Source organism: Lissotriton vulgaris, chromosome 5 (genome assembly GCF_964263255.1).
Source record: "Lissotriton vulgaris chromosome 5, aLisVul1.2, whole genome shotgun sequence".
NCBI lineage: Eukaryota > Metazoa > Chordata > Amphibia > Caudata > Salamandridae > Lissotriton > Lissotriton vulgaris.
Genome location: NC_141693.1, coordinates 208,213,466 through 208,357,644, shown reverse-complemented (window position 1 = coordinate 208,357,644; position 144,179 = coordinate 208,213,466). Strand labels below are relative to the sequence as shown.

The following is a 144,179-nucleotide window of genomic DNA, read 5'->3' as shown; positions in this document are numbered from 1 at the left end:
ACTTTCTCAAAATGGGGATGTATATCTGGTGGCGATGTTGAAGGTGATGCCCCAGAGGTACTTGGCATTGCTGGTGGTGGAGGTACATTTAGACGCATTTAGACGCAGTCTAAAGGCAAGCCCGTCTGGGCCCGTCCGGGCCCGGACGGACCCAGGCCCAGGGACTCTGCCAGATATAGCCCCCAGTCGCCTGATGTATTCAGCAGACATGCTTCGGGACCTCCGACCTGAAAAAAGCCAAGGATGTCGCTATACTCACGACGTAGGTAAACCCTTCACAAGCTGTATGCGCTGTGATACAGCCACTTAGATCCCAGCCAATTCCAGGCTACAACTCGGTCTCCTCAACTGTCGCTCCCTCCCCAAGCACGCACTCGAAATCAATGGGCTGATCCAAGACCAAGGCTTAGACGCATTGTTTTTAACAGAAACTTGGCTTTCTGACAGTACTGATGCGGACATTGTCACCGCCCTTCCCCCAGGCTATCTCATTCAAACCCGCCATAGACCCACAGGAAGAGGAGGCGGGTTGGCCATTATCTACCGCGATCACCTCAGCTGTAGAATCAACGACGCCAATATTGAAGACGCAGAAAGCTGCCACTTCTCCCTCCAAACCTCCCCGACGCACTCCCTTTCGGGACTACTTATCTACCATCCCCCGGGTACCCTTGGGAAATTCCTTAGCGCAGTTACCGAAACGACCTCCCAATTGGCCGCTTCTGTTTCCAACTTTCTTATTGTAGGGGACCTTAACCTCCATTTTACAGATCCCGCTGACCGCCTGCCTCCGACCTACAAGGGGACCTTTTGTCACTTAATATTCGATTGGTGAATAATGAGCCCACCCACGATAAGGGACACCTCTTAGATCCCGTCCTTACTAACGACGCCAATATCACCACGAGTCCTTCTTTGCCACTGCCATGGACCGACCATTTTTTAATCCCCATTTCCTGGGAGTCTCCTACTGTTCTCACCCAGTCTGCGAAAATCAAAGTCACCGACAGACGCTGGCATAAACTCCTACCATCCGAATGGTCCGCCATTCTCTCTAACTCCATTCCATCGTTTTCCCCTGATGCTACTACGGCCGACAAACAGTTTAGCTCCTGGATCACATCCTCTTTGGATACACTCCTCCCTAAAACCACCACCCTCAAACACACCAAACGAATACCTCCGGCCCCATGGTATACCCCAGAGCTCAAGTCGTTTCGGCAGGACTGCAAAAGAGCTGAACGTTCCTGGAGGATGGAGAAGTCCAACACTAATAAGGATGCCTATCGCACCTCTTTATCAGTATACAAAACTTCCATTGGTAAGGAAAAAAGCCTATTCTTTCAGGAAAGAATTGAAAAAGCCGCCTGCTCTAGTAAAGAAACCTATACCATCCTGAAAGAACTTCTTAATGTTCCTGATCCTGCCCCAAGAAACCCCCCAGACCTCAAAGCAGACCAGGAAAAATGCCATCAGCTAGCCAGCTTTTTCCAAGAAAAAATTCAAAAAATCCTTAACTCCATCCCTCCCTCCAATCCGAGCGACATTGGCCATTCCCTCAACACTTCGATCTCCCCTAATTTAACTTCCTGGGGGCAAATAACCATCGAAGAAGTCGAGAATACGCTAAAAACCATCAAAAGCGGATCTCCTAGGGACCCTGCACCGCTACGGATCCTCAAGGAAGTAGCTCCCATCATCATCCCCCCCCTCACCCATCTGATTAATGCGTCTTTTCAACAGGGAATCGTTCCCCCTAGTTGGAAGGCGGCAGTCGTTAAAGCGCTTCTAAAGAAACCCTCCTTGGATCCAGCGGAATTGGCTAATTATAGACCAATATCCCTCCTCCCTGGGACCAGCAAGATCGCCGAGAAATTGGTGAACAAGAAACTTTCCCAGTTTCTGGAGTCGAATAAATTGCTAAAAAACTCGCAGACAGGTTTTCGCCCAGGACAGGGCACTGACATCGCCCTCCTGGCGGCGGTGGAGGAGGCCAGGGCACTCCTGGATGAAGGAGGATCAGTGGCAGTGATCCTCCTCGACCTGAGTGCGGCCTTCAACACCGTCAACCACCAACTCCTGATCAAACGGCTCAAAAAGGTGGGAGTAGAAGGTACTGCTCTATCCTGGCTTTCCTCCTTTCTGGCCCAACGCTCCTTTCAGATCTGGGAAAATAACACCTGCTCCTCCGAAACACCCCTCCAATGTGGGGTGCCTCAGGGCTCCTCCCTGAGCCCTACATTGTTTAACATATACATGGCCCCACTGGAGGAGGTTGTCACCCCGTTCGGAGTGAGCATTGTCAGTTATGCGGACGACACACAACTAGTCGTCTCCTTATCCCACCCTAGGCAACAACCTGCGGACTTATTCAACTGCTTGACGCAGATACACGGGTGGATGAACAACTCAGATTTAAAGCTGAATGGATCAAAGACGGATATCCTCCTTCTGGGTCATAAAGGTCTCACCTTTCCCCTGAACACCTGGCCACCATGTCTGGGTCCCCCCCAGACCCTAAACAGGAAGTAAAAAGCCTGGGAGTATGGATCGAAACTGATCTTTCATTTCCACGCAGGCCAAAAATGTAGCCGGTACCTGCTTCGGACTACTGAAATCTATGAGAAAGATCCTGCCTCTTCTACCACCCACTTCACAAAGACTTCTCATCCAAGGCCTCATACTTTCCAGGCTCGACTATAGTAACGCAATCTACCTGGGCGCACCTGAAGCAACGTTAAACAAACTCCAGAAAATCCAAAATGCGGGGGCCCGGATCCTCACTAACACCCCGGCCAGAGCTTCAGCCAAACCTGCTCTGAAGCTCCTTCACTGGCTCCCAGTGAGGGAACGTGTGATTTTCAAAGTCCTATGCCTGGCGCATAAGCTACTGCAGAACCAAGGCCCTCCTATTCTTAGGAAGTTCATAAAACCTTTCAAAGCCCCAAGATCCCTTCGTTCAGACAATGAGTCCCTAATCATCCTGCCCAAATTTAAGAAAGCCCGCTCGGGTGGAAGACGCTTCTCGGTCCACACCGCACGCCTTTGGAACGCTCTCCCCAGAGACTTGAGAAAAGAACCCAATTATTTACGCTTCAGGAAACGGCTTAAAGCTCACCTGTTTCCTTAAATTTTAACTTCCCCTATCTGAACCTGTCTTCCCCCCTTCTCTGTTGCCGAACCCACAGAAGTAGGGATCTTCAGCGCTGGGATACCTCAGGGTGACTACGCGCTCTATAACATTTTTTAATAATAATAATAATAATTTCCCTTGGACCCTTTTTTCCATTTGGAATTGTGTATAGTATAACATCTCGGTTAACATCATGTAACATATGTAAAGTTTGCAGTGCCTCCAAGTCATGCCCTGTGAGGACGTCGGTTGGAGTATGTGCGACTGTTGGTTCAGGCTCGGGGCATCTCAGATGTTGGACGAAAGTTTTTTCCAATTTTAATTTACGCACAAAATGGAAAGCAGGCTCTTTTAAAAAAAAAAAAAAAAAAACCTTTATTGCACCTGTATAATACACAGCGGAATGCCTACAACCCTGTGGGCCGGCCGCTAAAACAGTCCATGAATCAGAATGCAGCAACTCAAAATTTCTCATTCGACAATCAGTCTCTGTATAAATCAGAAATGGCCGCTGCAAAAGTAAGGTGCATCACATAAGTTTGTATCGTCACTGGTTGAGGTTTTTTGATTTTTACTGTTTTGAAAACAACAACACTCCAACTTCAAACGTTAGGAATATTAATACGATCGTGCGTTGAGCAATACAGTCTGAGTTACAAGTACCTCTTGCGAGAGGCCTATTCTAGTCCCACTCCCATTCACTCGATCACTCCCAGCCAATCGTACCATGATATCCATCCCATGCCTCCCCTCTTGGCAATCTAATTATGAAATCCTTCTCAATAGCCTCGGCTTCCCCTCTTCCAACAGTTCGCACACAGCTTTATCCCACTTCCTCTTCCCCGTCGGACTCATCTTGGTCATCCTCCGGCAAGGGGTCACAAATTTCCCCCCTGTACACATTCCATTTCGAAAGCAGGCTTTTTTAACGTATACAACAACTGATGTGCTTGACACTGATAACGACACAGAAGCTAGTAGGTTACTTCTTGGCTTCTCAGCTGAATCTCGCCTGGTACAGAGGAATTGGAAAGTCCTACAAGCAGATAATGTCATTGGAAGACTGTTACCCAGTAGCCCAGATATCACATATCGAAAAAATGTGTCATTAATAGACATGCTGGTACACAGTCATTTTTCAGAGGAAGTATCAACTATGAGAACAACAGTTGTGGGATTTTTTCCTTGCACTGCATGCAAGGCTTGTAAAAACAGTGTCAAGGTGAGGGAATATGTGGTCCCAGGCAAAAAAGTAAAACACGTGATAAGTAAATTCATGAATTGTAACACTAGTTTTGTAGTGCATTGTCTGGTCTGCCCGTGTGGTCTCCAGTATATCGGCAGCACAATCCATCCAGCAAAAAAGCGTATCCTGGAGCACACACTGGCAATCACCAATCACGACAGCGCATACCCAGTGGCCAGACATTTTGCCGAAGCCCATGACTCCAGGAGTGACAAATTACGTTACTTCTGCCTAGACCAGGTTCAAATCAAAGAGAGAGGGGGGGGGCAGGTTAAAACTTCTACGGCAGTTAGAAGCAAGATGTATCACCGAGCTACGAACCTGTACTCCTTGAGGGCTCAATAGTGAGGAGGAGATTTGGTTGTTTGTGGGTTAATAGGGTTTGACAGGACATTGGGCCCATTGAGTGCACCATGGCTCAGATATTCTGTAAATTCAACTGTCATGATATGGGTTAGTATGTTGATGCAGGACACTGGCCCATTCAGGGCACTATGGCTCAGATATTGGGTAAACTGTTTGTTTCTGTAGCATAAGTTAACAAGTCATCTTTTTCTGTGTAAATGCTTTTCTTTTGCTATTCTCTCCTAATGAATGAAGGGATATGCAAATGTTTGGCTAAGTGGTTGGCATGTTTTTAGAGAGTACTATGCTAATCCCATGCTTAAAGACTTTGCTGTAGAAATAGCAAAATACTTTGTCCCTTTCTATCTCGGTGTGGATGGCACTGTGCTAATCATATGCTTAAAGTCTTTGATAGAAAAGCAGACATTTGAGGTGAGCAAATTTAGAGTGTCGCTGGTGGTGAGAGTGCCCTATACTGGAGCTGCTTTCCACCTAAACTTGAGAACTACCAAGAATTCTCTGCTTCTTATTTTGCATAATTTGTGCGTCACTGTATGCATGAAGGGGTATTGCTTTGACTTATACTGGGTGCTCCCTTGTGTCTGGACAAAGCATTACATTTTTGAAGAGCTCTAATGACAGCAAAACATATGTCAGAGGTTGCTTTTATTCATTTCAGGTTTGCTCGTATGGTATTTTACCAATTCAAAGCTGTAATACTGTGCCTGGAGTAGTAAAAGGCTTTGGTCATTTTACAGCTCGGAATGGATAGTGCAGTGCTAATCCTATGCTTAAAGACTTTGCTGTAGAAATGGCAAAAGACTTTGTTGCTTTCTATCTCAGCGTGGATGGCACTGTGCTAATCCTATGCTTAAAGATTTTGATAGAAAAGCAGACATTTGAGGTGAGCAAATTTAGAGTGTCGCTGGTGTTGAGAGTGCCTGTTAGACCTGGTATCATTGTTGTGGGTTTCCCCTGTATTTTTGCCTTTTGTTGCTGTGTGTTGGACTTTGTTTTTGCTGGTCTAAATGCTTTGGGCACTTTGCCACTGCTGTTCAGTGCCAAAGTGCAAGTGCTCCCTGTAAATTTCTGTTATGCATTGGTGATTCCATGATTGGCATATTTGAATTAGTAGTCAGTCTATAGTACAGTTCACTATGGGTGCCCAGGGCCTGTAAATCAAATGCTGCTAGTGGGCCTGCAGCACTGATTGTGCCACCCACATAAGCAGCCTGTAACTGTAACTCAGACCTGCCACTGCAGTGTCTGTGCACAGTTTGGTACTGCCATGTCGACCTGGCAAATCAACCCAATAGCCAGGCCCTAACCTTTCCTTTTCTTACATGCAAGTCACCCCTAAAGAAGGCCCAAGGTACCCCCCTGTACACAGGATGCAGTGTATGTGAAAGGTAGGACATGCCCTGATGTGTGTGGCATGTCATGATGGTGAAATGCTGCCAATTTCGTTTTTCACTATTGAAAGGCTACCTGTCCCAAAGGATAGACTGGGGAGTTTGCTTATAACATCTTGTTAGTATAACTGCCAATGGGAACAAGATTAGAAAATAAAGTTTGATATTCCTGAAATCAGAATGTTAAGATGCATCTTTCAGTGAGGGTGAGTTTTACATTCAAGGTTTGAAAATACCACTTTTACAAAGTAAGTTTTTTCTTGCCTAGAAAGTAAGTATTTTCTTGCCTAACCATCCAGTGTGTCTCCGCTAGGTTGTGTATTGACTGTCTGGCTTTGGAGTGGCAGGGGCAGAGGATGTGCATCCTGTTCAGACAGCCACTTGGGGGGGGGATTAGGTGTGACTTGCGTATCCAGGGGGAGTTAGGGCTGGGATGAATAGACCTGGGCTGCATTCAGAGTCGAGGGAGGAGATTTCTTTCACACCTGAATGGGCCTGGTCTGCCTGAGACAATGCTGCCTCCACCACCTGCCAGGAAGCTGCACCAGACAGGACAGAACTGCTTTTGGCAGGGCAAAGTGCTTCTCTGCCACAGAGAACAACAGATTTTGTATTATAAAAAGAGGGGCCGGACCCCAGACTTTTAGATCGCTTCTGGGACTCAAAAGAAACCTTTGACAAGGAGAAGAGCTGGAGAAACTGAGAAGAAATACTGCTCCTGTGCTGTTTGCTGAGTGGGGTTGGCCTGCAGAGGCTACTTTCTGCCAAATAAAGGAGAAGGAATTTGCTGTGTGCTGTGTCCCCTAGTTGAGGAAGATCTCCATGGGCTTGAAAAAGAGCTTGCCTCCTGTTCTGAAGTCTCAGGGAACAGAACTTTTTCTACCATTTAAGAATCATATTTTTTAGTACTGTATTGTGGATTTTTGTCACTTTCGTCTTGTTTTGGTTTGGATTAAGCATGGGCGAATTTTGCCAATTTCCGGTTTGCAAATTTGTGCGAAATCACGAAAAAAATCCGCGAATTCGTGGATTTCCCAGCGAAATCGTGGATTTTTTTGCGATTTGCACCATACTTAACTGGAGTACTTTCTACTGGCTAATCCGTAAGTGCTACCTCCTTGGGTAAATGTATAGGGTTTTACCTACACTATAGCTGCGTAAAGGGCCAGAAGAGTTGCCTCCAGTGACCATGTGTGTGTAACCGATCAGAGCAGCAGACGACGAGAAAGAAGCTCCTGGTCACGGGGAGTGCGCCCGTGAAAGTCAAGAATGCAAAGGCCTCCATCAAGCATCATAGCTAATTTTCGACGGTAGATATGGGGAGAACGCACACCTGCCCAGCCTTGACAAAGCACACATTTTTTTGGGGCTGATTAACTTTGCCATCGCGCCGAAGGGCGCCAGGGTCCCTTGAGTGAGCTGTCCATCATAGTGTGTGAAGGGCGGGAAGACGGTGCACACCGCTAGTGTGAGTGGCGTGGCCAAATGGGGTGGGGGGCTTCTGTGCGAGTTCACATGCCTCTTGTGTGTGTATAAAAGGCCAGACACCGATCAGAGCAGCAGATGACGAGAAAGAAGCTCCTGGTCATGGGGATTGTGCCCGTGAAAGTCAAGGATGCAAAGGCCTCCATCAAGCATCATAGCTAATTTTCGACGGTAGATATGGGGAGAATGCACACCTGCCCAGCCTCGACAAAGCACACATTTTTTTGGGCTGATTAACTTTGCCATCGCGCCGAAGGGCGCCGGGATCCCTCGAGTGAGCTGTCCATCATAGTGTGTAAAGGGCGGGAAGACGGTGCACACCGCTAGTGTGAGTGGCGGGGCCAAACGCGGTGGGGCTTCTATGCGAGTTCACATGCCTCTTGTGTGTGTATAAAAGGTCAGACACTGATCAGAGCAGCAGATGACGAGAAAGAAGCTCCTGGTCACGGGGATTGCACCTGTGAAAGTCAAGGATGCAAAGGCCTCCATCACGCATCATAGCTAATTTTCAACGGTAGATATGGGGAGAGCGCACACCTGCCCAGCCTCGACAAAGCATAATTTTTTTTGGAGCTGATTAAGGAGTTACTGAATTTGAGCTTCAACTCGGGCACCTGCTTTAATTATTTGTATCTCTAAGTGCTTTCTGTTGAGGTTTAATTTTTGTGACTGGAGCCTAGTTGTCTACTTATAACTATTCTCTGACCCTGCTTCGAGGGTCAGAGCAGGGTCAGAGAATAGTTGCAAGTAGGCAACGAGGCGCCGCTCAGGAAGCACTTACAGGGTTACACCAGGTGCTCAAGTTGAAATTAATTTCTTTGTAACCCTTTTGTAAATGGTTACAAAGAAATTAACTTCAACTTGTGCACCTGCTGCAGTAACCCTATAAGTGCTTCCATGAAAATTCGTCGAAATCGCGGAAAATCTGCACATTCCGTGAGCGGAACAAATTTTCTCCCCACACTTAGTTTACATAAAGATTACTTATTTTTCTAAACTGGTGTGGTGTCCATTTGTAGTGTTTTCACTGTATTACTGTATGTGTTCACAAATGCTTTACACTCTGCCTCTGCGATAAGCCTGTCCACTCGTGACAAGCTACCAAGGGGGTGAGCAACGGTTATTATAGAAGTGTATCCCACTTACCCTGACCAGGAATAAGGGTCCTACTTGGACAATGGTGCAAACCATTGCCAACTAGATACCCCCATTTTAGCCCTATATAGGAGCTGCTTTCCACCTAAACTTGAGAACTACCCAGAGTTATATGCTTCTTATTTTGCATAATTTATGCATCTCTCTATGCCAGAAAGGGTATTGTTTTGACTTATACGGGGTGCTCCCTTGTGTCTGGACAAAGCTATACTTCTCTGAAGAGCTCTAATGAGAGTGAAACACATGTCAGAGGTTGCTTTTATTCATTTCAGGGTGGCGTGGATGGTATTTTACCAATCTAAAGCTGTAATACTGTGCCTGGAGTAGTAAAAGGCTTTGGTCATTTTACAGCTCGGCATGGATAGCACTGCGCTAATCTTATGCTTAAATCCTTTGCTATAGAAATGGCAAAATACTTTGTCCCTTTCTATCTCGGCATGGATGGCACTGTGCTAATCCCATGCTTATTTTATTATATAAGTTTAAAAAAATAAGATAACAAGTGTTTTTGTAATGAGCACCTTCATTCCTGGGCAGTATTTTTGTACATTGGGCGCGAAAATGTGGGAATTGCTCCAATTAAAAAAAATCTTGTATTATGTAAAACACCATTGCTAAGCCACTATAAACAATTCCCCATAGTGGGTGATGGAAGGATAGTTTGGGCATTTCTCTCAATATGTAAAGCAATAACCAATCAAACTGTTTCTATATTGGGCATAACTTTGAGACTGACGTAGTAATGGTGCATTTTACAGTTGGGGGGGTGTGGGGATTTGCCTATCCATGGTAATCTGCATGTTACAAATGTAGGCCCAAATGTTCTGATGATTAGAGCAGATGGCCCCCAAATGCCCTTGTGCTGCATAAGGCCAAACTGTTGCTAATCCAGGCAATGTGGCATAGGGGTCACAGACAGCACAAGGACCCCTTGGATTGTGTGCAAGTACTGTTTTAGTAAAGTTATGCAACCTGGCTTTGCATGGAAAACCAGCGCCAAACACAACCTAGGTCAAACAACGAGGAAGAGGATAATTGTGTGATATTTGCACTTGTAACAAGTGGTGCTGCTCTCTGCCCATAACAACTTGTACTAAATGTTGTGCTCCGAGTACACATTTCTCCGAAGACATTGCAAGCTTGCATTTGCTCCCGGGCACAATGCTTATTGTCAGGCTAAAGTGGAATTTTTAGAGCAGCCCTTGACCTCATTGGCAAATATGTTGGTTCACAATGTTTTTTCATTTAGTGCAACCCAGAATTGTAGATTTTTACGCAGTGCTGCACTGGCCACGTCTGACTAAATCTGGGCTCAAGTCAGTCAACATGAAAAGCCCAGTGTCTATGTCAGTTAATGCAAGTCCAAGCTGACAATTTAACCCCTCCCTAATTGTCCCACTCTTTGGAATGTCACATTCATCCCATTGCTTTTTTAGGTCTCGGCTAGCGTAGGCTGCGCACATGCGCAGTCTCGCTGGCGAGAATTGATGACTCTGAGTAGCGAGGGTAAACCCCGCCGCTCTTCTCCATTGACTGGCCTCCTAAACGGTGGCCAGCCATTGGAGAAGAGGTCTCAATGAATTCATTCTCTCGCTCTAAGCTCTGTCTTTTTTGGATTAGGGCGTGTTTTTTTCATTTCTTTCTCTCCTCTTTCCATTGGCTGGAATGTAAACAACAAGTCAAAAACACGCCCGTTGTTTACATTCCAGCCAATGGAGAAGAGGGGAGAAAGAAAAACACGCCCCCCAATCGCAAAAGGATGGGGCTTACAGACAAAAAGGCTGTGTGCAAACATCACGTGATGGGGGGGTGTCCAAGTTTCGGATAGATGGAGGGAAAGTGATCTTTCTATGGTCGTGCTCTAGGTCGATCACGTGTGACGGGAGCTTGGCTTCGGTGGTTTGACCTCTGGTGTGTTTCAGTGTCCTTTGCACTCCGGGGCCATGGAGGGCCCCTTCCTCCGGAGGGACTAGAGGGGCGTCCGGCGGGTCTCAGCCTCCTGCCTGCCCAGGATCAGCCAGGAGTTTGGGGTTTGCTCCGGGGAGGTTGGTGCGCCTCCCTCTGCCATCAGGGCCAGATCGCCTTTCTTTGCTCTCTCCCTTCCTTCCCGGGGTTGGATTTTCTTCCCGGGTCTAGTCCCGGAATCATGAACTTGCTACTCACTGTGCTCAACTGGAGCTTGGCAATGGCACAGAGTGTGTGTGTGTCGTGGGGGGGTGGGCTAGCTGGGAGGCAGCAAACAGGCGCGAGGGCATGGGCACCGGATTGGTGGCTCATAGGGATGGGGTGCACGGTAGGGGGGGCTGGGAGAGGGCACGGGTACCAGGGCATGTGTGATACACCCAGCTGTCAGGTCGTGGCATCGAGGTGCCCACACCGCGTTAGTGCACCGAATTACAAGGGCCATGCAGGGCATGTGACTTGTTCAACTTATGCCGGATTAGCTACGGTTACTGGTGGGGGGGGGTGGAATGGCGCTATGGGAGGTGTGTCATACAATCAGTGCGCTATGCTGGTACACCACGGAGAGAAGGGACACCAAGGACTCCAGAGGACGTCTCAAACATCCCATCACCTGAGGCTTTTACAGCGTGTTAATCCCAGAGTGCCCACGGAGCCTGGCATGGCTTGGCACCATCTCTTGCAAGGGTGTAGCGCGCCAAGTTACTTCCAGCAGAGTCCATTACCTTGGCAGGGCCGATCCAGTTTGCGTCGTATGCCTCATGAACAACATAACTTGCATGCAGGTACATCACATGTGTACATCACACGCCCTGTACAGTGCACTAGCACAGGGCTGTAGAATAGGGATGCCTACTTGTGAAATAGTGCTGCACACCAGTAGTGTTGTGCTTTGATCTAGGCTCTCCCAGCTGTTGTTGCCCAGGATCACACCGTGCGACCAAGGGAGGGCATGGTACGCCTCCCAGTTTTCCGCATGACCTCCCGTGACAAGTAAGGGCTTTGGTGGATTGGCCGTGAAGGCATGCACTGTCTGCAGGATTCAAGGCACACGCCGGCCTCGTGTCTACGTGTACGTATTCGTCTGCAATGTTTAGAAGCGCCCCATCCCTTAAGAGTACAGCTTGAAAGCGCTGCTCGAGAACTATCCATGCGCACTTTGATGTGCTTCAAGTGTCAGAGTATTGCTTTAAGAACATGCTTTTATTGTTATATTTGGGGAAGGAAGTACTTGTATTAAAACAGAACAGTACAGTACAAATGCGTATTGTAAATGTTTTATATACTTCTTTTGAGGTCCTAGTGGAAAGGTCTGGCACAGTTCTGAAAGGGGGTGGCGGGCCGCAAGCTGTGTCTGTGATTAAGTACCCCTTCCCCACCCTAACTTTATTAAAAGCTATAATATTGGATTTCTATCCCGCAGCCGGGTCTCTCCAGCGGTGTGTGATTTGGGGGGCCCAGGTGAGTTGACCCCCTCAAGTAGGGTTCCAGATTGAACAAACCCGCCCTGCATTCCTTCTCCACCAAAGTGGGGAATTAAAACAGGGGACACCCGCGTGCTGCACGGAAATGGAAAGGTCAGCCCCCGCTGCGTTCTCATTTCAACCCACCCACCCCGTCTTTATTAAATCCTGTAGCTTCTGCAGGGTTACTCGGTCTGGTGCGCAAAATCTGATCTGTCAGGTGGTTACCAATGGGTAGAACGTGATGTACATATATATCCTTAAGAAGCTTACATACCACCATACTGCAGAGGGACCCATATGACAGACCTGTTGGTTACAGACCATGTAACGCTCGGAGATAACATAACGTGTCTTTGTAAAGCGCATGTTCACACATGGGTGCTAAATAATAAATGCTTGTTACCCCCCTCAGTGGTACTCATTTTATCGACATCCAGAAGGATGAAAGGCTGAGAGGGTCTGTCGGGATTTGAACATGTGACCATTATGTGGCACACAGGTCCCTGCAGTGGACGCAATAGTCCCCACAGCCACCAGACCTCCAGGGACGCGAGTTGCAGAATCTCGTACGTGTATACTACTCTCTACAACACACTCTCTACTACTCACTCTCTACTATGCTCTACTACTCACTCTCTACTACGCTCTACTACTCACTCTCTACTACTCTCTACTATTCACTCTCTACTACACTCTCTACTACTCACTCTCTACTACTCACTCTATTACTCACTCTACTACTCTCTACTACTCACTCTCTACTACTCACTCTCTACTACTCTCTACTACTCACTCTACTACTTACCCTCTACTACTCTACTACTCACTCTCTACTACTCTCTAATACTCTTTGCTCACTCTCTACTACTCTAATTCTCTTTACTACTCACTCTCTACTACTCTCTACTACTCACTCTCTACTACTCTACTACTCTTCGCTCACTCTACTACTCTCAACTATGCTCTACTCACTCTCTACTGCTCTGTACTATCCACTCTACTATCTACTACTCACTCTCTACTACTCATCCTCTACTACTCTACTACTCACTCTCTACTACGCTCTACTCACTTCGTACTACTCTACTACTCACTCTACTACTCACTCTCTACTACTCACTCTCTACTCTCTACTACTCACGCTCTACTCTCTTCCTCTCTACCTCTCTACTACCACTCTACCTCTCACTACCTCTATGCGCACACATATGCATATATATATATATATATGAGGCATACAACGTCTTGGCATTCGTGGAAAAAGACGAGGCGAACCCTTGAATAGTGCGGTATAATTTATTGGAGCCCAAACACCACACCGAACATGACGCGTTTCAGCCCTAGGAGGGCCTTGATCACAAGACAAACGCTGAACAGGTGAGGTGACCCTTTTAAAGTGCTAGTGTGCATGTAAATTGAGGTAGATATAGAAGATAGACTAATGTCAATTCTTCGATCATACCAAAATTACTCCATAAGGTATATTTGTTACACAGTGCAAGCAATAAATAACACTATAAATACTATAAATACAGGTTAATTTATGGGCGCACAAGATCAAGTTAAAAGTATTTGGACATTAAAACTATGAGCATGGAATAAAAAGCATGTAAAAAACTAAAGCAACATGTAAAACCTATAAAAAAGTTAATTACATATCAACATGTTATCATGCAGTATCCCACTCATGTTTTTACCAAATTTCTGTACATGGTGCGCCACCCTGTATTTAGGGACACCGATCACAAGAGAACAATATTTGATCTGATCATCAAATCAAACAATAATGTAATCCCGCCCTCTTGTGTATACCATGTCCTATTGGAGCTCGCAACATTTCATTTGCTTACAGGAGCGATATATATATGCCTATGCATTTATTACCTACTGGCGGTCGCTAGTAGGTAGTTATAGTTAGGATTTTTTTCAATGCAAAATCTCAAAATTCTACTGTGAATAACTTTGGCGTCGGTTGACGAATCTACCTGAACATTTCCTCAAATTTGCCTCGCGGAGCTCCGGTCCTTCCCTGAAAGTTTGGGGGGGATTCCTCAAGCGGGCGCCGAGATAAAAGGGGGGTCCCAAAACGTGTTTTCCCCATGTTAATTTCCATAGGGCGGTCGAACTCACTTTTAGCCCGAACGGCTGAATGGATTTGCACCAAACTTGGCAAAATTGTAGGGACTGGTAGCCCGATGTGCCTTTGCTATGTCTCAAGATATGTGCTCCAGTGGTTTTTACGAAAATTAACTTTGAAAAAATATATATTGGGCTACATTGGGCTATATATATGTTAGAGCCCAAATGTAGCCCAATGTAGCCCAATGTAGCCCAAAGATGGCCACCAGAGACAAAAAAAAACAAATGTAGCCCAAATATCAGCCAGATGTAGCCCAACTATAGCCCAATGACAGAATGTCCTGAGTGTTCTAAAGAACAACTAGAGCGCTAACAGTCTTACTTATGACAAAAGTATGGCACACCTGAAGTCCTCTTGATTGGAACAAAGTGTTAACACTTAAAACATTTAATTTGCAAAGGAACAAAATGAGGGGGTTCATTTTGCCATAGAAATTATGATTAGTGCTGAAGAAAGAAAAATTAGGGCACATTTTGAGTGACTTCTCAAATCCTCTTATATTTTATTAAAACAATTCTGATACGCAGTCTCCCAAGATGGCCACCAGAGACAAAAGAGCCCAAATGTAGCCCAAATATCAGGCAGATGTAGCCCAACTATAGGCCAATGACAGAATGTCCCAGAGTGTTCTAAAGAACAACTAGAACGCTAACAGTCTTGCTTATGACAAAAGTATGGCACACCTGAAGTCATCTTGATTGGAATAAAGTGGTAACACTTAATACATTTAATTTGAAAAGGAACAAAATGAGGGGTTTCATTTTGCCATAGAAATGTTATATATATATATATATATAACCTCAGTGCATTCTGGGATTTGCAGTGTCTAAACCAACTGCACGTGACCACTTGGAAAGGATAAACACACCCACCTGTGATCAAGGCGTATTCCACGCCGAAACGCGTAAGGATGTACGAGTGTTCTTGCTGACCCACAATGCAGACGAATAAAGTCAGCTTCTCCAGCAGACGGTGTTGGTCTAATTTTTTCCTGTGGCTGTAAACGCATGTTTCCAGGATCTCCATTCCTGGTTTGAGACCGCCCTGCAGGATTGGTGGCCCCCGGCAAAATGGAGTCCTTTGGTGAATATTGAACGAGGGGGCATGATCCGCTCTCTAATGCTTGCCGGCTCAAAGGGACTTCCGTAGCAATGCGGCGGCATTAGTTGCAGAAAGGGAGGGGAGAGAGGTTACTCCTCTCTCATGCAGCACCGCGTGAAAAGCACCGAAACCAGCATTGCGGGACACTACTATGCACTACGCTGTCTGGATGTTCTTCAGCACTATTTAGCTGTACAAATATGGAATGCACCTTTGGAAAAACAAATTACGTGCCAGTAGATAAGACTCAAAGCCATTGATGCTGTGAAAAACGAACGATTGATCTACGCACGTTAAAGAAATAACCTCAGTGCATTCTGGGATTTGCAGTGTCTAAACCAACTGCACGTGACCACTTGGAAAGGATAAACACACTCACCTGTGATCAAGGCGTATTCCACGCCGAAACGCGTAAGGATGTACGAGTGTTCTTGCTGACCCACAATGCAGACGAATAAAGTCAGCTTCTCCAGAAGACGGTGTTGGTCTCATTTTTTCCTGTGGCTGTAAACGCATGTTTCCAGGATCTCCATTCCTGGTTTGAGACCGCCCTGCAGGATTGGTGGCCCCCGGCAAAATGGAGTCCTTTGGTGAATATTGAACGAGGGGGCATGATCCGCTCTCTAATGCTTGCCGGCTCAAAGGGACTTCCGTAGCAATGCGGCGGCATTAGTTGCAGAAAGGGAGGTGAGAGAGGTTACTCCTCTCTCATGCAGCACCGCGTGAAAAGCACCGAAACCAGCATTGCGGGACACTACTATGCACTACGCTGTCTGGATGTTCTTCAGCACTATTTAGCTGTACAAATATGGAATGCACCTTTGGAAAAACAAATTACGTGCCAGTAGATAAGACTCAAAGCCATTGATGCTGTGAAAAACGAACGATTGATCTACGCACGTTAAAGAAATAACCTCAGTGCATTCTGGGATTTGCAGTGTCTAAACCAACTGCACGTGACCACTTGGAAAGGATAAACACACTCACCTGTGATCAAGGCGTATTCCACGCCGAAACGCGTAAGGATGTACGAGTGTTCTTGCTGACCCACAATGCAGACGAATAAAGTCAGCTTCTCCAGAAGACGGTGTTGGTCTCATTTTTTCCTGTGGCTGTAAACGCATGTTTCCAGGATCTCCATTCCTGGTTTGAGACCGCCCTGCAGGATTGGTGGCCCCCGGCAAAATGGAGTCCTTTGGTGAATATATATATATATATATATATATATATATATATATATATATATATATATATATATATATATATATATATATATATATATATATATATGTATATGTATATATATGTATATATATATATATATATATATATATTCACTGAAAAAAACATAGGTTTCACAACAGTTATAGTTAGGAATTAGTATTTAAAAAACCTATTACATTCACTGAAAAAAACATAGGTTTCACACCAGTTATAGTTAGGTGAAAATTTTACTCGCATAAAACCATTGAATGGTCCAATGAACCAATCAATTTTACACAAAAAAACATCCATTTAGACATTTATTTACCCATTTATTCTTCCATCAACCTTTAGATATACTTATATAAAAAATATTTATGGCAGGCGAGGGGGTGCGGAGTGGGTGTTTACCAGCAGCGGCACAGGACCCCTGACGAGGACTGCAATACGTGCAATATTAAAGACAGCATACCTGTTCCAGAAGACACCGCGGCATCAGCCCAGCCCGCTGAGGGCGTGTCATGTATTTAAAGCTGGACTCGTACCTGACACCATATGTGTTGTTCGTCATTTCCCTGAGGAAGAAGGAACAGAACCTTCGAAACGCGTCGGAACAATTTGAGACGAACCCTCGGCCTCTGAACCCTCGGAGGCTCTCTCATGGACCCTGAAGCTATTCAGCAGGCTAATGCAGAATAAACGCCTGTCTCTTTTTTACCCCCGTGAGTGTGGCGTGTTTTGTGAACACAGGAGCTTCAAAATTTCAACGGTTCCGCCACCGTTTACCGCACCCGCCTTCAAGAGTGCATGGGCATCAAGGCGGAAACTGGAGCGTAGCAGTGACCCTGCACATGCCTAGCACCGCCACAGTACTTGCCTGATTTGGAGCCTTGACAGGGGATCATACAGATTCTGAGGATACCAAATATATACCACTCCTTCTCCACGCTCAGATGTTATTGTGGCAGGCGAGGGGGTGCGGAGTGGGTGTTTACCAGCAGCGGCACAGGACCCCTGACGAGGACTGCAATACGTGCAATATTAAAGACAGCATACCTGTTCCAGAAGACACCGCGGCATCAGCCCAGCCCGCTGAGGGTGTGTCATGTATTTAAAGCTGGACTCGTACTTGACACCATATGTGTTGTTCGTCATTTCCCTGAGGAAGAAGGAACAGAACCTTCGAAACGCGTCGGAACAATTTGAGACGAACCCTCGGCCTCTGAACCCTCGGAGGCTCTCTCATGGACCCTGAAGCTATTCAGCAGGCTGCTGCAGAATAAACGCCTGTCTCTTTTTTACCCCCGTGAGTGTGGCGTGTTTTGTGAACACAGGAGCTCCAAAATATATATATATATATATATATATATATATATATATATATATATATATATATATATATATATATATATATATATATATATATATATATATATATATATATATATATATATATATATATATATATATATATATATATATATATATATTCACTGAAAAAACATAGGTTTCACAACAGTTATAGTTAGGAATTAGCATTTAAAAAACCTATTAAATTCACTGAAAAAACCATAGGTTTCACACCAGTTATAGTTAGGTGGAAATTTTACTCGCATAAAACCATTGAATGGTCCAATGAACCAATCAATTTTACACAAAAAAAAATCCATTTAGACATTTATTTACCCATTTATCCTTCCATCAACCTTTAGATATACATATATAAAAAATATTTATTTCTCAGAAAGATGCACATTCACTGGATGATGTCATCAGTGATGTCATTTGAGATGTCATCAGTGATGTCATGAGTGATGTCACTGACCATATCATGAGTGATGTAATATGTGACGTCATCAGCAGTGCATTGCACGCGCAAGCTATAGTGAGTCCAACTAACTATAACGTGGGAATTTCAATGGTTTTATGCAAGTAAAATTTCCACCTAACTATAACTGGTGTGAAACCTAAGGTTTTTTTCAGTGAATATATATTTATATATGTGTATGTGCCACCTTTTATTTATGTTTTGGTTTTTGAAACAAAAATTAAACGCATTATTATTTGCAATGTCAATAGCAAATGCAATGGGTCTCGCATTTGCGAGAGATTAAGCTATTGGCATTGTAAATGACAATGCCATTTTTTTTATCAGTTTTCAAAATCAACACATAAATAAAAATGTTGTCATTACAATGCCAATAGCTCTAACTTTGGCAAAGGTGAGACCGTTGCATTGTAAAGGCTAGTTACACTGTGTGTGTGAGTGACTGAGAAAAGGGGTCTTACTCAGGGCTACTGGAATCATGCAACAAGGGGGGGCCACATTTTGCAGCAGGCTCAGGGCTTGAAGTGGGCCAGGTCCCTCGGGTCTTAGACCAGGCAGTAATTAAAATAGACAGTGGAACGGGACCCTATTGGGCCCTATGTTCCTGTCCTTAACTTTACTGGTAAAAAACACTGCTTGATTTCTGAACAACTGATTGTAAAACATTGTTATGGAAATCCATGTCAGCCCTTTAATCTGGTTTATATTTCACATGTTTGACTAAATCTTTCCTTCCCTAAGAGTGTTAGCTATTTCCAGGGTGTTGTGTTTCTGTAATTTATTTTTGTGTTGCATATTTCACTTGTACAGAGCATACTTTGAACTCAGTAACCTCAAAGTGTGTAATAGGTCATGATTGTGAGCTCTGGGGTTGAGGCAGAAGGCATTGGGTATTTCTCACAGTGCCTATTCGAGGTCAATCGGTATTGTTTCGAGACTGGACTATGGCAATACGCTTTATGACGGCTACTCCAGAAACTTGCTAACAAACTACAGGTAGTGATGAATTACGCAGCCAGGTTAATCTTTATGCTGCCCAGAAGAACTCATGTCACTCCCTTGCTGAGCAAACTGCACTGGCTGCCCATTAAGCAGAGAGCGAAGTTTAAGGGGTTGTGCATTACCACAAAGCTCTATACCGACACGCCCCAGGGTACATAAAAGAACCCCAGCTCAAATATGTGCCAGGGCGTGTGCTGTGTTCATTGGAAGGCGCCCGGCTTACCTGCTGACGTTTTAACACCATATCCAAAGGAGGGAGAGCGTTTTCGGTCCTTCAGCCGCAACTTAGGAATCAGCTGCCTGTTAATCTCAGGAAAGAGCCTAGACTTCTCCCCTTGCGAAACAACTAAAAACATTCCTCTTTAGGGAAGCATTAGATATGGTTTAAAGTCCTTTCAGTACCTGGAGACTTCTCCCGTTTCTTTTTTGACTGTGTTTTCTCCTCTTTCAAAAGGACTAAGAGACCTGTTGGTGTACATGCGCTATACAAGAGTAAACTAACATAACATAACATAACATCCAATCCTTGGCCTCTCTGCTTAGCGCACAGAGCAGTGGTCTTGAATACCAGTTGAAATTGAGATTCCATGCAAATGTGTGTGAAAGAGGTACACAGTTGTCAATATTTTGACAAGGTGAAATTAAAGAAAATGCAGTGCTTACAGGTGAGTGTGAGTGTTATGTGTTTGGAGTGGTGAACTAAAGAGATACAAAGAAATGCTTTCAGACGAGGGCTCAAGAGGAAATAGATGAGGTGTAAGATATGCAGATGGACGAAAAGTAGAGAGAGAAAGGGTCTACATGTCTAATATAGAGCGACATACCCTGATTGATTGAGACACTCTAAAGACCACTACCCCATCCATAGTAGTATTTAATTCACAGTCTCGCAATTTCAGAATTGAAACATTTTCAATATGAATTATTTACATCAAAATCATTGTTTTTAATCATTTATCTTAAAAGCCCACAACCAGTGACAAAGCCAATAGTCCAGGTGTATGTCAGTTCTTTGGTAGATCAGAGAGGAACCAGTCGGGTGACACGCTACAGAAATCACAGAAATGTAGCTTCTGTGTTTAAGCCACACCCTTTATTATGTGGACAATGCCCTTTTTCGAACCTTCTTTTGATGTGTTATGCAGTACATTTGGTAATAGTAGTACTTTATTATGTTGTCATGTTCATGTCTCAGCAAAGGTTTCCCCTTATTAGTATCACTTTCATTACCAGATACAGCAATGAGCAACTGAAAGATGACCAGCCAACCTTTGCGACAGGCACATTAGCTGCATTTTTGGTAACATGTGATCTGTTTAAGCAGTTTTCTGTTTTAATCTGCAAATTATGGAGCTGATGATGGATTATGTGGTAAATGCTTCAGACTCATAGTTATGTTGAAAATGCCACGGCCTCACACTGGCATAAGTCCAGTATCTTTGGTTGTACTGACACACATGGGTGAGTTGGATAGGGGAGGCTCATTATGATTGTTTACAAGGGGGCACATCATGAATGTGTGTTTTTGTGCTAGGTTCAACTGGGGGCCTTTTTTATGTTCTTGCCCTTTCTAAAGAGCATTTATTTAACCAGTGGTTAATTTGTAAAAATAAGTGCTGGGGCTCTCGCCAGGAGGCAGCTTGCAGCAGCCCATTTCTCCTCTTAGCACCACCTAAAAAAGCACCATGAAAGTGGGGCAAGGAGGTGGCGTAATGGCCAGAGCTGCCAACTTCTGAGCTGGGGAACCAAGTTCGAGTCTATCTTGTAATTTGGAGCAAATTACTTCATTTCCCGTTCCCATGAAAAACGCTGGTGTTGATGATTAAGTGCAGATGCTGAGCACTGGAAACCACGGGCTCAAGTTAAGCACTTCATTTGACACTGAATTTCTCCGGGTTAGTTAGTGCTGTAGACAGCACAGCTTTGAAACAAACAGAAGCAATCACTGTTCACTGAGACCGAATCCAAACTGTGTTGTACCAGTGCTCGAGTCAGGGGAACACGCAGGTACACAGCGTCCCCCCACTCTTTTCACAGGGTGGACTCCATCCCCTGCCAAGAAGTTGGGCCTCACCGAAATATGCTGAACTTGTCCAGGGGACACGTTCAGCAGCACCTGCACGTTTCCTGCTTGCCATTCCCAGCAGCAACGTGCAGGCAGAAAAGGAGCCTTTTTTCACCTCCTGCTGAGCCGAAGTTAAGGGGCCATCCGGCCTCCTTTTGTTTGTATATGCTGACTATGGGCCGCCTGGAACCTTACATTTAAATGTAAATGCCAAAGAGGGAAAAAAAAGCCCCACAGCTTGCCTTCTCTTCACAGGTACTTAAGAGAGGCATGCTTTTGCCTTTGTTCTGTCCGTGTATATAGATGCAGCTACTCTAAGACTGTCAGATAGGTTAGTCTGTCCCAGTATTTACACAAATAATTTCAATAGCACTATTTTGTTTCTTTTATAGCGCTACGTCGTTACGTCATGAGGTCATTTGCTTATTATCTTACTTGGTCAGTCCCCCCTCTTCTTTTTATAGGACTTGTGCCCTGTCTGTAGCACATGGCAGATTGAGAGAAATTTATACTTAAACATATGCTCTTTAGAAAGTACAATTGTATAAAAACAGGTATGTAGCTGTGGCCTGGGTGAGTGTGCCTGCTTATGATGCAGCCCTTGATGTTTGTTGTGTCTGCATTCGGCAGTCCAGCTTCTCTCCTTCATCATCTGCATGCTGTGTCACCTGAAATATGTGTTGTACTCTTGCTGTAGAAACTGAGAAGGAGAGCCAAACTGGCTGTGGCTCAGTGGCAGGCACTGCGGCAGCAAGCCCGTTTTAGGCTGGCCGAGGGATGGCAGCAAATCTAGGAAAGAAAGCAGACTACTATGCAGCAACCGCCTCGACAAATGCCTGGTTGCCCAGATGGGCAGTCTGGTTTTGTTCATATAATATGTCGACTCCATGGCATGGGGATAGAAATCTTGGAGACTCCAGTGCCAAATTCATGGTATTTCTACAGGAATACCGTACCATAATGTGCAAGATTTACCCATTGCCACCAGAATACTGTAGTACAATATGTGGCAACTGGTCTAATTACCTTACTGCCATTAGTATTTTAAACCAATTATAACATTTTAGTAATACAGTGTAACATGCGCTGCACTACTTTATAGTTTTTCAAGCTTTATCATCTAAGCTGCACCGAGATCAATGTTCGATCCGCCTTTGGTGCATCAACACCACATACCTCAAAATGTTAACCAATCGGTACTGTGACTTGTGTCTAAGAGCACATATTCCTCTTCTTATCTTTTCTGTGACCTCAGAATGAGTACACAGTCATGATTGAAATCTCTGACGTTAATCCTAGGTTCTATTGCTTCAAAGACCCCAAATATAGCCTTCTCCCAAGAACCACCACAAAGGTGTGAGGTCATTATCCCCACCACATACAATTCTAAAAATGTGGACTGACCCAGCGGGCAGCTATGGTTTTGAAAAGACGAATGCGATGGACCACTAGCTCATAGTTAGTTTGGCGATACAAAAGGGGATGATGGACGGAACATTTGAGCAAATCAGACACTCATCCCCAGTCAACTGATCTGGGTTTAATCCATCACCATTCTTTAGCTCACTCCGCCACCCCAGTTCAGACATGGCCATATGCAAATCAGTCTGACCCTGTGCTTCATGGGAACAGTCCAGCCCAAACTGCCAAAGCCATGTCTTCCCTGGACCGGAAACAAGCATCCTGGGACCGGTTTCTGGCATTTCAGCCGTCATCAGCCAGGCTAGCTTGAATCCAGTGGCAAAGTGAGCAAGGGACTCACGTCTGAGCATATCCTGCCAATTTAGGGCGAACAAAGCGATACAAAAGGGGATGATGGACGGACCGTTTGAGCAAATCAAACACTCACCCCCAGTCAACTGATCTGGGTTTAATCCATCACCATTCTTGAGCTCACTCCGCCACCCCAGTTCAGATGTGGCAATATGCAAATCAGTCTGACCCTGTGCCTCATGGAAACAGTCCAGCCCGAACTGCCAAAGCCATGTCGTCCATCATCCCTTTTTGTATTGCTTTGTTCGCCCGTACAAACCAATGTCTGGGAAGAGGCACTCAGCCAATATTTACACACCACCTAGATCAAAATTGAGGTTCAGTTGCTTCGGCTCAAACCCACTGGCTCCAACAGAGCAGCCACATGATGGCAAATGATGAGGGACTCAGTGCTAACTAGATTTAAACTCAAGCAAGAACATGCTTATTTTTAATGCAACATTTGTTTTGCCCTTGGTGCCTTTTTACTTCCAGAGCTGACCATGACTTGTCATAATGGAAGTGGCAGTACTATGAATAAGGTGGAAAAGACAGTTCTCCTTACTGTAAAACTTAAACAGAAGGAGGCACAAGGTATGTACTTGTTAAATTACAGTAAGATGCCTTTAAAAATCTAAAACGAATGGCTGCCTTTGTTGACTAAAGCACTGATATATCTTCTTTTAAAAAAAAATAATAGAAAGACCCCTCTCCCCTGTGCCAGTTATTCACCCATATCTCTCATCAATACTAGCGACCCCCCTGCAGAATGTAAGACCGATTCTCATCCTTGACTCACAGGCTGCTTTAGTTCCAAGAGACTTCTGCAGGAATCTCCTCAGACGCTCGCTAATTAATTGTGGCAGGTTAAAGATAACCAGGGCAAAGGAGTGGCTATCTCATTGGATGCAGAGAAGGCGAAATATTAATGCAAGAGGTGGTGTAATATTTTGAGGTGCTGCACTTTCTCCATGTTTAACATGAACCAGATAACTACTTCCTTTGGTTGCTCATTCAATAATTGCATGCTGACTGTACCTGGTGTTCTATTATACTTGCCTCCTTTGTCCCTGAAGTTCTCCTGGGTCTTGCAGTACTTAATTTGTAAACAAATAAGTTCCAGGGCTCTTGTTAGGCTATCGCTGCAGATTGAACCACCCATTGACTCAGTCAGCGTTATTAATGATAATTCAGACTTTTCATACATTAAAAATGACTAATACCTGACACCCAAGCTATTTTTAGAGCTTTGGGTGGCAAGTATTAGTCATTTTAATGTATATAGAATTATTAAACAACTGTTGTTGTATTGATCACAAAATTAGACAAACAGCGCCACAATGTGGCTGGCTGTCATAAGTCCCGGTGCTGACAATTAAGTGCTAGTGCCAAACACCGGAAACCACCGGCTGAAATTAAGCACTGGGGTCTTGTGACCTGTGACGATCCAGAAATGTTATCCATAGTCAAAGAAATGAAAATTCCAAGACCCACAGCACTGTCATCGAGGACCATCTCTGTGTTTGTGTAAAATTATTTCATTGTGCTGTTATGTAGAAGCGCATCCTTGATGCATTCGGAAAGTGAATTGTTGTGCCTTGTCCCACCCCCAGGGAGGCTTTTCTTTGATAAGTAGTCTCAGAAGTTCTAACATTGTCGTACGTTTTGGAATATACCTGCTGCAATAGTTTACCATGCCCAGAAAGCTGTGGGCTTCTGATGCATTCTGCTAACTTCTGCACTGGATAAAAAATAACCATACACCTGGATGATGTCAGTCAGGAACTTGCGATGAAGTGTAAGACCACAGTCTGATATCCTCTCAAGAACATCTTTCAAGTTATGGTGATGTTCTCCTTCAGCACAGGCAAATAATAGAACTCCATCGAGTCTGGAGACAACTGTGCTGTGGAACACCTCTGTTGCTGAAGATGTTCCAGAATTCAATCCTTTGTAATGCTACAATCCTGCATGGATCAAACAGCTGGTTATTTATAGACTGCATTCATCCAATATCAGCTATGATAGACTGAATTGAGCTCTCTATTAGAGAACCATCTGGCTTTGCTGTGGTCATCAAAGATATTGTAGGTGTCAAAGTCTTTCTCTTTTGAATGCCTTATTTGGTGAGCTCATGTTAATAGAGAGTCCCATTACCCCTGTCTGTTTTGGCTTCATAGTGACAACCATGGGTGACTCCCACGGAGTCAGTCCAGACACCTTCTCTATTGCTCCATGTTTCTCTAGATTTTGAAGTTCAGCTTCAACTTGGGGTCTCAGGTGAAATGGGATCACCTGGTGTCTCAGAACTACTGGCTTAACCCAGTGTTACCGATGTGCAGTTTCACCGGCTGGGCTTTGAGGCACCTGATACTTTTGGACAAATGGTCAAACCCGTGTAGCAAATCACCCGTTTTGCTCTGGTGGATGATCTGGGTGAAAAAGATGAGATCTAGTGGTTCTACCACCGTGCAGCTGTTTAGGTTGCCTGTCCCTGTCTCAGTCACAAAAATGTTGAATGTGCTGTTGTGACGTCTCCATGCTTGATTAATGTTACAAAGATACCTGCAAGCGTCAAAGGCATGCACACTCCAAAGGAGTAAAATATTATTTTTGTGAGTGGTATCTTGGGGGTAAGTTTGAGTGTCAACCGCTGGTTTCAGTCCGCATTATTCCCCAATGCCCTAGTCTTGATATGGGCAAGATAGTCAACCCCTTGTATCTATTCTTGGCACTCTAGGTGTGGCCCTCTACTGGATGCTTTTCTCACAGAGGAGATGAGAAACACTTCTTCCTCTTCTTTATCTTCAAGAGCTGGATTGGTCACTGATCCAGCTGGATGATGCAAATCATCCTCTTGGCCATGTGTCACCCTGGGAAAAGTTTGTGACATTGTAGTTTTCTTCTTGGGTTTCTGGCACCGAGTCTGAGTGTCCAGCTTACTCGTGCACAGTGGTTGAGTCTACCGGGATAAGAGTATGTTTTATCTTGGGAAGGGCATGCAACGGCAGGCAGGGTTTTAGCACCACATTATCCACAGCTTATTCTATCTGGTTATCTATTTTGTGTTTTAGTCCCCCAACAAAAAGTATGCATTTCCTGGATGGCGTTGATAGTTTCTGCTTTGAAGGTTCCTCTACTTCGGCTTGCATGATAGCTTTGCAATGGCTGACTCCATCTGCTTGAGAGTTGGCGAGCCCATGTTACCGTCCCAATGTCAGGATTAGGATTAAGGCTAAACCAGGCTGTCCTAATACGAGGTATCGCAGCACAGATGAGTGACATCCTTGCATGATCTGAGCTCAGACTTCTTTGGTGAGATTTCTCTCGTGCTCGAGGAGTCGGCGTTAGGGCATAGGTCGTTTGCAGTTTCACTAAAATGTGACTGAACCCTAATATTGATGAGCAAGAGACCTGATAGTAGAAATTCACCACTATTACTTTACCCATGCCGGAGGATCATGTGGGTTGGAATTAACACCACACATGAAATATTTAAAAATTAACACAGTGAAGCCTTGAAAAAGTTGCATGTACATCGTAACGGAGGTGACGAAACACGTGTTGGCTTGAGATCTGTTTATGAAGAATCCATGAAAAAGAATAAAAGAACGAAGAAACAACTTTGAATTTTGTATATATTTGTTTGTGACTTAGAATAGCTACTGCTGTCATTTGTTTCATTGCCAATTCTAACGTGTGCTGGGGATTCAAATTATATTCTCTTCCATGCATATGCGGGCGAGTTCCCTCAGCCTACCGTAAAATCGATCAGTCGACCCACCCTTCTTCTCATGTACTTGCCCTAATTTGAGGAAGTGGGGTTCCCGAGCGGCTACAGAGCTGTCATCGTCTTTCTCACCTCTGGTGTTAGTAAGGCTTTGAATCAGTTTGAAGATCACCTCACCAGCATAGGAGAGTAGAACATACCACTTGACTAAGTCAGCAGTTTCTTTTGTAGCCTTGAAATAATAGTTAAGTTGGTGAACCCAGGCTATGGCTGGCGCAGTCAGCTCACTGAACAGTGGTCACTTGTATGTGGTGGCTCCACCATAATGGTCCTCGGTCCTCTGGTCGATATCATGCATAACATGAGCTACGGGACAAAGGGCAGCTGCTGGAATGGTGGCACTGAACGGACCATCGCCACTGATAGTCAGCAGGCATGCAGGGCACCTTTAGCGGTCTTGTCTTCCATCCACTTGACCAGCATGTCTATGCTTGCTTGGCACTATGTGCCACTTGTCCGGCTACCACTGTATCCTTTTTCTGCGTTGTATGTAACAGACGAATTTATGGATGTTAGTACCGAATAGCACTCGTTACAACACATGCGTTGCATAAGTGATTTTGCACTTGTGAAAGAAGGTAGTTGACTGTGTAAGTCAAATTTACATGTGCAACTAAGTTTGTGAATGGGGGTCCCTTGTATCTGAGCAGAAATACCATTGACTGTGATCATTTGTTATGGTGAATATGTGTTTACATATGACTTCATGGAGCCAGATTGCATAAAAGTATACAACTGTCTGTTGACAGTTGCAATGATTGTCATGAACTCAGAGTTTGGAGAGTGTGGATGTTGAGGCCCGAGTCTCTGGGACAAGCTGAGAATATCAAGCTCTCCACCTAAGGGTGACAGAACACACATAATTGCTAAAGGGACAACAACATGGAATAAACATTGGATATAATCATAACAAGGTGCAGTCGGCGGGGATGCTGTAAGTAGTCCCTTGCATCCAGCAGGCCCCACACAGAAGTAGAATGCAGCACACATAGGATGAGGAAGAAACAATGAGAAATTTAGATATTTCACCTTGCTACATCTCCCGTAGGAAGGTGTAAGATGTTGATGCATCCCTAGGTTTACAAGTTTTTATAAATCTCGGGATGCGTCAAAATCCATGGGAGCTGCATGGGAACACCCACACAATGCCCATGGAACGCTTTCCCAGGGCAGAGTAATGCAACACATCGATCTGTGCTGCCTTACTTGTGGAAATTCTGTATTCACTCAGAGCCACGCAAAGCGGCTTTGCATGATTTCAAAAATCTATCTTAACGGTTCACTCTTGCACCACACAATATCATGCAAGAGCAAAGCAAACAGACTCATAAATAGGCCCCTACGTTTGCCATTATTGCCTAGATGAGTGCCTCATTGTGCTGGTGCTCTACTGGCTGAGGCTGTGCATGTGATTCTGGGAAATGTAGTCTTTGGAACACCAGTGAATATTTTCCACTGTCCTGAATGCCAACTTTTTCAAGTTCCCAAGTTCTTGCGCCCAAATGTTTTTGGGACCTAACACCAACTGGTGCAAAATGCTGTTTTGTCAGTGTAAAATTACCTGAAATCCTTGCTTCCTATGCAGAAAAATCTTAAGGATTTCGGGGGTCCTGGGTCAAACCTATTTTGGGGGCCCCTGTTCGGAACAGCTTTCAAATTATGATCCAATTTCAGCCCTTTCATGCCCTCTTTGGCCAGGTAACTTACAGTGCACAGGCACCCTTGACCAGATACTAAATGTGTTTACATCTAATATTCAGGAATAATGGGATGTAAATAACTTTTTTTTAGTAACTTTTTTATTAACTGTGCGATTACTTAAAATCGTTATAGTATAAAACACTTAAACAGCTCCCCCCTCCCAACTACCCTTCCCCCAGGAAAAACCTGGTGATCAGCTTTAAAGTAGCACCGAGGCTACACAGGCTCTATTTACTACTTCATGTCCATTTAAAACTTCAATTAAAAGGTTTTCTATTTTTTTTTGTTTTTTAAAAAAAGTTAAAATATTTGGTTAGTACTGTTTCGCATTTTTGCACCTCTAGGGATCCATGGTTATATAAGAATCCAACAGGGTCATTCTCTCCGTGATTTGTTTGGCCCCAAGTTTAATTTCTGATTCCAGCGACCTTGCAAGAAACCCCTGAATTAGGTGACGACAAACAGGGTTAGGGCACCAGATAATTCTCATTGCAGAATGACATGACCCCTGAGTTCTGTGGCCTTTTGATGGGAATCAAGTGCAATTCTAATTAGATGGATAAACTTGCCAACCCTGGTAAGTAAACAAGTTGTGGTTTCTGAAAAGCACCAGTCCGAGGCCTCTCTGCAGGTTCTGAGGCCATTCAGCCTGATTCATCAAGCTGAATTGCGCTCACAAAGGGCCAGATTCTGAGAATCTGGCCCTTTGCGAGTGCGATTTTTGCATTTGGGATTCATCATCCCAAATGCAAAAATCGGTAATAGCGATTTCGCTATTTTGCGAGGAATTACATTTAAGGAATCTCTATTTGAGATTCCTTAAATGCAATTCATCATCCATTTTTAAATTGCGAATTCGCAATTTCGGCCCGCTATTTACCGCAAGGTCAAACCTCTTGGTAAATAGCGAAAACTTAGAAAAATGCTTTTAAAAGCATTTTTCTAAGTTGCATGTTGCACACACACATATCCTTTGGACATGTGTGTGCGCAACACCTGTTTAAATTTGCATTTAAGGGGTGCTACAGGGTGTCCTTTGGACACCCCTGGCACCCTTTAAATCGCTATCTTATTTGCGATTAGCTAATTGCTAATCGCAAATAAGGAATACTCCCCATTCATTCCTATGGGCCTTTTGGCCCATAGGAATGAATGGGGAGTTATTCCTTATTTGCGATTAGCAATTTGCTAATCGTAAAAAAGGAATATGTAGGAATCACATTTTATTTTGCGATTCCTACATGAATCCCGTTTTGCGAGTCTGTAATAGGGATTCCTTATGAATCGCTATTAAAGACTCGCAAAACGGGTCTTTGATGAATCAGGCTGTAAGTCCCTTAGGGCCGGGCGCAGCAAACGACGACGATCGCTGGCCAGCTTTGAGCAGCAGCATAAAAGATGTAGCCAAGATTCTCTGTGGTAATTGAATAACCGACAGGAGATAATGCTGTCAGTACGTGCCCACTGTGGGTTAAAATCCAAAATCTTGAGGGCCAGGAGGCGCAAGTACAGAATTTTCTTTCTTGCTTGGGCTGAAAGTGAATCTTGTAAATATGGTTGAGCTTTCCCAGGAGTATATGACTTATCCAGGGCCAATGCGAGGGAGTTGTACCGGAGTGATGAACGATCCAGTTCAGACAAGATGGTCTGGACTTGGAGCTTTACAGCTTGGGCCCAGGCAGAATAAGGAATTTCGTGAAGGGGCATGCTCTTTGCCTCGATTTTCAATAGGTCTATTGCTTGTTTCAACTTGGAGTGCCATTGCGAACCCGCTGCCCTGAAAATAAATTATAGAAAATATTTGAGATTGTTTTCAGGGGCTTTTAGTACTCTGATGTAATATTTTATTTGGCACCCCTGTAGTACCACGTCCGGGCGCTTCAATCCTATTTCCAGCCTTAGCCTGGTTTTCCTTGCTTGTCTAGGAGCTTGTAGCACGGTCTTGTAAGCTTTTATCTGGGCCGCATTGATGACTTTCTCAAGTGCTCCTGGGAAGGCTAAGTGACCATACATGGTTCCGGGAATCAGTTTTGCCCTAAGTACAGTCAGCATGGGTTCTATAGATGGACTTACTAGGCGATGGCTTAGACGTCTGAGAGACAGGATTATTTTGTTAATTCTCAGTGTTAACTCCTTTATGTGTTTGGCTGCTGTGGTCCTCTCCGACACCCATACCCTCAGATAACTGTAGGATGTAGCTGTCCTGATTCGGTGCTCACCCAAAGACCATGTCGCTTGTTTTTTGTGGGGGTATTTACCAAAGATTACTATATTGGTCTTGCTCTCATTGATCTGTAGGCTATTTTCCTTGTTATATATTGCAAGTCTATTTAATGCTCTTTGGAGCCCCACCCTTGTGTGGGCCATGACCACTGTATCACCCGCATACTGGAGAGTTCCCAAGGCCAACTTCCCCAATCTCTGAGGTACTAGGCTGGCGTCTTTCAGGGCTTGCCCCATGTCTGCAGTGTACAAGTTGAATAGTAGGGGTGCCAAAACACAACCCTACTTTAGTCCGGTGTTAGTTTTGATTCTTGGTGTTACGATTGTTTGACTTAATTTGACCCGGACCCATGTCCCCTCGTAAAGGGCTTATATTGCTTTTAGCAGGGTTTCCAGGATCCCCCAAGATTCGAGTTTTACCCATAACTGTCTTCGATTGACTTGGTCGAAGGCCGTGGAGTAGTCTTTGAAGCAGCAAAACAGGGGCAGCTTATTGCTCAATACGCTTGCTTCGAGAGGTGAGAGAGCGCTATGATATTGTCCATGGTGGAACTATTAGCCCTAAAGCCAGTCTGAAAAGGCGGGAGAATACCGTGCTTGCCCACCCAGGCCTCTAGGTCCCTTAGTAATAGGCGGGCATAAACCTTGGCTTCTATGTCAAGAAGGGCTATGAGCCTATAATTAGCAGGGTTCGAGTGGACTCCCTTCTTATGTATTGGAAATAAAACCGAGCCTTTCCAGGATGTTGGTAAAATTGCTGTGAAGAATGAATGATTGTATAGTGGGGTGAGTATGGAAGCAAAAAAGACAGGGCCGGCTTTGAAGACTTGGGCGGGAATACCATTTGGGTTAGGGGCCCCATCTGTTCTTGTCGCCCTAATATACCTTACAGTCTCCTACACTGTATAAGTGACGGGCTGACTGGGCACTGTAATTTCTTCCTGCGCGCTCTGAGTTTTAATGGTTACATCTGCCACCTGGGACCATTCTGAGCTGAGAGAGCCCATCTTGTTTGCTCCACTTGTGTACAGACCCTTCACGTACTGTTCCCACACGTTGCCTGTAACACTATTTTGCTTGCGCTGGCTTCCAGAGCTCAGACTATTGATGTATCGCCATAGCTTGCTGTTGTCTTTTTGTTTCATTAGGGAGAACACTTTAAGCCAGTTTTTTTCTGTCCGCTGCCTTTTCAACTCCCAGACTTTCTTCTTATAAGTGGCTTGCAAGGCAGGGATGGAGGACATCTGTGACGAGTAGATACCTTTCTTTTTTTGCCTTAATTGCCTTATTAAGGGCGTGTTTGCTTTGTGTCAGGCTTCACGGTTTTCAACGTTCTGGCAAGGATTGATTTGAGTGTTCGCTGCTTCTTGATTGGTTGGTGTTACCCAAGTTCTTCTGTAAATCCGATATCAGTGTTTCCCAAAAATGTGTGATGTTCTTTATATCTTGTGTCTTTAGTTCCGCCTCCCTTTTGGCTACATAATCCGACAGGCTATGACTAAGGTTGGCCGTGCCTTTTATTCTTTTGAGGGCTAGATGACCTTCATCGCCTGTGGTTGCTCCAATTGTTTCCTGGGCTTCCACCTGTTCCCGCGCCAGATTAAAGGAGGCACAGAGAGGCCTGTGGTTGCTTTTGTCTTTGTCGTCAGCAGTTAAGTCACATAGTTTGTGTGCCTGCCCTTCATTGATGAAAATATAGTCTATGGTGGGGACATTCCTGAAGGTGGATTTAGGGATCCATGAGAGACGGCTGATTTTTTTTATTCCATGAGTGTATTGTAGGTTAAAGTTTGTGAGGAGTGAGATCAATGGGCCCGACTACTTCCCATTACTGGGTACGACAGGGATCTGACCCAGACCTCTTGTGTTGAAGTCTCCCGCAATTATCACATTATGATGCTCAAATCTGATGAGTATGTCTTCCAGAATGCTGGTGAAGGATTCCATGGCCTGATGCGTTTGAAGTTTATTTAGGTTAATGTAACAATTAATTAGTAGCAGAGGATGGGGCTGGTGTCCCATTTTCAGCCCTTCTATTATAATAGCTTGAAGGTCAGATAACTCTAATTTTATTTCTTTGATTTTAAATTTGCAAGCGTGACTTAAAAAAATGGATAAGCCCCCAGACGGGCATCCAAAGATGGTCCTTTTGGTCGCTGGTATGTGATGTTCATAGAAGCCACCAATTGGGGTGGTTGACTTGGCCCAGGTCTCCTGAAAGCACAATACGTCCTCCTTTGCGAGATAGTCTAGTGTGGCCTTGTCTCTAAAGATGTTACCTAACCCAGCAATATTCCATGAGATAAGGGTTAGCTTACGGTCTTGGCCACTAATTGAGATTGAACATCCTCTGTTTTCATTGCTGTATATTTGATTAGGGACCCTGTCGCCATATGTCCTCCGTGTGGGCCAGCACTTGCTGGAGCGGCTGCACTCTTTGCTGCGTGTGTCTGTGCGAGATATTGATTTTTAGCTGGGTTCTTAGTCTCCCTGTTTTCACTCCCCCACCTAGGCTTTTATTCATTGTACCTTTGAGGACTGATGTAGATTCTTGTTGATCATAATTGGGCGTAAGGACGTGTGGATATTTTGGCGCACTGAGGACGGTAACTTCAATACCCCATTCCGCGAGATGTGAAGCTTCGCTGAGGATGGCATGTTGGGCCTGCTGTTGTGTGAATCTGACCAGAGTGGAGCCACCATGGGTATCCCTCTCCAGACTTCTAAACTTTACCCACTCTGTTATCTGAGGTGATCTGTGCCAAGGATTTAATGTGGCCAAAGAGGCGGACAATGCTGGACCTGTTCAGAATGTCGTAAGAGCCTTTGACTGTATATCTGGGAGTAAGCATCAACTCTTGTATTGCAGATTGATTAATATGCTTGGAGGTGCACAGTGTCTGCCCTTCTCCTCAGGTGGTGTACCTCTGGAAATTCAGATTTAGTGGGTTTTTGTGGACGTGTCATGGCTGATGTTTGCCTATCGCCCCGTTTGGCGGTTCCGCCTCTATTTGTTCTTCTTGCGGCTCGTCATGGTTTCTTTTAGGATATTTTGCAGTCCTGTGTTGGTGCTCTCAGTCTGGGGAGCTAGAGGCCCTGGATTGTGTACAGGCATCCTCCTGTAATATGCTCTGCCGAACTTCCTCATCATGGGTCTTCGCTAATGTTTGCCTAACTATTTGTGGGCCCTCCTAATGGGTATTCTGTTGACTTCGATCCTCCCCTGACACGGTATGTTCTTCCCTTGTCGTCTTGGCCTTGGTTACCTGTTTGAAGTTGAAATTGGGGAAAAGTCGCTTCAAGCTGTTTTTGTTCTCTGTAGCACCAGAAGTTGGTATTGGTGATAATATTGGTCTTCTTTTGGCTTTGGGTTTCTTCAGTTGTTTCTTCAGCTTTTTCTTCGCCCTCCTCTGCCACTACTCATCCACCTTCGCTGCCGGGGAAGCATCACCCTGTGAAACATCGATAGTTGTGGCCAGTGGTAGGGCCTCGGAGTCCCCGTTCCCATGTGCTTCTATGATGTTCTTATAGCTTGGCCCTGCCGATGGCTCCTTGGATACGTGGAAATATGCTGGGAAATAGTTGGTAATTTCTGGTGGCCCCGTCTTCACAGCTGATGTCTTTGGGATTGTTTGTTCTAAAGGGAACATCTCCCTCTATCCCTTGGCAAGTGCCAGCATGTCCTTTAATACTTCTGGTAGCCCAGACCATTTTTCTATAATGGCGGCACAGGAGCTAGTGTATGCTGCGTTGGTTCTATGGACTTCAAGTGACGCCTCTAGTTTTGCCAGCTTGTCATCTTGGCGCACCAGGTGCTGAGCCATTGACTGTAGTAAATCAATTTGTACTTCCCTCTTTGTAGACTGCCATAGCAACACCCTAGCCATTGTGTCCTGTACTTTTCTTATTGCTGACAGATTTAACTCTTTGAGGGTAGCCTCTTCTATTGCATCTTGCTGATCTGCTAGGCCCATCGGGCCCCAACCCTCTGTTTGGAGTGTTCTCAAGTCAGCGGTTCTTCCAGGATTTATTGGTGTTGCATTCAGTGTTCTTTCAATGGTCTGTTCTAGTTTTTGCAGGAAGGAGGTAATTAAGACATCTATTCCTGGGGATCACCTCCTTATGCACATCATCCTCCTCCTCTGTGGGCCACTGATGGATATCAGCTGTGATCCATATTGGGCTTTTCACCCTGGCAGTGGGCGTAAGACTAGGATGTGTTTTCCATATTGTAGCACAGCAGCAGCTCACTAATATTACTGCAAATAATCTCTGTGACACCCTCCCATTTCTCATATGAGGTCCTGTTTTGCTATAAAATAAACTTTTTATATGAATGTTACATAAACACAACATTACTCTGTAAAATGTCTGTAATAAACTCTCACACATCACCTACATTAAAAAATAAATCAAAGAAAAACAGTATTTAATGCTGTTTAAGAATTATTCAAGGTCATTAGAACGAGAGCCTGCAGAACAGAGCTGGCTCTATCAGCGGGCCCCCTCAAAGGTTGGGGCCCTGGGCCGCAGCCCACTTTGCCCATGTATTAAAACGTCTCTGTGCCTACGCATCCTCGTTCAGTGTGTTTTGTATAGTGTCACTTGGTACTGAAGCAAATTCAACTGTTTCGCTGAAGCAGACTCGGAGAAGCAGATTTGATTTGAAAGCATTTATTGTGGATACAGAGGAGAAGTATCATCTCAAAGCAGCAAAGGGGGCTCCAGTGTCTCGCCGCCCCCGGGCTGGGATCATCAGAAGTTGAGAGGCTGGAATAAATCGACCAACCAGAGAAGGTTGTCTGGGGGAGTACATGTCCGCTGAGTTCTTAGGGTCGTGGCTCTGGCAGCCATGTTGGTCCACCGTTATCAGCAGAAGCAGAGGACCTTTCTCTTCTGGGCACCCTGCAAGAGAAACATATTGATGTCAAAGGGGAGGTGGATAATGTTGTACAAATGATGCCCCTGGTCTCCTGAACCTGCCCACACCTCATGCCAGTCTATAACCGCGTTGCACCGCGTTCTGGAGAAGTCGAGAGAGAGCCCTAGTGCTGAAGTTCATCAGCAGGTACATTTATGGTCCCAGATGCTCTAACTGAGTAATTATTATTACTGAGATGCACTTGCTATTAAAATCTGTGGACCTAATAACTGCAGTGGAACTGCATCAGGGGCTGAGAGTAGCTGACAAATATAAGTACAGGGCATAGCAATGGGTGCTACAAATGGGAGTAGCATGTCAGGATAGAAGTGTACAGAGTGCTCTTTTGAGCTAGCAAGGGAGTAGCATAGGATGCTGCAGGTCACGATTGAGGTGCATGGGGTGTACTGTGGAGCTAGTAATGGAGTAGCATGTGATGCTGCAGGTCAGGATCGAGGTGCATGGGGTGTACTGTGGAGATAGTAATGGAGTAGCATGTGATGCTGCAGGTCACGATTGAGGTGCATGGGGTGTACTGTGGAGCTAGTAATGGAGTGGCCTGGGATGCTGCAGGTCACGATCGAGGTGCATGGGGTGTACTGTGGAGCTAGCGTGGAAGTAGCATGGGATGCTGCAGGTTACAATTGAGCTGCATGGGGCGTACTGTGGAGCTAGTAATGGAGTAGCATGGGATGCTGCAGGTCACGATTGAGGTGCATGGGGTGTACTGTGGAGCTAGCGTGGAAATAGCATGGGATGCTGCAGGTTACAATTGAGCTGCATGGGGCGTACTGTGGAGCTAGTAATGGAGTAGCATGGGATGCTGCAGGTCACGATTGAGGTGCATGGGGTGTACTGTGAAGCTAGCGTGGAAGTAGCATGGGATGCTGCAGGTTACGATTGAGCTGCATGGGGCGTACTGTGGAGCTAGTAATGGAGTAGCATGGTATGCTGCAGGTCACGATTGAGGTGCATGGGGCGTACTGTGGAGCTAGTAATGGAGTAGCATGGTATGCTGCAGGTCACGATTGAGCTGCATGGGGCGTACTGTGGAGCTAGTAATGGAGTAGCATGTGATGCTGCAGGTCACGATTGAGCTGCATGGGGCGTACTGTGGAGCTAGTAATGGAGTGGCCTGGCATGCTGCAGGTCGCCATTGAGGTGCATGGGGCGTACTGTGGAGCTAGTAATGGAGTAGCATGGGATGCTGCAGATCACGATTTAGGTGCATGGGGTGTACTGTGGAGCTAGTAATGGAGTAGCATGGGATGCTGCAGGTCACGATTGAGGTGCATGGGGTGTGCTGTGGAGCTAGCGTGGAAGTAGCATGGGATGCTGCAGGTTACAATTGAGCTGCATGGGGCGTACTGTGGAGCTAGTAATGGAGTAGCATGGTATGCTGCAGGTCACGATTGAGGTGCATGGGGTGTACTGTGGAGCTAGCGTGGAAGTAGCATGGGATGCTGCAGGTTACAATTGAGCTGCATGGGGCGTACTGTGGAGCTAGTAATGGAGTAGCATAGGAGGCTGCAGGTCACGATTGAGGTGCATGGGGTGTACTGTGGAGCTAGCGTGGAAGTAGTATTGGATGCTGCAAGTCCGCATTGATGTGTGTGGGGTGTACTTTGGAGCTAGCATGGGATGCTGCAGGTTACGATTGAGCTGCATGGGGCGTACTGTGGAGTTAGTAATGGAGTAGCATGGGATGCTGCAGGTCACGATTGAGGTGCATGGGGTGTACTTTGGAGCTAGCGTGGAAGTAGCATTGGATGCTGCAAGTCCGCATTGATGTGTGTGGGGTGTACTGTGGAGCTAGCGTGGAAGTAGCATGGGATGCTGCAAGCCTGCATTGAGGTGCGTGGGTGCCCTGTGGAGCTAGATCGGAATAGCAGAAGTCTTGGGGCAAGAATTGAGGTGTATTGATGTAACGTGAGGTTCTTGCTAGAATAGCATCGGGTCCTGAGGATCAGGACTGAGGCGCATGGGTATCCTGTGGAGCTAGTTCTGGAATCGCGTAGGTCCGGGTTAAGATGCAGGAGGGGTAGTGTGGAACTAGCGTGGGAGTAGCATGGGATGCTGCAAGCCTGCATTGAGGTGCGTGGGTGCCCTGTGGAGCTAGATCGGAATAGCAGAAGTCTTGGGTCAAGAATTGAGGTGTATTGATGTAACGTGAGGTTCTTGCTAGAATAGCATCGGGTCCTGAGGATCAGGACTGAGGCGCATGGGTATCCTGTGGAGCTAGTTCTGGGATCGCGTAGGTCCGGGTTAAGATGCAGGAGGGGTAGTGTGGAACTAGCGTGGGAGTAGCATGGGATGCTGCAAGCCTGCATTGAGGTGCGTGGGTGCCCTGTGGAGCTAGATCGGAATAGCAGATGTCTTGGGGCAAGAATTGAGGTGTATTGATGTAACGTGAGGTTCTTGCTAGAATAGCATCGGGTCCTGAGGATCAGGACTGAGGCGCATGGGTATCCTGTGGAGCTAGTTCTGGGATCGCGTAGGTCCGGGTTAAGATGCAGGAGGGGTACTGTGGAGCTAGCGTGGGAGTAGCATGAGATGTTGAAGATCCAATTAAGGTCCAGGCAATGTATTTTTGACCTAGTCATGGCGTAGCCTGGGATGCCGCGGGCCAGATTAAGACGCAGTAGATGAACTGTGAACCTCGCACTGCAGCAGCATCGTATGCTTCGGATCCGGATCAAGATCCCGTTGATGTACTTTGGAGCCAGTAATAGAATATTCAGTGATGCTGCAGGTGGGGTTTGAGGTTCGTGGGATGTACTGTGGAGCTAGTACTGGTGCATCATTGAATGCTCTAGGTCATTTTTGAGGTTGACTGGATTTAGAGTGAATCTATTACCATGGGATGCTGCAGGCGGTGAATTAGTATGGGATACTTCAGATGTGATTACGGTCCAGGTATGTATTGTGGAGCTAGGACTTAACAGCATGTGAGATGCACTGCTCTGCTTGTACTAGCGTGGGGTACAAAAGCTAGGACTGGGCTGGAAGAACAGAGCTGTGATTTCAAGGCATCTCATTATTCGATGTGTGCCAGTGTACTCCAGCAAGTCTTTTCTCTCCCCAATACTGGCCTGGCTTACTCTACTGCTTTATGCTATGGGTGGCAGCGGTCACTGGAATTATCTGGCAGGGGAGTACCAAAGTATGCGGCAGGCTTGACTAAATTATGTGGCAAAAAAGGCTAATTATGCGGCCTAACGCAGCATAATGTTTTACAGTCTTTGATAGTATTACTTTATTATTTTATCATTCATACACGTTAACACTGTATTGATGAGGATTTGACAGCATTATTACCTCAGTAACACCTAAATAGAGCAATAGGCAACTGAGGGGTGATCAGTATACCTTTGCGAACCATTTCTTGTTAAAATATGCAGGTTTGCAGCAGATGATGGATTAAGTGGCAAATGCAGCGAGAGCATAATTATATGCATGTTATACCTCACATTAAACAGCAGCCTATATGTTAGTCTTACGTAATCATGGCAATTTCGTGTACCAATTCCGTTCTTTTTCCAAGTACCATTTCTGCCTAATTTCTGCCTTGTCCTGCCAGTTCTGCCATGCCTTATTATTTCTGTCTCTCACGCTAGTTTTACATTGCCTTTCACTTCTGCCTACGATTACCAGCTCTGCCCACCTAATCCATTAATTTATAATTGTGCCAGTTCTGTTTAATCATATAATTTGTTAAGTATTATCTGCTATCCGAGAACAGAACAACAGGACAAAAAGGGTGGGGGCGGAGTGGAAGCCACTATAAAAAAAAGGAGTATCCACCATCAATGTCTTTCCATTGGAGATAGAAGTAATGGATAGCCTAGTCTTCAAGCTATACTTTACCAACAGCATGCCTGAATTCCCTAAAACTGTTGTAAATTGTATCGCATCCCTTCTGTGCTGAGGACCAATATAAATGGGTGTGGTCATGACGAGCTCAGCTCGTCATGAGCACACGAGCACCGTGCCTCATGACGAGCTGAGCTCGTCATGAGCACGGAAGGGGTTAATTATTGGGCAAATAAAGAAACAGGGGGAAAGAGTGCCAGGGAATTGACCAACGCCTTACAAAGCCTGAATCTTTCACAACACATTCAAATGCCAACACACAATAAAGGTCACACTCTTGACCAAGCATGGTTGATCAATCTGATCCTCAAAGATTTAGAAATACAACCATGTATATGGTCCAACCATTATATAATCAGGTTTGCAATAGGTGATATCTACACATCCAGAACAACACCTTCTCAAAAGATCTTATCGAGAAACTGGCACCACATTAACTTGGAAGCATTATGTGACGCCTTAAAACAGAAACCTCCTAAAAGTAAGGATAATATAGACAATCTGGAGCAAGAAAGTGCAGACTAGCAAAGTAAGGCTATCAACTCTTATACGCCCCGAAAAACTCAAACCTCATGCGTTAGGGAACACAAAGCACCTAAATAGTTTACTCAAGAGTTAAGATTAGCCAAACACCAAACTCGTCAGACAGAGCGGAAATGGCGTAACTCCTACTCACTTAAATCCAAAGAACACTATAAAATTAATCTCAGGAAATACAAACACACCATAATGGAGGTAAAAAACAATTCTTCTCCAACAAGGTTTTGAACTCAATTAATAAAACCAAAGATATCTTCAACACAGTAAGGGAATTATCTAACCTCGATCGTGTCACCCCACCAATCCCCGTTACTCAGAAACTCTGCAATGACCTAAGCAATTTCTTCATTGAAAAAATGGAGAAAATTCAGGAATCCATTGATACCAAACATCAGGAGGTGGAAAATTGGTTTGTAAATACCAACACTGACATCCTGACTATCTTCCAATGCATAGGCCAAGACCAACTCTTGGAGTACCTAAACATAATAAAATTGGGCTCCCCAAACAATGTCTGTCCACCTGAAGTACAAAAATCCATCTTCAAAGCATTTCCAAAGATCACCCTTTCTTCTGAACCTATCTTTAACTTAAGGGACTTTTCCACAAGCTTTCAAAGAAGCAGTGATTATTCCACTTCAGACAAAAACAGGGAGTTGATCCCCAGAGGCTGGATAATTATAGGCCAATATTCCTCCTTCCCGTCTCAGCTAAGGTGTTGGAGACGCACATAGCAAAGTCTCTCAGCTCCTTTATTGAAAAAACAAACTTCCTAGACCCACATCAGGCCGGTTTCTACGCAGCCCACTCCACGGAGTCCATTATTCTATCTGTAATGGATGATCTGAAGGGGAAGGCAGATGTAGACAGCACTCAAGCATTGATTCTCCTGGACCTGTCTGCAGCCTTTGACACCGTCAACCACAACATCTTGGTGGATTGTTTGGCTGCAGCAGGTCTCAGGGGTACGGCCCTGAAATGGTTTCAATCATTTCTTGCGGATAGAAAACAGTCAGTTTGGCTCGCTCTGTACAAATCGGGCACAGTAAACTTGAAATGTGGAGTACCACAGGCTCACCCCTTTCCCCGCATCTTTTCAATATATATCCACTCTCTTATTGTTGCGTTACGGCAGACGGGAGTGCAAATCTACAACTATGCTGACGATATGCAGCTGGTCTTCCCCATCAATGAATCTACAGAGTCTCAGGAATTTCTCAAAAAATCCATGCTGTTCATCATGAAATGGATGAACAAAAATCAACTAAAACTTAATGCCGAAGAAACAGAAATCATTATCCCGAACAATAAACTCCAGCATTGGACTCCCACCCACTGGACCTTCGAGTTAGGCCCGCCTCCGGCACTAAAAAACTCGATAAAAAGCCTAGGCATACACAATGAATCAGACCTAAACATGAACACGCAGATTGGAGCAGTTACCTCCGCTTGCTTCCTCTAACTGCGTAAACTGAGGAAAATCTGAAGATTTTTCAGCAGAGAGGCATGTATCCAAATTGTCAACTCTTTGAATCTGTCAAGAATTGATTATGCTAACTCTATATACCTACGTCTTCAGCGCAATCAGATACATCGTCTGCAGCTTATGCAAAATCTGCCAGCCAGAATTATATTCCAACAAGGCAGACAATGTCATATCAAGCCGCTGCTAAAAGAGTTGCACTGGCTTCCAGTGGAGCAACGCTCCAAGTTTAAAGCTGGCTGTATTCTTTTTAAAGCCTTGCATGGGACTTGCCCTAAGTACATTTCATCAAAAATCCATAAGTACATCCCCCACCGTACTTTAAGATCTATGCACATGAACTACTTAGAGGTCTCAGTTTTTAGACACAAACTCTGGAACGCTCCCCCCCCCCCATTGACACTCGAGTCAGACCTCTTTCATTTTAGGAAGATGTTGAAGACCTGGCTCTTCACCCAAGCTTACAGCTAGACCTGGACCATCCCTACCAGTAACTCTTTTGGGAAAGTAACTCCTCCAGCACCAAGAAACCTGTTGATGAACTAGTGCTATAAAAGTTCCTATTAACATAACATAACATTTGTGCCTACCAAATGTCTATTCTGTCTATTCAAGCCAGTTATTCGTAGAACATCTATGCCTGCTTCCTAATTGGTGAAGCAAGTTTTTTAGGTCAATGTCTGGGCGAGAGGACCACTTTCGGGGCACAGTGTAAAGAAGTGAGTTAGCATACCTGTTCTCTTTTATAACATTGGATTTATTTAATTTCAGCATCAAGACTTTCCCTGAAACATAAAACAGCTGACACTTGTTTCGCCCATATGTGCTTTTTAAAGACAAATGTCATATTTTTCTGTTGCTTATGACTACCGTGTTGCATTTCTCATCTTATAACTAGCTGCTCTGTGCCTAATGCTGACAGCTTCATTCTTGATAAGATGTTCATCTGCAGAACGGGAAAGAACCTTTACAACGCGGACATTACACTGCAATACCTTCACAACACTGTTGTTACAATGACCGTGAGACCGCGTTGTTACAACGCAGTACCATTACAACACAAGTCGTTATAACGACTTGCTCTAGATGGCGGTCTAGACTAAGGAAAAGTATGATTTACTTTTCCAACAACTTCCCTACTGTTCCACACACTGGAGTTGGAATAGTAAATTGTACTATTCCTAAATCCAGCGCGCCATCTGAAGCAAGTCGTTGTAATGACTTGCATTGTAATAGTACTGGTTGTAACAACACAGTCATTGTAACGACCGCGTTGTAAAGGCACGCGATGTAATGATTCTCGTTGTAAAGAGTCATATTCCTGCAGAACAGATCTGTGTCCCCACTTCATTGTGTACATTTTTTTCAATTTCCTGAGCTCTACACTTCATTTATCTGTAAATGTAAATAAGTGAACAGACATCAAACATGAACTCACCTAAAAGGTTCCAGGTACACATTCCACTGAAAGGGAAAAGATAGAGGAATAGGGTTAAAAATGTTAATTCCAGGTCACCATCTACCGTCGTCTCATGAACAAATATTTACCAAATGAGAACATTTCCATGAAGAAGACCATGGTGCCCTGGGGCCTGGGTACATAATGTGGGGCTGTACTGCACAGAAGCATGTTTAGTACCTGGAGCAGTGTATTTGCCACAGGTGTGCATAAATAATAAGGGGAGAGCTCTTGCGCCCTGAGCTTACGAGCTGGTGCCCCAGTGGTCTAAATGATGCTGGTTTGTACCAGTGAACAGCAGGTGCTACTGAAACATGTGCAAAATACAGAGGGAACACATTCCCAGAATACACCAGAGAGAATGTGCCCTGGAGGTCTGAGGGAAGAATGAGGGCTAATCAGTGCACAATTTGTAAACAAATAAGTGCCAGGGCTCTCGTCAGGAGGCCACTGCCGCTTGCACCACCCACTGCCCCTGTCAGCGCTTCCAATGACAGTACCAACACAACTACTAACCATCACACTCCTACAAGTGTGATAGTTCAGACTGTTCCAGGCGCCCAATACTAGAAGAATGGCTTGAGTGGCAGGTATCAGTCATGTTTAATGACTTAACAAATGACTATTGTGCTCATGTCTAAATCTGACAGACAGTGCACCATGTGGCAGACGGTCATACGTGCCACTGTTGCCAATTAAGTGAGCAATTTGCGATTCCTTAAATTTGCGATGCAATTTTTTCATACATCGCATTTCCCGTTTTTTTGTCGCAAACGCTGCTATTTTGTGATTCGCAGCGTTTACGACAAAAAAACGCTTCATACATCTAGCCCTAAGTCACACTTGACCCTGAGAATCGTGTCATTTATGTCTCTCGCCTGTGAGTAGATTTGCGGTCAAGAAGGTACTATTCTTTCTCTTCTCTGCAGAATTTGAGGCATAGAAGGTGCCCCAGGGTCATGAGCTCAAAATGTAAACGGTAGAAGGCGCCCTAGGGGGACTGTAGGCAAATTGTAGGTAGTGCTATTCTGCAAGAAAACAGAGCCGCAGGAGCAGGGTGTACAATGTCCAGGGGGGCACCTTCACCTGTTGCTGGCACATTGTGAAACGTAATTAGTAACACGAACGGTTCTTGTGGGGGAAGCGTGACCCTTGACTCCCACGGCATTAGGAACCCTTCTTACAAATAAGGTGGGCCTCATTTATGAGGCTGTGCGCCACTTTTACGCCACCGGTGCGTCACTTTTTGTGACGCACCAGTGGCGTAAACAATGCGCCTTGTTGCGCCATATTTACAAAGTGACGCATCTAGGTAGATGCGTCACTTTGTAAACCCCTGTGCCACATTATACCTGCGCCAGGTATAATGTATGCAAGGTGGGCGTATTGACGCAAGAAAGGGTCGTAGAAGTGATGCAGTGAAATCTATGAGATTTCACTGCGCCACTTCTAGGATGCAAATGTGGCAATATCTTACACCTGCCTCACAGCAGGCGCAAGACTGACGCAGGCCCTTTCACATGGGGCTTGCCCCATGTGAAAGGACACATTGCTGGAGTTGCATCATTTTTATGACACACTCCAGCAATGCGTCACTTTTGCGCCTACAGATACGCCAGAAATACTGACGTATCTGTAACTCCTTGCGACATTATGCGTCCTACAGTAATTATGACGCATCAATCATGTCGCAAGGAGGGCGCACTGAGAAGTGAAGCATTGCTGCTTTCACGCACCGATGCGTCACTTCTAGTAAATGAGGCCCAAGGTATCTTTATGCAATTAGTGTATTTATGTCTCATTTAAAAATGGATTATTATCCGAAATCAGGATAAACATAAGATAATTTCAAAGCCTGATCAAGGTGCTAAGGTATTAAAGTGACGGTGCAGTGAACAGGTGATAAGGTGAATAATTAGTACGCTCGTGCTATATACAATGTTATGTACATGTGACTGACAGGGATAATGTGATGTTATTTACAACATTCCTATTAGGAGTGTCGCGATCCACAATCACGTTTAATTTAAAAACAACCGACATTAATAAATTGTCATCGTGAAACGTGGCCGATTTCTGGACGCGCACCTGAAAGAGATGGCCTAAACATGACAGGCATCTCTGCTAAGAGTTAGAGCACAAGAAAATGTCCATAGATGGTGCCAGAAGGAGACATTTAAGCCAGAAGGAGACATTTAAATATGATCATTTCTTTATCTTGTCTAGCGTGACCTTTTAAATCCAGCTCTCTGGAATAACGTATTTGAGGTAAAAGACGTTTATACAATATTGTAACGCCCTCGACGCATGCAATGTTGATTAAATTCAGTGGAATACCAATTAATTAAAGTGCCACTTTACTAGAACCCAGGTGTCCTGGGGGCAGTGTATTTTCAATAACGCACTCAATTGAGCACTTACCTCCAAGTAGAGTGTCTAGTAGTCAGATAGTAGAAATTAATATACAGAATTGATAGTGGAATAAAAAACAGATAAAACATTATGCAGGTGGGTGGTTGCCTTAGAAGCCTATAGCAAGTGGGTCATGTTTAGGTATCAAGCATAGTCAGCTTTAGCTGTCTTTTGTCAAGAACTACTGTTTCAGACAGTAAGAGTAAGATTTGGGTCAGTCCCGGCTCATGACTGGATAGTCTTGTTGTCTATCTCACTTCCCTCATCCAATTGCTTTCCTCCCTATCCTCTTTCTCCCACCCTCCGTATAACCGTGTTTTGACTGGATGAGGTATCCTTCCACTACTTATGTTAAACCTCGCTTATATGGGATTGAGTATTTTTCATCACCCCCTCTCTGTTCAGCATCTTCCTGCCTCACTCCTGTGTTCTCTCTTGCCACCTATCCAGCATCCTTTGAACCGTTAGCCTCTTTGCTTTTTTAAATTGAATTCATTTGTTGCTGCTCCCTGCAAGGGGCCATCTTAAAATGGTTTACCCATCATTCCTCAAAGGCCGCATGAACTGTGGCCATTTTTTAACAGGGTTTATTCAAATAAACCAAAATGCATTCAGAGATGGTCATAGCGGTTGCACAGGCATCACAGCTGCCTTCTTTGAGCAACATTTTTTAAAACATTACAAAACACATACAACGAGTGCGGCCTTATATAGATGCTAGCTTCATCTGCAGTGGCCATCTTTTAATGTATTTGTAGTGTTTTAGAACCCGTTCCAATATGGCTGCTACAAATGCACATGTTTTACCACAGCTATCCAAGCAAAAAAAGATGGCAGAGTCAATAGTTTTTCACCGCTGAGTAGTGTTTTCTACGGCAGTGCTTGTTTATTACGGTGAATGGGAAAGTATGAGAGGTTTGGGCATGAATGGGCAAGGGACGAGAGTGGGTTTCAGTAATTTTGGGCTAGCAGACAAAACTAATGTATACCTTTACATAATATATATAATGGGCGCTTTAAGAACGTGAGTTGTTTGGATCAGCAAGTTTTGGGATGAAGAACAGAGTGGGAATGATGGAAGTGTGTTGCCGTATACCAAATCATAGAGCAGGGGTGACTCATGGATGCATTCAAACACCAGACTGTAGACGGGTCAGGGGCCGGACAGTCCTCTGTTATGGTAGATTTAGCCACACCAAGGTACAGGGAACACCATCCTGAATCCGCTGTCCTTCAGCACAATTGTATCAAACATGTCCACGGTGGAGGAAAATGCCAATGGCATAAAATACCTCCAGCTGGACTGTGAAGGTCAGAGTTCGAGTTCCGGCTGAGTTGACTTTCTGTCCAGGGGCAAGCTTTGTCAGTGGGATTTGGGAGGGGTGGGAAACTTAAATTTCCCAACTAAAACAGCAGGGTGCTGCATGATCAATGTATGAGGTGACCAAGGCTCAGTATGGACTGTTCCCAAGAGGTGCAGAGTCAGGACGGGTTTGTATGAGCTAGGCCTCTGCTTCTGATTTAGAGCTTGGTAGACAGGTGCTCCATTCTAACAGTAACAGAGTACCCTGGCCAGGGGCTACTCGCCACGCAAATATGTATCCATGCTCAGATGATTATTATATTAAGGATATATATTGGCGTGGTGGCCCCTGGGGTTTGGTGGCCCTGTGCAGGTGCACAGCTTGCACATGCCTAAGGCCGCCCCTGCCCTGTCCGCCAAACTCATGGTGCGTCCAAATGACTTTGAGCCATGTGAATTGCAAGTTTTATGTTGCTGGAGTAAAACATACTCTCTCAGTGTAAAACGTTTTCCGACAGCAGGACATAGTAGGTGCCACTGGAAGTAAGACATACGACTACCCTCCCTATTTAGAGTCAGCAGTCAGATGTCTTTTCATTTTTACTGCCCTTCATCGCAAAGTACGTTCTGTGTGAGATATGATAATAAAAAAACATTTATTCTCAACCTTGAGAAAAGCTCCCATGGTGTGTGTGTGTGGGGGGGGGGGAGAGGGGTCATTAGCTATTTTTATTTTTCAAAAACATATTCCCACTTTAAAAAAGAAAAAAAACTTTGCAAAAGCTTGATGGCCACCTGTCATATTTGATGGAGTTGTCCATCAATCTTTTCTTACATTAACAGGTGGCCACCGTGACAGCAGTTCCTTTCAATACTTAGAAATGTCTGTGGGTGTTCCGGAAATTTCTATATTTAGCTGAAAGAGTAGAAGCATTACAGTCCTATGCCACCCTCTCTGCCTCTACTTCATCTGCTAAATCCTAAATCAAGCCTGCTGTGCACAGTGGTAAGACTATTTTAATGCATTTGTCCCATCACATTTTGACTTTCAGCAGTATGCCTGGAAGCCTGAGACGGGTGAAGCTTTCCAAGCCTACTTCTGCCAATGTTTGTGAATTCTAAAAAGTAGTACATTTTCACCCATTCAAGGAGTATTACTAGGGGTGCAGATTTGGGACTTTTTTGGTAAACCGGTCATCTGCATGACTCTGGAGAGAGGAGACCCAGCAGCCCTCACCCTCCTGGACCTCTCCACAGCATTTGATACAGTCTCCCACCATATCCTCACCTAACTCCTACACAACATCGGAATCTAAGAACACACACTCTGATGTATCTCCTCCTTTCTGACTGGAAAGACTCAGTAAGTCATCCTGGCACAGTAAACCACGGACGCCCACCACCTCATCTGCAGAGTTTTGCAAGGATTCCCTCTAAGCCTGAGCGCCTTCAATGCATACCTCAATTCAACGGTCCCTCCAGTCACCATCATTTGCTCTCACAACATCAATCTCCTCTCCTACACAGACGATACACAACTCATTCTTTGCCTTACAGATAAGATGTCTAGTACATGGATCAAGTTCAATGCCTGCATGACTGAAATCGGCCACTGGATGAACACCAAATTTCAAAAGCTGAACACCGACAAGACGAAAATTGTAATCTTCAGGAAGACCCCTTCACTATGGGACTCCACTTGGTGGCCAACATAGCTTGGACTGACACCCACCACCCACTCTAAGAACCTTGAGATCGTCATCAACAGCAAACTCAAGATAAATACCCAAGCCCACCCCATCACCGCCTCATATTTCCATACACTGAAGATGCAGAGGAAGATTTTTCAAATGCCTACCAATCAGCACCAGGAAAACCGTCACACAAATCCTGGTCACTTGCTAACTAGAGTATGGGAACACCTTCTATGTTGGGATCAAAAAATAACTCACAAGGAGACTGCAGACCATTCAGAATTATGCAGTCACAATTACTCTCAACCTCCCACACCGCATTCACATCACACAACACGTGAAGGAGCTCCACTGTTTCCCCATACAGAAACTAACACATTTCTAAGTCCTCACCCACACATTCCAGGTACTACATAACACTGGCCCTGCATACCTAACATTCACATTTGCTCGCACAAACCTTCCAGACACCTCCGCTTGTCTGGACTCTTACTTGCACAAATCCCACGCCTACAGATAACTATATCCAGGGGTTGAGTCATTTCCGACATCGCTCTTAAGGCATGGAACGACCTGCCACTACAAGCTAAAGCCTGGTACTCACTTTTTAAATTCTGCAAGAAGCTGAAGACCTGGCTTTCTAAGTAGTCCCACTAGCCCTCTATTTAGCTAGACACACACCTGCTCAGCACCAGGATAGTCTCCTGGGTGATAGTGCACTCTACAAATCTGCACAATATAACATAACTAAATATATGAACTCTTAGTAAAATCAAGATGTCAAGAAAAATTAGCATAGACATAGCATTACTGACTCAGGGACCCAGACTCAACTACCATGCCAATAATGTATTTATTTGGCGGTGTCACACCCCAAACATTCCCCGTGGAGCATTTGTCATTCCGAGGCCTATAAATTGGGCATCTTTAAACAGGATAGTAACACCATTTGCTTAAAATTGCTGTTTTTAAAGAGATTAGACACAGGAAAAGAATGGTCTGAAACCCTATTTACAAAACAAGTTATTATACCACAACAGGTTAATTTTACTGTGAGGAGGACCAGGACATTACCCCGCCTGTGGCCCATTCTAAACCCCTTAAGGCAGTGTTTCCCAAACTGGGCTCCGCGGACCCCCAGGGGTCCGTGAAACATTCCCAGGGGGTCCGTAGGCAACAGTTTTAAAAGCGTAAAAGCACAGAAAAGTTTCTTGTATGATTTGCAGCTTTTCAGCAACAATAAGTGTCACGATAATGCCAGTGACTCGTTACTGTGCACTTTATAAGTGACAATCGTAATGTAGCAGAGGGACCTATAAACTGTCATCAAAGAGCTGCTTGCAAACTGCATGATACCAGTTAGTAACTTATGTTTTTTCCCAGTCATTCATTATCCCGATGCTGCTAAAAAGATTTATTTCGGTGGAAATACATTTTTAATGTTAAAGTCAGTGCTAGCCACTGTGTTATTTTCTGAATCCTGAGTTTTTGCTTTTCCAGGCCAAGCACTCTTTAAACATTTTATATACACACTGATTTACATGTATGATTCAATGTCTCTATATGTGTGTGATGTAAAGTGCTCTGACATCCTACAATGGTATGAGAGAGGCTATGAAACAAATGAAATACATGTGACATTACTTCAATATAAAATACTAAGGGCCAGATGTACGATCCGTTTTTATATGCACGAACGGGTGCGCGAACCCGTTTGCGCATGCAAAAACATAGTGAGCCAAGTACATTGCCTATTTCGTGAGTCGCAATTTGTTTGCGACTCGCTAAATAGGTTTTGCAACTTTCTATTTGGAAAGGGCATTCCCTTCCAAATAGTGAGTCTCAAAACCATGTACAAATGTTTTGCGGTCGCAAAACACTCGCAATTACCACCTACTTCGAATAGATGGTAATGCAAATGGGAAGGGGTCCCTTTGTAAATGCATGCAAAATCATTTTTTAAAGGGCAGGCAATGGCCCAGGGACCTCTGCCTGCCCTTAGAAAATGAAACAAAAACGTTTCATTTTCTTTTTTTTAAATGCATGGTAAACGGGATGCATTTTCATTTTGAACTGCTTTATTTAAAAGCAGTCCCAGAATGGTGGCCTACAGAGCCCAGCAGGCCACCACACCTGGGAGGGCTTGCATTCCCAATGGGCTCGCAAATTGCGAGAGGCTCATTAATAAAAAGGAACCTCACAATTTGCGACCCCATTGGGAATCCCAAACAGTGTTAAACACACTGTTGTGCATTTCATTTAGCGACTCGCAATTTGCCACTCGCAATGTGTCGCCAATTGCGAGGTTCTAAATGAAATGGTCGTACATCTGGCCCCATAATCCTTAGAGCTTTGAGTATTTGTTTTGTGTGCACACGTGTGTATTTTTTTCTAATTACTGTTTTAATATTTGAAATTTAACTCATACAATTTTCTTGGGGGTCCCCGGCTTCCAGTGGTGACTCAATGGGGGTCCCCAGGAGCCAAAAGTTTGGGAACCACTGCCTTAAGGTATCGAGAATGCCTTTCGCTAACTCAGGTGCAACTTGGAAAGGGTTAACCTCACCTGACTCCTCTCGCATACAGGACCAAGAACGCCCTCTTCAATACCACGGCCAAGCACAGGAAACCTCGTGGACTCCAGAGGCGGAGACCCTTGTTGAAAAGCCGGAAGACGCCAACTGGAGAGAGCGCAGAAGGAGAACACTGGAGGAAGGAGCGTGGAGTGTTGCAGAGAGGACGGAAAGCCGTATCGAGCCAGGCTGAAAAGCAGACGTGGAATCTCCGCAGGACGAGGAAAGAGACAACGCTGAGTAGGAGGAGAGGTCCGAAGAGTGGTGGACACCCCCGGAGGACGCCTCAACGCCGCCGCAGTTCAGGAGAGCTGCGGCCACAGTGGTACGTGAACTGGGACAGGGAGCATTGCAACCAGGGGAGGGGGAGGCGAGTCTAAGGGACTCAAGGGACAAGGGGTAGTGTGGCGGGCAAGATCTTCTACGGACATTTCACCAACCCCTTCACACTCCTTTCACTCCTACGCACGCTATGAAGAGCTGTATAGCACTTGCACTAGCCTGTTAAAACAAAACTGTTTGATACGCGTCGGAGATACGCACCTATCTGCGCAACTTGTTAGATATTGGCTAACTCCTGACATACTAAGGAGTCTTGAATTAAGTAGAACTCAAATAAAAGAGGTCACTCCCTTCTGTTTTGTTTGTGATCATCCCCCCCGCTTTTAAGTTTCACCTGTTTCCCCACGTTCTTTTTTCCCTTCACTTCCTCCTTGGTTTACTTAGACTAAGGTGGTGGAACGTGAGTTGCATCATATTAGCCTTCGCTTAGAGGACAGCTACATTGACCTCCTTCTCTCCTTTTGTTTCTGCTTTATACCCCGTGGTTGTGCCACATCATCGCCCTGCCAAGAGGAGAGGATCCACCATCAGCACAAGGGAAACAGAGGACATCGGAACCCCATCATACCAGACTTTTCTGTTGGATTGTTTTCTGTCTTTGGGTTTTTACTAATAAATGAAGCCATCATTTAGCCACACATAAGACCTCCTGTCTTTACTTTCCACCCATCCCTCTCACATCTGGTTTCAGAAGTGGGATCTGGGAAAATGGAGGCAGTCGTCAGAAAGATGGCAGAAAGCCAGGAGAAGTTGGAACGTTGTATTGAGAAGTTTTTGTCCGTAGCCGAAGAGGACTGAGAGAAGATACACAAGTCTCTTGCCGGAACAGAGCCAGACCCATGAGGCAGTTATAGGAAAGCTGGCCGACACCCTCAGCCAACAAAGGGGTCCAATGGGATCCCCTCAATGGTCCTGTAGAAATATGTGGGAGGAGAAGCCCCAACTTTTTCTTTTCTAACTTTGAGCGCATGGCCAGGGCTGCAGGATGGGGCCAAGACAATTGGGGACAATACTTGGGCCCTCTGTTAACCGGGGATCTCCAGGCAGCCTACCAAGCTGTTAAGCCACTGGCTCTTACTCCTTACGACGACATCCAAAGAAGCATATTGGAAAGAATGTGCATAGATGAGGAGACTTTCAGCATATGTCTGCGACAACTCAAGGAGGGTCTTCAGGAAACTCCCAGTGCCTTAGCCTATAGAGTTCGGGACATGGCTGATAGGTGGTTGAAGCCCCAGCAATTAACCAAAGATGAGATTATGGAGAAGGTTTATTTAGAGCAATACCTGTCGTCCCTGCACCCGAACATACAAAAGTGGGTGTGACAACATACAGGTCTGACTCTGGACCGAGCCATTGAGATTGTCAGTGCTTTTCACAGGGCCCAAGAAACCCAAAGGGGACAGGAAGACATTCACTGGAAACATCCCAGAGCCCCTATGAAATCCAACAAACCACCCCAACCCTCACAAAACCGTTACCCTTCTACCAGGGCCATCCATACCACCATCCCGGATCCCTATCCAACCGGGACCCCAATGCTACAATTGTAGGACCATAGTCCATATAGCCAGTTTTTGTCCCCAGAGGGAGGAGCCTATGGAGGTGGGGCTGGTGCGTAACTACTATTTCGGTTCCTCTGGCGCAAGCCTTCCCTACCATAGAGCAGTACAGGTTAATGGGGAGAAAAGACAGGCTTTAATCGATACTGGCTGTTTACAAAGTGTTATGCAACCACAAGCAGTCCCATTAGGGATACCGAAAACTACAGGGTATTTCACTATACAATGCGTGCTTGGGGACCGTCATCAGTATCCCACCACAGAGATTGAGATCCAACACGACCCTTCCTTGAAAGCAAGAGCGTTGAAAGTAGGGCTTATTCTCCATCTACCCGAACCTCTAGTTTTAGGAAATGATTACCCCCATATGCCTAAACTGATACAAGAGTCCTGGGCATAAAGGGAGGAGTGGAGGAAGGCAGCACCCTTTTCACAGGAGACAGAACCAGAAATAATCCCGGGGAAATACAGGAAGAACGGAAAGCAAAAAAAGAGAGAAAAAAGGAATTGGACAAGGGTCGCTCTAACTCAAAGTAAGGAGACCCCGGTGTGGCAATATGAATGGTTTCAGGAGGCCCAGCGAGATGACCCAGCTTTACGGGAGGCCTGGAACAAAGCCACAAACGAAGAGGATCCTGAGCAAGTAGGTCCCCAGTTTTTTCTCAGAAAAAAACCTGCTCTACAGTAAGGGTAGGAGGGGATTACCAACCAATTACTGGTACCTCAACCTTATAGGGAGAAAGTTTTATTTTTAGCCCACAGTCACTTATTGGGAGGACACTTTGCGGAGGACAAAACAGAAAAGACGATATTGGAAAGGTTCTATTTGCCTGGCATATTCTCTCAGGTTCGAAAATACTGCAGAGAATGCACCATTTGCCAAATAAAAAGCAGGACCCTGCCATCACGAGCACCCTTACCTCCTTGCCAATCATACAGGAACCCTTTTCCTAGTTGGTATGGACATCATAGGCCCCTTACTACCCTCTCGTAGTGGATGTCGATTCGTGTTAGTGTTGGTCGATTATGCCACCCGCTTTCCAGAAGCAGTGGCCTTACGCCAACCGAATGCCTCCCAAATAGCTAAAGCCATGATCACCATCTTTTCAATAGTTGGCTTTCCCAGGGAACTCGTCACGGATCAGGGAACCCCTTTCATGTTACGCCTCATGAAACAGATGTGCCTCACCCTGAACATCAAACAGATTTGCACTTCTGTGTGCCAACCCCAAACAGATGCGTTGGTGGTGCGCTATAACGTCACCCTCAAGACAACACTAAAAAAACATTTGGACCTTGAAACGTAAAAGTGGGAAGACATGTTCCCTCTGGCTCTCTTCGCAATTCGTTGCAAAGTCCAAAAAAGCACCAGGTACTCACCCTTCGAATTACTTTATGGCCGACAGCCTCGCACATTGCTTGACCTGTTGAAGGAAGAGTGGGAGGAGGAGCCAGAAGGGGCAAAATCCCTCCCTGAATACATACTCTATCTAAAAACCCATCTGGGCCAGATCCGTAGCATTGTCCAATCCCACCTCGAACAAGCCCAAACATCCCAGAAAACACAATACGATAAAAAAGCCAAAACCCGTTCCTTTGACATTAACAAATTTGTTCTTTTAATGATACCCTCTCCCGATCATAAGTTACTGGGGATATGGCAGGGACCATATCGGGTCATGGAAAAGGTTAACCCCAGTAACCTATTGCCTGGAATTAGATCCTCAGAAAAAGACAAAGACACAGATATATCATGTCAACCTACTTAAGAAGTGGGAGGGGGCTGTTCCGGGTCAGTTCGGACAAAGAGACCCAAACCCTTATTTGCACAAAGCATAGACAAGGACCTCCCAGAAACCCATAATAGTGAACTAGAGACCCAGTTGCAACCACTGCAGGAGGTATTATCTCTACATCGAGGCAGAACCCACTTGATGGAACATGCCATTGTAACCTCCCCAGGCATGAAAGTGAAGCTACGCCCCTATCGCATTCCAGAGTCCCGTAGACAGGCAATGGAGGGTGAGGTACAACAAATGTTAAAAATGTGCATCATCGAACCCTCGAATTGTGAATGGAATTCACCAATCGTTTTGGTGCCCAAACCGGATAGGTCCATCCGGTTTTGTATCGACTTTCGGGAAGTGAATAAGATCTCCTGTTTCGATTTCTATCCACAACCAAGAGTCGATGAAATGGTGGAGCGTCTGGGAACCGCCCAAAATAGCAGCACCCTTGATTTATGCAAGGGATATTGGCAGGTGCCCCAGAGGCTTGGAGACCGGGAGAAAATGGCTTTTGCGACTCCCAGCGGGCTATACCATTTGACCGTTCTCTCCTTTAGTCTCCATTGGGCTCCTGCCACCTTCCAACGCTTGATGAACACGGTTTTAAAACCTTGTTCTGAGTTTTCGGCAGCTTACCTAGACGATATCGTCATCCACAGCTCCACCTGGAAAGAACACCTCACCCACTTGGAAAAAGTAATCCGAGCATTGAAAGAAGACTGTTTAACAATAAATCCCGCTAAGAGTAAACTCGCTGCCCAGTCTGTGAAGTATCTAGGATATCTTTTGGGGGAAGGGTATATGAAACCACAGACGAAGAAAGTAGCGGCCATCTCCAACATCCCGTTTCCCAAGACCAAAAAAGAGTTACTGGCATTTCTTGGGGTCTTGGGGTATTACCGTTGATTCATTTCTAATTTTTCCCAAATAGCCTCTCCCTTGACTGATCTGTTACAAAAGAATGTGTAGACAGAAAAGGAGTTGAGACAACCCTCTCCCCCTCTCCTCCAAGCTTCCCAACGACTAAAACACACCTTGACATGCCACCCAGTGTTACTGAGCCCTAACTATTCCCAGCCGTGCATCTTACAAACTGACGCATCCGACACCGGCTTAGGAGCGTAGTTGTCTCAAGTTGACTCCCAGGGACAAGAGAGGCCCATCCTCGATATGAGCCGGAAATTGTTTCCTCAGGAAAAAAACAACACGATTATTGAAAAAGAGGCACTCGCCATCAAATGGGTGGTTGATTCCGTTCGATACTACCTTGACAGGAGGAAGTTCACCCTTTTCACTGACCATGCCCCATTAGAGTGGCTATCCAGAAATAAGGGGCAAAGCGACAGGATACTGAGGTGGTTCCTTGCATTACAGCCCTATCGATTCCACACCAAACACAGGAAGGGTAGAGATCAAGCCAACGCTGACTATTTATCCTGGTATCCTATTGACTTTGTTCTTGCTGGCAAGAATGTTAGGGAATGGGGATGTGACGAGGACCGGGACATTACCCCACCTGTGGCCCATTCTAAACCCCTTAAGGTATCGAGAATGCTTTTCGCTAACTCGGGTGCAGCTAGGAAAGGGTTAACCTCACTCGACTCCTCTCGCATACAGGACCAAGAAAGCCCTCTTCAATACCACGGGCAATCACAGGAAACCTCGTGGACTCCAGAGGCGGAGACTCTTGTTGAAAACCCAGAAGACAGCAAAGGGAGAGAGTGCGGAAGGAGAACACCGGAGGAAGGAGCGTGGCGTGTTGCGGAGAGGACGGAAAGCCGTATCAAGCCAGGACGAGAAGCAGATGTGGTATCCCTGCAGGACGAGGAATGAGATAACACCAAGCGGGAGGAGTGGCCCGAAGAGTGGTGGACACCCCCGGAGGAAGCCTCAACACCGCCGCAGTTCAGGAGAGTTGCGGCCACAGAGGTACATGAACTGGGGCAGGGGGCATTGCAACCAGGGGAGGGGGAGGTGAGTCTAAGGGACTCAAGGGACACGAGGTAGTGTGGCGGGCACGATCTTCTACGGACATTTCACCAACCCCTTCACACCCCTTTCACACCTAAGCACGCTATGAAGAACTGTATAGCACTTGCACTAGCCTGTTAAAACAAAACTATTTGCTACACGTCTGAGATACGCACCTATCTGCGAGACTTGTTAGATATTGGCTAACTCCTGACATACTAAGGAGTCTTGAACTAAGCAGGACCAGAATAAAAGAGGTCACCCCCTTCTGTTTTGTTTGTGATAATTCTCCTCCCCCCTTTTAAGTTTCACCTGTTTTCCCACGTTCTTTTTTCCCTTCACTCCCTCCGTGGTTTCCTTAGACTAAGTTGGTGGAATGTGAGTTGCCTCACGTTAGCTTTCGCTTAGAGGACAGCCACATTGACCCCCTTCTCTCCTTTTGGTTCCGCTTTATACCCCGAGATTGTGCCACATTGTCGCCCTGCCAGGAGGAGAGGATCCACAATCAGCACAAGGGAAACAGAGGACGTCAGAACCCCATCATACCGGACTTTTCTGTTGGATTATTTTCTGCCTTTGGGTTTTTACTAATAAATGAAGCCATCATTTAGCCACACATAAGACCTCCTCACTTTACTTTCGCCCATCCCTCTCACATCTACTGATTGAAAAGTTTTGTATTTACCATCGTGAGGCAGAACCACCATGTTTTCCTCTGTGAGTCCAAGTCCTGCCATCAGCATCTTGAAGTGAGTAAAGACTCCAGGGTGCACATCAGCTTCTCTAGCTGTAGTCAGAGATCAGGAGAAGAACCCAACATCAGGTGCAAGCAGTACAATAAGGGAAAGAAAAGGACAAGCCACGTGAAAGGGGTAATAATAATGGGGTACTCAAACACACCTGTGCGATGGATAAGATAGGCAAAGCGACTGACTGAGAAGAGAGACACAGCAATGTAGGAAAGGCATAAAGAGCCAATAGAGGCAAATAGTAGGTAGAGTTGACGTAGGGACTCATAGCCAAACACAATGAGACTGTGAGAAGCGGGGTCTATTGTGAAACTGAGAGAGATGGACCTGTTATTGGACGCAGTGACAGTGGGCTTATTGTTACTAAGAGTCAGATTGAGATAGGGAGTGTATTATGAAACTGAGGGACATAGTGCCTTAGCTTATGGCAAAGAGATGTAGGAGTATACCATGGGGCAGAGAAATAAAGGGGTACATTTGGGGTACAGAGCCAGAACAGCTCGGCTTATGCATATTGTTTTCTAGATAGCATCACAAGCCAAGTAATAGCTCTCATGTGATGTGCATGTGAGGGTGCTGTAATTTTAAATTCACTTTTTCTGAATAGTTGTAAGATGCATTTGAGTCTTGTGCAGGTGAGTGTTGTTGAACTTGCAGGGCTTTGAGTACTATATTGTATTGGTCAGAGGTGTTGGTTGCAGGTGGGGCCGACCGGCACTCATTTCTAAGATCCAGCACTTTTTTTTCCTCATCAGGCTGTGACCCAGAGAAACACAAAAGGAGGAAAGGAGAAAGAGAATGAAGGAAAAACCGAATCAAAGGGAGAAAGCAGGATGGAGAACCTGGAAGATACAGAGAGAGGCGTTGTATATTGGTGGAATCAAGAGGCGTAAGGTGGATTTGAGACTTCAGAACCATGGTGTTCAGCAATCAGAAGAAAGGGAAACAGAAAGGGGCAAGAACTCTGTCTGAGGAATTCTGCAAAAACATTGGTTCTGTACTCTCCACTCCTCTGCCAGATCTCCCCACACTCCTAGCTCCTTCCGCTTCCTGCAAGAGACTCTCTTTTCCTGGTTGGAGAGAAGCCAAGAGTACTACTCCACTCCCCTGTGCCAATGGGCTGCTTCATCACCTCAAACACCACTACAGTTAGATATCAGATGGTAAATACACACATAATCCTTCCTCGTATCCCTTTCTACACTGCCAAAGCACTGATCAGCTCTCTGGTTATTAGTAAACTGGAATATTCCATCATTATGCTAGTTAACTGTCTCACTATATGGTTCCCCTTAAAACAGTTTTTAACTTAGCCACTAAAGCGCTTTCCACCCTCCCAAGAAACTCACCCACTTCATCATACCGGCATGGAGCTGGCTGTCAGCTAACAACAGAGCCTCCTTGAAGCTCCTGACTCTGGTCTAACAACAGAGCCCCCTAGAAGCTCCTGACTCTGGTCTAACAACAGAGCCCCCTAGAAGCTCTTGACCCTCTAACAACAGAGCCCTCGAGAAGCTCCTGACTCTGGTCTAACAACAGAGCCCCCTAGAAGCTCTTGACCCTCTAACAACAGAGCCCCCGGAAAGCTATAGACTCTGGTCTAACAACAGAGCCCCCTAGAAGCTCTTGACTCTGGTCTAACAACAGAGCCCCCTAGTAGCTCTTGACTCTGGTCTAACAACAGAGCCCCTAGAAGCTCCTGACTCCGGTCTAACCACAGAGCCCCCGAGAAGCTATTGACTCTGGTCTAACAACAGAGCCCCCTAGAAGCTCTTGACTCTGGTCTAACAACAGAGCCCCCTAGAAGCTCTTGACTCTGGTCTAACCACAGAGTCCCCTAGTAGCTCTTGACTCTGGTCTAACAACAGAGCTCCCCTAGTAGCTCTTGACTCTGGCCCCTTAGAAGTTTCTGGCTCTGGTCTAACAACAGAGCCCCCTAGAAGCTCTTGACTTTGGTCTAACAACAGAGTCCCCTAGCAGCTCTTGACTCTGGTCTAACAACAGAGCCCCTAGAAGCTCCTGACTCCGGTCTAACCACAGAGCCCCCGAGAAGCTATTGACTCTGGTCTAACAACAGAGCCCCTAGAAGCTCTTGACTCTGGTCTAACAACAGAGCCCCCCTAGTAGCTCTTGACTCTGGCCCCTTAGAAGTTTCTGGCTCTGGTCTAACAACAGAGCGCCCTAGAAGCTCTTGACCCTCTAACCACAGAGCCCCTAGAAGCGCTTGACTCTGGTCTAACAACAGAGCCCCCTAGAAGCTCTTGACCCTCTAACAACAGAGCACCCTAGAAGCTCTTGACCCTCTAACAACAGAGCCCCCGAGAAGCTCCTGACTCTGGTCTAACACCAGAGCCCCCTAGAAGCTCTTGACCCTCTAACAACAGAGCCCCCTAGAAGCTCCTGACTCTGGTCTAACCACAGAGCCCCCTAGAAGCTCTTGACCCTCTAACAACAGAGCCCCCTAGAAGCTCTTGACTCTGGTCTAACAACAGAGCCCCCTAGAAGCTCTTGACTCTGGTCTAACAACAGAGACCCCGAGAAGCTCTTGACTCTGGTCTAACAACAGAGCCCCCGAGAAGCTCTTGACCCTCTAACAACAGAGCCCCCTAGAAGCTCTTGACTCTGGTCTAACAACAGAGCCCCCAGAATTTCTTGACCCTCTAACAACAGAGCCCCCTAGAAGCTAATGTCTCTGGTCTTACATGGGTCAGCCCCAGGTTACCTTTCAGAGATGCTTTACTAATACATCTCCCCTCACACCTCTAGTAAAGATCAGCATACCAGCACATTGTTACTGCTCCAGAATCATCCTGTGTCCCAGGCAGATACAGATCCTTTCACCTTCTTGGATCACAACTCTCTAATATTCTCCCACTGAATATTAGAGCCAGCACTGAAGGAACTTAAATCAAAACTAATACACATATCTTGAAACTGGAAGGACATGGAGATGAAGGCACTTTCTATGGAAGGGTCTCCCAGTATAAATGCACTGTACATTATTTACTGTAGGTATTATATACACTGTGCTGAACAATATCTGATATATCTGTTCTTACTCTCCATTACCAGCTTATTGTTTACATTGCCTGTTTTACTGTATCGGTTTATGTAACTGGGGACCCTCACTAACGATCGAATGTCCTATGTACCTGATGTCTAGCTGGTCTTCTGTACAAGATTTGTTTTTGAAATGTTACTTACTATTCTCATAAATAAATAGATACATAAATAAAGGGCGAGTTTCCCATTTGCAAAACACAATATAAAGGGATGCATGACACAATCAAGCATGCTTTTACAACACATGCGACTACAACGTGGGCAATACAACAAATGATTTTTACCACGTATTCCATTGCCACACAAGTAGTTACAATGACTTGCCTTAGGTAAGCGCTGGACGTTGGAATAGTATATATTACTATTCCAACTCCAGCTTGTGCAACAGTGGGGAAGGTGTTGGATTTAAAATCCAACAACACGTTCCCTAATGCAAGTCAATGTAATGACTTGCGGGGTAACGGAACGCGTGGTAACAACGCGTTTGTTGTGTTGCCCATATTGTAATGGTACTGCGTAGTTCTGGCTGCATAGTAAAGGCTTTTTACCATTTGAGGCCCTAGGCCAGGGGTCTCCAGACCGGTCCTGGAGGGCCAGATCCATGCCAGATTTTTTGGATATCCCCATTGAGATACATGTAGTTATTTTAAAAATCTGGCATGGATCCGGCCCTCCAGGACCGGTTTGGAGACCCCTGCCCTAGGCAGTAACTGAATCCATTTTAAACCATTTGTAATGGATTGACCTCCAGGGAAGGTCTGTCTTGAAGGAGATTGTAAGTTAACTAAACTATGACAAAACACCTGTTTAGTGGCCCTATGGAGCTTTCTAACTGTTGGAAGAATCTTCCGACTGGGTGTCTGGAGGTGCCCATCATCCTGCTTACCATACAGTTTCACCATGGCGCTGACCACTTCCAATTCTGAGACCTTGCGTGAGTACTCAATGGCGGAATGCATATAGTCTGTGTCTACAATCCGGACTTCACTCTGTGCAACAGCTGGAAATGAGACAACAGAAGTTGGAAAAACATTTAGAAAAGATAGCTAGAGTTATAAAAATAAAAATATGCAGAAGAAAAATATCTTTTTTCACAGGTTTTATTGTTGCAACCTTATTCTTTATTGAAACCTGTTCACTGTTCAAATGAACATAGGAATATAAAAATATATATAAAAATGAATACGTGATGCGTGGCTGGCCACGTGGTCTATGGTATCTCGGCTATTTCTGGCTATTTTCTACTCACCTGCCAGCTTTGAATAGTCATAATGACTGCAAGCGAATTGAAGCACTCCTCGTGGTAGCGGGTGCGGCTGAAAGTCTCTCTCTTTGGGTCTGCTCTGCCAGCACCAGAAGCAGCCCCCTCCATGTGTTGGTGGTGACCTAGAAACTGTGCATGATTTGCATAAAGATTATCCTGGTGCAGGTAGTTGAAAGCAGATGCATGCACCCCTGGTGGAGTGGAGGTTGGGTACGATCAGTGGCACCGTGACCATTGTTGTTGCTGAGCTAAATGGAGGGCATGTTTGCAGTCCTGAGGACAACGGCTGACCTTAGTAGTCAGTCTTTCTGGGCTCCCTCACGGTGGATGGATGGGCAGCTGAAGTAACTGGAGGAAGAAAGCGTTGATCCATGTCAGCAAATTGCCTTTTGACACTGTAGAGGCCGATCAGAACATGAGATGCACCACCTGTATGGGCTACCCACGAATGCGAGTTTAGGCATTCCCATAACAAGCTAAGATAAAGCTGCTAGAATCTCTAAAACTGAGGTAGCAGGTGATGCTATTAAAAAAAGCAATCTGGGCTGTCTGGCAGTGTTACCACTGTGTAGCAGGCTCTTGAAGCAGCATGCAAGTATGTATCTCACTGAGGACAATTTATAGAAGATTTGACCACCTTCACATATGTTATGTTGTGCTTAAGCCTTTGAATCCCTATTCAAGCAATCATGGTTCCGGAGAGTTGGAAACCTTCTTGCATGCGCTGCTGAATCTTCTAACTGGGTTTAAACTGCCTTTAATAAATGGATCCTAATCTTTGCAGTCACAAAGAAGGAATAACTCGGATGGTGGTCCTCCAGTCATCAGTGTAGTAGATACGTTTGAGAGCTGTAGTTGTAGGAAAAGGGTGATGTCTGGGAAAAGACAACTTCTTTTCTTCCTGGACCTTGATCCTGACACTCTAGGTAAGAATAAGAAACTGTTGGTGATCCATGGAGAGATGATTGCAAGTTGGTTGACTGCATCAGTGGGTTTCCTAGTGAGACTGATGTAATGCACCAAAGATCTTTTCTGGGGAGATTACTTGCTGGCTATGGGTGAATGCTATCTTGTTTTGTTAACTACTTTGTCTGGTTCTGTGGTTCAAGGAGTTGGAGTTTTTTGGGTCTGATTCAGGTCACGCGGGGATCATTCTCCAATAGGTAAAGAGGTACAAGTTTTGTGATCCTTTTTAGATGGTTTTTGATTTTAGTATGTAAATGTTGCCTCTGATTTCCTTCTCTTTTCCTTTTGTTTGCCCTTTTCAGGGTCTGCCTCACAGCAGTGTTTATATGTATGTTTTAATTTGAATATCATTTTGTAAGCAGAGGTCTAAAGGATAACTGGGTGACGAGTGACACTGACATTTTTTTGTGTAGGTTCCCCATGATGATACATACATTTAAATGTATGTTGGATTTACTCATAGAGTGAAGCAGGGACATAAGAGTTCAATACATTAACTTGAAGAACATCTCATGCTGCAGTCAAAATATAAATCCATGTAATACCAGAGACAGGAGTTTACAATGGGTAGATAAGAAATGCTATGAATTTTTATAACAATCAATGACAGAGGTGCCAATAATAAACATTACACCCAAACACATAAGACACCAGTCAAGACAATAGGAAAGCCCATGAATCCAGCTCTGGTCTTTTGAGGCCACAGGCCATCAAAACCTAGGGCCAGATGTAGGTGCCTAAATACCGGTCGGTAACGCCGAAATTCGGTAAATTTCAGCGTTACCCACCGGTATTTAGCCATTCCTAATGTAGGTAAGGATTCGGTAAATAAGGAATCAGTAAATACTGATTACTTATTGCTCTTGCATTTAAGGAATCAGTAATACTGATTCCTTAAATGCAATGTGGGAAGCACATTAAAGTGTGCTTTTGAGCCTTAAAAAATCGGTAATTACCACCGACTTCAAGTTGGTGGTAATTACCGATTTCCTTTAAAAAATCACTTTTTTGTTTTTTGTTAAGTGCCATGTGGCACACATTCATGCCCTTAGGGCATGTATGTGTGCCACATGTGCACAAATGCACATTTCAGGGGTGCAACAGGGTGTCCTTTTGACACCCTGGCACCCTTGAAAGTGCTCCCGCTATTAACGATTCTGTAATACCGAATCGCTAATAGTGAATGTCTTCACATTCATTCCTATGGTCCTCCAAGCCCATAGAAATGAATGGGTAGGTATTCCTTATTACTGAATCTCAATTACCGATTCGGTAATAAGGAATATTAAGGATTCAGAATTTGTTACCGAATCGTTAGCTACATAGGAAATACCGATTTCTTAATAGCGAATCGTTAAAATTCGCTATTAAGAAATCGGTATTTCAGATTTACCTACATCTGGTCCTTAGTGATATATTTTTAATCCTCTGACCTATGATTTGTAGGCAGTTATGGCTATGAACGAAAAAGACATCCTGGTTACACTAGAGCCTCATTAAAGGGGGTATGGGGTAGGGCAATGCACCGAGTCACCTTGCTGCACTGCGTTATGTCAAAGTGAAAGGGCACAAATGCACCATATTTATCCAATAAAGTGCATTCCTGTCCTTTCCCCCTGCGCTCGCACCATTGCTGCAGCCTAGCGCCAATGCAGGCACCCTTTCACTACGGTTCAAGGGTGTCAGAATGCAGCACACATAGAAAGAGGCATAAACGAGGAGAAATGTTACTCCTCCCCTCAGGAGGCATAAGGTTTTGGGGCCACCTCACGTTTACATGGTCTTGTAAATCTGGGGAAGCGTCAAAATCCATGGGTGTTTCAAGGGAACACGCACCACAACACCCATGGATTGCCTCCCTAGTGAAGAGTAAGGCAACACCATGATTTGTGCTGCCTTTCCTTACTCCATATCTGTGAGGCCATTTAAAGCGGCTTTATGTGACCTCATAAATATGGTTTCAAGCTTTTTCCAACTGGAGTATAACAAAAAAAGACGCTACGCAGCGCAATGGCCTCATAAATATGACCCTAAATGTATTTAGCCTGTTTACTAGTACCTATATGAAGAGGGCACAGTGGAGAATGGAAATGTGCCTTATCTATTAATCATTTTAAGGTCTCGCCTTGGCAGCGCATGCAGCGCATGAGCTGTCTCAGCGAGACCTGAAGTAATCTGAATGTTGGCTGAAACTTCTTCTAATGTGTTCTTCTGCTTGTGATTGGTTTACTTGGGCCACTGCTGTGGTTTTCCTGCATTCTGTTGGCTGTTGATGGTAGAGTTACTTCCGTGTAGTCCCGAAGCAGAGGCGCCTAAGTACAGTTTCCATCCGCTCTGCTTTCACTTCCTTTAATTGAAGTGCAAAGTGCCATCTGTAGCCTGCGTCTGTAACTGGAGAATCTCCTGTTGCCGCCGCTCTCCCTGCAGTCATAAATCACTGTAGCTCCTTTCTTGTGCCGTCTTCTCCGGCGTTCATTCTCCTGCATGTGCCCAGACACGGTGATACTTAATAGCGAGGCTCGCCCTGTTGGTTTCACCTTCTCTACCCCGCCCCCCTCCCGTTTTCCGCGCCTTCTCATTGGCAACTCCTCTTCGCCTATCTCACGTGCGTTTATAGTTATTTAGAAAGTATTCACATTTTGCGATGAAAATAACTGATCCCAAACCTGAGATCTATTGTGCAGGCCCTCCTCCCCCTGCTGCCGCGTGAGGCGCGCGCATGTGCTGGTTTAGGACTTGTGGCCTGCATAGCCTCTGTAGCAGCTGCCAGACTCCTCTCTCCACTCAATATTTTTCATAGCAACCTTTGTCACATTCTCTTCTCCACAGTTCGTTTTCTCTCTCTGCTGCTCTTGTTCTGACTAGGTCGCCCTCGTCTGTCTCGCTCCCCCATTTATTTTCTTCACACACACGCACATGCATCTCTCTGCCCGCTCTCCCTCCTTCTATCTTTCGCCTATGACAGTTCACTCCCACCCTCTTCTTAAGTCTCTCCCCTTCCCTCAAACCGTTTTAACTCCTATGAAGTCAGTAGTGTTTTGTGCCCGCAAGCACACTAACAACTTTCTAGCAGCCTGTCCCTGAAGCAAGCCCTCCTCGACACAAGTCTCCCACAATAGCCTCCTCCACTCCCCAAACAGCGCCCAGCAGCCCCGGTACAAGACACATGCAATGCCCTCGCGCATACCCCTGACTGCCTCCCAGCCCCGGGAATCAAGCCTCCTGAAAATTGGCTTTTTATTACTGCAATACTTCAAAGTGCAGGCCGCCACCGCGAGACGGAGGCCATTTCTCTTCATGGTTTACAGACAAATGAGGGGAAGGAAAATGAAGGTAAACTTTGCAGCGGTGCGAGGTCGGAGGAGGGGGGAGGGTTTGCTGCCTCGGAGAGCGGTCAGGGTGGTGCACGCTGCCTCTCCATGACCAGGCAAGTCAACAACGTCTCATCGGCATGCTTCAACATCCTTCGCATGCTACGGAAGATCTTCTGGTGGATCCCCACCGAGACCAGGAAGACCGTCACCCAGGCCCTCGTCACCAGCCGACTGGACTACGGCAACGCCCTCTACGCCGGTACCACCGCTAAGCTCCAGAAGAGACTCCAGCGGATCCAGAACGCCTCAGCCAGACTCATCCTCGACATCCCACGAACCAGCCACATCTCCGGACATCTGAGAGACCTTCACTGGCTCCCCGTCAACAAAAGAATCACCTTCCGCCTCCTCACCCACGCACACAAAGCCCTACACGACCAAGGCCCGAGCTACCTCAACAGCCGAGTCAACTTCTACGCTCCCAAACGCCACCTCCGATCAGCCAACCACGCCCTCGCCGACGTCCCCCGCATCCGAAGAGCGACTACAGGAGGAAGGTCCTTCTCCTACCTGGCCGCCAAGACCTGGAACTCCCTCCCGACCGACCTGCGCCTGACCCAAGACCACCTCTCCTTCAGGAAGAAGCTGAAGACCTGGCTGTTCGAGCAGTAGCGGCCCCCCCCCCCAGCTCCTTGAGACCCTACGGGTATGTAGCGCGCTCTATAAATGTCTTTGATTGATTGATTGAACAACGCCTCCCGCTCATCTTTAACAAGCAGTAGTGTATTGTAATTACATTTATAAAGCGCTTACAATCCCTGACGAGTATTTATTTTTCCTGTAACTTCCACCCTTCTCCATCTGTTGTTTTCTTTAGTTGTTGTGCCAGAGACTGGTTACTTTTGGGGGAAGGAAGGGCTCTTTATAAGGAAAGTGTGGAACTTTTCAACATAGGAGACAAAGCATCTAATGAGGAATGGGTTTGGTCTACTCTGATTGGAGGGAGATAATAGGGTGTATTATCTGTGGAGGGCAGTGATCTGTTGCACCATACTTGGTAGGGTGGGTAGGATGCATGATTCTTTGAAGGGATGGGTGAGGGCATTTTATGGGGTGGAGAAGATACACAGTAATCAAAGTATCTGTGAAGTTTTAATTAAGCCATTTGGTTTTAGTGATCATGCTGCCATTATTTGTAATTTGAATGGGAAGGAATTCATCTGAAGCAGACGAGGCATGTCAAACCCTCGATAGCCAGAAATAATGGGACTATCCTCAAATGGGCAACAGTAGACAAACAAAAAACTGTTCCAGTTGAGGGTGGAAATGGACTAAATGACATCTTGACTTACCTAGCACTGGAGCCTAACCCCAGTCAGGTAGCCACGGCCTTTGAACAGATATTATGTGAGATTAAAAGTGTTCTAACTAGGAAAAGACCTATCTTCCATAAGTTAGATCCAAGATGGTTTGATCAAGTATGTACCAAGTCCCTATCAAACCTACATCAGGCCCTTAGATTTACCTGTGGAGATGTGGAACTGGTTAAGCTTCTGCGTCTCTGATATAAAGAGGCAAGGAAGGCAAGAACCAAAACTCTCAAGGAAGAAGCTTAGGAACAACAGTATTAAGCAGCAAATTCAAATATTCATGGTAATGTTTGGAGAGTTATCAATGCTCCCTTTCTCAAACCATCTATGAATTCCAGCTTGGACAGTCATGTGGTGAGCAAGCTTGGATTGCATACTTCTCCTCAATATTCAACTCAAATGCTGAGGTGGTGGCTACACAGTGAGTAGTCACTATGACTTCTTCAAAATATGTTCTAATTTTTATAGGCTCCTATTCAGTCCTCCAGTAACAGAGTCCCTGGCCCGGATAGTACTCCGATAGATTTCTTCATGGACCAGCCAGACCTATGAGGACCAGTGCTGAGCTAAATCTGAGGCCAAAAACTATAGACCAATTTCACTCTGGATAGCATGGCTAAACTTATGGGTTGCGTTTTATTAAATAGATTAGAGGAATGGCCCACCCGTAACAATGTCTTGATTCAGGTGCAATATGGTTTTAGAAAGGGGAAAGGTACCCATGACCAATGCCTCAACGTAAGTCTGCTAATTGCCAAGTATACTCAAGCCAAGCAAGGAAAGCTATACCTGGCATTTATGGACTTATCAGCAGCTTCTGACTGCTTTGCCTATCACCACCTGTGGAGAATAATGCAAGAAAAGGGCATTGAAGAGGCCATTATTGTTTTTATCAGGCAGCTTTATTCCTCGGCTTCAGCCTGCGTCTGTCATGGGAGACAGGGAGAGTGCACTAAGTTGTTCCCAATCAACAGGGGAATTCGACTGGGTTGTGTACTCACCCCATTTCTTTTTTCCAACTATACCAATGGGGTGGAAACACCCCTGTTGAACTCAAGCTCAGATGTTCCTAAGATTAAGAATGTGCGCAACCCAATTCTTTATGCAGACGATGCGGTGCTAATTGCCCATACGGGCTTAGCCCTATAAAAATGATTACAGGTCTGTGTAAGTTACATGAGCAGGCTTGATTTAAAAATCATTGAGCCAAAGTCCTTTATTTTAATCACTGGCCGTAAAGATAGGAAGGTTCCAAATTTTTATATAGCCGGTCAGAAAATAGCCCAAAGTGATACCTTTTCTTATCTTGGGGTAACATTCGATAGTCAACTAAATTGGTCCAACATGATTACCACAAGGGGTTTATCGATGCAAAAAAGTATTGTTGCTCTGAAATCTTTTACTAAAGAACTAGGATCGAAACCCCTTGATATGGTTAAAAAAACTTTATACTGCAAAATCTGTCTCAGTAGCAGCCTACGGGGCAGGCACCGACTCACCAGCTTAGGAGTCTAAGGGACAGCAATTGCCTGGCTTGAATCCTTTTTGGATGATCGTTCATTCCAGGTCTTCGAGGGTGACATCACCACCCCCAGCAAGCCCCTGGGCTGTGGGGTGCCGCAGGGCTCTTCTATGAGCCCTATGCTATTTAATATTTACATGAGTCCACTAGCTGAGATAGTCCGTCCGTTCGGGATAAAAATCATCACATATGCCGACGAAACTCAGTTAGTGGTGTCCCTCAATCAGTCAGATACACACAAAGCACAGGACAACCTGAGGGGCTGTCTTGAAGTCAACAATTGGATGACCTTTTCATGCCTTAAATTAAATGGAGACAAAACTGAGCTAATGCTCCTAGGCAACCCCCCTGCTTCTACGATCAACTCACTCTGGCCCGCCTGCCTTGGCCCCCCCCCCCTACACCCAAAGATACTATAAAGAGCCTCGGCATTTGGCTGGACAAATCACTCAGCTTCAATTGTCAGGCAGCTAAACTATCAGCCATTTGCTTTGGGCTTCTCAGGCTACTTCGGAAGATCCTTCCCCTCCTGCCCTTTGGGGCAAGGCAGATCATAGTCCAAGGCATAATTCTGTCCCTACTTGATTTTGGTAACGCCCTTTAACTGTGCTGCTCGAACTCTGCTTCAGATCCCCCCGTCCCCTTCCAGCCAAGCCTGGTCTGAAAAGCCTCCATTGGCTTCCTGTCAGGGAGAGAGTCAATTTCAAGACCCTCTGTATCTCCCACCGAGTGTTCTGGAAAACGGGGGCTGCCATCAATCACTCCCTAATCATCCCCTACCACCCTACCAAACAGCTCCGATCAGCACGCTACTTCCTCGCCACAGTCCCCAGGATCAAGAGATCCTGATGCGGGGGCCAGTATTTCTCGTATAATCCAGCCAAACAGTCGAACTCCCTCCCTCTACATCTGAGATCCGAGCCTAACCTACTCCTGTCCCGCAAACATCTAAAAACCTTCCTTTTTAAGAAACCTGAATAAAATCTCTTTTTAGCAGTTTTACCTGAAAGCATCACTCATTTAGCGCTAGGACGCCTCAGGGCAGCTATCGCGCTTTATAAACTCTCTTTTCATTTCATTTAATTGAATTTCATTTCATTCCATCTGGGGATTTTCTAAATCCTCAACTCTCCAGACCATCGAGGATATCTTCTGGAAAAAAACTAGTTGGCCTCCCCGCAAGTTGGTCTAACCTCATTTGTCACACAGAATTAGATGTTTCATATATTATTGACATAATTAGCCCAGCTCCAATTATACTATGCAAAAACAACAGTTGATGGACAGAATGCAGAACAATGTCATACATTTCACCCCAGTACAGAGATCTGGGCCTAAATCCATTGTTTTTTTGCTCACCATGCCATTCCAGTTTGAACCCAGCCGTATGCAAATTAGTCTTGACCCAGTGCCTCATGGGAACAGTCCAGCCCGAACTATCCAGCCAGGTCCTCCCTGGACTGGAAACAAGCATCCTAGGACTGGTTTCAGGGTTTCACCCCTCTTCAGCCAGGATAGCTTGATTCCAGTGGCATGGAGAGCACGGGACCCACATCTGGGCATACCCGTCCCACTCGGGGTGACAAATGCAAAAACAACAGTTGATGAGACAGAATGCAGAACAATGTCATACAATCACCCCAGTACAGAGATCTGGGCCTAAATCCATTGTTTTTTTGCTCCAATTATACTATGGCATTCTATTTGGAGAAGAGACTCTGTTAACCTCACACAGAAGTTAATAGAAGACTGTCTCTCTCTTGATTATGGTCTTAGGATCCCATGAATTACACACTTTAAAAATAGCTTCTCTTCCCTTGGTCTAGAGCACTTTTTCACTTTACCATCACATTGCTCTACTATCTCAAAAAAGAAGATAAAGACCCAATTCTTTAAACATAGGGACACTGAACGATTTAAAACCAACTGCCAAAAAATATCTGTAACATCTTATCTAGAGGGTCCAATTGACCAATAAGGCATAGCCCCATATTTATTTACTGTGACAATCCCACACCATAGATTTATCTTATTAAGGTTTCATCTGAACTTTATACCCTGCATGTTGGCCCATCCATCGGGAATCTATTCCATACACGATCTTCCTTCCTGTCCATGTGACGGCGTTTCCACACAATCAAATTTATACATTTTTTTCTTCTGCAAATTTTATGTGGAACACCGTAAGAGATTCATTCTGGCACTTATGCTCAAACATAATTACACACAATGCCGCCCAGGAAGGTATTTTTTACAATCACTGCCTGATCACTTAGTTTGGTACTCCATGGGCTCTTTTTTTACCCCTTTTACTGGAAGACCAGGCGATTACATAATAATAATCTATGAATTAGATGGATTACCTTGTTTTAATTGGATGCTCTTACTTGTCCTTTTAATACTTTGCACAATGATGAATGTTTTTAACTGTTTCTCTCATCACTTTTTAATATTTGTATATTTGTGCATTAATGATCTAAATAAGAATCAAATCAAGTGATTTGACTGACTGACTGACAAGAGAAAAGTTTATCCAAAAAGATAAAATTATTAAATCTATTTTAGAAATGTGTTCATGAATATAAGTTTGACTTCTTTCTGAAAGATGTAGTTGAAGGGATCAATCTTTTTCAGGGTGAGAGACTTCCAAATATGAGGGGCAATTCCAGAGAAGGTTCTATTGTAGGTTTTCTTCCTGGAGAATCCTTGTGGTTTGGCAGTAAGGTGTTGGAGCTTCTAGAGGATCTTGAGCCACCCGATCGTTCAAGCTTCTTAGCAAGATAGCCTGGGGTATTGAAGTCTAAAGCTTTATAACTCATGCATTCAATATGCTGTTAAATTCTTGCTTCATAGGGAAGCTAGTTGAATTATTTCAGCTCAGGAGAATTGTGATTGTTCCTTTTTGGTCCGCTGATGAGTCTTGCAGCCAAGTTAAGGGAGGCCCTTAATGGGGCTGTTGTGGATCTGTGCAGGCCAGAGAGGGTTGTGCTTTCAGACTCCAATCTGGGGGTCACGAGGGCTTGCACAGCAGACTTGAGGTCTTTTTCAGGAAGGGTAGGTTTTAGTTTTCTTAATATGTGGAGGTTTGCTCCTTTAGTAGAGGCACTGATGTGCTTCCTCACATTGAGGTTTTTGTCAAGAGTAATTCCTAGTGATCTTGCTGAATAAATAATTAATGGTGTGCAATTGAATGCAATTAGTTGCACTGAGCAGCAATATATCATTAGAAAAGTGGTTGGTCCAGTACAGAGTATGGGTGCTTTGCATTGGATTGTTGGTGGTGCTGAGAAGACAAGGTCAAGGATATGGCCTTTTGAGTGTGTTAGTTATTTAACAAGCTGTACCACTTGAGTCTGTCTCTGGTGTTGAAGAGAGTTTGTCTTATGCTCTTTTTTAGCTTGGGTTGTCTGTGAGATTTAAGTCACCCAAGAAGAGATCTGTAAATTCATCAATTAGATCCTTTTTCTGTTCAGGAGGCCTGTAGATGAGAGGGAAAGTGGCTGTCTGAGTTACAGAGAGTGGGAAATAACATGTCACCTGGTACACTGCATTGGGTGTAACAGTTTGCCTAGAGTATAGGACCGGGAGAACCAATGGATTACTGTGAGGCCTCCTTCCTTCTTATTTGCATGGTCCACATGATGAATGCTGTAGCCAATTTGAGGAAAGACTTGTGAGGATGTGAGAAGATGTGAGTGTGAACCATGTGTCTGTGATGAGGGTGTCAAGCTTTTGATAGGTGATGAGGTCTGCGATGTCTGGTGTGTAGAGTACTGCGAGTGTTAATGAGCATGAGTTAGAATGCGTATTCTGTAGTTTAAGGTGTTTAGAGTGTCTGTCTAACAAATTCACCGATCCAGTCCTACTCCTCTATGCTATGCTTCAATTGGTGGCTAGCAAATTTCTGGCTAGCAAATTTCTCTCAACCCTTACATATAGCATGATAGCCTGTCAGTAAAAATGAGTAGGGTGGACAAATGTTGTTCAGTGCAGGATATAAAAGTGGGTGATTTGAGTTTAGCAGAATGGATACTCCTTCACATCACCCAATCTGAAGGTCCACTCATCTGATTTACAGTTGGTGGACTTTAGGTATGTCAGTGATGGAGCCTACTCTGTCAGAGGTTCACATATAATACCATTCGTCCAATTTAGGGCGGACGATTGCATATGGTTTTTGCTGTTGCAGTTTGGTGAAACCTGGTGGTGAGGGACAGTAATAAATATAAAATAATGACCTGCACAACATAAGAAGCAGCTTCTATGGTGTTGGAGTCATTAGTTTTACTTTTTTCAAAAACAAACTCACACTTAGGAGAGAGAGGCAACATACTGATTCTTCACTGCTTTACTCACTTGTGAAGACCAGATTATAGGTGACGTCTAACCCATGTGCAGGAGAGGAAGTAATGGTCATACTTACTGCTTTGAGTGTAATAGCCTGGGGTGATCATCTTGTAGTACATGTCCTTCTTCATGCATCCATCTTTCCTGTAGAAATAATGCAGAAGTGCATGCTTATTACTTTGAAAAAACCCTTCTGATGAAGAGGAAACTCTGTATGTATATGCATGAAAATAATTAGGTGCTCAGTTACTAGGCACAACTGATGGACAGGTACCTTCTCGATAGCCTCAATGAATAGGAAAGCACCTGTCAATTAGTTTAAATGGATGGGGCACCTATAGCCCTACTGTAAGCATACTTCGGTGTATCTCTGTACAGTATGCAATTCTGTACTTGCTCGCCAAGTCAAATGAACAATGGTATCACATTGTCTAGGGCTTCTGTGTGAAATTATTTGTACTTTAATTTGACCAAACTAGAATTATATTTGATGGGATTGTGTTTAAACTGTGATTCTGAGCATTTAGTACAGATTTGGATCTACTTCGCCCCCTTTTCTCTCTGCCACTTTCAAGCCAAGTAGGGCTTCCTAGCAGTGGAGCTCCACTTGGTAAATGTGTATATTGAGTCAAAATTGGTTGTAGCTTTAGTCTGCCCAGTCAGTGACTCCTAGGGCCATCACTGGAACCAGGTAACGTAACAACTAGGGGTTTCCCTCCTTTCTAAAAAGATCCTTCAGGGCATCCAGGTAAGGGGCCATAGGTTATTGATACTGACTGTTTGGAACTGTTAGGTCCTGGAAAGGTCCTAGGGGCAGAAACTACTCTGCCTCTCTATCTGCAAACCACAATGATACTCATCATAACTGGGGAAAACTGTCATTGAGCTTTAGGGAATTAGCATATAGGGAGCAAGTCCTCGCAAACAGCACAAGATGAGGATTGCTGGCACTGTGCTGGAGGGGACTGCCGCCCCTGGGTATGGCCCATGCACTGGGCTCTAAGTGAATGTCGCTCCTGGCTGGACCACTGGAATCCCGAAGTCTATCACTCTTGCTACAGCCCCTCAATAGATCAACTAGGCAGAACCCCATCACTGGTACAACTCATCTCCAGTTCAACAGGGAGAAGACAGTCACCCTGGGACATCAGCTCACAATTGAGACAGCAGCATCACCAGGATCAATCACTTCTACCTCTTCTCTCAAGATGGAGGACAGTAACTCTACTCTTTCTGATGGTGCTCCTGGTCGCAAATTCTTGTAATCTATGTCACCATATGATACCATATACAACTTCACTACCTGGTCTCTCATCTGCAGCTGGATAGGCATATAATGCATCAAAGGTCCTGTGGTAGCTTGCTGGCATCTGGAGGGCAGAGATACAGATGAACCCAGCCAACCTAACTAATCACTCAGTGCTAACCTTGCAGATCTGTGAAGACTACATAGATCTGCCACATATTGCTGATCACCAAAGCACTGTATTAGAGTACGCCCTGCAGTTCCCCAATAGTCATCTTCCCTGAACACCAAAATCCTATTATGACACAATTATGTTTATAGCACACTGCCTCTTGTTAAATCTCCTTAATTGACATTTCATAATGGCAATCATATAAAATACTATAATGAAGTCTACCCGGGCAGATGTCTGATTCACATTCACTGCTTCTCCACAACTGTCACCTCTCCCAGACCCAGGCCCATAAACTCACAAAGTAGATGACCTCCTGCCACAACCGACATAGGAAATGGGACTAAGAGCATAGAGAAAAATTACCAATTTAATAAAAGAACCTGCAAAGCCAATAACTGCTGAAAGCATACCACAAAACATATTTCTCACACTTCTTCATCCATTACAATGACATGCTCTGAATTCCATAACAAGAGAACCACACCTCGATAGTTATCACGCAAGACACAGACAAATTTCCCACATAGGCTCAAACTAAAGACAACACACTATAAACTGCACATTCACATGGTATAGTATACCATTCATGTGGATGTGTTTCAGCTCGGTCAAAAGGGGTTTTGCATACTCAGATTGCATGCAACCTCAAACAACCTCCTGCCATCAAATTCCTAATTCCCTGCAAGACAATGGTTCTTGACTTTAAACTACTGACTGTTTCACTATTCTTTCTTTACATCAAATTACCATCTCCTTACCTTCCATCCACTGCATGCCTCTTCCCTCTAAGTACAGCCTTCTCTACATCACAAGTTTTTATTATTCTGCACTGCTGTATTTCAGCATATTGCCTACACCACACCTCATTTTATAGCTCACAACACCCCCTTCTTTGAAACCATATCCCTGCAACCTAACAATATTCAATCTCCTCTAGCCTATCCTCCATCAAACTATTGTCATGAACTCACGTGCCCCCACTAATGATCACATCTAATTCCATCGAGAGCCCAACACTAATCCAAGTAACTAACAATAACCACTGAATTAATCACTAACCTTTGGTTCCACGAGTAGTTTCCTACTCGCCACAAAGCACTTCAATGCCTTGTAAGGGGTAGCAATCACAAAACAATTTATATTTATAAGTCCCAGTGTGTACATCTGTCTATGCTTCTTAGCCCCACTCCATATCTTGTATATGTTTGCTTGTTCAGTGACATAAGAACTCAACAATCGCTGGGGGAGGGTTGTGTGCCCTGCCCTGAGTGGATCCTATGGCATACGATTTTGTATAACTTAATATTTATAACAGGCTCAATGGCAATGAAAACATTGGAGAGAGGGTGGCAAAAGAAAGAGAGACGCACACTTGTACCATGAAGGATATTTCCTTATATTTAACAATTGATAATGAAAAAGGGACGCCCTAGGAAACAAATCAGACCAACACAGTTTCTATAATTTTATAGCAGCTGGCTAATCATTTGTTGATATAATTGGTTTAGAGTCTAGTTTCCTGTTTTTTGTAAATATTCACAGCTGAAACCTGTATAGTTCACCTTGTTATACACTTTCTTGGTTTGCTTAATATTCACTTGGGATACACTGCACTTTGTATAATATTTGTATGTCGCAAGTTATTTACATGTATTTTTCATTATCAATTGTTAAATTTAAGGAAATATCCTTCATGGTACAAGTGTGCGTCTCTCTTTCTTTTGCCACCCTCTCTCCAATGTTTTCATTGCCATTGAGCCTGTTATAAATATTAAGTTATACAAAATCGTATGCCATAGGAACCATTGTTTTTCTATATAAACGTACTGCCCTGGTTCCGCTGTGAGTAGGGTTTCCCTTGTTTTTACATTTCGCTGCCCTGAGTGGAAGCCTGTTGCCAAGGGTATTGTATACATGTTTCTCCCAAGTAAGGAGAAAGCTACTACTCTCCAAGTCACTTTGCCCAGGGTAGGCAGTAAGGTGATGTCCAAATAGCTCTCAGTAGAAGATCTGTCTAAAGTATCTTCTTTAGGAATTGTCATGCTCATCTGGAAACCGCGACGTGCTCTATTGGCATTAATGACACATGGGCCCATGATCATGGTATAAGAAATATGCATTGGAAAGGGCCCCTATACCTTCTATCCTACAGGATGACACTCACTATCTAGTAGGCAGTCATCACTGTCCAGCCACTGCCTGCTCTGTGATTGATTTGCCCAATCAAACCTTCCTAGCGGACCGCCGCCAACCGGTTTGGGCCCCCCCTTACTCTGCCACAGTGCCGCCATTGGAGGTCGGAGTGCCTCAGGGCTCAATTTTGAGCCCTACTCTTTTTAACATCTTTATGACCCCCTTGGCGGCACTGGCGGAGCCATACGGTGGCCAGATCGTTTCTTATGCGGATGACACCCAGCTCCTCTTCTCTTGCAAGAAGGGTGCTGACTTCAATGGAGAGAGCATTAAAGGCTGCCTTGAGGCCGTGTTAAAATGGTTCCAGCTTAACAGCCTCAAGTGCAACTCGGACAAATCCGAGGTGCTCTTTCTTGGCTGTCTTTCGGACCCTAGGTGGAAGGCTTGGTGGCCTGCGGCCATGTTTCCTCCTTCCGTCGCTTCTACCTCGGCCAAGAATCTTGGAGTGTTAATTGACAACGGTCTCACTTTAAAGCCCCAGATTCTTGGCCTAGTTGGTAAATGCTCTGGCATTCTCAAAATGCTCAGGAAATTTCTTCCGTTGCTGTCCCTCAGCCATAGAAAAATCACTGAGCAGGCTTTAATAGGTTCACGTTTGGACTATGCGAACGCGTTATATCTTGGACTCCCGGAGTATATTTTATCGCGTCTCCAAACAGTCCAACATTCTGCTGCGCTCGCTATCTCTGGCCTTCATTGGAGATCTAGCTCTAAAGAACTTCTAAAAACTCTTCACTGGCTTCCTATTCGGAAACATATTGTTTTCAAGACGCTTACGCTGGCTTTCAAAGCTCTCCACGGAACTGGCGCGAAATATATCAGTAAGCGGCTGACCTTTTACCAGCCATCTAGATCACTAAGGTCAGCTTCGCTAGCCTTGGCTGCCGTTCCTGGTATTCAGCGAGCCCGTATTGGAGGCCGTTCTTTTAGACGCCTGGCGCCACAATTGTGGAATTCCTTGCCTGTCACTCTGAGAAAGACTGTCACCTTATTAGCTTTTAGGAAAGATCTTAAGTCCTGGCTTTTCATTCAGTAGATCCGGTTATCCTCCGCCTGCCCTGCTTCGCATCAGGTTAGAAGCGCCGGGACACTCCTCGGAGTAGCTGAGCGCTATACAAAACAAACAATAACATAACATAACGTAACATAACACTTACCCCGGGAGGCCCATGCTAACCTCCAGGTCCCCATTTTCATGTGCGGTGATCAAGTTCACAGGCATCTTAAACATCGATTTCATCTTCATAAATTGAGAGCAGTTTGATGCCACCACGGTTGTGTACCACTTTCCTAGAAACTAGAGGAGCGCAGACAGTCAATTAGTGGAGGATATGAAGAAAGCAAAGCTAACAAGACAAGAATCCTCTTGGAGGAAAAAGGGCCCATACTGGGAGCAAGTCGCCTATAGGGTCAGTGCTGTGGACAATGGACTATCAACGTATTTCTCAACTTGCATCGTAGACCCCAGCGTTATCACCATTTGTAACCAAGTACCACTTTGTATCACAACAGAGCTTTTATATGCCCTTAAATGCCATTGTATCTCCCCAAAATGTCAAGAAATGAATGTTCCTTGTAATTGCCCTTGTGTGTATCAGAAGTGCTAATAGGACATTCTGCTGTTATACACAAATATTTAGATGAGGAAACCTTTGTTATGAGGTAGTCACCAATAAACCCATTAACACATTTTTTATGGTGAGTGTTTACACCTAGTAAGCAGGAAAGGAGCCTGCTGGGCAGTGTGTGTTTTTTTCCTAAATAATACACTGTGCGGGAGAAGAGACCCCAGCAGGACTTGCAGCTTTAAAAAAATATATGTACATCCCGGCACTGGAGCGCATAACCCCACATTGCGCTGTTTATTTAAACATGTCCTGCTGACTAGACCAGTCCCTGCCGCGCAGCATGCCTATAAGAAAGATAGCAGTAGCAAAGCCAATGGGTTCTCGCCTTTTCGACCTATTGGCTTTGGCAATGCAGTTTCACAATGCTATCTAGCACTGGCAAAAAGTAAAATTCTTTTTGGCAATGCTGCATAGCATTGGTGAAAAAAAAGACCTGCCGCGTTATTTAAGTTTTGTATGCTGTGTGGTCTACAAGTGCTGAGGTCTGTTGTATGTGGGTTCTGTTGTCAGTAGGGTTGCTACATAGACTGTTTGTGCTAGGTTTTTGATTCACTACTAGGGCTAGGGTTTCCTATTTAATTTATAGATTAGGGCTTTGGCTTTGATTGGCTGTTAGGGCTAGGGCTGTAATTGGTTAATAGGGCCAGGTCTCCCATTGGCCCTAGGGTTTAGGTTTAGGGTTCCGACCTGTTAGCGTTAGGGCTAGGGTTCCATTGGCCAATAGGGCAAAGTTAAGCGTACAGCGTCTGAGCCTGGGCATCGAGGCTAAGGGTGGAGAGTAAAAGGACAGTTGCCTGTTGGGCTGAATGGAGAATATAAGGGCTGTTGCCTGTTTGGGCTGGGCAGAGAGGACAAGGCCAGTTGTATGTTTGGGGCTGTTCGGGTCGGGATTAGGGCCAGAGATGCTGCCCAATTTTCACTTACAAGCTAGCACCTTAACCCATTCGCCGTGGCGGCAATTCAGCCGCAGCGCTAGGGGGGTGGCCCGAGCGGCGCTCGCATGCTCGTGACGGAGCCGCTCCGTCAGGAGCCGCGGTTGCGCTGTGCTCATGACGGAGCGGTTCCGTCATGGCCCCGCCCGCTTAATAGAACGCGCCGTGCAGGAGCGGCGGCAGGGCCATGACGGAACCGCTCCGTCATGAGCACAGCTCAGCCGATGCTCATGACGGAGCGGCTCCGTCATGAGCATACAAGGGGTTAAGCCTTCCACATACACCAACATCCAAACACGATATCAGCAAAGGCATTCCACTCATACAAAATTTCAATCTGTATTAATCCACTACACAACCACTGCAAACCCCCACAAACCACACCTACACACAATTCTACCCCAACTACAACACTAAGGCACCTGACTTATCGTAGAAAACCAAACTATGTCCTATACTACTAACATATCCACACATCAACAACACAAAGCCGCATTATACATAACTTTAATGCATCCAGACACACACTCTCCGTTCACACAAAACACCAGCTCTATCCTGTACTTGCTCCTAATAGATCCCCTTTCTCATGACAAATCCTATACTTAACTATCCATGACAGTCACCTCCTCTTTTTACCAATTATACACAACCATACAATCCTTACACACCACTCCACCACACACATTACCTATTCCAGTGATCAAATCTAACACAAACACTCATAACTCTTGTCCATCCCCTCTTACACACCACATACTCTACTCCAAAACATATCACCACCCCTGTACTATTCAAATACCACTCACCAGCAGTACTGTAAATACAAATCTTTCACGAAAAACCACTGCATCAACATCTCCTCTCAATACTCAACAAAAACAAAGCACACAAATCTCAATATATTATATTCCTTACTTGTATATTCCCTTATTATTATACTCATGTATCTATATATTTTTTATTTTAGGCCTATTGTACAAGAAAATAAATACAATCTCTAAAGCTTTACTCTGTCCTACCATCACCCTACACCTCTATCAATTTATCCTTTATCTTCTCTCTCTCTCTCTCATCCCAAATCCTTTCTACTACTATCTCCAAAATAACCCTTCTTCAACTCCTCCCTCCTCTACACCTCTTGGCTTACCCCAAACATCAGTTTACTACTACTATGATCTCCAAAACAACCCTACTAAATTCTCCCTCATAATATCTTTCCCTTGACTCATCCCAGACCAAATGTTTCTACTCTGATTCTCTTTCTCCCTAATCCCTTTCTACAGGCTCTTCCATTCTCCATCGCTCCTTTACTCATCCCAGACCTCAACTATCTACTATGAGCTCCCAAATAAAACTTCTGGCATTCTTCCCTCTTCTATTTCTCCATTACTGTATTAAATCCAACTAACAAACTCACGTGTCTTCCACTTCAATTAACTTGTATATCCCTATACTAATACTATACTTATGTTGCTCAATACTAATCCACCACCAATACTTTTGGATTCCAGAGTAGTATGCTTCTTGCTAAAAAGCACTTTGATGCCTCATCAAGGGTAGTACGCGCAATATAAATTCACTCACATAAGCAATGATGGCTCTGGCAGGTGCCGTGCCAAGATATAACAGTGCATATTTAGTATTTGTTTTCAAAGAGCCATCCTAATGTGCAGCACATTTTCCTGGAAGTCTTCCCTGGCAGCCCCAGAACACAATATAATGTACTGCAGAGTTTGTACAGTAATTGCAAGCATGACTTGTGCAAAAAATAACTTTAAGGTAATCTTATCAACTTGGAAAAACAGCAACACAGATGTATTGGTTGACATGTAGCTTAGACCACAGTACAAACTCCATTTGCATGAAGAAACCCTTTTAAATCCAACGCTGGGGCATTATGATAGACTTGACTTGTTTGTTGCCAAACATTAGCTTCCAGTTTCCTTTAAACGAGTATCCTATCCTTTTTGAGGTTTCTAAAACTGTCAGTTCTTCCTTCTCCCTTGATTCCCGTCAACTCAGAAAGCAGACATCACCCTATGCCAGGGCATTTCCGGGTCGGTGTCAGAGCCAGTTCCAATGTAAAGGGCGTCACTGCCAAGCCAGCCGGAGCGTCTAAGGACAGCTGTAGCCCACGGGTTAACCCTGATCCTGATTTTTTTTATGGCCAGCTTCTGCAGGACAAGGGATCCTAACAAGGTTATTACTTCATTTGTTGCGGCAAGGGTCAGTCATAGCATGTCCTTTATAGGTCTCGCCTAGCGAATGCAGCGCATGCGCTGCTTCGCCTTGGCGAGACTATTGTCGTCGCTTTGGTGAGCGAAGGGAGACAAACCATGTGCGCACACGGACAGGCACTGTGCACACGCATGGCGTCTCCCCTCTGGCTCACACGCTCCCACCCCGCGTTTGTTTAAGAGACATGCACGCGTCTGGTGCACGGCGTGATCACATGTCCTGCTCGCTTGTTCTAGCTGTGTGTTTGGCTCCATCCCGGAGGACACTCTAAACTGAGGTTTATGCCTGCCTTTGCTTCAAGTTCACATTGTGTAGAAAGGTACTTTTACGGTTTCTTCTTTCTGGTATCTAGACATGGTAGTTTCCACCTTTTTTCTCAGAGTGCTGCAGATGGATAGCAGGAATCGGCGTGGACAGCTGGTGCGATACATAGATGTGCAGTTTGGATGTTAGTGTGCATTTTCACAGTACTAATGTGGGCTAATGCCTCTAATAATAATTATGTAGCGGGAGCAGCCACACGCAAAGCACTTTAAACACATTGCCTGTTTCACAAACTTCACTTCTCTGAAGGGGGCCTGCCAAAGCGTCAGCACCCTTGACAGCATAGAGATACCTGCCAGACGCATGGGGTCTCTATATAAGGCAGACAGCCCTCTGCTGGACTTGTTGAGTTCATGACCTTTGGCCGCTTGATGGGCGAAGGCCTAAATAAGGCCAATAATCTCTGGGCAGTAGAAGGACAGCACTGTTCAAATGCATCCACAGAAAATGCATTAGTTAACTATTAATGGTTTTCATTTTGGATGTTATCTGCTGAGCATGCCTTAACTCCCTCTTGAGAGGTCTTCCCTTGTGTTTCCTTCAGCAGTAGGACATGTGATGGAACACGTACTCATTGCGCTAGAAGGTCAGAGTGACTGGAGGACTAACCATTGATGCTTGTAGAGGTAAAGCAGACTAAGAGAAGGGAAATATCCTTCCAGAGCATATGAAACTGGCGATTGGTGATCATCACGTGGGCCAGGTTCAGGTCAATGGATAAGACCACTCTCTGAGAGGCCACAAGGAAAGAGACAGGTACCACAATGTCAATACCACACAGTCTCAGTAACAGATAAACAATCCAAAGAAAATGTCATGCAAACCATATCTCAACTATATGCACAATGGCAGCACACATTCTTCAATCAAAAGACAGCATGTGGAGGAACAGGGAGCACATGGAATTCGAAAATACATGACACCCAATGAAATCTCAATCAGTAATAGCAAGTAATGCATGCTAGATTAATACATAATGCACAACAACACTGAATACGTGCTACAAACACACACATGTAGTGAGAGTAATGGTTGCAATAAGCATTTATCCTCACACCCACCAAGCTTATGCACTCTGAACAGCATCAAGGGGCAGAATGAATGAATGAATTTTTTATTGTTGGTTACTAAAAACCATTACATGAAACCAAAGATACAAAAGTCACAACATTACACAATTTAAAAACAAGAGAGTTTCAAACAGATCAAGTTATCTAGTTGCCCCGAGAGCACTGAAATGCCAAGGAAAAGGTTCATGGGCCGGCAAAGGGCTCTATGATCCGACCAGTGGAAGTCTTTAGCATTGTCCGTGCTTGAAAGATAAACTTCCCAAAGGCGGCCATGTGCTTTACCGTGGACAGGGTATAGAGATGAAAGATCCCATCCTTTGCAGAGCGTAACCCTGAATGTCTTAATAATGGCCTAAGGTAAAGACTGCGGGGCAAACGCAGGGCCGGGCAACAGAAGAGAAGATGGGCCAATGACTCCCGTTTATAGCTGCACAGCCTGCATTCCTGCGCTCCTGGGCTTTCCTTGCCGCACTGGTATAATTCTTTGAGGGGCAACGGTGTAATCTGTAAGCCAAGATCTTATGAAGGGCTGCACTGCCCACTGCCTGCGTGAGATGCTGTTTAGGAGTGTGCTGGATGTGCGGGAAACACAGGGTCTCGTGTAAGTCTTTTCTTCTCCTAAGGGACTCCAGATCAAGTTCCCGTGATCGCACACGCACTTGTTTTTTAATCGCGTTTTTGATGGCAGAGTATGTAACATATTCTGGGTTCCAGGAGTCTATGGCAAGGTTGAGATGAACCTTAGCCGCTTCGAGGGTGGCCGACCAGGGGTTCCCCGGCTCTCTGAAGATACATTTCAAGACTGCCTTCAGTGTGTTCTCTTGTGCCGCCGTTGTTAAAAAATAATATTTACTTAAGGCGGCCAACTCTTCCTGGTTTTGCTGGTTGAGCATCAAGGGGCAGTTGAAAATTATTGACTTTGCACTGCATAACAGATGTTGATATAGTATAATATATTGTAATAGCACAGCTGGAACAGGCCAAGTTCGATGTCCACTGGGGTTGTGGGTGGGTTCCTTGTGATTGAAAATCAGAAAGTGGCACGTGCCAGGAGGAAGGGTCATTGAAAATGGTCTGTGAAAAAATGGCTTTTAAGGAGTGATGTAGGTACAATCAAATCGAATTGGAAGTGAATTATGAAGCCGCCATCATGGAATATGAGAGATGGGGCAGGTAAGGGTTAAGGTTCATTGGAGATAATGAGATCCTTTTACTAGTCTTTTTTGCTTTCTTCTTCCTTTGTGTCCAAGCCCATAATGTTTCTAAGGTTTCATGTGAATATATCTGATGAGAGGTCTGGCACCTCAATCGCTTGAACATGAAGGCTTTTTCATGGTGTGCCCATTGGGCAAACCCAGAGAGTAGTCATGATGGTCTCCTCTGTGGGGGTCTGGGTTACTTCTTGCTCCTCAGTTTCATTCTGTCTTTTGGGGCAGTGTAAACCTCTGGTGAGCACGCTGCTCATGAATTCCTCTTGCTATTGTCTGGAATGGCATGTGCTGCAGCATGTTTCTTATGTAACACACTGCACTGCAAGAGAATTAGAGAAGGCCACATGTCATCTGGACCTTCCATGCTGCCAGATGTGTGATGCTTGTATTGATAAAACAAGTTCTGGCACTGTGTGCATATTGTCATGAAACATCCGGTTTTAGGGTTAAATGATTTCAAATGTGCGTTTGCAGAAATGCCTAGATTACTTACCCGTACTCCCATTAGTCCGATTCATTTGCCCTCATGCCAGACCTACGATAAGCCGAGGCTTCACCTTCAGGACAATCTTTAATGCAGCTTTTGTTTTTTCATAAACCCCCTTTGGAAGGCAAGATCGAGGATGCTGATCCAGAAAGGAGGGATGGAGGAGAATTGGGGTAATCGGATTACCAATAAATGATCTAATTACATTTCATTTTCATCTGCCTGGCTTGATCCTATTCTTACGGGCGAGAATAAACACAATTGGTTCAAGTATCCTCAAAAAATAAGAGAAGAATGCACAGACTTTATCCAGATGCACAAGACATACGATTGCCTGGCAAAAGATGATGGATTCTGCCTTTCCCCATCCAGCCTATAGTTGTACACAAAGGTTGATGGAGCATCTCCTGTAGACATCCTGTAAATATCTACAAAGGTGATACCAAAATGCCTCTGCCCCAGTAGGTGTGTGCATCTGGTCTACACTTGATCATACAGAGGGGCATATTTACTAGAGAAGTGGCAGAGCATGGCGTTAGCCTCCTTGGCGTAATGCCATGCTCCGCCACTTCTGAAACGGAGGGCTCATTGGTTTGGAATGGTACTCTGTGGGGTTGCCTGTGGTTAGCCTATTTGCAAGCAGCCGTCCCATCACTGTTTGGGTGTCTGATTTCCAATAGTATGCATGCACACCTGACACTGGAGTAGCTTTAAAAGTCTACCACTGCATGTTTTCGTGAATTCTAAAAAGCAGAAAGTTTGCGTACATTCAATGTGTACTTCTATGGGTGTAAACGTATTTCTCCTTGTTGCACCTCCTAACGCCTCCAAAGAGACGGCCGGCCAAACCGTCATGCACAGTGATGGGCGTGCACTACCACTCCCCTTAGTGCCTGTCACTGCCAGGTCCCGCCCCCAAGAATCAGCTGTCGGCAGGAAAGGAAAAATAAAATGAGGGTTAATTATCGTTTAATTTTTCCTTTCCTGTCGTTTTAGGGGGTGGGGTGACACTACTCCACCATAGCGGAGGAGCCGCCGCTGCCCTCAACCACAGGGAGCCCCTTTCACCACTAGATTGTGCCCTGGTAAATGTAGCTGGGTGATGATGAAGCATGACACAGGGTGGTGTGTGAGGCCAGGCCTTACAAATGTTTTGAAATCTATATTACTCTCTGGGGTCCTGTCTAACTTTGAGACTAAACATGGACATAAGAGTCCCTAGAAAATGGATCTAGTATGTGATCATGAAAATCAATAGGCACTTTACCAAATGTATTCCCATTTATTCAAGGTGGGCCAAAGACATAGTTCAAAATGAATACAATGCGTGGAAGTAACTGATGTCCCCGCATCTGGTGGGCCGACATGTTTCAGCCTGCGTGACAACCCCAGAACGTGGTCCCTGGATTTATTCAGGACCAAGATCCTTACTGTCCTAACTTGACTCTGTAGCCACTTTCATATGTCCACCAGCATGCAACCACACTGAACCTATCGGTATAGTGCTGCTGGACAATGTTCGCTGAATCTACGAGTTTTGGGTGGTCCTGTATTTAAACATAACATATGAACATCAAAAGTACAGTGAGACAGCACTGAACACTGGGCATGCAAAATTTTAAAAAAAGCGTGTAAAAGTAATACCAAATCAGCAGGAAATGTCTCTAAACTAAACTAGAAAGGGCCCCATGCAGGAGGTCATGGGGAAACCCTTGTAGTTATACTCTCTAAATCAATAATTTAGAATAGGATTAAGAGCCCACTGAGGCCTAATGGGTCTATAGTAGAGCCCAGATTACCCCCTCGCAGTTACTTCATCAAAGGTGTCCCTCCTTTTTATTTAGAAATCACAACAGACTTTCTTCGTGTTTTCCCCTTCTGTGGTACCCGTGTAAGAGCGCATCAGGGAAAGCATCAGGGTGTGTCAGTATCGTGCTACACTTGCGTGATCCATGTCATGATGCTGACATGCCGGGCTTCTGGGAAATGTCTGTTTGAAGTCACAGACTTAGATTAGAGGCTCGTGCTGCAAAGGGCCAATGCGTATTGCTCAGGTATTTGCAAATAAAATTGTCTAGCGAACTTGATTTACCTAATATAAATTCCAATAAGCCTCCAGTCAAGGAAACAACAAACTAATCTCCCCTTAGTGTGGGTGTTTATAGGCAATTGTATGTGCATAAACCTTTATCCGTCATGACTGGCATTCATGTGCATATAATTTGGGCAAACATTCCACATCTTGCAGTATGCAAGGCAATATTTGTGGCGATCCTATTGTTTCTATAGGGGGAACTGGAAGTATCACATATCTGTCATTAATGCCCAATGTAAATAGCCTGACAGTGGTTGTAAGTCATCTGGGTGTAGCCTGCAACCAAGGAATGCCATTGTTTAAGCCTTCAATGTGTGTCTTTAAACGGTACACCCACCTGTATTCTTTGTTGAGGAGGGTCTGTTGTACACTAGTATGTTGATGTACAAGCACCTTTTCAAGAACCACTCATCTGGGATCCTATTATGCATACTTACCCTGTTTGCGCCAAATAGGTGCACCTGGTGCAAACAGGGAAAGTGCGCCCAATTACATTGAATGCGCTGCCCCTAGGGCAGCCGCGAACTTGCGCTGCCCCAAGGGCATTGAAATGAAAAACGGACCGACTTTGAAGCAGCAGCTCTGTGTTTCACTGTGCAGTTGCCACACGCCTGCACTTTTAAGGGGGATTATAGATCCCCTTGCAGGCTGGTGCAGTGAGTGACTGCACCTGTCTGCAAGGGGATGTCTGTGGGAGTCCCTTCCCCCCTCCAGAGGGTTGCCATCAGGGGGCGCACTGACACCGCACCTCCTGACAGTGTCTTTGCCACGTCTATAATACTGTGTGGGCGCAGAGACAAAGGGATTCCCTCATTTGCATAGGGCACGCCCCATGCAAACGAGGAAGTCCCTCTGGTGATAGCACTGGCGCTATATGTCAGTCCGCACTATCTGTATTAAAGAAGGGGCTGCACAAGCGTCTACGACCCCTTCCAAACAACCAGAATATAGCACATATTGAAAGAGGAGAAAACCAAGAAGAAATGAAAATATTTCTCCTCGTTGCGCTTCCCATTGAGACGCATTCCCAGATGTACGATTTCCCGTAAATCTTAGAATGTGTTAGGTTCCATGAGTGATATGTGGGAATGCCCACAGCAACACCCATAGAACGCCCCTTTTATGCAAAGTGCTGCATGTAAAGGGGCCGTATTTACAAGGACAGGAAAACCAGGCAGGGTGGCTTTCTCGTGTCCTTGTAAATATGGGGCAGCAAAATGCACCACCCGCGTGTCACAAAAAGTGATGCTTAGGCAGCTCAAGGGGTTTGTAAATAATCCCCCAAGTTTCTAAGATTTGATATGTGTTGCTGACGAGCAGAGTGTTGGGATCCTTACCTTCTCAGTGTCAAAGTCTTTCACCACTGGGACATCCATCCCTTCAACCTGAAGAAGGCTTGTCAGGGCCAGACCCAGGCTTACCCACAGTACAAACATGATGGTCTACTTGGTGTTGGCCTCGGTGTATCTCTTGGAAGCTGGGCTGTTTCGGGGTTCTTGGTTCTGGACTCTGTGACTGCTGGTCAGCAGGATGCACATTTATACTCTCTGAGGAAGTAAAGCAGGAAGGGCATGTGCTGCCAGGTTTGTTTATGTAACTCGTTGCATCACAGGAAAACAAGAGACGGCTTTATGTGCTGGGGACTTTTCGTACTGTTAGTAATCTTATACTCATGCTGATAACACTAGCTTAAGTTTTGGAACCATGGGCTTATGATCTTTGAAAGATCCTGTTTTCTGAATGAGTGGATCCAGAATCTGGCTCACAGACCTGTTTGTCCCAGCCTGTCTGCTCCAGTGAGGACCACCGGGTACAACATCGCTTCCAGGCAGGTCATGGCTCAAAAAATTATGCGCCCACCACTAACATTCAGAGAATTGTAAGGAAAAAAGGCTACTTGAGGTGTGGACAAAGTAAGACAGCCTTCTTCCCTGCATGGAATATGAGCTTTTCTGCCTCAAGGTGAGACCTCTCCTCATTTAGCGAAGGACTGGTGGGATTAAAAAGGCATATGGGTTGGTATGGGCAGTACATTTCATCTGCAGACCTTTTGCATTGACAATTACTGTGCAGGAATTGCTCAGTGATAGGTAGCACCATCACCTCCATCACAAATGAAGGAACCAAACTTCTCAATAAGGGAGAGGTAGTGGCATAATTCTTGACTCAGCCTCTTTCAGAAGGTGCCATCTTCCTTGGACTCGCAACCCATCAAAAAAAAGTACCCTGCCTTCCGTAAACTACTGGAGGATCAAAAACCCTTTTCATTCACCAAAACAATGTTCCTCTCTATTGATTTTTATGGGTTCACCCTCAAAAAGCAGGTTGCCATACCCTCCTCGGAGACTCCAAAGTTTGAGAGAAATTGAGTGAGAGAGGCAGGGCTGACAGAGTGGGTTTGTGGCGGGGGGGTGGGGGGGTAGTGGAGATGTGATAATGCAGGGAAACAAAGGGCAACCTGCATGAGGGCACATTTAAAATTAATATATAACCACACCGAACACCTGTTTGCACAGGGGTCACAGTTATAAGTGGTGCAGTGCTTTTCACACCCAGTAATTATAGAGTGCGATAAAATCGACAACATCATTACATTGTAATAAGATGAACCTTCTAGAATCTAATCTAGTGAAAAAAAGCCCAGAAACTGGATTTCTGAGTGGTAGCACAGAAAATCCTCATATTATTCACCATTTGCAGGACAGAACTCAATTATCACACCTGATAAATTCGGAACACCTTGGTGTCGGATTTCATCAGGTGCACTAGTTATATCATCTCAAGGGGACATTCATAATCTAGCTAAAGGTGAGGAATTCAGCACTTGAGGGTAGTTGTAGGAACTGGGGTCTCCAATCCCACAGGGGGTAGCTTGGCGCGAGCAGGCAGGCACCCGGAAGCTTAGGTGTAAAGTGACCATACAGCACACCCATCCATTAGACAGGAAACGCACGCAATGACTGACACCACACCAGTTAGGTTGATTGAAACAATGTACTTTTATCTAGATTAAGGTTCAGGATAATCAATAATCAAGGCATCAATATCTCATCAAGACATTTCATCAGGGGAGCAAAGGGAGCAGTTCAAAAATCAGCGTAGCAGGTCGCAATAACCATTTCATTAGAAGAATAAACGTGTCATTACTCAGCAATAAAGATTTCATTAGGCAAGAATAAAACCTTTCATCTGGCAAGGATATACATTTCATCAGGTAAGAATAAACATTTCAACACTCAAATACCCAAATCATTAGAGGTCAGGCACCATCACATTAGGTAAAGCAACCATGTCATTATAAAACTGTAGGCATTTAGTTAACATTTCTTTATGCAGGAATACGCAGGGCATTACCCCTACTGATCAAGCAGAACCATTTCGTAGGCACAGGTGAAACCTTTCCTTGGGCATACAAAACTTTGGGCCTTGGGCATAGAACACTTTGGTCCAGTAACAGTACTGCTTTTTAGGACCTGCCTAGGGGCAGGTAAGGCCAGCCAGTGCCCCAACGCGGGGTTAAATCTTAAATAGGACCAGGCCCAGTTCCAGTTCTCTTATAGGCCAATAAGGGCCAACGGGGCCCAACAACAGTCTCCCTCGAGGAGGGGCGAACTCAGGGCCTCCCTCCTGCCTGCCGCCCTCCTCCCCGAGGGGTTACCTTTTTCTTCGGCTCCTCGGGGAGCCCTTGCGGAGGATTCCAGTGTGAGGGAGGGCTCCTACTCTCCTTGGAGCCCTCCGGCAGTGGGTCTTCCTGTTCCCGGGCCTACTGAGCCTCGCGGGGCCCAGGACCAATAACAGGCGGCAGAGAGGAGGGGCACCCGCAGTCGCCAGTGGCAGCGCAGCCTGCCGGGGTGTGTAGGCCTCACTCTCAGCCGGCACCCGGGCAGAAATGACGGGGGCGCGGCCGTTGACGCGGCAGGCATCCCCCACGCCACGTGACAGGGGTGATGCAGGCTTCGGGCCTAGCGCGGCCTCGAGGAGTGTAGCGGCGGCACTCTTCTGGTTCCGGGCCGAGGGGGGTGATGAAGGCGGCACCGGCGCCACCGAGAGAGCACCAGGCCGCAACGGCAGAGACAAGGCCCAGGGGGCCCCCGGGCTGCGGCGGTGATTTCGGCCCTCAGCAATGCGGCGGCGGCCCTCTCCTGGAACCGGGGGCGCCGAGGCTGATAAATGTGACACCGGCGCCACGGTGGGGGCAGCAGAGGCACACAGTTGACCCGGGCGGTGGCGGTGAGTTTGCAGCGCGCTCGGTCTTTCCAGCGCTGCGCTTGATGGATCTTGCACCCGTGGTAGACAGTTGCTTGAGGGGGGGGGGTTGAGTTGGTGGCCAAAGGCAGATGGGTCCTTGTAGTTCACTGCAGGTGGTCCCTGGGTTCCCCTCCCGCCGGGCCAGATCAGTGGGCTAGATCAGTGTTCCTCACTCAGCTTGGAAGGCAGCACCTCAGCCCTGTCACTCACAGTGGTATGGGTCCCTGACTAGGCCCTACCGCCTAAGTCTTCTGCGTAGGTTCCCACAGGTCAGTGATGCCCCAACTTACTAAAAAGTTTCCCTCCTTTCCTTATATATGCCCAGGTCAGGTGACCACACTCTAAGGCGGCAAAAGGCAGACCCCTCCCCTATTCTGGAAGGTTCCAGGAGCTTCCCTAGTCTAGCTATGGGCAGGCAAGGCGGGCTGGTGTTGCAACAATGTTTAACGTTCCCAGTCAGCTCCTGGCAACTAGGGTGCTACTAAGAGGACCACTCCGCAGTGGCAGGGGCCTGTGACAGCCATGTTGGAAGTAGAGAGCACCTGCACCTTATCATTGATTAGCAATGGGAAGGTGCTCGGAGACCTAAGGCCAACGAAAAAGAGGGTGGAAAAAATTAGGCAAAGGCAAAAAAAATAGAGAAAGACCAGGCCTAACAGTAGTGGATGAGGATGCAACAATAACATGCTTCCAAGATTACTTCACCTAAAGTCACAGAATATATATTTCTCAGAACATATTGAGGTGGTGCTGTAACAGCAAACGTATAAAATATAAGCACAGAGCTTCTAAAATATATTGTTTTGTTTGACAATTGTTTTAATCAAGATTATGAGATAAATAACATACATTGGAATAAGAAAATATAAACTAAACATCAAATATACAATGCACACCTAGACATTGTTGACAGTAATATATTGGATACAAGAAGGCTTATCTTTATTTAATAGTGAGAAATAGATTCACTTTGAAATTGGCATATTAATACTATCAACAGCAGGTTCTCTGTCTTCCTGCATAAATTTGGGTGACTTAAAACTTTTTGACAAAGGCAGAGTTTACCACAATATTCACACAGATGAGGGCAAGTTCTTGTAATTTCTATATTCCAATGCATATAGATGTACATCAATATTACAATGATTAAATTGCTGAGGTATCTCATTTTTCTTTTTACAAAAGTTTAGTTTTATGCCCAGAACTAATCCTAATCCATGGTTGTTTCTGAATATTAGTGAAAGAAAACATATATTAACAAAAATTCTGTTTAAATATCTGCCTATAACAGTGGCATTAAGTGGGGTTTTTTTAAAACTCTATTTGAGAAAGTGCAATGCCCAGTGTTTCAATTGTGTATAGTGTAAGTGTTTGGAGTCTGGAAAGTGAAAGTCGCGCTAGCTATGTTCAAAAGTCAAAATATCCAAGTTATGAAAAAGGACTGAGAGTGTAAAACAGAACCCCTCTTTTCAGACATCAAATGGACCCAGTCGCAAGGCATGGGGATATGCTGGATTGTGATGTATCGGTGTATAAGGAGACGGGAAGGTGTTCCAAGAAGCCAATCTATTTGACTCCTCCCATATTTTAAGAACCGTTTTCGTTGGGGTGGTCAAGCAGGTCTTTGGTGGGTGCTCTGCTTTTGGTTTCCATAGCACATCCCAGATAACTCTCCCTACTATTGCCTGATCCATGTGCAGCCAATGTTTGTCTGACTCCCGCAGTTTGCCACTCAGAGATAACGTGCAGCTGGGCCGCTTAATAATAAGGATAGAACTCTGGGAGAGCTAGTTCTCCTTCATCTTTTGTCAGCTTAAGCAATTTAAGAGACAAATGGTTTATCTTGTTTTGGCAGATAGAGTGGATGATCAAGATTCGCAAAGTTGGCAGGATATTCAGATCTAGTTCAATAGGGGGGCCTTGAAATAGATTAACCCCTCCCATGCTGATGACGAGCTCAGCTCGTCATCAGCCACGGTGCTCGTGTGCTGATGACGAGCTGAGCTTGTCATGGCCGTTAGAACGCTCACACGCGGGGCTAATTCCTCTGCTGTGCTGAGCGTTCTAAGGAATGGGCGTGGCAGTGACGAGCTCAGCTCATCATCAGCACACGAGCACTGTGGCTGATGACGAGCTGAGCTCGTCATCAGCACCGGGACGCTATGCGCGCCCCCTCCCCACCAGCACAGCGGGGGAATAACCCCCGCAGCAAAGGGGTTAAGCACTTTCGGTAGGTAAATGACCTATACATAGGTGTCCAGCATTTGAGATCAGTGTTTAGCTGTTGTCTGAATGGAGGGTAGTTGGGCTGGTACAGAGCTCACTGTTTAGAGATTGGTATAATGCCCAGATAAGTATAGTCTTCAGCCATGGCCTGTGGAGGTAGTTGCGGTGGGGCAGAGAGGCGGTGCGGGGGAGAGGCATGGTGGTCGGTACTAAAAACCGGCATATGGATAATTGGAGGTAAGTAAACAATGTAATTGATAAAACAAATTTTGTAGCGCGCGCTGCATCGCATTTACTCTCCCTCACCCGTATTGCCTCTCTGCCCCACCGCAACTCCCTCCAAGGCCACAGCTGGTAGTCTTATTTCGCCCATTGGAATGGGGTAGAGGCCACCAACGTCTCCATGTCTATATCAGTCAATATCAGGTTAATACAAAAAGGACTTAGTCAGATTGATACGGAAGCCAGCCACACCTTCAAAGAGGTGTAACTCTTTCTTAGCGTTTCCAAGGAAAGCTGAGAGGATGTCAACATCAATAATACATCATCAGCAAATAGAGAAATGTTATGTTCTACGGACCAAACATAAATAGGGGATGAGATCTAGCCTTACAGCTAGAGTGGTCGACCTCGAAGCTGGGGAACCGGGTTCAAGTCTCTGCAACGACACTCAACATCCTGTGATTCTGGGCAAATCACTAAGGGCCAGAAGTAGGTAGGCAAATACCGGTCGGTAACGGCCGAAATTCGGTAATTTCGGCCGTTACCGAACGGTATTTGGAAAATGAGATGTAGGTGGGCATTGTACTGATTCGGTAATTTACCAAATCGGTATTTTAAGGAATCAGTAAATTACCGATTCCTTAAAATACCGAATCGGTAAATTACAGATTTTGCTATGTAGGGAGCACTCAAATGTGTGCTTTTCCCCTTTTATGATTCGTTATTTACCACCAACTACAAGTTGGTGGTCAAAAATTTAAATCTTGGAAAAATAATTTTGTTTGCTTTTCCAACAGTGCCATGTTGCAGACATACATCCCCTTAGGGCATGTATGTCTGCAACATGTGCACCCATACACAATTGAGGGGTGCAACAGGGTGTCAAAGTGACACCCTACCACCCTTCAATATTTCCCCCTTTTACCGAATCGGTAAATACCGATTCGGTAATTGGCATTTATTCCTACGGGCCTCCAGGCCCATAGGAATGAATGGCAATTACCGATTCGGTAATTACCGAAATTTACAGAGTTGGTAATTTTTTCGGTAAAATTACCTACATCCCATTTGCCTGTTCTTAAATACCTAATCGGTATGATTCGGTATTTAAGAATCAGTAATCTGGGATTACCTACATCGGGCCCTTAATCTCCTCGTGCCTAACAAAAAATGAATGTGTCCTTGTGTAACGAAACTAGTGCTCATGTCAAGGGCTCTGATACCTGATATATTTGGGTCTAGTTTGCGCTATATAAAACTCTTTAAAAACAAAACGCTGTTAATGATGGGGGTGGATTGTATCGTGGCAGACAGGGGTTCTATACTTAATACAATAGAAGCTGGGAGAGGGGACATCCTTGTCTTGTCCCCCTCCCCAGGTGAAAAATCTCTGAGCTCACACCGTTAAGTAAAGCTCGCCACCGCGGCATTGCAGAATTGGCTCGTTAGTAATTCTAAAGGAACGTTAAGCTGTTTTTCGCATCCGTTTGAACTCTGAATATATGTGTTATATGTCCTTCTAAAGGGCTCTGTGATAGAATAGATCTGAAACTAAAGGGCATTTCATATGAATACAAATATTATGGTATACAGTGTATAAGGTTTTAGAATTCCAGCATGTAACTAAATTGTTATGACTATGAAAAGCCCAAAATAGTAATGATATTGCATGTGTTTGCAGTTTATAGGAATCAAATGGAAACTCTATTTATCTTTCACATGCAAGCTTAAGGTAGTTATTTTAACCTTGATAGATTTGCAAGCGTACATAAGTCAGAAAGAGCATTCTCTTTATGTTTAGCTTTCAGTAATTCCTTTATTACGCAAGTTGTACAAGGTGAGGCAGTAAGGAACTGTCTTGCATTGAGTGCCAGGCTTACTTCTTGTCTCACATTTCTCTTCTTAGCTTCAAGGACCTTGAGATGTGTGACAAATAGCAGTCTCATCCCGAAAAAAGAGAATCTGATTTTCTTCTTTTTTGGATGAAGCAGCACACAGATTCCACTCCTGAGGGTTTTGGTGTCTTTGGAGCCCAGTCCCTAGTGGAGGGTGTGGCATTCGAGCAGACTTGCACTGGAAGCCTGGAACTGGAGGCAGGGGTTCTAGGACGGATGCTGATTTGAACTCCCCCCCTTCCAGGCAGAGAGAAGCAAGTAGTGGGGGACACATTGAACAAGGAGAGCCAGGAAGTTGAGTGGACAGCACAAAGTGGAGACAAAAACACACCCTGGACTTTGAGTACACGACAGGCAGCTAGGATTTGCCACTATCTACTGTGTCAGGCTCTCCAACCTTTCTATTTCATGCAGAGACACAAACTACTCAGGTATTTTATTTGGGGTGTGTTTTCCACAACTCAGTGAAGAAGAACATGGAACTGCCCACCAGAGGCACAGAGAGGTATTGCTGTATTGATTGAAAGGTTAGATTAGGAAAAGCTCCCATAGAGAATACTCCTTGTTCCCCAAAGAAGCCCCAAGATTTTATACCTAAGAAATTGCCTAGTATGAGGTACAATTTGAGGGCGGTGGGTATAAGCTTGCATATCACGTTAACTTCAGGGATCAAGGCATAAATCTTATGACAGCCTGCTTAAAGGCTCTCCTTCGAAGACCTAAAGACTGTGGAGCAATCCCTAGTCCTCTCCAAGCTGGACTACGGTAGCGCAACGATCACAGGAGCCAAAAAGCACACTTAGCCCCTTTGAAAGCTACACTCTATGCAGTGGCCATACTATTGTCGGGGGAAACTCGCTTTGAACACATCACTCCCACTCTGGGACACAACTGGCTATGAATCGAGCCACAATGTATATTCACAACTGCCTGCATAACCCACAAATCTCTCTACATGGAAAAACGAGTCTACCTTGTAAAAAAACATTCATAAGAGACCTCTTTGAAGCTCTAACAGTCTACCTATGGTTCTGCCCAAATTTAATTTAAAAAAATCTCGCACCCACTCCGCCTACGGTAACACTCCTAGGATTAACATGACAATCACTCATTCCTTCAAAAAAAAACCCTGAAACTTCTGCTCTTCTCACCTTCGCAACTCCTTAAAATAACTACTTCAGAACCATATCGTATTGGTATCCTACTGCCTACCATATACTTCGTTTATATACTGTTACTTTGTATTTTTATGTACTTCTTATATATCTTGTGTAATTGCTGCTATGTCATTTACATATACTAGTGTCTATCATATAATCCTTTTTTATACCGCTACTATGTGCTTTTATAACTTGTGTAATTGCGGCTGTGCTAAATGATGGACGGAATGGTTAATGATTCAAACATTCTCCCCCAGCTTTTGCCCACTACGCCACACCAGTTTGGAACCAGCCATAGGCAAATCAGTCTTGACCCTGTGCCACATGGGAACAGTCCAGACCGAACTGCCAAGGCAGGTGCTCCCTGGACCAGAAACAAGCACGTTGCCGAAAGAAGTGCACCGTGATGCCGCCAATCTCAGTTTTCTCCCGCAAACAACGCAACACGAGATGGAGGAGCCCGAGTACCCTTGGTCGCTGCTCGGTGGAGCTGACCTATGCAGCTATAGCTGAGTCTGGCTCTGGGTCACCCCATCGGACGTCACCTACCCAGCCGGACATCGGACATTGTTTTTCAGGGTTCTCCATGGTTGTAGATGTCTCTCTCTTTGACTACTTTGACTGCTTTACTTCCCCTGGAATACTTTCCCCCTTCAGATCTATCTGCTTTCCTCTCCCTTGTTTACCTTTCCCCCACTACCTTCCATGCCCCATATGCCTTGTGTCTTGGATATGCAATGCGCTAATTTCTTGTATTATTGTGTAAGCTCACGTTTTTCTCCCAAGCATTTACTGGTAACTGCAACTGTAACTGATGTAACTATCTAACAATGTTCTGCTGTCATGTCCTATCACATCTAAAGTGCTCTGATACCTCCGGGTATAGCCAGCGCTATATAAAACTTTTCATCAGCCAGGCTAAGCTTGAATCCAATGGCACAGTGAGCAAGGGTCCCATGTCTGGGAGTACCCTTCTGTTGAACTTGCCTCTTTTTGGCTAAAGTTCCCTAAACGTTTTGCCTCCCCCCTAGACCTTTTTCTGACATGGTGTTGCCAACTTAAATGCTTTGGGCACTTTGCCACTGCTGATCAGTGTCAAAGTGCAAGTGCTCACTGTGTAAAGTGTAATGGTAATTGTTTGACCATGATTGGTATATTTATTTTACTAGTAAAGTCCCTAGTAAAGTGCAGTATGTGTGCCAGGGCTGGTAATGCAAATGCTACTAGTGGGCCTACAGCACTAATTGTGCCACCCACACAAGTAGCCTTAAAGAGAGAACTCAGACCTGCCACTGCAGTGCCTGCGCACAGTTTGGTAAACTGCCATGTTGTTCTGACAAGTGCCAGGCCTTACCCTTCCCATTCTATGCACATCAGACACCCCTACAGTGGGTCCAAGGTACCCCCTGGGCAGTGTGCAATGTATGTGAAAGGTAGGGCATGTACTGAGGTGTGTACCATGTCCTGACAGTGAAATCCTCCTGATTTCGTTTTTCACAGTTGAAAGGCCATCTTGCCCGTAGGACAGGATGGGGAGGCTGTGTAATATGTTTTACAGGTTATCTTGGCAAAGGCTTAAGATGGAGAGGTGACGTTTAGTGTGCCTAAACTCACAATTCAATAACACATCTTTTTGCGAAGGTAGTTTTTGCATTGTGTGTTTAGAAACCACTCTTTTAGAAGTGGCTGGGTTTTTGTGCTCTAACATTTCTGTGTGTATCTGCCTGGTTGTGGATTGACGGTCTGGATCTGAAAGTGATAGGATCTGGGGAATGTCTTGACCCAGGGGAGGCGGTAAGACAGCAACAGGCTGACCTGCATCTGGATTGTAAGGGGGAGAAGTAGCCCCTGGAGGTGAAGAGGCCTGGATTGCTGCCATATAACCATGGCTCCATCTCCTGCTGAGTGATTAAGGATCCAGACCCCCACTATCAAAGGAGGAAGGTGTCACTGGCAGGGAGACACCCAGAACTGGTTATGACAGGGGTCAGTGCCCCCTGAACACAAAGAGTTCAAAGACATTTAGGGGATAACTATGAGAGCTGAAGCCCCTGAACATTGGAATGGTCAAGAGTAACCTCTGCCAACGAAGAAACAGCTAAGAGACTGAAGGAAAGGACTGACCGTTGCTGTGTGTTCTGGGGCTGGCCTGTAGTGTGCTACTTTAACCAAGGAGAGGCTAAGGGATTTTGCTGTGTGCTGTGTCTCCCCTGCTTGAAAGGACTTTGCTGTATGCTGTGTCCTGAAGTAACTTGTCCCCAAGGGTACGAGGAGAGCTGGCTCCCTGTTGTGGAAACTCAGGAACACAAAAGTTCCAGGTGTGTCTCAGCGACGCAGCGTGCATGTGCTTTTTGCAGCCTGACACCCTCGTAAGAATTGCCCTGTGATTGTGGGCACCTGGAGTCCAAGTGAGTCTCAGCGACGCTGTGTGCGTGTGATTCGTGCAGTCTGAGCCCTTTGTGACGATTGTTCTGTGATCGTGTGCATCTGGAATCCAAGTGAGTCTCAGCGACGCTGTCTGCGTCTGCTTTGTGCAGCCTGAGACCTTTGTGAGGATTGCCCTGTTATCGTACACACCCGCAGTCCAAGTGAGTCTCAGTGACGCTGTGTGCTTGTGCTTTGTGCAGCCTGAGACCTTTGTGAGGATTGCCCTGTTATCGTGCGCACCCGGAAGTCAAGTGAGTCTCAGCAATGCTGTGTGCATGTGCTTCTTGCAGCCTGAGACCTTTGTGAGGATTGCCCTGTGATCGTCTGCACCCAGGACTTAAGTGAGTCTCAGCAACGCTGTGTGCGTGTGCTTCATGCAGCCTGAGACCTTCGTGAGGATTGCCCTGTAATCGTGCATACTCGAAGCTCAACTGAGTCTCAGTGGCGCTGTGTGAGTGTGCCCGTTGTAGCCTGAGATCTTTGTTAACACCAGCGGCCTAGACCGGTATCCCCAGAGGAGCTGTGCCGCAGGCCCGAGCCTGCCGTTGCCAGAGCGGGACCTCGAATCAACCCCATTGGGGGAGGGCCAGAGTCCCACTGCCCGGAATCCACAAAGTCGCATTGGAGGCCCAAGTCGTGGGAAGAGAAGGGGAGAGCCAGGTCGCACCCCCCAGGTAACGTGTGTCGCCGCCTGGGGCAGGGTGCAGGCTTGGAGGGAGATTCTCTCTGCCGCTTCCATTCTTGCAGCGCAGGCCTCTGCTTCAGCTTGTATTGGAGAGACCTCTGGGTGATAATGCGCTTTATAAATTACAATTACAATTACAATTACAATCGCGGCCCATACTTGCCAAGGAGTGGCAGTACTGGGGCCGGAGTGGGGAGCTGCACTTTGGTTTACACCATACCCGTGTTCCGGGCATCTGTTGGCAGAAGCTGACCGCGAATCAGTACGAGTGGCGGAGACACCGTTTAAAGCACTGTGATCGGAGCTGGAGTGTATTACGCATTGCATCATTTCTGCATTATGAACTACCTGATTGTTGCATTACGCATTGCATTAGTTTGCATAGCAAACTGCCTGTTTGTTGCGGTACTCATTGTATTATTTTGGCAGTGCGAACTGCTGGATTGTTGCATAATGAACTGCATTATTTTTACATTGCGACGTGCCTGATTCTTGCATTACGAATTACATAACATTGCATTAGGACAGCAGTCGATCATCTAGAATTGCTCATTATTATCGCCAGAACCTACAAGGGCTGGCTGGCCTAATAACTGGCCAGGAGAAATATCACAAATACGCATATGTTAAATTTATATTGTGTGGTCTCATCATATATCTTTTTATATAAATATATTCTTGTTTTTATGAACCTTGTGTGGAGTCCATTTGTGGTGTCATCATTGGGTTACAGAGAGCATGGTTGCAAATACTTTACACGCTTGCCTTGAAGATAAGCCTGGCTGCTCATGCCAAGCTACAGAGGGGGTGAGCAGGGGCTATCTGAGAAGGTGTCCTCCCTTTCCCTGACGTGGAAGCAAGGGTTCTCTAAGATACCTACCACAGCCAACTAGCGACCCCCAGTCCTAACACTGTCCCACTTAGGCGAAAAGTGTAACAGCAACAAATGATGGACAGAATGTTGAATGATTCAAACATTCTCCCCCAGTCAAGAGATCTGGGTTAAATCCATCGTATTTTTTCTCACTAAGCCACCCCAGTTTGGACCCAGCCATATGCAAATCAGTCTTGACCCTGTGCCTCATGGGAACAGTCCAGATCGAATTGCCAAGCCAGGTGCTCCCTGGACCAGAAACAAGCATCCTGGGACCGGTTTCTAGGTATGTCACCCTTCATCAGCCAGACTATCTTGAATCCAGTGGCACCGTGAGCAAGGGACCCACGTCTGGGCATACCCGTCCCTTTTAGAGCGAAAAGTGTAACTGCAACAAATGATGGACGGAATGCTGAATGATTCAAACATTCTCCCCCAGTCAAGAGATCTGGGTTAAATCCATCGTTCCTTTGCCCACTACGCCACCCCAGTAAAGCGCTCTGATATCTTTGGGTCAAGTTTGAGCTATACAAAACTACACAAAACTCAATAAATAAATACCTGATAAAAATAAAGCTGTAGGTTTACAGGTAGACAAGGTGTCTAGTATTACGTTGCAGCTCTCTGCAAGAGGAACCTTTGACTGGCTTGCGCACCTGAGGCCGGAGCAACAAGCTATCGCTTCTCTGCTCTAAACTGTGAATGAGAAATCAGAAAATGGGTGCATAGGACCAGCGTTGGAAGCACACCAAGAAGGAACAATTGACCACATCAATAAGAACTCCAGCAATGAAGAATTAGCAGATATGCTGAAAGTAGTAAGGGGCAGTTTCTACCCGCACCCTCTGCATTATTAAGAAGAAATCTGGGAAACCTGTAATTTAGATATAAGGTTTGAAGATGTTCCCTAGAGAATACAGCACTTAGAGTTTATCTCTTGGACCTTGTAGACTAAGCCATGATGTTCAAGCTATATCCAAGCTGTAAAAAAGTATACAATCTTAGACACACAGACCCTAGGGTATGGAGAACTGTGCAAGACGATTCAATCTTTGCATCAAAGGAATTCCAGAAATGTCAGAAGGGGCAGCCCTTAAAGCAGTGTGTGGTCAAAATATTACACAAATCAGTTTTGAAAGACATTTAAAGAGTGCATAGGTATCAATTCTAGTATAATCTTAAAAGGTCAAAAGCCAGGAAGATTCTGATAAGCGTTCTAACGTTTTGTTTTGAGGAAAAGATTTTAAAAGCTTCTTTAGCAGAAAAAAACTTCCTGGTACACAATCAGAAGTTTACTATCCACTCACATCCATCGAAAACAACTGAAGATAATTGATGGGAGTTGGGAAAGAGGATACATATGTCCGATCTGGGGCACAAGGCTAATGCAAACCCTGATAATACCTCACTGTCAACGATCTGAAAACATGCCATACAGAAGCATCTGTGTTTATGCTAACATTATAAGCTAAATAAGACATTTATTTCGTAATCCCACAACAAACGATTGAGTCCTAAATATTTCAACATGCAACTTCACACCCAAAGAATAGATTCTAGTTTATTTGATGTGATGGAAAGTAAAACCCAGACATGACAGCCTTAGTTAAATATAACACTGTGTTTACTGCATAGTTTACTAAACCTGAATAGGTTGTTTTAATTTTTAACACAATTTAGAAGTTGTGTCTTAGAGTTGTGTTATTGAGTATTTATGTGTAAACGCATGCACATCACAAATGGTTCCTATCAGTTATTCATATAAGCAAGATTAGTGATAGCTAGAAACTAGTGGCCAGATGTAGGTAGCCTAATACCGGTCGGTAACGGCCGAAAATCGGTATTTCCGGCTGTTACTGATCGGTATTTGGACATTGAGATGTAGCTCGCCCAAAATTTACAGATCTGGAAAAAATACCGAATCGGTAGATTACCGGCTCGGTAAATAATCCGAATCGGTAATATTTCCGAATCGGTAAAATTACCGAATCGGAAAATATACCGAGTCGGTAAATGTTCCCAATTGGTAAAATTACCGAATCGGAAAATATACAGTGTCGGTAAATGTTCCAAATCGGTAAAATTACCGAATCGGAAATGAAGAAATGGAAAAACCAACACCATTAAGATGTAGGTGAGCCATAAATTACCGAATTTCACCAAAATTCGGTATTTATGAATCGGTATTTAACATGGATTGTAAGCAGGTGGTAATCAGGTGCAGCCTATAAAAAAGGCCCCAAAATGCAACACTGGAACCAGAATGGCTGCTTTTTACGTCATAGCAAGACGGCTAAGGCTACAGGCAGCAGGTGAGAGGGAATGGAGAAGGGAGGAGCAGGTCTATAGGCAAAGGATTACACTCTTTCAATTGACAGAGCCAGAGATACTGCAAAGATACAGACTGCACCCCCAAACCATCATGGACCTGATCAGGGACCTGCACCCACTCCTGGACCACCCAAGACCAAGGGCCCACGCCATCCCACCCCATGTCCAGGTGCTCTGTAGCATACACCTCCTAGCATCTGGGAGCTACCAGAGTGTTGTTGCTGTGGTAGGTGGGATGTCCCAGAGCTGCCTGTCGTGTTTTTTCAGAAAGTTCCTGGATGCCATGATGCAAAGAATGGATCATTACATCCACTTCCCAGACACTGATGCGGACTTGCTCAGGACCAAGACTGACTTTTACCTCATGGCAAATTTCCCACACGTGATTGGCTGCAGTGATGGGACCCACATCCCCATTTGCCCTCCAGCTGCCACTGAGCACATATACAGGAACAGGAAGTCATCACACACAATTAATGTACAAGCAATCTGTGATGCCAAGTACATTATCACCAATATAGTGACCAGATACCCAGGAAGCACCCACAATTTATATATATTCCAAAACAGTTGGATCTATACCCGCCTGACAGCGGGTGAATTCGGGGAAGGATACCTGCTAGGTAAATAAATGGGTGACACTCCCTTGATAGATGAAGCAGATGTATGTCAATGTTTGCCTCTGAGTAATGTATCTTTTTTCTTCCACATTAGGGGATAGTGCATATGCACTCCGTTCCTTCGTCCTGACACCCTACCTCAACCCTACAACCCCCAGCCAGAGACGTTACAATGTGGCACATAAATCCACCCGGAACATCATTGAGCGCACCTTTGGGCTCCTGAAGAGCCGGCTCCGCTGCCTCCACAAAAGTGGGGGGGCACGGCAGTACTCACCTGTAACATGCTGTAAGATAATTGCAACCTGTGCAATGTTGCACAACCTCGCAACTAAGAGGGGCACAGAGGTGGATTTGGAGGACTATGAAGACCATGACGATGAGCAGGCACTACCAGCAGCCAACACAGTAGGAGTACCAACACCCACAGATGGAAGACAGAGACGGGCAGAAATCACACACAACTACTTCTGAGTAAGTATAGAGACAAAGCATGTGTTGTACTTCAATGCACATAGTTTATTTTGCACTACGTTGAAATGACATGAGCCACAAATGACACATACTAGTGTGCCTAGCACTACTGTGTGGACGGGGGTTACCTCACCCTCACATGTCCAACTGAATATGGCAGACTCACTGCTTGCGCCCATGAACAGCCCCGCGTGATGCCTGAGGTTGGCTCAGTTCCAAGTCTGCTGTGCCAGCCGCCGGCACTCTGGCGTCTGCTGCTCCTCCTTACTTCAGGGACAGGGGTGCTGCCCCTGCTACTAGTGGCATCTGTGTCCCCGACACCTTCTGCTCCTGTGGTGGCCGACTGGTTTGTCAGCAGCACTTCCATTGCTGTAGTGACTCTCCCTATCCCCCGTGTGAGATCAGTACAGCAGTGCACCAGCCCCTCCTGCATCGCAACTGAACGGCGACACATCAGTGAAGTCGCAGTTGCAAGTTGGCGCATGCCACTTGTCTGCTGGTGCGTTCGATGGCTCTCCCTGCGCCTTTGTGCACGGTCCTCACGTAGTTCCTCACACAGTGTCATCACACACTGAGACATGTCCCTGACTCCATCTGCCATGTCCCTCATGCTGTCTGCCATTGATGCTATTCCCTTGTTCATGTCAGTGAAATTTGTGTTAAAAAGGCGCATTTGTCTGTGTACTGCACTTATTCCTTTTGCCTGCAGGCGCTGCACCTTGACCATTGTGGTCTCAAGGCCTTGAAACACATCCTCATCATGGCCACTGACGCCTGACTCCCGGACCCTACGACGTCTTCTTCCTCCGGATCGCCTGAAAGGAGTGGATGTATGACCTGGTGCATTTCCTGCCATAGACTGTATTGACTCCTCACACTCCCCTTCCTCATCGGAGGATGTTTGTAGGATCCTTTGCAGGGGACCCTCATGCCTCACGGGCTTGCAGATGTCTGACACCTCTGTGTCTGCTGGTGTGTCTGGTTGTTGTGGCTCATCTTGTGGTGAGTCAAGGAGCACTGGAGATGCTTCAAGTAACATGGTGTTGTCTGCCTCTGGTGTGTCAGCTGCTTGTGTGCAGCGTGCTGTAGGTCTTGCACTGCTGGGCCCTGCATCCCTGCCTTCTTGCTCACTCCTATTCCTTTGGGGATGTGTCTTCTCCCTCACCTGCAGTGACTTGCGTGATGTCTCCCCTGTGGACAGATATGGACAGTGTCTTAGTGGTGCTTTCACCGTGTACATCACTATTGAATTATATTTTTATATCACTATTTCCTGCTCCTCCCATGTCTCTGATTGTATTGTGTGGCATGCCTGACGACATTTCATGTTGATGGCTCATATGGGTATTCTTATGACTACCACTCCCATAATGCATTGCAGGTGAATACTGAAGTCAGAACTGGATTTCCTCAATACATAGCCACATTGGGGGAGGAACACAGGCAGGGGGTGTGGCATGATGGACATGTCCCTTACCTTTCTTAGCTGCAGCTCGGGCTGAGCTGTCTGCATCACCAATCCCCACAATGCACTCTGGCTCCAGTGTGGACTCCACAAGCTCTTCCAGGTCCGTGAGAGCAGGTGCCCTGTTCTTCCCTCCACCTGTAGCATTGGCCTCCTTGCTTCTTGCTGCCAGTTTTTTCTTAGTGATGATCCTTATATCGTACCATCACTTCTTGAGATCGTCCACTTCCCTGCTGGTCACTCCTATGGCGTTTATTTTGGTCTGGATCCTCAGCCAGGTGTTCCTCTTGACAGCCTCTGGTACCTACAGGGACTGCTTTCCAAAGATTTTTGGGTAGTGCTTGACGACCTCCTCCACCAGCACCTGAAGTTCACCAGTGCTGAACTTCATCTTCCTCTTCCTCTCTGCACCTTCCCTCTGAGAGTCTTGGGGATCCATTTGTTTGTCCTGCAGGGCTCTGCTTCACAACAGCCTGTCTCTGTGTAACTGCTCTCCTGCGTGATCAAGTACACTGCACCTGCATGGGTGTGGCCACTTCCTGGTTGTGGGGTGGGGTCGATGCACAGGATTGGTCTATTGCTCTGTTGGTTGGCTGAGGGGCGGGGTGGAGGCACGTGATTGGTTGATACTTCAACTGCCTGATATTTTGTATCCCCGGCTCGGTATTTACCGAATCGGTAAATACCGATTCAGTAGATTCAATGCATTCCTATGGGCCTCCAGGCCCATAGGATTGCATGTGAATTACCGATTCGGTATTTGCCGTATCGGTAAATACCGATTCGGTAAATACTGAGTTGGGTTTTCGAAATTTACCGATTTGGTATTTTTTAACCGAATTATGAGCTACATCTCGTTTCCCTTTTATAAAATACTGATTCGGTAAAAATCGGTATTTTAGAGTCGGTAAAAATGAGTTACCTACATCTGGCCCTAGATGTGTGTGGGTGCCCACATTTGTTAAATGTCACCTAGAAACATTCACTCCACTGTACTGTGTTTTTATAGATTCATGAGCGCGTTGTAGGATACAGTAAAGAGTGTCCTATTGTGGGATAAATGGAGATCAGCTAGTATTGTAACTGAGGTACTGTATGTAATTCAATTGCTACTTATTAATTCATGGACTAGGGTACACCTGGGTTTGGAGGGGAATGTATTGGTAAAATCAGGGAAAGAAGGCAGTTTTTAATAAAATGGCATGCTGGCTCCGCGGATGTTTAATCTCTTTGCAGTGGACATGCATATTGCATCGGGCTGTGTAAATTCCTTTCCAGACAAGTTTGAGAAACTTTTTTCCACAGATAATGTGGTTGTTGTATGCCATACCCTAACTTGACTCCAAAGTTAATTAAAAAGCTAGGATAACATTGTATGAATTCCGGGAAAATTAATTAAACCAAAAATAAGGTTATGAAGATTTGGTTCTACCTGGCATCTGAAAGTTGGTGAAGTTGGTAGGTAGTGAGTGTAAGTTGGGTACAGTTATGAGTAGTGCTTTTTGCGTTGACTATTTGAAACCATTCTTGGATACAAAAAAGCGGTATTGCAAAAACCATATTTACTATTAAATGCATTAACATATTATGGGCTTCATTTACGAGTCAGGCAGAGTGGAATTAGCACAGAGAATTCTCCTTCCCCAGATTTTAAGTGGGTGGGTTTCAACACCCAGGTATGGGAGAAGGAGCTCATGCGGCAATTCTGCATGGTAAAGCCACTTGAGGCTTTGGCCTCAGCAGCAGCCAAACCCCATTTCCTACTAATTTTCTTACGGGGGAAGGAAGCATCTTAATGCTGCATGTAATAACCTTCCTTTTTCCTCTCCTTCCCTACCCCTGTTCTTCAACCTCCACTGTCATATGGATATATATTGCATATATGCTGTGTTAAGTTAGCATGAGCTTTTTAGAAGGTTAAACACCATTTTACCTTTCTGCTGCTTCTGCACACGACACATAGCTGTTGCTTTAGCTTTGAGCCTAGTAGAATGTTTTGATTCATGCGAGAATAATATGTAGTTACTCTGATATCAGCCTTGATTGGCGAGCTGTGTCTGTACAGTGAGTGCAGAAACCTTCAAGGATATCTCAACACAGTGGTTGTTGTGAGGTCTGATCTTCGCACGTTCCTAGACATAACATACATGCAGCTGCGGCCAAGTTCTGGCTTTAGGCGCGTTTTATATTGCTTTGCACAAGAGCATAGAAAAAACACTTGATGGTGCTTCGCATGCAGAGAGCTGGTGGAAGATGATGTGATCCCTTACCACTAGGATCTTGAGGTATGCGGCCGCCCTGTTAAAACCCAAAGAGACCGTCTTAGATATAATATAATATACTAGGTAGGGAGGGTGAGAATTAGGTGTTACTGAACCCTATTCGTTTTAGCATAATACCATGCTTTCACCTTTTGTGTTCTACGGACTAGTGACTATGCTGATTACTTTGTTTCTTATAATATGTTTGCTTGTATTAGCTAAGATACTGCTTTTGAGAACACTGCATTAGTGAATAAATATTTCAATTATGCACGTGTCCTCTTTTACTCCTTGTTCTGGATTGGAATGATCGTATAACAAAAGAGTGTTCATGTGTTCCACGTTACCTGAGGTGTACTAAGTCCATGTTCTGGTTTTTCTAAGCATTGGGAGTTTGTGACAACTAATGAGACACTGTAGCTAGTCTGGTAGGGGATTTTGGGTACTAAGGTGAGTTTTGGCACACCCTAATTCACTGAGGTTCCAAGTCTCTATGCACAGTTCTCTATGAGAACGGAATCCCTGCGATATGGCGCCCAATCGTTGGTGGTCTTATTACATGACGCTTGAGTAGTTCTATGTTCCATCCTTAACCCCTACACCACTGTTTCCGGTTAACGGTGGTGTCGGACAAACCTACCTCTATTAACATAGGTCTTTTAAAGCTTGAATCTTTCTAAAGTGTTTCCTTGAATTACTACCCAGTTGTGTTACAAGGTTCACTTTGTACCTCTTTCTTTCTGTGTGACTATGGCCACGGTGAATATTGCGCAACATAGCCGCATTGCGGTGCGCAATCATTTGCAGAATTATAATGTTCCCGTGGATGGCATGGCAATGATAATGGTGGTGAGTGCAGAGGTGGCTTACCCATATGAGATTTTTTACTCGTGGGTGACCTTCCCGGCTGTGAACGCAGATACTAATGTGTTCGACACGTACACTCCCACGGCTGTGCCACAGGAATATGCTCCATTTAGGGCACAGGAAATTCCTACAGATGCTTGGCAGCATCGCGTTTGGTTTGACGGCACCCTACCCCATACTTTAGCAGCTCAGAGGTTAGGTACTTTGTCCATTCCGGGCGCAAATTGGCCTGTTTTGGCTGGATTTACACCTCATCCTCAACACGGGGCATGTACCGTGGTTGAGTTAAGATGACTACATGTGGTCGCAATTAGCGTGATTAGGTCGTTCGTGCAATACAAAACCTGTAATCTCCCGGGCGGGGCCCTGGGTGGTGCGGCGCTTCCTGCCGGACAGGGCGGAATGAAACTCAGTCCCGTTATGGTCAACGCTGTGATGGGCAAGCGCCCCCAAGAAAAGGATGATTTTCCTTTCTGGCTTGCCGAGAAGTTTGACCAGCTGGAAGCAGTATTTCCTAACACGTCTACTGGTGAAAAACACAGGATTCTGACGATTAGCTTACCGAAAGACTTGACCCCTGAAATAGGTGACTGTGAAACCTGGGGTAAGACGTTTGCGGCGGTCTACATGAGGTGTTACGGCACTCCGTCTATGACTGTCCTACCGACAGTCCTTAAACGTGTTCAGGATGAGCACGGACCAGAGGCTGCGGTTGAATTGGGTATGCACCTCTGTGGCTCCTTTGATGTGGTTTCCGATCTCATACTTGCGAATGTCAAGGTGGATGCGGTGAACTTTCAGGTTGCCAATGCTTTGCAGGCGAATCCCGATGCCGACAAACCCCGGCAGTTGGCGAGGATTATTGTGGCGGCTTATAAAACTGTGGGCCGCAATAGTAGGGGTCTCAAGCCTTTTTCTACTAAAGAGAAAAAAAACCCCCAAGGGCAGAAGTCGGAAACTGACAACCAGCCCAAGACCAAAAAACAAAATTGGCCGAAAAAACAAAAACAGGGAAAGCAACAACAATAACAGAAACAGTGTAGTCCTGCATCTCCATTGCCTGCGCCCACAGAACGTGTTTATGACTTGCGCGATCGCGCGATGATAACATCACCTGATCGTTTTCAGGTTTCTGATAAAGGCTCTCCTCGTTCTTTTCAGGAGTCATCGGCCTTTTCAACCGGTGGTGGAGGAGGCGGCAGGGGTCGGGGTGGTCAGCAAGGACGCGACCAGCCCCTCCTGAAAGACGGTAAAGGCAAGCAGGACGATTCTACACCGAAGAGACCCCAGTTTCAGAAAAAGAAAGTCGCTGCTTTAACAGCACACAGATATGCCACAGATAGTGAGAACGCAGCTTCGGAATCAGACAGGGGCTCTGACCTTCCTGAACAGCATGGAGGAGATTACCATAGTGCGAGAGGCCCTGCGTCCACTACTGAAGGTGACAGAGACTGACCGTTATGTTGTTGTGGAGACAGCTGACATTAGAGTAGCTCCCCCTGAAAGACTTTATGAAATAGTCCTATTCACTGAAGGTAACATACCATAGAAGGGGAATTTTGGGAGAATCTTACTACTACCTATGACATTTTGTTAGCGGAGGCTGACTGGCCCCCGCCTTTTGTGCTCGCGGCTCCAAGAGGGGAGGAGGTAATCCTCCCTAGCTTCGCGCACACTGTCTCGAAGGAGCATGCACTGAATTTTGCAGAAGAGTGGGCTAAAGCCCTCGCGCCGGATCTGTACCGTACACACTGTGGATGGGATACATTTTCCCCACACCACGAGATTCCTTTGTGGTGTATGCCACAGCCTCAACCTCAATATCCCATAAAACGCGAAGCTAAGGCATCCGTTGCGGAAATCCTTGAACAATTGGAATATCAAGGAGTGATTGAAACTTGTGTGTCACCATTGAATAACCCTCTTTTTACTGTGACCAAGCCTGACGGTTCATATTGTTTGGTATTGGATTACCGGCATTTAAACTTGCATTGCCGTACCTGTGCAGTACAGAATACTCACAGCTCTGCTTTAGTGGATAGTCTTGTGGGTAAGCGGTTTAAAACCACGCTTGACATTTCCAACTGTTTTCATGCCCACCATTTGGATGGTCTGAGTACCCAATGGACCTCCTTTACTTGGGGAGGTGTCCAAAAATATTTCAAACGTTTACCAATGGGCAACAAGATAGTCCAGGAGTGTTTGCTGCCCGCATAGTCTCTATCTTAGAGAGCGTTGACCCAGATGCTTGTTCGTATGTGGATGACATTTATATCACAGATGACGAACTGTGGGAGCATCTGTGTCGAGTTGACCGCTTAATTTGTAGCTTTGCAGACTTCGGTTACAAATTCAACTTTGCAAAATCGCACATTGCGGAGTACACAGTGTTGTTTCTGGGCTACGACCTCAACAATGAAGGTCGAGGATTGGCTCCTCACTTCCTGGAGAAATGCGCACAATTGCGCGCTCCGACAACTCTGAAACAATTACAGTCTTTGCTGGGATTCTTGAAAATCGGGAGGACATACATACCTGAATATGCCCAGCGTATCAAGCCTTTGTATGCTTTGATACAACCAACTTTTACCAAATCAAACTGGCTGCCGGAGCACTCAGCTATCCTGCAATCTTTGCAGGCTGATCTGCTCGCTTCTAAATACTTATTGACTCGTGATAACCACACCAACCTGGTGATAAGAATAATCCCTAGGACGGTTGGTTTCACATACCTTACTTTTAACGAAGGAGACATAGTACCTATTGCTTACAAGTCACACTTGTACACTTCGGCCAAAATGCGATTTTCCACTGTGGAGAAAGTTTTGACGGCTGTACAGATGGCGATTCTGAAGGAACGCGCTCTGTCACAGGGAAAACGCATGTTGGTTGTTACCCCGTGTCCTGCTTTGGAGGCAGTTACGAAGGCCAGTGTACCTAATTCTAAAGCTTTGCACCATCGGTGGATACAATGGGCAGCATCATTGACGTCTCCGGATGTCACGTTTATTTTTGATGCCTCCTTACAGTCGCAGGAGATTTTGCAATATGAATTTGTTCATCCTGCACCTTTGGCTATGCGGCCTTTGGAGGATTTCCATTGCATCATATACACTGATAGTTCGGCGCAGGTTGCGCATGGTTCTAAACACGCCTACGTTTTCGCATGCGCCATTGTGGTAGGTGCCATGGTGAACAATGAGTTCAAGTCCAGTGTCGTGCACACGCAGACTCTAGGGGACGGCACCGCACAATTAGCAGAGCTCCGTGCTCTGATGCTTGCATTGGAGTACACAGATCCTAGTGTGACAACATTAACCGTAAGTGATTTTTACTACTGTGTCCAGTCTTACAATGAAAACTTGTTCTTTTGGATTCAGAATGATTTTCGTGATTCCAAGGGTAGCACAATAACACATAAAATCATCTGGGTCTGAGTGGCTGAGCTTAAAGAGCAGTTGCCACTCGTGTTTGTAATTCATACTCTCGGTCATCAGTGCGTAGGAGTTCACGCTGTTGGCAACTCGCTTGCTGATGAAGCAGCGAAATCAGCGGTATCGACATATTTAGTTGCAGCAGTTACACGGTCCAAAAGTAAGATTGATGATGATATCTCGGCGGCTGTTGCTGCCACTGAGAAGGGAGGTAAATATCCTACGGGTTCCCTTCGAAGTACACATACCACTTAACTCCCGATAAGGTTCCTTATGTGAAAATTCCTGATGTTGGGGAAAGATTGGTTCCCAACTCGGATCGCAGACATGCACTGATCACAGTGGCCCATGAAGAAGTTGCGTCTGCGCATGCGGGCGTCTCAGCCACTGTGTTACAACAAAGTTTTTTGGTGGCAGGGACTGTACAAACAGATGCGTGACTATGTCCTTCAATGTGACATTTGCCAGCGGATTAAGCCTTCAAATGCTACGCGTCCACCCCAAACACAGTTGTTCCTTTCTAATAAACCATTAGGTTGTGTTTATTTAGATCACTGAGGTCCTTTTTCTTCTGATACTGCGTATAAGTACATCTTAGTAGCAGTTGATTCATGCACACGCTTTGTATGGGTGTAGCCTCATCGCAGCGCTGATTCACGGACTGTCATAAGGGATTTGCGTGTCTTTGTAGGGATTTTTGCCTGTGGTACCTTCCATTCGTATCAGGGTCCTGCTTTCGCCTCTAAGGCGTATAAGGATGCCATGGTTTCGATGGGGGTCCAAGTCAAGTTTTCTTCTCCATACCGACCTGCGGGTATTAGTGTTGTGGAACGAATGAACCGTGACTTAAAGCAATCACTGACAGCTCGAGTTATAGGCACTTGCAGAAATTGGCTGGCCCATCTTAATGGCGTGCAGCGTGCTCTTAATAATCTCCCTAGAAGGTCTCTGGGTGGGCGGACCCCATACGAAATGCTCTTTAGTATCAAGATGTATGTACCGGACCTTGACCGTCTAGACTCGGTGGCTGATGCTGTCTCCTTTGACGTAGATGAACATTGCAATGTTTTACAGGATCTACAAAAGACAAGAGACAGTCTTGCAAAGGAACATCTGCCCTCCACTTCGGATGATGCGTTGCAGATCCCGGTAGTTGGCTGGCTACCCCAAGTTGGAGAACTGGTTCGGGAGAAGATCGATAACAAGAAGGAATTTGGTCCCTCATACCGTGCTCCGGTTCCCGTGCTTGGTGTGAAGGGCACAAGAACAGTCATTTTACCACCACTTCCAGGTCGTAAATAAAACAGGTATATCTCCATTGACAATGTCAAGATACACAGAGTGGCCGATTCTTCTTAGCATGACACCGGCAGTCTCATGTCCTTCGATGGTGAGAAATTCTGTATTGGCCACTACTTCGGATCATGCGCCGGAGGTGGCCCTTGAGATGCCTGCAGTTTCTAGTCCTTTACTGAGTGCGTTGCCTGGTACTCAACTTGATGAAACAGACTACACCTACCCAACTGACTTACCGATGCCTGATTTGCAGACTCGTTTAGCCACAGAATCCAGATTTTCATTTGACACTATTTCCCAAACTTCAAAAAAGCCACAAGCCTAAGGGCCTATGCACATTTGTTTAAAAAACATTTTTTGAATCCCCCTTGGACTTACATTTGGTTGGGGCTTTTTTCGCTTTACTTTTTTATGTCAATTGGTTTTGTCTTTTATTTTTTCTGATTCATCAATGGACACTATGTCGAGGAGAGAACATGCATTCGACATCTGAACGGAACATTGGCTCCCCATTCCTCGTCACATTCTGCCCACAGATTGAAGAGGGACTTGACTTTTGTTAACATCACTGCTTGGCCTGTCCTGGATGGGATAGTCTGGGATGCTGTTAAGTTTCAAATCCATGACCCGACTGAAGTTATTAATGTTCCTAATGTGCTTAGAGTTAACATGGGGGATGTGGTTAAACAAAACATATGTTCTGATGATTGGGATGTTCAGGCCGTAGAGGCTGTGTTTGCTAATTTGAAATATTATGCTGCCTTTGATGCTGAAGATTTATATTTAGAATCTGCTAATTATGGTGATTTGTTTTGCTTCCAACATTTTGGCAATCACTACCTACATAAAACAAATTCCAGGAGGAGTACTGTGAACTATACACAGTGGGAGCATTGCCCAGCTCCTTTAAGAGGCAGCTCTAATACATTTTTGAAAAAGTACACTTATTTTACTGACTTTAACCAGTCCAATCCCGCTTCGTTTTATTTTAGAATGACAGAAAAATCTGTGTCCAAAGTTAGACTTACCGATACTAAGTTATTGTACTCGAAGTCCTTTCTAGACCAGCTAGCTGTTGGAGGCTATGAGTAGTGGAAGGAAACCATTGACCTTAAATGAGCTTGGGGTTCTAAAAGTTGGCAGGTACAAGGCACTGAGGCTTTGCACCGTGCATGTCTCATCCCAAATCATATGTTGTTTTTGAATTCTACCATCTCACAGACAACATGCTTTGGATTGCTTCTTCTAAAAAATTAAATACTCCTTCCTTCCCTGATTTGGAAGAATATTCAGGTTGGGAACATTCAACAAAATTTTTGGTTAGAGAGTTGCAAACTCTATTGCTGAATTCATCCGTTAACATATCCAGTTTGGATCCCAAGGGTTGGTTGATGTGGCACAGAAGTCCAGATTCCTGCCAGCATCGTTTTTTGGGTCTGGCTGATGGTTTTACACAGGTCAGGGTAGATCCCCGTTTTGAGAGTGACCATTCTGTAACCACTTATTCAGTAGGCAAATTGTGTCAGAATTGGCTCAAACACTCTACATTGGCGTCAGTCAAACTGCATTTGTCTAAACTGACTGACGAGGTTGATTTGAATGATTTCATAAAAGGCCCAGCTTGAGGTAGGTCTAGAAGATGGATAAATGCCATTTATAATGAACTCTGGAAAACATCATAGATTGAAGCGGCTACCCGCCTTAGGGCTATTGATCAAGCTAATTTGGAGAAAGTGCTTGCAGTAGTGGATAACAGCATTAACATCCTTTCCTCCTGCATTTACACATTGGATAATATTGTGTCATCTGTTGTTGAAATTGTACAGGATGATGTGTCTGTTTTGTACCATGGTCAAAATCAATTGCGTTCTATTATGCAGTTTGCTTGGACCCTGCAGATTCTGAAGGCCGGAAAAATGCCTTGGAATTACATTAATGTCTCATCTCTATTTGCCCCTTTTAATTTGACTGAGAAGCAATGTTTGCTTTCAATGAGAGATGCGTCTTTTTCCATGTTACACATTGAACGGCTGGAGTCTTTACCATTTTCAGTGGCAGAGGCCACTACTGCTACGTGGCTTATCCATGGGTTAATAACGTTACCATTTGCACTTTTCCAGTTTACAAATTGCATGAAATACTTTGCCATTGATATGTATGAGCTTCTTGGTAGCTCCTATTTACATGAAGCCTGGTCGCTCCCTTTCACTTATAGATGCCTTAGGGTTGGTAAAGAGGTTTATCTGAAAGGTGAGGAGTGCACGGAAACACCAGATCACTCATTAATGTGTAGACACATACAATTTCATGGCTCTTGTAATCAGGACCGGCCAAATTTAGCATGTGTTTTAAAAGGTACACCCGTGCCCGCTATTGTCCCCACTTTTACTTTATTAGCAAACGGTAGTTATTTACTTTTAAATAATGAAGATTGCTGTGGCTTATTAAAAGGCATAGCTTATGTGGTTACAGTCAGTGAGCGTGTGGTTTGCTGTAAAAATGTGTTATATCCACCCACGCATGGGAACTTGGATGTTTCCATCTGACCGAGGATTCCGACTTTGAAAGCAGAGTTCAATAAGATGAGTCGAATAAGAGCCTTATTGTCACAAAAAGAAGTTGCCCTGACTTCTGCTCGTGAAACATTTGTTCTTCACGTAGCTAACACCCGCACAGAAGTGCATGCTTTAATAAATACTGACCTGCCTTTACATTTCGGTTAGCTGATTCATACTATTTTTAACGCATCCTCCACATCGGGGCTGGCGCACTTTTTTAAATTAGTAAGCAGTGGTCTAGTGACTTCTTTCCAAAAGATATTTGGAGTCATTCCTGCTTTCTTTCATTCAATCTTTTCCAGCCTATTTGGTGAATTTCCCATTTTACTGGCGCTGGCTGCAGGCTTTCTGGTGCTATTTTGTTTTATTCAAAATGGATGCCCGTCCTGTGTTCCAAGACGAGCAGTCGTGGTTAGCACTGTTTCGCAACAGGATGCTTGAATACTATGGTACGCTGCCACTCGCCACCTTAAGTGCAGCATATGGATTATCGTTTCTATTTTCCTATTTCACCTGTGTCCAGCCTGTCTTTCATTGCCTGAGCTGCGATTTCGACTGGGCCCTGGATTTGTGTCTCTGCAATATGGTGTCTCCTGAAGTGGATTTTAATCATCTCATGAGTCCCTTAGTTGCTCATGAATTGCTTTGTTCTGACAGAGAGATTATGGCCTTTGCAGCGATGCATGAAGTACTGGGTCGTTAGAATATATTTGCAGCGGCGCAAGATTTCTTGGCACACAGCTTCATTGAAAACCCGCCGGGTTGTCCTCTGATGGTACTAGAGGCTCCGGTAATTGAAGAGCATGTATGTTCTTTCTCACTATTGAATTGGATGGCTGATTTGTTTTCGGATGATCATAGTGACTTCATTTTGGAACTGTTGCTGATTATTTTGCGTACTCAGTGTTCGGCTGACTCCTATCGAGGCATTTGATCTCTTGGAACTTTTTTTAAATTATGATGAACAGTTTTTGTATCGGACCTATTGGCTTTAATAACAGTGAACACTAAATTGTCATGTTGGTGAGATTTTGGATTTTTTGGCGGACTAAATTATTTTTCCTCACCTACTCGAATTTGACCTGACTACTTCATTGAACTCTGCATTTCAAAATTGAGTCCCTTATCTTATCTTATCTTATCCGTGCTCGGATCATATATGCTGTGTTAAGTTAGCATGAGCTTTTTAGGAGTTTAAACGCCATTTTACCTTTCTGCTGCTTCTGCATACGACACATAGCTGTTGCTTTAGCTTTGAGCCTAGTAGAATGTTTTGATTCATGTGGGAATAATATGTTGTTACTCTGATATCAGCCTTGCTTGGCGAGCTGTGTCTGTACAGTGAGTACAGAAGCCTTCAAGGATATCTCAACACAGTGGTTGTTGTGAGGTCTGATATTCGCACGTTCCTAGACATAACATACATGCAGCTGCGGCCAAGTTCTGGCTTTAGGCACGTTTTATACTGCTTTGCACAAGAGCATAGAAACACACTTGATGGTGCTTCGCATGCAGAGAGCTGGTGGAAGGTGATGTGATCCCTTACCACTAGGATCTTGAGGTATGGGGCTGCTCTGTTAAACCCCAAAGAGACCTTCTTAGATATAATATAATATACTAGCTAGGGAGGGTGAGAATTAGGTGTTACTGAACCCTATTCATTTTAGCATAATACCATGCTTTCACCTTTTGTTTTCTACGGACTAGTGACTATGCTGATTACTTTGTTTCTTATAATATGTTTGCTTGTATTAGCTAAGGCACTGCTTTTGAGAACACTGCATTAGTGAATAAATATTTCAAATATGCACGTGTCCTCTTTTACTCCTTGTTCTGGATTGGAATGATTGTATAACGAAAGAGTGTTCATGTGTTCCACGTTACCTGAGGTGCACTAAATCCATGTTCTGGTTTGTCTAAGCATTGGGAGTTTGTGATAACCAATGAGACACTGTAGCTAGTCTGGTAGGGGATTTTGGGTACTAAGGTGAGTTTTGGCACACCTTAATTCACTGAGGTTCCAAGTCTCTATGGACAGTTCTGTATGAGAACAGAATCCCTGCGACACCACCTCACGAAGCGGTTCCTACATGCATGCACCCCCTGCAACAGTAATGCAGTAAGTTAATGTGTCTGCTCTGCACGCCCAACCATACCATGAATAAAAGAAAAGCTGAATGGATGCCTTAGATAAAAAGATAAAATGACAGAGGAGGCACTAAAAAACAATTTGGCAATATGCAAGGGTCAGGATTTCAAAGTGGAATGAAGATACAAAAAGATCCTAATGTGTAGCCTGACTAAAGAGGAAGGTAAAACCCCACAGTGTAAATGACTGTTCCTTTACACAATAAGGCTGTGGTTTGATATTTCGGGACAAAAAATTAGGAACAGGCCTTTTGACAATGCTGAGCGGCACAGAGATTGGCTTTGTGGTCTCAGATGGTCTTCAGATTCATCCACGTGCATTTGTTGCATGACACCGAATTATGTGAGGGGCCAAAACATCGGAGACAGATCTCATGAGGGCCCACTGAAGATTTGTGGCAATCCTTTCAAGGTTTAAACTCCATGTTGGTGAAGACACGCTGTAACATTGACATAGCATGATAATGCGTATTCACATCTATGCATTTGTGTAGTAACGTGGCCTAGTCACGGCCACTGGAATTATGCGGCAGGGTAGTACCACATTTAGTGGCAGAGTTGTTGACTTAGTCCTGTGGTATGAAAAATAAATTTAGCTTGTGTAATTAGGCATATTTTGTACTAGTACTACTTCTTTTGTTTGTCTTTTTTGCACGTTAACACTGGGTAAAGGTTTCATGTTCTCAGTACCAGTTTAACACACAAGCACAGAAAAAGCAACAAAAAAGTGACCAGTCAACCTTTGCAAAGGATCTTCCACTGCATGGCAATTCACGATGTTGAGTTTTTAGTAACTTTCGATCTGTTTGAGCTACAAACAAATTTGATTTTGTTACAATCTGCAGATTATGCAGACGATAATTATGTGGGAAATGCAGCAAATCCATAAATATGCGGAAAATGACACAGCTGCTAAACTGCACATTTTGGGTAGGCCTGGGCATAGTATTTGCTTATAGTGATACACTTTTTTTTTGGGGGGGGGGGGGGGGACTTTTATTGTCAAATCGTAAGTGTACAGTTACAATCTGCTGAAATATCATGAAACTGCAATCTTCTCCATTTACACAGTGAAAACTACTTTACAAAAGTGAGCTTAACGTTAAATGTATTTTATGCTATGCGATGGGTAGCCATACAGCACTTTCAGGACCACTTTTGAGGAATAAAGCACAGAAATGAATGGAAGCAGTAATATCTGATGAAATTGAGTTTTTGGACATATGTATTTGTGTGTGGCTTTAAATAAGCACCAGCATGTAAGGTAACTGGCAATATGGCAATAATGCATTATACTTGCCTTTTCTGTCTCAAAATGAAATCGATTTTGAGCCTGCTACTGTTGAGTTTAAATTAAAATGCATTTTATTTTAAACTGAGAAAAGTGTCACACATAGAACAATGACTAATGACTATGTCATGATTTGACAACAGGATTCAGAGGCAAGGTACCTCATATTTACTTTCCATTCTGTTAATATACTTTGAATTGTGCAAAGTAAGCAAATGTTTCTATTCTAAGTGTGTAAAAACATGTCCACACTGTAGCATGCAAGCTTCTCACTCTCATGTACCCTATTCATGGCGCCTCTGTGATCAGGTTTTACAATTGTGTTCGTTTTGCAGACAGAGAAATGAATGATACCCAAAGGTCTGCTCAGATGATATCTGGGGGTTCCACAGCTCCTTCCATATCTTACTTTATAAAGCTGGGCATCAGCCGGTCAAAGAGCCTCAAGCATCTCTGTCTCATTGGATACAATACCTCTCTGGATATATAATCATGCCTGTAGTCTCATTGGTAAGAACCTGTCTTTGCTATCACCAAGATAATTTGCTGGTCTATTCCTTGCCATCATCTCCCACACCTCAAGGAGCCATTTCGATATTTGGAGCATCCACACCCTTCCATTGTCTAGCTGTCACCATCAAGAACCATGAATGACTGATACAGAATTTTCCAGCTACACAGCCATATCCATCTCTCACCACTCAGATTGTTTTGGACCCTGTTAAAATCTGTTATAGATTAACAGGGACAATATAACCTACAATTGTTTCAGTGGGCGCACGAACCCTCTCCAAAAAAGATACATTTTGAAACATTTTCACCCGCTATTACTGGAGTCGCAAACAACCTCACAACTGCCCCGGCAGAGACCATCAGTTCTGGGATATATTTTACTGAATGTTTTCCCATGTTGAATTGTCAGGCTGTATTTCCTTGGTACCTCCTTCAACCTGCCCCATTCCCATGGTTCAAATAAATATTTAGTGAAGCTTATCCACCTCTGCATATATTTACATTTGGGTTCCCGACTAGACATAGTCAACATTTTATACAATGCTAACATCATCCCTGTAGCCCCAACAAATGTTGTATAAAGGCGTCAAATAATGCCTTTTTCCTCATTTCGGTGATTTAAGCGCCATTGAACATGCATTAACACAGATGAAGATCTGAAGATATTTTTTGAATTAATGTACTTCACATTATATCACAGCTATTTTCATTGGGAAGACACATATTACATCCAACTGACCTGCACTTCCATGGGCAATTGTGTTGAACTGTGCTATGCAAATTTGTTTATGCGTATGTTTGGAGATGAGTACATCTTTACATGCAAGCTTTGGCACGGTGATTTGAAGACATACTGCCAATTCATAGATTATATTTTTCATCCTATGGACTGGTACAAAGACAAAACTAGAGACAGCAATCACTCATTTATATTCAATTGATGGCTGAATACAATTCACACATGAGATTAGGGACATACAAAGAACTTTTTTGGATGTGAATATTTCTCTGATTAACAAATGCCTAACAACAGATATTTTCGTTAAGGTGACAGATCGCAATCATTTAGTACATTATTCTAGTTTTCACCAATTTTCGTTGAAGAAACATTCGCCATACTCAATTATTAAGAATAAGAAGAATAACATCTAACAGTGAAACATATGAGAAAGCTAAAGCAATGATTTGCAAGAAGTTTACCAACGGACATCATCGGTGTCCCGCAAGGCTTCACCCTGTCCCCTACTCTCTTCTATCTCTACCTCAAACCTTTAGCTGAAATTCTCCACTCGGCCAACATCTCCTTCCACATGTATGCCGACAATACCCAGATCTACATTAAAATCTCCTCTCTTGAGGAGATCACCCATCTAAATGATGCCCTGACACTGACTGTCCATTGGCTTGCCAAGAACCAGCTCAAACTGAATGCCCAAAAAACTGAGTTTCTTCTCATCTCCCCTACCCAAAAAAACTGCTGACATCCTGGAATGGACTAACTCCATCACAGCACTCAACTGCACCCTACCATTGTGGATTCTGCCAAATCTCTTCGGATTATTTTGGACCGCAACCTGAATATGATTGAACACATCAACGTGATGGCCAAAACTGCCAGATTCCATCTGAACTACTTGAGAAACCTAAAACCATTCCCTTGGAACTGCCGACCTAAAAACCGCTGTGCAGGCGTTAGTTATCTCCAGAATCGAATATGGCTGCTCCACACTATCTGGTCTGCCTAAGACTTCGACTGCCCCCCTTAAAGCTTGCCTCAAGGCTGCAGCCAGACTCTTATCTGGTTCAAAAAAATGTGACCGTATTGTACAACACCTGAAGTCCTTGAACTGGCTTTCCCTTGAAGGCAGAATTCAACTCAAGCTGGCCTGCATCACTCACAAAGCCTTGATCACAAACTCCCCGGCATATCTCGCCCAAAAAATCATGCTATCTGAGAGATCCAGAAACTCTCGATCTGCCAGAGACCGTGTGCTCCAGCTACCCCGCTTCTGCACGGTAAAAACATTCAAACAAGCATTCTCTGGAGCTGCACCAAGAATCTGGACTCTCTTCCTTCCTCCATCAGAAGAATATCTTCCCTGGCGCTCTTCAAAAAAGCAGCCAAAACCTTCTTAATGAGCAAAATCCTCCAATAACGCTCCCTTGGTGCACATACTGCCTTTTCGTGATTTTTTTTCTCGCTTGACCTGTTACTCGTAATAACTCTCACTCCTTCCAATGCGCGGTGAACTTTGTACATATCTTTTACATCCTACTGTAATAAAATCGCCTGCTGATTCTGGAACTGTATTGACACTTGTATTTATCCACAGCTTTGTCCTATGTTTGTCATTTCCCTAACCCCTATACTTGTATTCTGCCCACGCCATCCTGTACTTGGATCTGTACCATTTATTGTATATATCGCTTCCTTGTGCCCTATTGGACTCAAGTCATCGCTGATTTTTTAACTGTGTTGACTCTTGTATATATCCACAGCTTTGTCCCACTAGTGACTTTTCCCTATCCCCCATCCCTGTACTTTGCCCATGCCTTCATGTACGTAACATATCTTTCCTTGTAAAGCGCTCTGATACCCTAACGGGTCATGTTCACGCTATATAGACCTTCAAATAAATAAAATAAAATAAAGGATGCTGCGATAAGGACAGAAAGAAGATATCATCAAGTGTTAGATAGAAACCAATTCAGCAAAATAAAAACGAACAAAATAACTATATTCAGATCTAAATATTACACTAATAGTGCTAACATCAGAAACACCATCTTAAACATTTAGCCTATTATACAAGCAGAACTGGATTTCAAAGATTTATTCAATTTAACACCGCTGTTCGCTTTTGAGTGTTCAAAAAACCTGACAGAACTGTTACACATACGAAGACCAAACAGTTATGACATACAAAGGCCCTACCCCATGTTTTAAAAGCATGAACTGCAACAACATCATTAAAGGCACTGAGATAAACTACCCATTAAAAGGAAGAAAGATCAAATTGAAGACTAATGCAATGTGCGAAATGAAGACCGTGATGTATATATATGTTAAAATACCCATGTGGGCATGTATATGGAGGTAAAGCAGAACGCAAAATTAAAGTAAGATTAATTGAACACAGGAGCAAACAGAAGATTGAGGAATGAAAAATCGACAGTTGCGGTACACTTTAACAATTCAGCACATTACATCTGTCAACTGAAGAATTCAATATTGGAACAAGTCCAGATCAGAGAGGATGTAAACAGCAAGAAGAACTTATTACAAAGGGAACAATATTGGATTAAACACGTTGATGCCATTCTGGCTCAATGATTGTTTAGAATACTCTTGTTTCTTATGAATTCACACTGACAACAGTTGGCCTAGAGACCCTTGCAATTCATGACGATGGGATACCTCATATTTTGAGTTAACTATCTTTTTCATTAGCATCAGAATGTAAATACGACTATGTTTAACCAGTGCAGAATATTTGATTTATCTTGATGAGATTTCTATTACACTTCACATTACAAAGGGTCTAATATATATCGGGAAACAAATAATGAGCTCCTAAATCATGCGAATAGACATCACATGTAATGAGTTGACTAGATTTTCTAAAAATAGCAGGAAGTAGATATAACTATGTATAACAATGCAGGAGATTTGTGACATCTTGAAAAGATCACAACTACACTTCATGTTACCATGGGTTTAATATGCATCTGGTACGAAGGATAGATAATGAGTGCACAATTTATGCGAACAAGATGAGAGGCAGGTATGAATGTTAATATGCAAGAAATCAGGAAAAGAAAAAAACATGGGAGCATATAATGCGTGAACGGGATTAGAGGAGGGTATGAATGCTTATTAGACAGATATCATGCTTATACATAACTAGCATGCCATTTGGTAGACATTAAGATTTTTACTCCTAAATTAGATTTATCCTATTTACACATCTGGCTGATAGAACAGGATAGCTACAGTGTGTGGCATGCAGCACAACCAGTGACGATGACATGGTCATGAAGTCACGTCCGATAACACATTTTGCAAGAGAAGCATTGAGCGACATCGTAGAGGAACATGTGCAGTACACCAAAATCAGGTAGTAGTTTTAAAATGGAATTTATCAGCACTCTTTCACTGTCACAACACCTGGATTCACCATAACGTCATACGCACAGGAATTTGCATGATCTCGCACGCCTTCACACACATCTCAGATCTGATACAATACGGGCTTTATTTCATTTTATTGAATTTCATTTTATTTTTAAATGTATTTCAGTTTTTAACAATAAGTAATTACACATGTGGGGAAGCATTGGATTTATTGTGCGTTTATCAGACACAAGAGTTTTTTTCTGATTGTTTATTCTGCATCACGTTTATTCTGTTGGATTTTGTATATAATTGAACATTTGAATTATGTCTAGTAGACATTGTTCTGAATACATAACAGTATGCAAATGATAGAGAGATGTATAGTGGCATGTTTAAATGTTTATTTGAATATCAGGTTTTCTTTCATTCCTCAGTTTACAATGACCTCCTGATGAAGGGGCTCTGGGCCTGAAATGCATTGAGGATTTTTTGAGTTTGATGATGATCATTTTTCAAGTTCATTAAAAAACAGTCGATCTTGATTGAAGAATAAAAAATAAATGTTCAAAAAACAATTGGATTTTATTGATAAAGATTTTGTTGTGTATGAGATGCAAGATATAGCTTGGATGAACTGAATATAGAATTGTTGAACTCCAACTTGGGCTACAGATGAGTGCAAGGGGGACACTGTACCAGCCTTGACACAGTGCATGATTGGCAAACATATTTTGAAAGCAGTTCATATTCCTTAATGGAATCAGTGTTGCTTTAAAGTAATAGTAGTTTAACATTGCAGAAGACATCGTGGAGTAGGCAGGCGGTCAAGCCACCTAATACGATTCCCGAAGCGGAAGCTGTCCAATGGAGACAGCTTCCCCTTTACAAATGTGTTATCACCTCTTTTGAGTGGTCTGAAACATTTCAATAGTTTGTGATTGCAATTACATTGGCAGACCACTAGTACATACTGAATCACAATTATCAGACGACACCCCTACCACATACATTCCTAATTGCGATCTCAATTGACTCACTATACACCGTTTGAGGTTCAGAAAGCCTTTCCAAACTGGAAAAGGAGTTTATTAAATACCAATATCTATTTTTGCTGTCACTAACCTTGTGATATTATAATCGTAGGGTTTAGAACCACAAAACGCACAACGCTTCAGTACATTGGGCTCTAAGTCCAAAGATAATATGTAGGACTGGGTCTAGGTGGCATATTTGTTTCAGTGGCAAAGCTACCACAGTGGCTGCAAAAGCCCGTTTTGTCCTGCTCAGAACTCTTTGCTCCACATTTTTCCATCATTTTTAAAAATTCATATGAGGATTTTATTTTGTTGTGCTTTTGACTGTAAGGATTTTTAATATTGCTTCATCTGAACACACAGTTTTTTCGAATTCCTTGCTGCTCGCGTTACAGCTGCAAAGGATTATTTTTCAACCTCCTTCCCAAATTTATAATCTACTTTCTGACATTACTGACTATGGGAACACCGAGATATTACTTTTTCTTCAAGCTGCTCCTGGATAATGTTTTTTGAATGAGTAACTTACAAAAACAAAAGTGTAGCCCAGCGAAAGAATATAATTGTAGTAAATCAGAAAATATTGCAATAGTCTTTTGTGCAAGATTTGCTATATGTGTTTGCTTAATAAACCAACTTAATTTTTTTATTGGAGACTGAACACCAACGGTGTTATATTGTTGCATTGTACTAGGTCCTGCATGAAGGTGTAGATTCATGATGTTTAGAAAGATGGAACCAATCTCTTTTTTTTAATCATACAGGTGCCCGGTTATGTTGAAATCAAGAATTTAGAATTTGCTGACTATGTGGTCATGACATAGAATATGCTGAACATTTGCTTTAGTTTTGTACAGAAATAGATTGGAAGAAGTTAAATAGGTATCTCCCTTATTGAAAAAAAACAACAATGTCTGAAGTAATTTCTTTTAGATAAAACAGAAGCATGGGTATTTTCTATCACCATTGCTACATTTTTAAGATTGTAGTAGCCAAACATATCTATCAGTCTTACGTTTTATGTGCAGGGATAATATTTTATACAATGTTGAATTTGTTAAATAGTTTCATGTTTATTCTAGCAAACCTCATAACTGTGCATTTTCAAGTTCATAGATTATTAATATACAGAGAACGAGAACCTAAATTATTGAATCCAAGCATCAAGCGGCAAAGGAAGGCATCAAAAACTTTGGAAATAAGTATCATACCTGTGGGACCATGCACCTAATATTAACATGTGGCATTTAGTGACTTACTGTGTCATGAGCTAAGGGGAGTTCTTCAAGGACCACAGCAGCTGCACCAGCTCTGCCCAGACGTCTTCTAAGGACATTCACCACACAGACCAAAACTGGTTTGAGTCCTCTCCATGGTTGGAAGCCACAATCTGGGTTCTTCGTGAAATGTAAGTGGCTGACAATCAACTTTTCCAATGGTTTGGAGAAGAATGCAACTAGGACGGTAGCTCTTTGCATCTAAAGGGTCTGATGGTGGCTTTTCAATAGCAGAATAGCAATCACAGTTTCAGTTTTAGAGATGCAAGCCCTTTTGACAGTGACAGAAGCCCAACATGCTTGGGTAAATTTACTATTTCAAAGTGCTGCTGGTGGGGGGATCTTATTTGCTGTTCTTAAAGGATAGGTCCACTGATAACGGAAGAAATCATCATCCTAGTTGCTGTGATGAGGCAAATGCCAACTGTGATTGATGGAACTTTAGCAGAGATTCCTGCATATAATATTTTATTCTTAAGAATGAGAAACTAAGCTCTTGGCTCTGTTGTAAAAATTAATTAGACAGTGACTCTCGTATTCATAGGATTTAAAAGACTTTTTTTGCTCAGTATCTCCATGCTGTAGGAGCACAAGGAGAGCATGTCTGGCGGGGAACAGGGGAGTGTCCATTTTTTTGTTTTGTAGCTTGAGGGCTACAGTTTGTTGTGGGTTGCCTGGGTTTGAATAGCTAGAAGCTTCCAAACTTCATTTGAGAAAATGTGCTTAATTACCTTGTGCAGGTGAGTGTAACAGGAGGGCATAGAGTCATTCTTGGTGGTGACAAAGTTAAGTGATACAAAAACAGATTCTATCTTGCAAGACTTTCATGGTGTCCCTAGAATAAAGGGTTTCCTGGTGGAAGGCAATTCTGTTCACCCCATGGACCCAAATAACAACGTGATGATGATGATTACTATCGATATTATTATTATTGTCATATTTCTTGAGAGTAAGAGAGAAGGAGAAGCAGCTAAAATAGCTCCACATAACTACAATCAACATCTGGGTAAGCAAGAGATGGGTTGAAGACAAAGATGCTCTAGACTCGAAGCGGAATTCACACTGTCCTCTTGAAGGCTATAATATTACGGATAGCCCAAACATTAGGAGATAGCTCATTACAAGCCTCATGCCCTAATACCTGAAAAGACCTTCTTCCCGCTCTTTGCCTCCTAATAAGAGGAACTTTCAGCAGGAAAGAGTTACTGCACCAAAGGTTACTTACGGGCAATACACGATATCGAATCTGGGGGTATATTACCAAGCAATAGCGATAATTATCGCTATTGCTTGGTTAGAGACAAAAATTTACAGCTGAGCTGTGGCGATTTTTATCCCAAATAAACCTTGGTATTAAATCTGCCGCAATGCATGAATATCGCTGAAAAGTCAGCGATATTCATGCATTACCGAGCTAATGCTCTTAGCCATGTTATCCACCTCCCATTGGATAACATTGCTAAGAACTGCTCAGGGCAGGTGTTAGCTTTTGGAGATATTCGCGCTTAGCGCGAATATCTCCAAAAGTTGGTAATAGGAGATAGCGATGTTAGCGACTGTTTCCAGTCGCTAACATCTTGGCACGCCCACTTTGCATATCATTAGAGATAAATATCACTGACATGCAAAGTGGGGCCCAAGATGGTCGCTATCTCCTACTAGCTGTCGCTAACTGGTGTTAGCGACAGCTAGGTAATAGGGAGATAATTTTATCTCTGCTTTCTTGGCTTTTAAAGCCAAAAAAAGCAGAGATAAACACCCTTGATAATATGCCCCCTGGACTTTATGAGGGTCCTGTGTGCCAGACAGGCGACTTTAAGAGTAACTCTTTTGCGCACTGTCAACCACCCTAACCTATTTCTGTCCTCTAGTATATGGTTAAATTATTTTTGCCTCTTCACAATTTTGCCATATATTGTATTTTCTGCAGCTACATGGTGGGCTAATTAATTTCACAGTGGTGAGCCCATGAAACAAGAAAAGAAGGTGAACTTTAATGTAGTTGTAATGCATAGATGAAGTCCAGAGTATGCTCTTTATTTTGGGTAGATCTTGTCTCAATTTTGTCAAATTTAAAGTTAAAGATTAGCTAGAAAGACAGGCAGCCGGAATCATGAGGCCATCAACTAAGATGTTCACACCCTCTTGAAGTACCTACATAGCGAAGGGTCAGTATTACAGCGTCATTAGGCAAGCCATGGAGGGAGAGGTCTGTAAATCAAGAACACGACTGAAGCATAGATCAGCGAACTAAAAGTGGGCACACAATGAGAAATGTGGATACTTTTTTAGTCATTAATTTACAAATACCGGTGACTCCACACCATGTCCAAAAAGGAAATTCGCCGACAACATTTTGATTTTCCAATCATTGACCCCAATATTAATGGCCCAGAAATACAACATTTGACTTACAAAAGGCTTCCCAAGATTCCAAAGTTCCCTGGATGCAATAGAAATGTTTATACTCAATGAGGAAGGACCAGCCTGTTCACCCCCTTCCTGTTCGACGTCATATGGCGCAGACAGGTTTGTCTTTGGCAGCAATGATGCCAACGTGTTGCTTCCTGACTCATAGACTCTTTGCATGTGACATTCCAGTGACAGTGAATGCGCGGTTGTGATTGGATCAAGTCTAATTTACACAGTGCCAAAGAATTACAAAAAAGAGTAAAAAGAGTTAACAAGCATTGGAAATGCAATAGGGCTCGCATTAGGAACGTTTGAGCTATTGGTGTTATAAATGAATTATTTTTTAAATAGCTAAATTAATAGCTTTGTCATTTACAATGCCAATAGTTATAACTTTCTCAAATGTGACACCTATAGCATTTGTAATGCAACATGTTTTGTATTTACGTGACTTAGATGTATTGATATTACAAATAACAATGGCTTTTAATTTTTTTAAATAATTAATACTTAAATAATTTATTTAATTTGTAATGGCAATCGCTTAAACTTTTGTAAATAACATTTATGAAGTTTATGTTTAGTGTTTTTTATTGTGACGAAAATCCAAGAACAGAAGTGAAATATTAAAATCTTTTTGTGATTTGTAATAAAGCGTGAAAGCTTGAAAACAACTTGAAACATTGAAAGAACATATTTGAACCAGTGATGCTGTGGTTGCGCTGAGTGGTGTGTGCATCGGTGTAGCTGTTTGGTGGGTGCATTGGTGGGGCTTAGTTGGAGCATCGGTGGAGCTGTGTGGTGGGTGCATCGGTGGAGCTGTGTGGTGGGTGCCACGGCAGAGCTTTGTGGTGGGTGCCACGGCAGAGCTGTGTGGTGGGTGCCACGGCAGAGCTGTGTGGTGGGTGCATCAGTGAAGCTTAGTGGATGCATTGGTGGAGCTGTGTGGTGGGTGCATTGGTGGAGCTTAGTTGGAGCATCGGTGGAGCTGTGTGGTGGGTGCCACGGCGGAGCTGTGTTGTGGATGCCACGGCGGAGCTGTGTGGTGGGTGCCACGGCAGAGCTGTGTGGTGGGTGCATTGGTGAAGCTTAGTGGATGCATTGGTGGAGCTGTGTGGTGGGTGCATTGGTGGAGCTTAGTTGGAGCATCGGTGGAGCTGTGTGGTGGGTGCATCGGTGGAGCTGTGTGGTGGGTGCCACGGCGGAGCTGTGTGGTGGGTGCCACGGCGGAGCTGTGTGGTGGGTGCATCGGTGGAGCTGTGTGGTCGGTGCATCGGTGGAGCTGTGTGGTGGGTGCATCGGTGGAGCTGTGTGGTGGGTGCATCGGTGGAGCTGTGTGGTGGGTGCATCGGTGGAGCTGTGTGGTGGAGCATTGCTGGAGCTGTGTCGGTGGAGCATCGCTGGAGCTGTGTGATGGGTGCATCACTGGAGCTGTGTGATGGGTGCATCGCTGGAGCTGTGTGATGGGTGCATCGCTGGAGCTGTGTGATGGGTGCATCGCTGGAGCTGTGTGATGGGTGCATCGCTGGAGCTGTGTGATGGGTGCATCCCTGGAGCTGTGTGATGGGTGCATCGCTGGAGCTGTATGATGGGTGCATCGCTGGAGCTGTGTGGTGGGTGCATCGCTGGAGCTGTGTAGGTGGAGCTGTGTGGTGGGTGCATCGGTGGAGCTGTGTCAGAGGAGCTGTGTGGTGGCTGCATCGGTGGAGCTGTGTGGTGGCTGCATCTGTAGAGCTGTGTGGTGGCTGCATCGGTGGAGCTGTGTGGTGGCTGCATCGGTGGAGCTGTGTGGTGGCTGCATCGGTGGAGCTGTGTGGTGGCTGCATCGGTGGAGCTGTGTGGTGGCTGCATTGGTGGAGCTGTGTGGTGGCTGCATTGGTGGAGCTGTGTGGTGGCTGCATCGGTGGAGCTGTGTGGTGGCTGCATCGGTGGAGCTGTGTGGTGGCTGCATCGGTGGAGCTGTGTGGTGGGAGCATCAGTGGAGCTGTGTGGTGGGAGCATCGGTGGAGCTGTGTGGTGGGAGCATCGGTGGAGCTGTGTGGTGGGAGCATCGGTGGAGCTGTGTGGTGGGAGCATCGATGGAGCTGTGTGGTGGGAGCATCGGTGGAGCTGTGTGGTGGGAGCATCGGTGCAGCTGTGTGGTGGGAGCCTCTGTGGAGCTGTGTGGTGGGAGCCTCGGTGGAGCAGTGTGGTGGGAGCCTCGGTGGAGCTGTGTGGTGGGTGGACTGGTGGAGCTGTGTGATGGGTGCATCGCTGGAGCTGTGTGGCGGGTGCCTCTGTGGAGGTGTGTGGTGGGTGCCTCTGTGGAGCTGTGTGGTGGTTGCATCAGTGGAGCTGTGTGGTGGTTTCATCAGTGGAGCTGTGTGGTGGGTGCATCAGTGGAGCTGTGCCGGTGGAGCTGTGTGGTGGGTGCCTCGGTGGAGCTGTGTGGTGGGTGCATCGGTGGAGCTGTGTGGTGGGTGCATCAGTGGAGCTGTGTGATGGGTGCATCGGTGGAGCTGTGTGGTGGGTGCCTCGTTGGAGCTGTATGGTGGGTGCATCGGTGGAGCTGTATGGTGGGTGCATTGGTGGAGCTGTGTAGGTGGAGCTGTGTGGTGGCTGCATCGCTGGGGCTGTGTGGTGGGTGCATCTGTGGAGCTGTGTGGTGGGTGCATCTGTGGCGCTGTGTGGTGGGTGCATCTGTGGAGCTGTGTGGTGGGTGCCTCTGTGGAGCTGTGTGGTGGGTGCCTCTGTGGAGCTGTGTGGTGGGTGCCTCTGTGGAGCTGTGTGGTGAGTGCCTCGGTGGAGCTGTGTGGTGGGTGCATCAGTGGAGCTGTGTAGGTGGAGCTGTGTGGTGGGTGGCACTTTTTATAAATCATTAGTAAAAGAGATCAATGAAATTCAACTAAAACCGATATAAAGCAGAAGAGGAGAAAGCCTAGTAACGGGATGCAGGATGAATGTATTCCTTTGAAGCAAATCACCAGCATGTGAAAGGTGTAAAATAGCAATCAGCATAAAATGAAAATGCCACGACTTTATAAAATTCTGTGTGGCCCTGATAAAATAATTAGAGCGTTTAATTATATCATGACCAACAACGGTTATTGTTTCAGGAGCAGCGTGTGGGATGGTTAGGCTGCAATATAAACAAGCCCTAGGCATTGCTGTGGTGGGAAGGGGGGCGAGGAGAGGCAAGAAGGGAAGAATAGCGGCCGGGAGCAGCAGCCTTTGATGTGCCTGCCGGCCGGCCGTGCAGAAAATAATTAGGGGAGGAGAAATGCCGGCTGGGGGAAGCTTAAGATGCCTGAGGAGGCTGGTGGCTTTGATGTGCACGCGCTTCGGGCACTGCAACAAATCGCCGATTTAGGTAAACTCTGTTTAAGCTGCAATACAGCTCGCCAGCTAAGCGCAAGCACATCAGCAGGCGAGCCCTAAAAATGCTGTATCAGTCTTGCTGTTTTCTTATAGTTTGATTTCTCCGGTGACTCTCGTCCTGCGTTTTCTTGTTCTTGAGAAGACTAATATATGGTTGTTTTTCTATTTTATTCATATCTAAAATATTTTCTATAGAGAATTCCAGACACACATGAAAATTAGTTTTCTTCCTGAAGGTCAAAGGCATCTACCAATGATACTATGAACACACCCTACTAACCAGATTCCCAAATATTTGTCTTCCAAATTTTAAAGCCATTATACACCTGTGTGCTCGGCAAGTCACTTGTACTCACAAGCATTTGCAATGCAATAGGTCTCGCATTAGGAAAGTGTGAGCTATTGGTATTGTAATTGACAATTCTTTTTAATATGTGTTGGCTTTGAAAATATATAAGTTAATAGCATTGTTATTCACGAAGCCAATAGCTTACACTTTCCTAAAGCGAGTCCTATTGGCTATGGCAATGCTTATTGGTAGCAAGCAAGGGCAGTGCTGTTGTGGTGCTGAGTGATGATGTGGGGGGGCCGAGTGATGTGGTGGTGTATTAGAGTCATGTGGTGGTATATTAGAGTCATGTGGTGGTGTATTAGAGTGATGTGCTGGTGTCCCAGAGTGATGTGGTGGTGTCCCAGAGTGATGTGGTGGTGTCCCAGAGTGATGTGGTGGTGTCCCAGAGTGATGTGGTGGTGTCCCCGAGTGATGTGGTGGTGTCCCCGAGTGATGAGGTGGTGTCCCTGAGTGATATGGTGGTGTCCCTGAGTAATGTGGTGGTGTCCTTGAGTGGTGTGGTGGTGTCCCAGAGTGATGTGGTGGTGTCCCCGAGTGATGTGGTGGTGTCCCTAAGTGATGTGATGGTGTACCTGAGTGATGTGGTGGTGTCCCAGAGTGATGTGGTGGTGTCCCTGAGTGATGTGGTGGTGTTCCTCAGTGATGTGGTGGTGTCCCTGAGTGATGTGGTGGTGTCCCTGAGTGATGTGGTGGTGTCTCTGAGTGATGCCCCTGAGTGATGTGGTGGTGTTCCTGAGTATTGTGGTGGTGTCTCTGAGTGATGTGGTGGTGTCCCTGAGTGATGTGGTGGTGTCCATGAATGATGTGGTGGTGTTCCTGAGTATTGTGGTGGTGTCTCTGAGTGATGTGGTGGTGTCCCTGAGTGATGTGGTGGTGTCCCTGAGTGATGCCCCTGAGTGATGTGGTGGTGTTCCTGAGTGATGTGGTGGTGTCCCTGAGTGATGTGGTGGTGTGCCTGAGTAATGTGGTGGTGCCCCTGAGTGATTTGATGGTGCCCCTGAGTGAAGTGGTGGTGTTCCTGAGTGTTGTGGTGGTGTTCCTGAGTGATGTGGTGGTGTCCCTGAGCGATGTGGTGGTGTCGCTGAGTGATGTGGTGGTGCCTCTGAGTGATGGTGTGGTGCCCCTGAAGGATGTGGTGGTGTCCCCAAGTGATGTGGTGGTGTCCCCGAGTGATGTGGTGGTGTCCCCGAGTGATGTGGTGGTGTCCCTGAGTGATGCCCCTGAGTGATGTGGTGGTGTTCCTGAGTGATGTGGTGGTGTCTCTGAGTGATGTGGTGGTATCCCTGAGTGATGTGGTGGTGTCCCTGAGTGATGACCCTGACTGATGTGGTGGTGTTCCTGAGTGATGTGGTGGTATCCCTGAGTGATGTGGTGGTGTCCCTGAGTGATGTGGTGGTGCCCCTGAGTGATTTGGTGGTGCCCCTGAGTGAAGTGGTGGTGTTCCTGAGTGATGTGGTGGGGTTCCTGAGTGATGTGGTGGTGTCCCTGAGTGATGCGGTGGTGTCCCTGAGTGATGCGGTGGTGTCCCCGAGTGATGTGGTGGTGTCCCCGAGTGATGTGGTGGTGTCCCTGAGTGATGTGGTGGTGTCTCTGAGTGATGCCCCTGAGTGATGTGGTGATGTTCCTGAGTGATGTGGTGGTGTTCCTGAGTGATGGTGTGGTGTCCCTGAGTGATGTGGTGGTGTCCCTGAGTGATGTGTTGGTGTCCCTCAGTGATGTGGTGGTGTCACTGAGGGATGTGGTGGTGCCCCTAAGTGATGTGGTGGTGTCTCCGAGTGATGTGGTGGTGTTCCTGAGTGATGTGGTGGTGTCCCTGTGTGATGTGGTGGTGTCCCTGAGTGATGTGGTGGTGTCCCTGAGTGATGTGGTGGTGTCCCTGAGTGATGTGGTGGTGTTCCTGAGTGATGTGGCGGTGTCCCTGAGTGATGTGGTGTGTTCCTGAGTGATGTGGCGGTGTCCCTGAGTGATGTGGTGGTGTCCCTGAGTGATGTGGTGGAGTTCCAGAGTGATGTGGTGGTGGCCCCGAGTGATGTAGTGGTGTCCCCGAGAGATGTGGTGGTGTCCCCAAGTGATGTGGTGGTGTCCCTGACTAATGTTGTGGTGCCCCTGAATGATTTGGTGGTGCCCGTGAGTGATGTGGTGGTGTCCCTGAGTGATGTGGTGGTGTCCCCGAGTGATGTGGTGGTGTCCCCGAGTGATGTGGTGGTGTCCCTGAGTGATGTGGTGGTGTCTCTGAGTGATGCCCCTGAGTGATGTGGTGATGTTCCTGAGTGATGTGGTGGTGTTCCTGAGTGATGTTGTGGTGTCCCTGAGTGATGTGGTGGTGTCCCTGAGTGATGTGGTGGTGTCCCTCATTGATGTGGTGGTGTCACTGAGTGATGACCCTTAGTGATGTGGTGGTGTTCCTGAGTGATGTGGTGGTGTCCCTGAGTGATGTGCTGGTGCCCCTAAGTGATGTGGTGGTGTCCCCGAGTGATGTGGTGGTGTCCCTGAGTGATGTGGTGGTGTCCCTGAGTGATGTGGTGGTGTTCCTGAGTGATGTGGTGGTGTCCCTGAGTGATGTGGTGGTGTCCCTGAGTGATGTGCTGGTGTCCCTGAGTGATGTGGTGGTGCTCCTGAGTGATGTGGTGGTGTCCCTGAGTGATGTGGTGTGTTCCTGAGTGATGTGGCGGTGTCCCTGAGTGATGTGGTGGTGTCCCTGAGTGATGTGGTGGAGTCCTGTAGTTCTGAAAAATTCTGGACTCGTGCAAAAAAACTTCGTCGTAGCATGACGATTTTTATATCAAAAGACCGATAATGACTAGCACACTATGCACAAGCATTTTCGTCATAATCGAGTAACGATTTCACCTCGAAATCGTCATTTTCGTTTTCGAACCCTTGAGTTCCATTTTACGCTTGGCGGCCATTTTGTGAGTTGCCCTTCACATAGGCTTGTAACTACAGCTGAATTCGATATCAAAGGACACATACACCTTAGTTGACTTTTCTGTGACCTGGGCAAGCTGGAACCATTGCCCCAGGCCAAACCTGTTTGGTCAGTCCCTCTCCCAGTGGCCGAACAAGATAGCATCAAAGCACAACAGGCCATAAACTGTTCCCATCGCACACACACCCCGCCCAAATCTTACTCACACCTGTCCCTGCTCTTGGGCCTTGCCTGGTAATTTGCTGTGGGCTGGACGATCTGGAATGTGGACTTGTCATCATGACTCTGCCTTTTCTTTGTATTAAAAATATGTGAATAGCCCACTGTAAAAATAATTTTTGCACTGTAAATCTAAGAATGCTTGCCTTAAGCTTAATATTTTGTATAAAAAGAGAAGCCTGGCTCTGTAATGTTGAGCAGTCTCCTGAGAATATACACACCGTGCTGTTCTACTTCTAGGACGCTTGTTACTTGGTTGCTGCCAATAAATTCGATCTTGACTTCACCTAGAAGACTCGTGTTTCTGTGGTCTGAATCAGGAAAGTACTCGAGGTCTTTGGGTGTTGCCCCTGACACCGCTGGGTTACCGGATCAGTACCGGTTCTGAAAAACCCAGTACCTCAGTTGGCGCCCAACCTGGTACGATACCAGCGGTGCTGGTCCAAGCCTGAGGTTCGTGAGGAGCTTCTTGTGAAAATTCTGGAGGAAGGCCGCCACTTCATCGTCCCCTGCATGTCGGCGTGGTCCGAAAGTCTTTGCTGCGAGGTTCCCCGCTTCCCAACAGCTACAAAGGACTGCTGCCCTGGCTGTCGCCCTGATTTGGACCCTTGATGTTTGGTAGAGCGAAACGATAGACGAGTCTTCTGGTGAAGCCATCGATACCTCAGTTAAGTATAAGTGGAGCGTCTCCCAGTCCTTAGTTTGTTTAGTGTCCCTTTGGGACCGCTTTGATTTGGAACTTGCAAGCGCCAAAGCCGAAGGACTCGTGTATTCACGAGAAAATCGTAATCGATAATCCTTTGAAGTTTGAAGCTAGACTAAAGAGCGAAGATGCCTGGTCTTAGCAGACTTGGAAATTTGTTTTGTCTTGGTTGTAATAATAGGGACTCCCGACTGAAGGACTCGTGTCCGGTTCCTCCGATTGGAACTCCAACCTATGAACTATATGTGAAACATGGGGTAGACCCCATCACATACAATGAAGTATGGATCAAATACACCAGAAAGGACGGTGTTTTAAAATGGCCCCAATATGGTAGTTTTGATACGGAAATCCTAGATAATCTCGAAGTTAAACTTTCTAAGAAGAATGCCCGGCCGGCGATGTTTGACTCTTTCCGCCTCTGGCGTAAATAGGCCAAACAAAAGGAAATTAAATTAGCAAAGAAAAATAAGAGAGAAAGGGGTATCTCAATAATGCAAGCTGCTATGCAGTATAAAGACAATGAAGAAGAACAGTAACAGGCAACGTAAAATGGTAATAGATAAATGCTACCCAGTTTTGCCGCATCTTCAGCAGGAAGCAGCAAAAGAGCTTGGAAAAGATCCCCTAATGTCGCATTTGTTAAGTTCACTACCCCCCTATGCGCAAAATGCTACAGCACCTCCACAACCTTTAGTTGCGCAACCCATGGTTGTTATACCTCCTGTTCCTCCACAGCACCCACCAGCTACTCTTCAGCTGGCTCCTATTCCTCCGGTGGAGCCTTCCCAAGGGTCACCGGCCTTTACACCTGCTCTTCCTATACTTCCTGCAACTTTAACTACTGTATCGACTACCACTCCTGGTACTCCTCCTCCCACTGCTTCTGCATTTGCCTCGTCTCATCCTGCCTTCCCACTTGTCTTTTCATCGACTTCTCCGTCTGTCCGCCAGAGAGTGGCAAGCACTGTTTCTAGTCTTCTATATCCTTTGTTTGGAGCGGCAAGTCCGGCTCCTGCCTCTGGGAACAAACAGTTGCGCAGCCACCAGCCTGATTCTAGGGAGAAAGAAACGTTAAGTCATTTGGCACATAGATGGGTGACTAACCCGACAATACATGATCTAGAATCTATTATGGATGTCTTCCATCAGTGGGAAGCATCAAAGCAGAGATACGTCTTTGAGAAAATGTGTGTTTTTCTGTGCGACGATTTAGAGGAAAGTGATTTGGACTCTAATCCGCCCGAGTTGAATCATGTACGGTTTGAATTTTCAAAAGGCACAATTGTGGGTTCAGATGTTAGGAAAGCAGTTGCAACGTTGTTGTCATTTAGGACTAAAGACGTTTCCCAGTCGTTGTTTGATTCTGACTCCTCTACCAAGAAGAGGGGAAGACAATATCCCATGAGAGAAGTTCCCCCACAATGGAGGGAGGGGGACCTAGCAGCTAACCCACCTATTCAGCCTAATTTTCAGCATGTGTGGGTACATGTCTCATGGAAGCGAGCTGATGTATTAGCCCTTAAGCAGACATTGCCCGATCCCCGCAAAAATCCTGCAGGGTATTACAAGGAATTGTCGCAAACTGCAGGTTCATGCATTATGAATTTAGCCGACATTGATATGTTATTTGGGAATGTTGTTCCACAGCCTTTATGGGGAAAGATCTGTCATACAGACCATAATCAGGAATTAGGCGACTCATGGGCTTATATTGCTGCTGCAGATGCCCTACAAATTGGTGTTGCTAAACCTGAGCCTTTGGTAGCAGATCTCCCTGGTAGGATCATTGATTACATGAAAACTATAATGCCTGCGATGCGTGTAAATTGGGATAAGTTGTCTGCGTGTAAGCAGAAGAAAGATGAAACGGTGTGTGATTTCTTCACCAGGTTTGAAGAAACATTTGTCGACCACAGTGGTCAAGATATGAGTACAGAGGGTGGTCAGCGACTGTTCGTCGATAAATTCGTGCACAATCTACTTCCAGATTTGTGTAAAAAGTTGAAGGATTTAGAGAGTTCATGGGCAGTTTCTTCTTCAGCACAGATATTGGCTACCACGCAGTATTATGAAAATAGAGACAAAGATGAGAAAGATAGAGCAGAAAAAGAAAACTAAAGAGTTGAAAACGAAGGTCCTGTTACAGCAAGCATATCCGCCACGTGGTGGTAGTGGTCAGAATAATGGTGGGCAGAATAACTATCAGAATGATTATAGGCAACCTCAACAGTTTCAAAAGCCAAGAGTAGAGTATACTCAGCCACGCGCTCCTGTAGGTCCAAATCAGTGTTCGTATTGCAAGGAAGAGGGTCATTTTAAGTATAGTTGCCCTATCCTGTTACAGCGCGCAAATGGTGTGTCAAACACAAGAGGTAGAGGTGTTCAGCAAACACCTAGAGGTAGAGGACGCGGAAACGTCCCTCAGAATGCACGCTCCTTTCCACCTCAAAATTCTATGAATAGGTTTGATCAGCAGAATAACGCATCTGGTAGGACAGCTCAGTACGATGCTGATGATTACTATGCAGAAGATGAGTATATGGAAGGTAATGATTGCTAGGACAGCCATAGACAAAGAGAGGGAGTTGTTTCAGTTCCAGTAGATCAGAGTGGACCATACGTTGAGGGGATTACATCAGGTGTGTCAGAACCTTTTCTGTTGGATACTGGTGCTACAAAGAGTTCTATGATGCACTCAAAACTCCCTGGCGCACCTTTGTCTGGCGAAATGAATGTTTCTGTAGGTTTATCTGGCGCCCCAGTTAGGAACCCGATTTCTAGTCCTATGTCCCTGTCTGTTGGTCCTTATGAATTCGAAGCACCCCTTATTCTGACAACAGGTTGCAGTGAGAACTTGTTGGGATTGGACCTGTTAAAAAGATTGTATGCAACTTTGTACTGTTCCCCTTCGGGAGTGCAACTTACAGTAGGTAAGGAAGTGGTTTCTCCAATGTATTTGTCAAGGGATGAATTTCCGACAGAATTGTCATCTCTACCTAATATTCTTTGGGCTACTGGTCCTAACGATTTGGGTCTCTTGGAAATACCACCATATGTTGTGACATTAAAAGCTAATGTTAGGATGCCACGAATTCCCCAATACAAAATTTCTGGTGAAGGAGAAAAAGCGTTGTTAGCGATCATTTACGATGTAATTGAAAAAGATGTGATTGAAGAGACAAGAGGCAACGTTTGCAATAGTCCTGTTCTGCCTGTTTTAAAACGAACTGATCCCTCTCAGCCACCTGTGTACAGATTTGTGATTGATCTTAGAGAGGTCAATAAAATAGTTGTACCACAATTTCCAGTTGTTCCTGACATTACTGCCCTATTGACTATGATTCCAGCCTCTGCAACCTGGTTTTCAGTGATTCCCGATTGCTGAGGAGAGTAGGGATATTTTTGGCTTCAGTTTAGGAGGACGAAGTTTCCGCTTTAAACGCGCTCCCCAGGGCTACTGCGAAAGTCCATCAATATATAGTCAAGCTTTAAAAACACAGCTTGACACGATTGTTTTACCTGAAGGCGCTACCCTCATTCAGTATGTTGATGACTTACTTGTTGCTGCAGATTCTGAGAAAATCTGTAAAGAAGCCACGTTGTCTGTGTTGCATCATTTGTGTGATCTGCATCACAAAGTGTCTCCCTCAAAATTACAATATTGTCGACAAGAAGTGACCTACTTAGGTCACCTCTTATCGAAGGAGGGAAGGAAACTGACCCCAGAAAAAATTCAGGCAATAGCAAAATTAAGTGTGCCAAGAACACAGAGAGAAGTGCGTGCTTTCTTGGGTATTACATCGTACTGTAGACAGTGGATTCCAAATTTTTCTTTACTGGCCAAACCCTTGGCGGCATTAACGTGTAAAGATACACCCAATCCCGTGCCTTGGTCTGAAGAGTGCCAGAAAAGTTTTTCTGAATTGCGCACAGCATTATGTTCGGCTCCTGTGTTGGGTACCCCCAACTACAGTAAGCCTTTACATTGTATGTCCATGAGAAAGAAGGTTGTGCATTATCAGTGTTGACACAGTTGTTTGGAGACAAGCAGCGTCCATGTGCATATTTTTCGTGTACTTTGGATCCAGTAGCTAAAGCATTGCCAAGTTGTTTAAGAGCAACAGCGGCAGCAGCTGCTTCGATTCGACAGTCTGCTGGCTCAGTAATGAATAACACGTTAGTGGTTATGGTTTCACATGCAGTGGGCACGTTATTGAACAGAACCAAGACACAACACTGAACTAGTGCTCGATTGTCTGGTTACAAACTAACTTTGTTAGCGAGCCATGTGCACATCAAAAGATGCAGCACACTAAACCCAGCCACATTATTGCCAATTCCAGTTGAGACAGAGAATGCTGAAGAGCAGCATGATTGTTTTCTTAGAACAGAAGAAGAAACGAAAGGGAGAATAGACCTCCAAGATACTCCTCTTGTTGAATGCGATGGTACCTTATGGGTGGATGGTTCATGCTTCAAGCTCCCGAATGGTGACACGACTGCAGCATATGCTGTCACAACTTTGCATACAATCGTTGAAGCTGCACGTATTTCACATAACTCAGCTCAAGCGGCAGAATTGATTGCACTTACAAGGGCGTGTGTGTTGTCAAAAGGAATGAAAGTGAATGTGTACACTGACAGTCAGTATGCATTTGGTGTGGCTCATAGTTTTGGACGTCTGTGGCGTGAACGTGGGTTTCTGACTTCGCATGGAGCCAAGATCCAGGATGGTCAGTTGGTGAATGAGCTTCTTGAATCACTGACCTTGCCTCTACAAGTTGCGATTGTAAAATGTAGTGCTCACAAGAAGGTGACTGATGATGTTGGTCGTGGAAATGCATTTGCTGATGAAATCGCGAAAGAAACAGCAAGGAATGTGATGAGCAGAATGTATGTTGCAGGCTCTGCAAGATGGGTTGGTGATGTTGGAATGTGTGAAGACACAGTAGAAAGTGTGAAATCGATCCAATCTGAGGCCACAGAGAAAGAGTTGAACATGTGGAGAGAAAGTACGGGTAGAATGGATGCAAATGGTTGTTGGGTTGAATTGTCAGAGCATGAGAGATGGTGCTACCCGATGCGTACGTGCTTGCAGTGGTTACAATGGCTCATGAAATGGCTCATATCAGCGTGAAAGGGATTTGCAAGTTGTTGGCTCCAGTATGGCACAATACTGGAATTCCTAAGTGTGCAGAGAATGTGGTCAAGAATTGCATGGTGTGTCTGAAACACAACCCTGGTAAGGGAACCCCAACTCCAGCAGGTCATTTTGCACCTCCTACGTATCCGTTTGAGGTTTGCAGCTAGATTTCATCCACATGGAGAGGTGCAACAATTTAAAATACGTACACGTTGTTGTCTGCGCCTTCTCAAGATGGGTAGAAGCATATCCCCTAAAGGACAATACTGCCTTGTCCACAGCCAAAGCCCTTGTGAAAGAATTTTTCCCTAGATTTGGAATCCCTAGAATGATCTGGAGTGACAATGGGAGTGAATTTGTGGGTCAAGTGATGAAGAAAGTATGTGAAGGCCTAGGCATTCGACAGAAGTTCCATGCTGCAAATCACCCCCAATCAGCTGGATTAGTAGAATGCTACAACGGCACCCTAAAATTATAATTGGCCAAGATTCAAGCGAGTACTGGTCTTAAATGGCCTGACGCTCTGCCCTTAGCACTCCTATCCACCAGAATGACCGTGCATTCAAGAGTGAAACTTAGTCCCTATGAAATTGTCTTCGGCCGCCCGGCCAACATATGGGGGGTGCCAAGACCCACCAAGTTCAGTGAAATAGAACACCCTGTTTTGCTTGACTATTTGTACGAATTGACGGCTAAATTGCGTGTTTTACACCAACAGGTCCATGACTCTCTGCCTCCGGCCTCTGAAGCTCCAGGCCATCAAATCGATCCTGGATCCTGGGTGCTGGTAAAGAACTTTCAGCGAACAAAGAACGGCCAGCCCAGGTGGACCGGCCCACACCTCGTCATTCTTTCCACAAGATCAGCGGTTCGAGTGGAAGGAAAGAAGAACTGGATCCACGGGGTCCACTGCAAACGGATCCTTCTGCCCTATGACCGGTGAGTCCAGGAGGGTGTCGCCGACTCAGAGACTGAATCTGTGCCACGGTTTCTGCCTTTCAGTGATGCTCGTGTAAAAGGAACAATTACTGAACAAGAGAGTGACAATATTTTGCAACCAGCTGTACCACCATCAGCCCGATTGGACACTACAGAACCTGAAGTCTTGTTTCAAGACCATACAATACCAGGAAAACAACGGTATAATCTGAGGCCAAGAAATACGAACTAATAAAAGTGAACTAATAAAAGTTTTTTTCTCCCAAGGACTATTTTTGAAAGCGCAGCTCTCCCATCTGAGGAACTTGCTTATTTTTGTTTTTCGAACCGCCATCCGGGTTCCGCTGCTAGGGCCGCGATTGCCCAAAGTCTTTGGGGTGCAGCTGACGACGTTAGGTCGGCAGTACTGGCTGGTCTAAGGGAGTTGCCCTGGATCAACAGAAGCATTCCTTAGCAGAATCAACCTCCCATCGCGGGCAGCATTGTAGAGAGGATGGAGTTTTTCAAGATGGAGAGACCTGCCAAAACTGTGAACTTTAAGGCCAGAATATGTGGATTAATGACAAAGAAACGTTTTTTATTATTATGCATTTTCCTGTTATTCAGTGCAATAATGTTTTTAGTAAGATATGTATTATTTTCTTTACAAGCGACATTTGCACCCACTACATCGCCCGTACCTCCTCCTACTGTTTCTTCACATTCTTTTCAACCCCTTCCTGAACATGAGTCAGCTAGGAGATTAGAGTTCATTAATAACTCCTTCATTCAGCTCTTGCACCAACACCAACTAGTAATAAACACGACTAACTGTTGGGTGTGTGGACTTATGCCCCACACAACGGATAAAGGTATCCCTTACTTGGTCCTGCCATTCAGCCACAATGGTTCTGTGTGGGCATACAGAACAATGTTCATTTATGCACATGAAGTCTACCCCCTACGTTCTGTAACAGACAATCCTAAGAATAGTGCTCTAGTTAAGGGTATAGTAGATATGATTAAGGAAGATATTTCCTATGAGACTATTCCAAGAGATGAGACACTAGTATACATAGGATGGAACGTGACCTGATATGGAGCTACTCTGAGTGAGAAACAGCATGCTAAGAGATCTTCCCCGATTTGGATTGTACCCCATCAGGGTCATCTGTGTCTGCAAGGTACTGGCAAGAATCCCAGAGCTCAGTTAGGGAAGAGTGTCTGTGCTGAAACGTATGTTTTTGCATCTCAGACTTCCCCTTCGTTTTTAGCAGCTAAGGGTACCTATTTCATCTGCCATGATAGAGCCTATACATGGTTGCCCCCTGACTTTTCGGGCACATGTTTTGTTTCTTTCCTGTTGCCTCCCACCTACACAGCAGCGGCAGATTACCATAAAACAAGGATAGTTAGAGGTGTCTTGAGTAATGAAGACACTGCAGGACAAGAATTTGGGGATTTCGTAAAGGGTTTTCTGCCGTTCTGGGGACCGATGGTTAACAGCAGAAATATAAGGCAATTAGCAAGGGTGGTTGAATCCACCGTAATTGAAACGGCTGGTGCCCTTAGTAACTTGACTGCTGAGCTCCAG

At 45.0% G+C, this 144,179-nt stretch overlaps 1 protein-coding gene and 1 pseudogene across 1 annotated transcript; one reads left to right on the top strand and one right to left on the bottom strand.

The window, feature by feature from the left end:
* Positions 1–35,670: 35,670 nt before the first annotated feature.
* LOC147710507 (lipocalin-15-like) lies at positions 35,671–88,675 on the bottom strand. The gene is made up of 7 exons (XM_086920015.1): positions 88,464–88,675; positions 78,296–78,435; positions 73,601–73,668; positions 61,628–61,741; positions 57,615–57,716; positions 43,265–43,290; positions 35,671–35,914 (listed from the first exon to the last, which is right to left on the bottom strand). Exons 1-6 carry the CDS (start codon positions 88,560–88,562, stop codon positions 43,265–43,267), a joined length of 549 nt encoding a protein of 182 aa, XP_086776141.1. The 5' UTR covers positions 88,563–88,675; the 3' UTR covers positions 35,671–35,914.
* A 54,466-nt stretch (positions 88,676–143,141) lies between these two features.
* Positions 143,142–144,179, top strand: part of LOC147710506 (endogenous retrovirus group PABLB member 1 Env polyprotein-like) — a 1,470-nt pseudogene continuing 432 nt past the window's right edge.

Coding starts and splice junctions, on each gene's coding strand:
- LOC147710507 (XM_086920015.1), bottom strand. CDS start 88,562: ATGTTTGTACTGTGGGTAAGCCTGGGTCTGGCCCTGACAAGCCTTCTT. Junction 57,717..61,627: donor CGCCATGGTGAAACTGTATG/GTAAGCAGGATG, acceptor CTCTGACTACAG/CTAGAGAAGCTGATGTGCAC. Junction 43,291..57,614: donor GGTGGTTCTGCCTCACGATG/GTAAATACAAAA, acceptor TTTCCCTTTCAG/TGGAATGTGTACCTGGAACC.